Here is a 144,179-nt window from a genome sequence, read left to right on the forward strand (position 1 = left end):
AGGTGCCCAGGCAGCCTTGCCGCCCCCACCCCACTGTAAAAGATCTGGTTATGCCCCCGTCAGACAAAACGGGCAGGTGCCCAGACACCATTGCCACCCCCACCCCACTGTAAAAGCTCTGGTTATGCAACCTTCAGACAACGGGCAAGTGCCCAGGCAGCCTTGCCGCCCCCACCCCACTGTAAAAGGTCTGGTTATGCCCCCATCAGACAGAACGGGCAGGTGCCCAGACACCCTAACCCCCCCCCAACCCCACTGTAAAATAACTGGTTATGCCCCTATCAGACAGAATGGACACGTGCCGAGGCACGCTTGTCACCCCCACCCCACTGTAAAAGGTCTGGTTAAAGCCCCGTCAGACAAGACGGGCAGTTTCCCAGGCAACCTTGCCACCCCCTCCCCACTGAAAAAGGTCTGGTTCTCCCCCGTCGTGCAAAAGGGGCAGCTACCCAGACACCCTTGCCACCCCCACCCCACTGTGAAAGGTCTGGTTAAAGCCCCGTCAGACAAGACGGGCAGTTTCCCAGGCAACCTTGCCACCCCCCTCCCCACTGAACAAGGTCTGGTTCTCCCCCGTAGGACAGAAGGGGCAGGTGCCCAGGCAGCCTGACAACCCCCCCACCACACTGTAAAAGTTCTGGGTGCTCCTCCGTCGGACAGAAGGGGCAGGTGCCCAGGCATCCTTGCCTCCCCAACACACTGTAAAAGGTCTGGTTATGCCCCCGTCAGACAGAAAAGGCATGTGCCCAGGCAGCCTTGCCACCCCCACCCCACTGTAAAAGGTCTGGTTATGCCCCAGTCAGACAGAACGGACAGGTCCCGAGGCACCCTTTCCCCCCCCCCAACCCCACTGAAAAAGGTCTGGTTCTCCCCCGTCGGACAAAAAGGGCAGCTACCCAGACACCCTTGCCACCCCCACCCCACTGAAAAAGGTCTGGTTCTCCCCCGTCGTACAAAAAGGGCAGCTACCCAGACACCCTTGCCACCCCCACCCCACTGTGAAAGGTCTGGTTATGCCCCCGTCAGACAACGGGCAGGTGCCCAGGATCCCTTACCCCCCCCCCCACCACACTGTAAAATATCTGGGTACTCCCCGTCAGACAAAAAAGGCATGTGCCCAGGCACCCTTGTCACCCCCACCTCACTGTAATAGGTCTGCTTACTCCCCCGTAGGACAGAATTGGCTGGTGCCCAGGCAGCCTTTCCACCCCCACCCCACTGTAAAAGATCTGGTCATGCCCCCGTCAGACAGAACGGGCAGGTGCCCAGGCACCCTTTCCCCCCCCCCAACCCCACTGTAAAAGGTCTGGTTATGCCCCCGTCAGACAGAACGGGCAGGTGCCCAGGCACACATACCCCCGCGACACGTATATCGAAAGACTGGAACAATATTGCTTAGCTAACAACATTGAAAATGAGAGAAAAGTGGCAGTCTACCTGAGTGTTATGGGCGCAAAGACATACAACTTACTGAGGAGTTTAACCGCGCCGCAAAAACCTGCTCAGAAATCGTTCAAAGATATAACCAAACTGTTGCAGGAGCACTTTAATCCGAGGCCACTTGTTATTGCAGAGAGATTCAGGTTTCATAACCGAAATCAGCAAAAGAACGAATCAATTCCCAACTACATGGCAGAGCTCAGGAAGCTCGCAGAACATTGTCAGTTTGGCGCGGGCTTGTCTGACGCACTCAGACAGGCTTGTGTGCGGTATGCATAACGAAAGCATACAAAGACGACTCCTAACCAAAAAAGACTTGACATTAGCCAAAGCATTAGAAATTGCAGTGGCAATGGAAACTGCCTCAAGGGATGCATCACAGTTACAAAAGAAAATGACAAGTGAGACTCATAATGTTAACAAATTCTCAACCAAGCCAGTCAAGGCAGCTGTATGCTTCCGATGTGGGAAAAGTTCTCATGACCAAGCAGACTGCTGGTTTCGTGATAAGAACTGTAAACACTGTAATAAAAAGGGCCACATACAGAGAATGTGTAAAATGAAGCAAAATGAGGAAAAACAAAGATTCCAAAAAAGAGATAAAAGGGTGAATGAAATGAATGACACCGATACAAGTGGTTCAACCTCAGATGATACTGACACAGGGTTGAGGCATATAGCACTCCATTCAGTGTCAGGCAGTGATAAGAGGATGATATGGGTGACCCCAGAGATTGAAGGAAAGAAAGTAAAAATAGAACTAGACACTGGATCAGCACTTTCTCTTATATCGCTGAAAGATTACAAAGAGAAGTTTGCAAATATTAAATTGAAACGTACACCACTGTTACTGAAAACATATACAGGAGAAAAGGTGGCACCGGTGGGAAAAATTGAAGTCAAAGTGAAATATGAAGACAAAATGAAAACTTTGGATTTGTATGTGCTGCAATGCGGAAGTGTACCATTATTTAGACGCGACTGGCTGCAGATGATTAAGCTCAATTGGCAGTCTATTAAGGTAATGCAGCCCATTGAGAATGAAAGCCGTAAAGCCACACAGGAAGAGCTGAAAATTTTACTTCAACGGACAGCATCAGTCTTCCAGGAGGGCATAGGAACTTTAAAACACATGAAAGCACACCTCACAGTGGATGAGCGTGCCTCAGCCAAGTTTTTGAAAGCTCGTCCTGTCCCCTATGCGTTGCGTCCAAGAGTAGAGACAGAACTAAAGTGACTAGAGGACCAGGGAATTTTGTCCAAAGTTGAATGGTCAGACTGGGCAACACCAATCGTACCAGTTGTGAAGAAAAATGGCGCGATAAGGCTATGCGGCGACTTTAAGGTAACAATCAACCCAGTTCTCCATGCAGATCAATACCCGTTACCACGTATAGAAGACATTTTTGCTTCATTAGCTGAAGGGCAACATTTTTCAAAGATTGATTTGGCTCAAGCATATTTACAAATGGAAATGGATGCTGAATCAAAAAAGTACCTAACAATTAATACCCACAAAGGCCTCTTTCGGTACAATCGGCTAGTGTTTGGTACTGCATCCGCGCCTGCGGTGTGGCAGCGTGCTATCGATCAAGTGCTACAGCATTCCAGGCACCCAGTGCTACTTAGATGACATTATTGTGACAGGTCATGACGACAGCTCCCACTTGGCTAATCTAGAGGCTGTCCTAATGAGGCTAGCTGAGTGTGGACTTAGAGCCAATAAGGACAAATGTGAGTTCTTTAAAGACTCCATTGAGTACTGTGGGCACAGAATAGACAGAGAGGGTCTCCACAAATCACGAGACAAATTTGATGCCGTCCTGAAGGCTCCAAAGCCCACCAATGTTTCCCAGCTTCGCTCATTTTTGGGACTGGTCAATTACTATCACAAATTCCTGCCAAATTTTGCAACTGTGCTTCATCCATTGAACAGCCTCCTACAAGCAAAAGTGACTTGGAAATGGACAAAGAGTTGTGACCTGGCATTCCAGACTGCGAAAGAACTTATCCCATCCGAAAAAGTCTTGACTCACTGTAACCCAGATTTACCTCTTCGCTTGGCTTGTGATGCCTCGCCATATGGCACAGGTGCTGTCCTTTCACACAAAATGCCGGACGGCTCTGAACGCCCTATTGCCTTTGCATCCAGATCTTTATGTGCTGCTGAAAAGAACTATGCACAAATTGACAGAGAAGGGCTTAGCCTTGTTTGGGGTGTCAAGAAATTCAACCAATACCTATATGGCAAATGTTTCACATTAATTACAGATCACCAACCCCTAGTGGCCATTTTTAACCCTAGGAAATCTATTCCGGCTATGACTACAGCACGTTTGCAAAGATGGGCATTGTTTTTAGGAGGGCACAGATACGTGATTGAGTACAAAGGCACAACACGGCATGGTAATGCTGAAGGAATCTCTCGTTTACCATGTGAACCTGAAGTCAATGCCACTGCAGACCCAGCTGAGATGTTCCATACAACCCTTCTGGAGAACCTACCTATCACAAGCGCACAGGTCAAACAGGAAACATCCAGAGATCCAACTATGGCAAAGGTCTTTGAGTTAACTGTGAAGGGGTGGCCTGCCAAAAACACCTGAATGTCAGCAGACGCAAAAACAGCCTCCATCCGCCCCTGTCCACAGCTGGGAGTGGCCAACTGCCCCTTGGCAAAGGATCCACGTGGACTACGCTGGGCCTTTCCTAGATCGTATGTTTCTTGTGGTGATTGATGCATATTCAAAGTGGCCAGAGGTCTTCATATTGAGAAATGCCACAAGCACAAAAACAGTGGAACTACTCCGCACACTGTTTGCAAGAACAGGATTGCCTGAACGACTTGTCAGTGACAACGGCAGTCAATTCACATCCGAGGAATTTCAGTCCTTCCTCCAGAGAAATGGCATCAAACACACCACAGCAGTACCTTACCACCCCGCCACGAACGGGCTAGCTGAACGATTTGTTCAGTCATTTAAACAGTCAATGAAAACAATGTCAAATGCTCAAGTGTCACTACAAGAGAAGATGGTAAATTTCTTACTTGCATACAGAAATGCTGACCATACTACCACAGGTCAAGCTCCTGCCGTTTTGTTCATGGGAAGAAGACTGAGGTCACATCTTGATTTGCTAAAGCCTGACCTGCGTAGAGATGTCATGCAAAAACAATCCATCAAAGCAAAGACTGGTCATGTTAAAAACTTTGTGATTGGACAACAAGTTCTGGCAAGAGACTACCGTCAGTCTAAGCAGAAATGGCAGCATGGTGAAATACTGTCCAAGACAGGCCCTCTAACATACACTGTGAGAGTTGGGGAAAGTGTTATCTGGCGTCGACACGTCGATCAATTGCTGGAAGCAACCGCTCAACGTTCAGCCAATAAGAGCACAGAGGATGACCTTCATAACCCTGAGGACTCTGATGAGCTCGTGTGCACAGCCTCAGAGCCGCCGCCTCCCGATCATGGAAATGCTGCACTGGTTAATGCGGGTATTCCTGAGGTTCCTGTTCAGGGCTCTGATGAGCTCGTGTGCACAGCCTCAGAGCCGCCGCCTCCTGATCATGGAAATGCTGCACTGGTTAATGTGGGTATTCCTGAGGTTCCTGTTCAGGGCTCTGACCCTCACGAGAGACGCTATCCTGAAAGAGCTCATCATCCTCCCCAAAGACTGGACCTATAGAAATGCATTGCGTTGTTTTTGCCATGTTTAATGAGTGTTAGGTGTGTTAAGTGTTCAGCACGAATGTCGAAGTGTTCAGGAGTATTTGGTTGTAATTGTAAAGTTGTAATTGCCAGTACTGTAGTTGTGGGGTATATTATTGTTTCGTTTTCCTTTTATATGAGATAGACATCAATGCTGTAAGGGAGGAAATGTTATGTTCACATTAATTATATAGGAACTACTTTTCTGGTATGTACCACAATAATTAACATACAGACTGGCTAGCGTAGGAATACGCAGAGTTAGAGAACTATATAGTCCTACACTGAGAAGTGACATGCGATGCAGTACAATTCCGAGTAAAGACATTGCTAACTTTACTTTGGTGTCTGTTGGATGTATGTTGTGAAAGTGAGAAACACAACAATGTACATTCAGAGCTTCCCGATGTCACAGTGGAAGGTGTACATGATGTTGCTCCCGGCTGTGTAGCAATACCATGTAATGCAGCGCGAACACCTGCCAAAACTGCACGTTCTATGGCCTCTAAGTGAGCAGAATTCGCCATGTTGTCCCGCATCAGCCCTAACCTGCGCTCTCATTGGTACCCGCCCATTTTACACAAATGGGCGTGGCTAATTTGCATACGTTCTCAACATTTAGATTTAACATTTATATTTATATTTACATTTAACATTTATATTTATATTTAAGTTTTATATTTAACATTTATATTTACATTTACATTTATATTTAACATTTATATTCACATTTACATTTAACATTTACATTTAATATTTATATTTAACATTTACATTTAATATTTATATATAGACAAACCATTTATATTTACATATGATAAACAATTTTGAACATAATTTACACAGCAAAAAAACCTGATAATCCACAACACCATTGACTTCTAGCTAAATGTCAGAAAATTGCACTAAATGTTGAAAAAGTGGCAAGTACAAAAATGTTTGCTACCTTTACAATCAGTGCCCCATACCAACAAATTCCAATAACCGCTTATCCAGTACAGGGTTATGGGACACACACATCACAGGAAGCACAGGGCACAAGGCAGAGACACCCTGGATGGGATGCCAGTCCATCACAGGGCAAACACTCCCTCACATGCTGAGGACAATTTAGTGACACTAATTCACCAAACTGCATGATCTTGGACAGCAGGAAGAAACCTGAGGAAACCCACAGGAACACGGGGAGAATATGAAAGCTGTACATGCAGAACCAGGAGTGGGAACCACACCCACAAGCCTGGAGGTGTGAAGTGAGAGCAGCTGGTCTGAAGTCCTGAAGGGAGCTGGAGCGCCATTTCTTTGGAACAGTGTGGAGCCGTCCTGCATTACTGCTTATCCTGTACGGGGGGGTGGGGAGCCTGGAGCCTGTCCCAGGTGGCACAGGGCGGGGGACACAATGGACAGGATACTAGTTTATAGCAGAGCACAAACTCACACATACAGACTCACACTAAGGGCAGCTTAGAGATCCCAATCGGCTGATCACGGTTTCATGTTCTCTAAAGTAGGAGGAGAAAGCCCACATTGGAAGAACATGCAGACTTCACACATACAGCAGGAGGGACAGGAAACAAGCCAAGAGACAGAGGTTATACCCCGAGACCCCACACCCCCCACAATCACACATACTGTTAGGATTTATGTAAAAGTTACATTTTAATGCTACAAAATGATGACTGACTATGAACTTCATATTCCAGAACTGTGTTGGGATCTATGCTGACTGTAAGAATGTTACCTTACAGGATTTACCCGTTTCTGTGCCCTGTACCTACAGTAAGGAGCTGGGATCTCTGCTCCTTCAAAGCAGACAGACTCACTCACATATGATTACAGTTCTAGTACATAGCAGATACTGTTGCTGAAAGTGGTGAACAAGTGAGGCAAATATAACAATGCAAACATGCTGCTGTCAAGGTGCTGCCTGGGCACTAGTGCAGCTAGGCTGGTATTTCTGGGCTCCACAGACATCACTGGTGGTTGGTGTCGTGGTCACCGGGGTGAAAGACTCGTGCAGCAGGTGTTTCTCAGACAACAAACAGGGACTTACTGGGATCAGGATGGGAGGCTATGGAACCGGCAACACATAAGGCACAACATCAGTGATCGAACTGGGGAACACAGGACCAGGAAGCACTTAAATGGAGGACTAATGATGGAAGAGACTGGAGACAGCTGGGAGTGTTTAACACGAGGGCTGGAACGAGACGTGAGACCAACAAGCAGCAAACATGGCCTGTTAGAGCCACGTCAGGGAGGAGGCGGGACATTTAATTTCATTTTTATATAGTGCCTCACAGAGTCGTCCCAAGGCACTTTACATAGATGTGTAGTCATACATTACAACATCATTAAAGAGAGTGATACACAACGGGAAAAAGGAAAGAAAGATATTAAATAAAGAAAGCCAGATGACAACGGAGGAGAGGAACCAAAAAACCCCAAGTAAGGAGAAAAAAAGACCTCTGGGGGTCCATGGACAACTGGCTGCCCAACCCCCCCGGCAGACCAATATTACTGAGAACAGAAAAGAGTGGAGCTGCTTGCTAAAGGCCAGGTGTGAGGTGTGATTAAAGTCTGTCAATAAGCCTGTTCTCCACGCTGGCCTGTGTAGGGTGACACTCAAGGCTGCACCCAGGATGACACAGTTAGCAGGTCCAATTCGCAGTGTCACCCCTCCATGGGACAGAACCTGGACTCCAGCTGAGATGGTGCCCCCCCCCCGGGCAGCACCTGGAAATGTGGGGAGGCAGAGAGCATGGATGGTCAGAACATGCGTTGACCCATAGATGGACAAGCATAGTGGATAAAAATGGCATTGCTTAATGTGACAGTACCCCCCCACCCCAACCCACCAAAAGCATGTGCTCTGGCCATGAAGTCCAAGAGGGTTAGACAACAGGGATGGAACCAGACTGGACTCTGGACTAGACAGGGGACGACAGAACAGATGGTAGACAGGACAAGACCAGACAAGACTAGACAGAACACTAGACAGACAGCAACACCAGACATAAGAGCAGTTGCAGGACATCACTAAGGACATGGAGCGGATAAAGGAAAAGCTAGGAACCACAGGTACAGCAGTCCTGTCAGACCCCAAAACAGGACGGAGAGGTGGAGGGTCAACAAGAACAGGGGCACAGGATGCACAAGACAAGGAGAGATACAGGCGGGACAGAGCAACAAGACAAACACTGAGGCACAAAAAGGAATAACATGGGGCATCCAGGGAAGCCAGGCAAAGACTCGGGGCTGGGGACCCTCCTAGGCCCCTTTCCAGGTGAGGCTGAACTCTGCCGAATCACAGGACCAGAGGGTCTGGGGGGGCCAGCAGGGCTGGAGGACGTGAGGGGTTGGGAGGTGATGAGAGAACCGCAGAGCAGTAGGGCAGCAAGGAGACAACAGGACAGGAACAGGAAGATGACAAGGGACATACAGGGCAAGAGCAGAGACTGGCAAACCCTCTCTGGGAGACAGACATTCTGCCTGCCGCTTTCTTGGACTCCTGTTGATACTGGTGACCACCCAAGAAAATGGGACCAGAGTAACCGGAGTCTGGGATGAAGGAGGGACCACGTACCAGGACCCAGGGCAGTCCAGCAGGACATCCTCTGGATCCATCTTCTCTGGGCTGGTGGCAGCCTGCAGGCATGTGCCCATGGGACGTCAGGATAGAAAGTGGGCACCAGCAGGCCGTCAGGAGATGAGGTGGGCACCGGCTGGACGTCTGGGGACATTGAGGTGGGTGCTGGCCAGGCATCAGGGGACAGAGAGGTGGACGCTGGCCTGACATTATGGAGCAGTGTGGCAGGTGTCGGCTGGTTACCAGGGAACCGTGTCAGATTCTATGAGAAGCCTAGAGGCAACCAAGCCTCACCTGTGTTGGACACTGTGGGTGCGGCCTGAGCGGCCCTCTCTGGGCCGGGAGCCTTAAGTGCGGATGTAACGACTGCAACGGCTGGCTCTCCTGGGCCAGATGCTGTAGATGCAGTGTCTTTCAATCACGAGTGCGCTTCCCTAACCATTACGTCACCACTGCTCACTACTATGTGTACTACTAAAAGAGGCAGTAGGGTCTTGTCCAGCCAGCTGACAAAACGTTTCCACATTTAATTGGAACGAAGGACGGTAGGAAACATCTGTATTGTGTGCAGACTTCCAATAAAACCTTGTTGAAGCAATATCCGACCTCTACTGTGGTCCAGCACTCTGACAACCATAGAACTAGGAGTGAAGCCTGTTCTTCTGTGCTGGAGAGCTTTGGGGAGCATGTTTTGGCGAACAGGGGGATCACAGTAAATCCCAGAGAAGCGTCATGTTGTCAGACTTCAAGTGACAATGAGGACGCAGGTCGCCCTACGGCAAACGACATGGAGACGGCGGGCTCCTTTTCTCCAGAGCACCCCACCTCTGCGGGGTTCAGCACACTCACTCCATTCCAGAGGGCCCTGAGGATCTCCGCTATAGCTGTCACACCCTCCACCTGGGAGTCCGGGGAGAGGGCGGCTATGCCCTCCGTCAGAGATGGGCCATTCTCTCTGGGGAAGATGTACTGCGGCCTGAACCAGCGACATTAGGTATGCTTGACACAAGCAGCAGTGATCGGCTGCAGGGACCTGGGGAACCTACTGGGGCTTGTCGAGTTCCGTCAGTCTGATGGGTGCCAGGATGAACGACTCTGGGAGCAGGTGTTGTCAGACAATAAACTGGGATTTACTGGGATCAAGATGGGAGGCTAGGGAACGAGCAACACGGAGGGCACCACATCAATGGGGAACACAGGGCCAGGAAGCACTTATACAGGAATAACAAGGCAACAGACTGGAGGTAGCTGGGAGTGTTTAACATGAGGGATGGAACGAGACGCGAGACCAACGAGCAGCAGGCATGGCTTATTAGAGCCACGTCAGGGAGGTGGCAGGACATGACGTTTGGGGCTATGGTTAGGGTTAGGGTTAGGCTTAGGTTTAGGGTAAAGTGTTTGTGGCAGAGAGCGGTCAGTAGTACAAGGACACGACTATGCCACCTGGGGAATTTCACCACAGGAAAAATTACTCTAAATTAAGAGCAGACAAGTTCATTTACCGAATGGAGCTGGAGACGTGTTTGTACTATTAACAGTTTGATGAAAATATAAAACCAAGAAACAAGACAAGCGCTTTAGCATCAACGACGTTAAAAAATTAACCAGCAACCAGCCTTTGGCCACTGGCTGACAAAACCCAAGCAAGAAACAGGTGTCCGGTGAAGTTGATCAAAAAGGGGAATGGAGTCCCCTAAACACACACACACACACACACACACACACAACTGCCCCACCACACTGATCCCCACACAACTATACTGCACACGGTGAAAGTGTGAACACCACCACCCCAGACCAATCAAATCTTAGTCAGCCAGATCAATAGAGGCAGCCACTGGTATACAAATAAACGGAAAACAAAAAGAAAATACCCCAATCTAACCAAGAATCTGAGTGTTGAAATCTATGAAGAGTGCAAACAATGAGTACCAGAATACAGGCCGTCACTCTGCAGCAGTCCCATACAGAAAGAAAGGGCGGCCTAAAGTCTGTTAAGTCGCAAAATTAGGGAATGAAACAGCTCCAAATGCAGGAAAAGGTGCGGCGATCCTTGTCCAAGGTTGCAGTGATGAAGTGCTGCCACCTTCTGGGAAAACGATGAACAGATTTTGAGATTAAGAACATGTATGGTTTTCTGGTGGGTGGCATGGTGGTGCAGTGGTTAGCACTGTTGCCTCACACCTCTGGGACCCAGGTTTGAGTCTCTGCCTGGGTCACATGCGTGTGGAGTTTGCATGTTCTCCCCATGTCGTCGTGGGGTTTCCTCCGGATACTCCGGTTTCCCCTCACAGTCCAAAAACATGCTGAGGCTAATTGCAGTTGCTAAATTGCCCGTAGGTGTGCATGTGTGAGTGAATGGTGTGTGAGTGTGCCCTGCGATGGGCTGGCCCCCCATCCTGGGTTGTTCCCTGCCTCGTGCCCATTGCTTCCAGGATAGGCTCCGGTCCCCCCGCGACCCAATATAGGATAAGCGGTTTGGAAAATGGGTGGATGGATGGATGGATGGATGTGCAGCAAAGCACACACGTTTTTTTCTGATGGCTTAAACACATTTTTGTAACTACTGGCTATTTTGCAAAAACTCTTCACACAAATAAAAAAACCACCAAATCAGCAAAACATTGTAGGTCTCTTGCAAAAACTAATATATCCAGCTTAACTCTTCAAACCTTTGTAAAAATGGTATTTTTGTACCAATCAGTTAACACAAACCATCATCTTAATAACCAAACAATGCACCAACTACACACTGATGGTAGGAACGGAAAACACATCTGGCTTTTGCTTTCTCTGTGCACAAGGTATGTCAATTTGAGGTCATACTTTTCTCATAAATAGTTCTGTAAACACAATTCAAGATTCAAATTTCAAGTATGAATGTTTATTCACATGCATCAAAAGAAACATAAGACAACATACAATTTCACTGAGAGAGAGAAAAAAAATCATTCTTGTCGTCTCTTTGGGTCCGGCCACAGAATTTCATCAACATCACATGCAATGCTTTCTAGTCCAAGGCACCGGGGAAACTCTCCTGGAGTGCCTTATCCTGGCCTGACATGATGCCTGGTCAATATCCTCGCATGCCTCCTCCATTGCCTGTAAAAGAGCCATGCGTTGATGGGGATGACGGTCATAGACCTTCCAGCACCAGGCAGAGAAGAATTCTTCAATCGGATTCAAGAATGGAGAGTAAGGCGGGAGGTTGAGTACAGTGAAGAGTGGGTGACTGTAAACCAGTTGCGAACTAAAGCAGTCCTATGGAAACTAATATTGTCCCATATGATGACATAACTGGTCTGTGAACATTAGTGAGCATATGATGTAGGCTGTCCAGGAATGTAATAATGTGTTCAGTGTTACATGGGCCCAGGGTTGCATGATGGTGAACAGCACCGTTCTGACTTATAGCTGCACACATAGTTATGTTACCACCACGCTGTCCTGGGACATTGGTTATGGCACCGTGTCCAGTAATGTTCCTGCCATGCCAACGCGTTCACTGTTTCTTTCAAAAGGGACTCTGTAAATGTGCTTCATCCTGATTCTGTTGCATGCCAGTACACGAGATAATGCAGAGATGCTCACATTGTTCATGTTTTGGGAGGTGGTGTCATCCTCTATTATACGCTGCTGTATTTCTCGTAGCCTAATGGATTTATTTGTGATCACCATATTAACTATATGTGTCTCGTTCTTCAGTGAACATTCTTCCTCTGCCCCCAGATTCTGGATGTCTAGCAGGTCTGTAGAGTAACCTTTTCAGTTTTTACCTGTACAGCATTGTTGTGTTTCTCATTAGAGTTTAGTACTATTACAAAATGTACTGTGAAGTAACTGTACTAACCGATTCTCATTTGGAACCGTCCTTATGATGCCTGCTACAGCGTAGCGGCTCAGGTCAGGCTGAACCCGTTGGCCAGCTTCCCTCAGGGTCATTCCATGGTTGATCACATGATCCACTGTTGTAGCTCTGATGACATCAGTTATTATATTTCTTCTTACCCTTCCTCCTTCCTCTTCATCTCCTCATCCTCTAAATTCACCTCATAGTCTTCATCCTCTTCCTTGCCCTTCTCTAATTCTCACTCTTCTCAGTCTTCCTTCTCCCTTCTGTCACGCCCGGCTCGTCCGCTCCTCCTGTGTGCCACGCCCCCTGCTTACCCACGTGTGTTTCCCGGATCGTACCCAGCTGTTTCCGTTTGCTTTCAATCAGTCTTGTGCATTTAAGTCCTGGTCTCCCCAGTTTTCCTTGTCTGTCATTGATGTTAGTTGGCGTTACATGTCTCCTGCTCCCTGTTTATTGATTAAACCCTCGTTAATCCCCGTATTCCACCTGCCTGCATCCTGCTTACCCGTTTTCCCGCACGATCGCCGCTTACCTCCGCGACTGATCGTGACAGAATGACAGACCCAACAAAGAAAAGGAGACGCAGGGGAAGGCGAATCCCGGAGGCATCGCCGGTTTATCTGGGCGCCTGCTCGCTCTCCAGCCCCGGGCTCCCTCAGGAGGAAGAGCAGGAGGAGCTCGTCCTGGGTCCCGACCTGGGACCGTACGGTCTGGGTCCCTGCTCCTTGGTAAGGCTCTGGGCTCCGGATGAGGAGGAAGAGGACGGGTCCTTCGTTTTCCCAGACCTGGAGCCCCTCCTCACGGAACAGCTGCCGCCCCTCGAGCGGTGTGATTACCGGCCCGAGCGGCTGACAAATTGGGGAGGGAGAAGAGCGGTGAGGGACGCCATCCCACGTGTGCCCCGGCGTCTTAAAGGGGCCACGCCGGTCTCTGCAGCAGCGACCCCGGAGGGGATCCCTTTGTCTCTGCCTGCTGCAGCCCCCCAGCCTAAGGCGCCCTCTTCGCCGCTGCCTCTCCCATGCGCTGCGCCCCAGCTGGAGGTCCCGAGTGAGCCCCTGGCCATCGCCGATCGGTTCTTTGCCCTCCAGGGGCTGTACTGGAGGGTGATGGAGGAACCTGCTACACGGGGCTCCCCGGAGGGGGAACAACTGGCCGCGCAGCTGGGGCAGGATTTCGCCACGTTCTCCCCTACCTCGCCTCTGAGAGACCTTGAGCGGTTGGCCGAGGATCTCCGGAGGCTGATCTCGCTCCGGAGAGCAGTCCCTGCGCCCCCACTGCAGCCACCTGCAGCTCCCGGGCAGGCGCCCCCACTGCAGCCACCTGCTGCTCCCGGGCAGGCGCCCCCACTGCAGCCACCTGCAGCTCCCGGGCAGGCACCCCCACTGCAGCCACCTGCAGCTCCCGGGCAGGCGCCCCCACTGCAGCCACCTGCAGCTCCCGGGCAGGCACCCCCACTGCAGCCACCTGCAGCCCCCGGGCAGGCGCCCCCACAGCCTGCAGCTCCTGTCCCTGACCGCGCTCCTGTCCCTGACCGCCCTGCAGCAGCTCCAGAGGCGCCCCCTCCGCCTGCAGCTCCAGCTCCAGTGGCGCCTCCATGGCCTGTCCCTGACCGCGTTCCTGTCCCTGACCGCGTTCCTTTCACCCTAGTCCCCGAGGTGGTCCCGGACGACTCCATCTTGGCTCCTCCCTCTTCGGAGGTGGAGGAGCTGGAATGCGACCCCTCGGGGACAAAACTTGTAACTCCTTGTCCCTCGCCCCGGCGACGTCGACCCCGACCTAGGGTCGGCCTGTCTGTGTCCCGCAAGGGGAGGGGACACAGACGCAAGGCGGGGGTCCCACCCGCCCTGCCCCCTGGCTCGCCCTGCCTCGCCTGCGCTGGGGCTCGGTTGGCGCCCGCGGGTCCTGGCCCTCCGGGTCGGCTGTCGCCTGCGGGTCCCTCTCCGGTGCCTCGTCGCCCTGCCTCGCTCCCCCCCTCCGATGCCTGGTCTGTCGCCTGGGGGCTCCCCGACGGCGGCTCCTCGGTCGCCTGCGGGGCCCCCACCTGCGGCTCGTCGGAGGACGTCGCCGCCTGCGGCGGCTCCCCCCCTCGCCTTGCCTTCGCCCTGGCCCCTTCCTGCTCCCTCGTCCCCTTCCCTGGTGCTCCCTCCTGCTCCCTCCCTGGCCCCTCCGCGGGTCCCTCACCCAGCCTCCTTGGCCCCTCCGGGGTCCCCTCCGGCTCCGGCCTCCCGGCCGCCTGCGTCCCCTCCGGCTGCCGCCCGTCGCCCGCTGGGTGTCCCTCGGGCTCCCCTTCGTTCCCCCGCCTTCTCTCCCTTCTTCCCTGCCTCGGTCCCTTCTGTCTCTGCTTCCCCTTTCTTTGTCCCTCGTCCCTTCGCTCCTCCTGTGCCTCCTTCTCCCTCTGGGTTCCCTCCGTTCACTCCCAGTCCTTTTGTCCCGCCTGTTCCCTCTGTGTCCCCTTTTCTGGTCTGTTTGTCCGCTTTTCCTGTCCTGTGTCGTGTCCTGTCTTGGCTTCTGCCTTTGTGTCAGTTTTGCCTGTCTGTCTTGTTCCCTGTCCCTCGTTGATGGTTTTGGTTCTTGTTTTTCAGGTTTTGGTTCCCTGGTCTCGTCCCATCCTTCGCCTCCTCCCGGGCGCGCCTGGTGCAGCGCGCCTTTGGGGGGGGGTTCTGTCACGCCCGGCTCGTCCGTTCCTCCTGTGTGCCACGCCCCCTGCTTACCCACGTGTGTTTCCCGAATTGTACCCAGCTGTTTCCGTTTGCTTTCAATCAGTCTTGTGCATTTAAGTCCTGGTCTCCCCAGTTTTCCTTGTCTGTCATTGATGTTAGTTGGCGTTACATGTCTCCTGCTCCCTGTTTATTGATTAAACCCTCGTTAATCCCCGTATTCCGCCTGCCTGCATCCTGCTTACCCGTTTTCCCCGCACGATCGCCGCTTACCTCCGCGACCGATCGTGACACCTTCATTGTTCTCCACACTGAAAGCTTACTGTACCTGTGGCTTATTTATAGCGCTCATGCTGATTGCAAAGTGAACTAATTATCTAAAACCGTTTTCACATGTGACAGTGTGGCCAGACAGTTGGCAAAATAGTGTAAACAATAGCCGTCAAATGTGTATAGTTTTACTAGGAGTGTGTTGGTCATTTGGAAATTGTGTGTAAAACAGTGAGTTGTGTTTACAGTTCCGCAAAAAGAGTGCTGTGCAGTGGATTGTATTTACACATTTGCAAATTGTGTGTTACAAAAGTGCAAACTGAGTGCAAAACAGTGAGTAATTTTGCTATAACTATTAATAGTTTTACAGGAATCATTGTTAGTGTTTAAGCATTCAGAAAAACTATAAAAAAAATTAAACGGGGGTGACTGTCCATTAAGCTAATCTGCAATCCTATTACACATAGCATGACACAGTTCTGTTTTTGACTTTTTCTTTTAATCCACCGCGATTGTGATGAATGGGGCAAGAGAACAAAAACCACAGAAATGGCTCTTTGCATGCTATCCAGTGACTACGCGAGATGGTATAGTCTCTATGGTTTAACTAGAGAAGGCTTGGAGGAAAATGCTGTGGAAAACTGATTATTTTGTGTCTTCTCTATGCCTGGGCTCTCTAGGAAAAGCATGGAGACCATATGTATCTCTACAATAGTGGAGATTTCTGTGGGGTGCACATATATAATATATATCAAATTTATATTATATAGATTATATCTAAGCATCATTCATACTCGAGTGAGAAGACAATTATAAATCCATGTTATGAAAAGGTTTCTGTGTCGGAAAGGTACAGAAAGAGCCTAACGCAGGTTTACAGGAAACAAAGGTGTGGTGTAGAACACAAGGACATGGACAGAGAAAGGCAATGGCACAACCCCTCAATATGATCAATTCATCTACTCTGTGTCTTCCTCCCAGCTGTCAAAGTAATTGTCAGCAAATAATGTACTTGACACGTACATTATTTACGTGACAAGCCGTTCGGACGTTTTAACACTTAAAACTACGTGTTAACGCGGCCAATCTGAACGTCTTAACATGTTTAAAATTGGATGCTACCACTTTATCGGTTTTGAGGGGAAGCCCTGCAGACAGTCATTGCAAGAAGAGAAATATGTTCCTCGGTCACTAGATAATGACCTCTGGTGGCTGATTGACTGTCAGTGCCTGATCTGTTCCATGTTTTTACAGTTTTTTATTAGATTTGTTTAAAATACGTGGGAAAACAATTAACAATGCAGTCACAGAATAATTATTTTGCATTTTAAAATAGTTTAATACTGCAGCACAGGAACAATACATGCAAAAGTATGGAGTTTTAACATTTAATCGCTAGACTGGATATGTATTGCAGATATCTCTACTTCAATTCTTCCTAGTCAAAGAGAGCATTTCAGATATCCACAATGACATTCTTCCTATCCACAATTGTCATTTCAGATATCTAGAATGGCTATGCGACGTACATCCGGTAAAATATAAGGCAGCTAAATTATTGATGCCATTCATACTGTTGCTATGACCGTTCACTATAAACTCCTTATTACAAATAAATGAATAACTACATACGTTTCCTTGCTGAATATATAGTTTTTGGTGTTAATGCAAAACAGGAAGTGATCAAAATGATAAGTTTAGCTCATCTGCACTGTTCACCACAAAGACACCAGTGCAATTAAATCAATATTAGCCAGATTTACCATTTTTGCTCCAGTTTCATTAAATGTTAAAACTGCCAGTTATACTTTGTAAAGATTTAAAGATAACTGTTCTGCCAGTTTAAATAAACCCGTGATTCACCCCTCCAAGAAATGGACTGTGCTGAATACCTCACAGTCACGTTTGACACGTAATACATACGTTGCCTATACGTAATAACAACGTAGGACTCACATGGCTGAACGTAGAGACCACGTGACTACAACGTACAGGGCACGTACTGCATACGTATAGCCCTTACGTCAAAAGGGGTGTGTACGTTTATGCCAACCAATAGCATAGATGCATTAAAGGTACAAACGTCTTTAGAGGTTCAAATTGGCCACATTAACATGCAGTTTTAAGACGTGTTAAGATGTCCGAATGGCTTAACACGTAAATAATATACGTGTTAAGACGTAATTTGTTTGACGTGTTGACATGGGCGTCAAAGTAGATGTTAAGTCCCAAATGGCCTTCCATAACAAAGTGGTCTTTCAAAATAAAATCAATACTTATGTTTAATCAATTAGCCTATGATTACGGTTTAAAAGAAAATTGCGAAGAGCCATTATGCTTTGCATCCCAATAATTTTGATTTCATACATCATAAATAAAACCACATATTTGTTGATAGTGATACAAACAAACAAATTTATTTTTATATAGCGCATTATCACAACATTATATTGTCTCAAAGCGCTTTACAGCTTCCCCACCCAAAGCCCCCAGTGAGTAAGACATAGGTGACAGTGGCAAGGAAAAACTCCCTAGAAGGAAGAAACCTTGGGAGGGACCAGACTCAAAGGGGGAGCCCAACCTCCAGGGGCCGGTAGGGAGAGTCGAATAGAGAGATGGTTAAGTGCCAGAGATGGGCCAAGTCACATTGTCCCAATCATAAGATTTGGGAAATAACTGGAGAGCAAGGAAGATGACAAGCCAATGCCGATGCCAAGTCTTCTTCCAACTGCCAGGCAACCAGAGGTAAGGCAGTGGGTCATACATGGAAGATCAGAACGGCGAGCTGGATGCAGGGACGTCACTGGTGGTGGCGACGTTACATGTGGCCGGGTGTGCTGGATATCTTGATAGATTGAGGTCTCCAGGCATCACCCCCCAGGAGGAGTAGGGGATATAAAATGTACATGTGATGTATTTGTGATGTGTGATGTATTTGTGATTTTTTTCTATAGATCATCTGCAGTATATGGAGTCCCTTAGATGTCAGGGTGAGAAAATATATTTTTAATTGTTTTGTGTTTCCTCTCAATAGTTTTGCGTTCCCTCACAATACTTTTCCTAATAATAATAACTGTACTCTGTCCATTTAAAGTACAAAAGTTAGAATTAATGGATTAATAAGTATAAACCAAAATAATACAGACATGTCCAGTTACGTGTACTTTACTGTTTACAGTAACTGGCAGTCATTGGACACAGTGCAATTATTATTATCATCATTATTTGTTATTATTATTATTATCCATCCATTTTCCAAACCGCTTATCCTACTGGGTCGCGGGGGGTCCAGAGCCTATCCCGGAAGCAATGGGCACGAGGCAGGGAACAACCCAGGATGTGGGACCAGCCCATCGCAGGGCACACTCACACACCATTCACACACACACACACACTCCTACGGGCAATTTAGCAAGTCCAATTAGCCTCAGCATATTTTTGGACTGTGGGGGGAAACCGGAGTACCCGGAGGAAACCCCACGACGATATGGGGAGAACATGCAAACTCTGCACACATGTGACCCAGGCGGAGACTCGAACCCGGGTCCCAGAGGTGTGAGGCAACACTGCACCACCATGCCGCCCCACTATCAAGACCACATCATCTAATATAATCTCAATATGTGACTGTGTATATTTCTCACACAAGGATAACTGAGAGGTTATCTGATAATGCTCCAGTCCAGTGTCCATAATATACACTTCTTCATTACACTAATCATTATCAATCGCATTTTCAGATGCAGAACTATGGGGACAGAAGCAAAAAAGTTACTCATTGATGCCTTTAGTGTAACTGAGCTACAAAAAATTCCATCTGCTCAATTTTTGCTCCACTTCTCTTTTCCTGCATTTCCATGAAACTTTCAAGTTGGCGCTGGGGCTTGTGGTCAACCAATAGGAAAAGTTTATCACTATAAGCCCCACCCAGTAAGTCTTGGTCGAGAAAAAAGTATGTTCTTTTTGGAACTAAAAAATGGTTCAGGAACTACCTCCTAAGACCTTCAGTTGGGCCAAGTTCGTGCAGTAGGAAATCGCCTTATGACCTGCACCCACAATGGCTTGTTTAGAGACACCGGTTCAGCTGCCTGTATGCTTTTTCACCTGCGGCAGAAACAGCAGGCAAACCAGCACAAACAAGGTACGAACATGCAGTAATGGGGGTAAAAAATCCCCAGACAGCGCCACCCACTGGGCCACATAGCATTTCATTTATCTGCAAATGTATATTTAAACCTTTGAGGTCCATCTCATGCTCTCAAGCAGAGATCAGGTCACTGAAATCTGAAGCAGTGTGTTACTAATCTTACTACAGCATGACAGAAGTGCTCACTTCTTTAATATTTATTCTGTGATCAAAGCATTTACTGCAAAAAACAAGGAGACCATAACATCTATAAAAGGTGAAAACCCTAAATGTCAAGCGCCCCCTACTGGCTGGCTGCAGTACCATTATTAGCACCACCCATCCCCATGTCTTTCAGTGGTAAGAGGCGATTTTCCACATCACTTTCACTTTGCCCCCCCCCCCCCCCAAAGGGGGTTCTTTGTTTCTACTGTGCAAAATAAGTAAGTAAGTAATACTTTAAGGTATTTTGTGTCATTAATGTATGATTTAAATGCAGGTAGTTTTATTACAGTCAGCTTTTATTCACAGTGAGTAGCTTGTCATCATGAAGAGGAAGTGTGACAATCGTGAGTTTTTGGGCAACCACAGGAAAGTAGAGACTGTGAGATAATTAGTGTCAGTCAGATGATAGACGTATACAGTATGTGAGTCAAGGGTTCTTCATATATTAATCATCCCATTCAGATAACAAATCCTGAGAGATCCATTCCTGAGCATCATGCCAAGAAACACCACTTGTTTACTGATAACTGCTTTCATGCAAATTCTGCTGTGCTGAGAGTAAAGATGAAGAGGGAGAGACAGCAAGAGGCTGCTGACGGCAGAAAATGCAGGTGACATGGAGGGGAGTGAGAAAAGGAGCAAATATTGATGGTTAAGAGTGAATAATGACGTCACAGCAGCCTGATCCTGATGTTAGTTTAAAGATCACACTGGGCTCCATTACAGCCCCCCCTCGTCTTAAGGGGGGTTCTTTGTTTCTACTGTGCAAAATAATTTGTAACACAAATGTCTAAACTGGCATGAAAGACACATTCAGCTCTTGTGAAGACTGGCATGTGAAACTGGAAAAGGCACTGGAGAAATTCAGTGCACATAAAGACAGACAGTGCCACAGATTAGCACTGATGACATGGATTCAGAAGATCAATCCTGTTAATATTCAACCTTCAGATGAGCTGGAAAGAGCAGCAGCAAGTGAGGAAAAATCTTCTGAACTTAAGCACTTGGCACGGCAAGGCCTGGCTTTTCGAGGTGTTGGTAAGGAGAGTGGGAATTTCAAGCAGCTTCTAATGCAAACAGCAGAGGGCGATGCAGAGCTGACCATGTGGCTGAAAGGTCACTTTGATTTCACCAGTGCTGTTTAACTGTAACGCCTGTTCCTGGGTTGTCCTCAGTCCTTGTTATTGGTTATGATTCTCACTGTCCTGCATTGTGTCTTGTTAGCTGTGTATTTAAGTGCCTGTTCTGCTTCTGTTGTTTCATGGTTCATTATAGCTGTATGATGTATGTATGTATATAGTTCTCTAGTTGTGTTTATTCCATCATTTAGTTCATTACTGGTCATTTGCTGTTTATTTTGGATCCATCCTGATCCTTTTGGTTTTGATGTGTGTGTTGTAATAAACCCTATTTTTTCAGCCGTGTCATGCACTGCCGCAACCAGAAGAGGGCAGAGGATATGGCACAAAAACAAAGGAAGAAGCCTAACTTTAAAAAGAACAAAAAACATCAAGACTCATCCAGCATGGGGTGGTGGGTTAACGAATAACACAAACAATCAAAGAATAAGCAAACAAATGAGAGAAAAGATGCAGAGATGACTGAGAAGCAGGGGATGACTGGAGAAGAGACGACAGGACCAGAAGACAGGAGGGATACAGGGAGAGCGGAGAAGGCAGTATAACTGAAGAATGGGAGAAGAGGAGAGACCACAGAGGAAGGAGAACATAGATGACTGGAGGGGAGGGAATATAGGAGCAACAGAGAGAAGGAGGAAGGGCTGCGGAGGAGAAGACAGGAAAAGAGGGGAAAATGTGCGCAGAGAAGGACAAACACCCCCACTGCCCACCAAAGTGCACTTGTAAGTAAACCACAATTTTAGCCTTGGGCTCAATATCTGGACTTGTCTCTGTGTAGCAATGCATAGAATCCCTGACACTGGTTATGACTGTACTGTATTAGTCCTAAACCTGCCATTATAGTGTAAGAAGAAAAGATTTTAAAAATATAAATCATTTTACAAAAAGGTAGAGCGATGTAGCCCCCGGAGAAGTCCCCCCCCCAAGCCCTGTTTGTTCCCTTCTAGCTACCAGATGAAACTCACAATGCACCCCAACGCCACCTAAATTCTCTTCCACATGATGCACCTTATTTACCCTTTGACTCCTGTCCATTATTGAGCGTTCTACTATCCATTTGATTATAAGTTTATTACACTGCATGTACATTAGTCAGCCACATATGCTGTACGGCTTTGTTTTCCGGACAGTCTGGGCTACTCAGATATGTCATAATTCAATTTGTAAATGCTGACAGTCTTGATATCATCCTTCTTATCAGGAAAAACTACTTGTGCATATAGATATTTCTCAATTTTTAGTCTCATCTAATATAAAAATTGGCAGGTAGTACAAATATAATCTTATAAATGCTGAGATTAGAGTATCTGCGATGCAGGAATGCAGGGGTTTCATTGGGGACCTTTCTATGGCTTAGTACTGTGAAGGAATACATGGTTAGTGCCAGGCGCAAATGAATATCTTTGATTTTGCATCCATTTGGTAACTTGTTGAAGTTGTCTGATAGTCAGTAATAAATACATGGTTTAATTATTATGATTGTTTATTTATTACCTTATGACATCTGAAAGAAACTGAAATAGGAAAGCTTTTTTTAATTTATGGTCCACTGGATGAACACAGACATTACAGAAGGTTTTAGAGTTTAATGCTGAATGTTTTTGCTATCATTTTTCTGCCTGCACATGCTGTGATTGGTGCAGTGAAATTTGTGAATGTGTTTGTGGTCAGTATCATAGCCTCAGACAACAAACCAAGGCTGTAGCACGTCACTGTGTTTACATGTGAGAGGGGTTCCAGTTACATAAGGGACTCGTTCTAATTGTTTTGACGGAGCTCGACAAACCTAAAAAATAAATGCTGGTGTTATCAAAAACTATGTCATATAGCTATATTTCAGATTTATTACAGCCAAACACATCTCGGAGCTCCGAGGAACCTCCTTCTCCTTACATTTCCTTCCATCCCACTCTTCTCATCCCTCCATCCCTCAAATACTGTTACATTTGTCTTTTTTCCACACTCACACCCTGTCTTGATCATACTCTGACTGCATGGCATCCATATGCAGGGCAAACTATTTTACAGTCTTATCTAGTATAATAGGACATAAACATTGAATTTGATAGTTATCTTTTATTTTCATATTAGAACACAACGCATGAACATGAAGGGATCGTTTGCATTTTCAACCAACCCCTTCGCAAACCCCCCAGCGGAATACTGGCCGCGGACAGGGGTGGGAATCCCCAAGCTGGAAGACTGTACTGCGTCATGTTAACATTAGCTAGCTAGTTAGCATGGATACAGAGTGCACCGGACTACAACTATAAAGGACGTAAGGTGTGTGATGATGTTAGCATTACGTTAAATGACAACTTTACCAGCTACTTACCAGAATCCTCTCCTATACGGTCGCCGAATGACAGCAGGCAGAAGACGGCGCGTTTTTCAGAACCACACCGGAGTTAAACTTACGCCGCGTTATTTACCAGCACTTGTAACACCAACATTTGCAGCCATTAACACATATGTGGTAGTAACACTGAAATTACTTTCTCTGCGTCAAAATAAGGTAGCTCTGTGATTTTGATACTTTATCATTTATACTTAACCGTATCTTCCTCCCATTCCTCCGTCTCTGCTTATTGACATTTAGGAGAGTGTCAGATATAAATTAACGATGCAAAATTATCAAACCAAGACAGACACAACACTGAAAAGATGACAAAGACACAGTTTGAAAAGTAAATATGTTTTATTGCAAATCTCTTATCTTAATGTAGCCTACCTTATCATATGTTAACTAACCCATCTTGTATTTTAACTTAGCCTATCTTATATTTTAACTTAGCCAATCTTATCATATGTTAACTTTGCCTATCATATTTTATCTTAGCCTATTTTATCATATCTTAACTTAACCTATCTTATTATATTTTAGCTTAACCTATCTTATCTTATTATATTTTTACTTAGCTTATATTAATATATTTCGTCTTAGCCTATCTTATATTTTAACTTAGCATATCTTATCCTATCGTATCTTTTAGCTACATTAACACTTAAACAGTATCTCCTTCCGCTGGGTCCCGCGGGATCCCAGTCCCAATGCAGGGCTCTAACACGGGTATTCTAAAAAAAAGAAAATAAACACTTTACTTAACTTTACTTAAAGCAGTCATATAACTGCATTATACATACCCAATTAATGCCTTATAAATCATTTATAAAAGTATTAAAAACACGGCTGTAAATACTTATACAAAGGCATAACACATTATAGCTATGTTGATAATGCATTATGAATGCTCTGATCTATATATACACAATAAATATCTTCATAATACATTATATCGGCCATTAATCCATAATAAACATGGCTATAATGTGTTATGCTTTTTTTTCTTCAATATTTATACCCATGTCTATAATATATTTATGGATGCATTACAGTGCATTGTGAAGGTGTCAATAATGCAGTTATATTACTGCTTTAAGTCATTTCTAAACCTGAATTCACAGCCTTATAATTACTGTCTCTTGCTACTTCTTCTGAAGGGCAGGGGACAGCAGAAGAAGCACCACTTCATCTTCTTCTTCTTCTTCTTGTGGCTCTTCTCAGTATCATCTTCAGGAAGATCTTCGGCATTCACATGGAATGATACTTCTTCACTGTAGATCTTCTCGGCAGCATCAGCATCTTCTTTTGTTTTATCTGTCTTCATCACTTCAGTCTCGTCCTCTTCCTCAGGTCCTTCTTCTGGTATAGTCAGTAGCTGTGATCTGTCTTCAGATGCCACCATACACTGAAACCTGACCAGTGTGGTAGCATCAGCATCTTCTGCCTGCTGGAATACCACATCAGCTTCTTCATTTTCCTCAGGTCCATCTTCCTGTAAAGTCTGCAGCCATATTCTGGCTACATATGCCGCCATGCACTGCCAACTGTCCACTGTGGCAGCATCAGTGTCTTCTGCTTCCTGAAGCTCCTCATCTGTTTCTTCATCTTCCTCAAGGTCTTCCTCCTGGATGGGTTCTAGCCAAGTTCTGCCTACTTGTGACACCACATATTCCACAGCATTCCCTGTACTTTTCCCTTCTCCTCCCTTAACCTCCTCCACATTCACTCCCACCTCACATCCATTCTCCTCACCTGCATTTAGCATATCCATCATACTAATACCAGCCTCTGTCCCCTCCATCACAACCCTGGAGGCCTTCCCCTCAAATGTTCCCCACTCTGGTACCTCCACATATTCCTCACTACTCTGCCCCCTTACCTCACCTTCCCCCTGGCTTGTCCGGTCCTTCCTGACTTTCTTTTTTTTGTTAAGGTAGCAAGTTTTATAAATTTCCCAGTCTTCAGATGAAAGGCCGTAATTACTCTGAAGACTTTGAGATGAAATACTAGTGCTGGCTAGCAGTCCATCCTTTCCCACACTCTCCCCTCCCTTACCCAAATCAGTAGACCCCCCCAATCCCCCCTTAACCCCCCCAGCCTGGACAGTGGGGAGTGTCACTGGTGAGAACTCCTCCACACCTTCTCCCCAGTTGATCACTTCATCCCACAGGTTCCAGGCTTCCCAGTGTTGGGTGTTGGTCCATCGATCAGCTCTCTCAATTCGCTCTCTGGGGAATAAATGAGAGATTAACCAGCACTTAAGAGAGATAATAAAATAAATAAAGAGCTGGAAATTCTTCAACCATACAGAAAATACAATTGTTATAATTATTATAATAAATAATTACAGGGTTCACATATATAAAAACGAAAGAATAAAAGAAACAGCGAGCAAGATTGCAAAAAAAATCTACTGTAAAATGCACGATACTGTAAGTGCAATAGCATATTAAACAGTAATGTCACCAAATTATAACTAGAATCAAATACGAAACAACTGTGCTCCACATCAAATGAATACCCAGATGAATACTACCAAGAACTGAGTTAACACTAACCAAGCTAAGAATATTTGAAAGTGTTAATCCTGTGTAACAATGTAAATAGATGTAATGATAAACTTAGAAGCATCTAGCCTACTCCGAAAGTAATGCCCCAATTTTTTTTAACAATTTACCTACCACCCTGTACAGTAGGGGGTCCCAACTTCCGGTCGGTGTTCCGGTACCGTCCGCGCGGAGTATTGCACCGGGCGGCAGACAACCGGGGGTAGAGGAGCCAGCCGTCCCGTTTATTAGGGGATCGCGCCGTTTTGGAAAGAAAGCTGCCCGTATTGATGTACGGAAATACGCCATTAGCCCCGCATGTCCGTATACACCGTCAATCTCCCGCCGCTCGGCGTGGGAACCCCCAAATTATACCGCCGTCTTACCGCTCCGTGACACTTTTCTACGACGGAAACCGATCCGCGGACATCGAAAGGTTGGGAAGCCCTACTAAACTAGCATGTTTGAGATGAATTTACTAACCAAATAGTCTGTCATTATTTAAATATTAGCAACCACAGTAGCAATAAAAACCACTGCACTTTAAATGACGTTAAAAAATATGTAATATTAAAAAAATATGTAATGTTTTTATTGTATTATAGACATTTACTATGTCATTATAGTATAAAAGGCTAAATAATCAAAGTAGCACAACATCAGTTGAAGAATTCAAAGACATTTTGGAGAGCTAACAAGCTACTCACCTCTGCGCCATTTTCACTCAGAGTTTGTTGTGCTTCAAACGGTAAAGTTTGTTTACGTTGTTTCTATGGAAACTGCTCTGACTCTCCGCTTGACCGTAATATAAAGGCATGTATGCAGTAATTTTCTGATTGCAGATTTGATCCCTATGCAGTAATTGACCACTGACCTCTTGGACCCTCTGGGCTGCCTTCACCTGCATTGAGGCAGCTGTTACGTTTGCTGTCATTACATTCAGCCCAAAATATCAAAGTACAGGATTTAAGATTTGAATTAGTAACAGGACTGTGGGAAACAAAACATATATGTTATTGATCCCTCGAAGAAAGTTTTCAATTTTCTCCTTCTTTCAGTTCTTAAATAACGTGTCAGTTTTTGCTCTGTTTGGTTGGGATTTACCATTTTAACATTGTAGCAGTTCCTAGGCAATACACAGACAAATTCTTTTTTTTAGGATGGAATTGTTATGCTGTAAACGATTACCTTCACGTTTCAACAAAGGTACTTGCTTTTGATATATAATTTTTTGTACATGTGTACTCTGGTCATAGCCCTTGTACATATGGATGGCATGGAAGGACAGTCACTGCTGTCACCTATACTGTCCCTGTCTGCTTTTCTCATTTAAGTGTTGATACGGCAAAAGAAGATGGACCTTTTGTAGAAATTTCCAGCCAGAGACTTGGTTCCTATATGAAGAGAATATTTTATTTTAATTCAGGCTAAGAAACTACAGAAAACCAGCTCTGCATGTGATCTCCCCTTTACTGCACAAGGAGGGCACACACATCAACAATTAGCAATGCAGCAAAATACAGATGAACAATTTCTCACAGTTTCAGAATAAATCAGATTTCTCTGTAATTCAGAGATTGTCTAAGACTTCTGCTAGATCATTTTCTGCACTTGAACCTAATTTCAAGATAAATGACACCTGGGTCTATTAAAAGAAGGTGATGCTGCCTGACCCACCAACCAAGGCTGGGAGGAAAGGGAGGAATACTAGTCAAAGGAAGGAAGAAAAGCAGCCCACCCTATCTCATGGTCATGGATACAAAAGTCAGGGAGTGTTACGAAGAAGACACCACACTTAAGACCATTGGTTTTATGCACTGAATTACACCAGGTAGAGTTTTTGCATTCTAGCTGTGTTACGTAACATTCCTCAGCCTTCATTTGTTTCCACAGAATGCAGGACATAATTTAGGGTGCCAAACAAGACAACGGAACTGCAGTATAGCCAATTATTTGTTTCAGTAGTTTTATAACAACTCGAACATAAAAAGTTTGTTTTTCTTAGATAAAAGTCCAGTTGAAACAGACTTTATTTTTAAATGTTAGATTGGATTTAAGAGATGGAACATGTTGCTTGTGTTAATACTGCTTTGATTTTGAGGATGAAGTCTGAAGTGTAGGTGACGTGTAACAGGTTGTTATTTTACTTTTAATTTATAATTATACAAGATTCTGTTTTCCTTCTTCTGTCTAACCTGATGGGTACAATATCCTTTAAACTTTCCCATGATGCTTTTGTCCTGCATCGCCCCTCCCTCTGTCTTTTCCCCTTTATAAGGGTCCCGACCTCATTTCCTCTTCCCTTTGGTGTATTGCACACGTGGGAAGAGGTGAGTATCTAGTGGCAGGGTCCCCCGAGTTAGTAAATCAATTGTATAATTATGACCCATATATTATATATTATATTTGATTTATTATTCATCATAAGCAGGGGATAGAAAACACGTCTATACATAAGTATATACATTGTTTTACTTTGTGCAGAGAGAGCGAGAGGGCCAGAGCATATGAAGTTTACCCCTTTCCTTATTGTTCCCAACAGTTTCAATAAAATCCAGGAACGACAACGGCGTCTGTAATATCCCTTCCTCCTGCACCCCACACACACCTGATAACACCCCAAAACACAATGCAGAGTATAGGCAGGGAATGACCGGTTACATAGGTACACTAGTGCGGCTTGTAAATATGCCCTTAATTTATGCCTGAATATCCCTCCCATATAGTGGCTGACCACATATCATGTGAAAGACCCGGAGAGAGTGAGTGTATATATATATATATATGTATGATGTGCATGTGAGAGACACCATCGGAAGTCCGGTTCAGTTCCTCAGAGGCACTACTATGGAGGCGCTTACAGTAATAAACTTGCTGACCACAAAAACTGGCACTATGATGGAAGTTATGCAGAAGTGCAGAGTAGATGGAATAATTTTTGTACCTCAGTAAGATTGTATGCCTTTTGCCTGTGTCTCCAGCCAGTGCCGGGGGTGAAACGCGCCTGCAATTATCAGCGGGATAACATTATCGTTCTTTTTATTCTGTGGAAAATGAAAGACCGATTTGCTGGCCAGATTAATTTATGAATCATAAACATGTTGTGGGCTATATAAGTAAAGTCAGGGCTCTCAAGTCTTATGCATTGACTGTGAGACACTTGCATTTCAACCAGTTCACATGCTCACGCGCCGCACCTTATGTTTGTCAAGCTGAGAAGTAAGGGTTAGGGTTATAATTATCAATAAATAACGTACTTCCCTGTGAAACAATGATGCTGGATGTTTATTTGCATATCATGATATGGTGCAGCCTTTTAATAGGTTTCTGTTTTTCTGTTAATCCATTCATGGTGTTGAATAAGTCAGCAAGCATAAGTGTAAGGCTAGTGAGTGACTGGTGTTTTCGGGGGAGACTCCCTAGAGCTGGAGAGAAATACCTTAAGGCACGGGATGAAAAATCCCAAATCTTCCAGGAAAAATGTCAGCATTATATGTATTTGCCACACAGAACAGAACAAAAAATTCCATAGGGAATCACACGCCTACCATAGTCACTATACTACTCAGAACGCCTGGCAGCCACCAAATCAAACATAGGAAAAGGTCCGGATTTATAGCGTTAGAATGTGGTAGAGACTAATATCCATAACGTACCATCCTAGAACACACTGTGTTCTAAAATTTAAGCCCAATTAAAATCTGAATATTAAATGAGGAAAATAATTTGATTTGTTCTTCTATCCCAAGTTGTGGTCTAAAAGCAATAAGACCACCATCCATTATACCTGCTTTGGGGAAAATGCACTCCTGTAGCCACTAGGGGAGCTCTCACCTCTTCTGGGCCCAGCTAAATAATTATGTTACGCATTCTAACAAGCTTTATTATCTGTGTCAATAAGCCCTACTTTTACACTAACACTCCTGCTGAGAGGCTAGTTTGATTACCAGTCTTGCCCTTGTCATTAGGAACACATGAGAATTTGCGCAGTGCTGTTTCACAGTGGATTCTCACTGGTTTTCCCCAAGACTGGTACAATACATTTTATTTAGTTTCATACCACAGGTTATTGTAAGAGGGATCAATTGGTTTACTTTTATACTGGTGCAAGGAAACTATTATTATAATGGTGGGTTATCAAACACAGTAGCTGGCTACCTCAGACATAAGACGCCCATTATGTACCTGTGTGTCACCTATATGGGCTTGGAATCTGTAAATCAATTGAAATAATTATTCATAGCCCAGATAGCATCATGTTATTGTTTCAGCGTTGAAGTATAGTTAAATGCATTGAATTATGGTCAGTGATAAATTATCAGCATTGAAACTGAATAGATTTTTGGTCAGATGTTCAATATTGAAAAATTAATGGTGGCGAAACCTTGATATAAAGTGACTTTTTCAACATTGAAAATAAGATGCTGAGTTAACATCAATATTATTGAAAATAAAAATGGAAAAATGAATTTATGGGGGGCGGCATGATGGTGCAGTGGTCAGCACTGTTGCCTCACACCTCTGGGACCCGGGTTTGAGTCTCTGCCTGGGTCACATGTGTGGAGTTTGCATGTTCTCCCCATGTCGTCGTGAGGTTTCCTCCGGGTACTCTGGTTTCCCCCCACAGTCCAAAAAACATGCTGAGGCTAATTGCAGTTGCTAAATTGCCCGTAGGTGTGTGTGTGAGAGTCACTGGTGTGTGAGTGTGCCCTGCAATGGGCTGGCCCCCCATCCTGGGTTGTTCCCTGCCTCATGCCCATTGCTTCCGGGATAGGCTCCGGACCACCCACGACCCAGTAGGATAAGCGGTTTGGAAAATGGATGGATGGATGGATGTGCACCAAAGCACACACGTTTTTTTTCTGGTGGCTTAAACACATTTTTGTAACTACTGGCTATTTTGCAAAAACTCTGCACACAAATAAAAAAACCACCAAATCAGCAAAATGTTGTAGGTCTCTTGCAAAAGCTAATAAATCTTGCTTAACTCTTCAAACCTTTGGAAAAATTTTATTTTTGTACCAATCAGTTAACACAAACCATCATCTTAATAAGCACACAATGCACTAACTACACACTGATGGTAGGAATGGAAAACACATCTGGCTTTTGCTTTCTCTGTGCACGAGGTATGTCAATTTGAGGTCATACTTTTGTCATAAATAGTTCTGTAAACACAATTCAAGATTCAAATTTCAAGTATGAATGTTTATTCACATGCATCAAAAGAAACATAAGACAACATACAATTTCACTGAGAGAGAGAAAAAAAATCATTCTTGTCGTCTCTTTGCGTCCGGCCACAGAATTTCATCAACATCACATGCAATGCTTTCTAGTCCAAGGCACCGGGGAAACTCTCCTGGAGTGCCTTATCCTGGCCTGACATGATGCCTGGTCAATATCCTCGCATGCCTCCGCCATTGCCTGTAAAAGAGCCATGCGTTGATGGGGATGACGATCATAGACCTTCCAGCACCAGGCAGAGAAGAATTCTTCAATCGGATTCAAGAATGGAGAGTAAGGCGGGAGGTTGAGTACAGTGAAGAGTGGGCGACTGTAAACCAGTTGCGAACTAAAGCAGTCCTATGGAAACTAATATTGTCCCATATGATGACATAACTGGTCTGTGAACATTAGTGAGCATATGATGTAGACTGTACAGGAATGTAATAATGTGTGCAGTGTTACATGGGCCCAGGGTTGCATGATGGTGAACAGCACCGTTCTGACTTATAGCTGCACACATAGTTATGTTACCACCACGCTGTCCTGGGACATTGGTTATGGCACCGTGTCCAGTAATGTTCCTGCCATGCCAACGCGTTCACTGTTTCTTTCAAAAGGGACTCTGTAAATGTGCTTCATCCTGATTCTGTTGCATGCCAGTACACGAGATAATGCAGAGATGCTCACATTGTTCATGTTTTGGGAGATGGTGTCATCCTTTATTATACGCTGCTGTATTTCTCGTAGCCTAATGGAATTATTTGTGATCACCATATTAACTATATGGGTCTCTCGTTCTTCAGTGAACATTCTTCCTCTGCCCCCAGGTTCTGGATGTCTAGCAGGTCTGTAGAGTAACCATTTCAGTTTTTACCTGTACAGCATTGTTGTGTTTCTCATTAGAGTATAGTACTATTACAAAACGTACTGTGAAGTAACTGTACTAACCGATTCTCATTACATTGTACCACTACAAAACGTACTGTGAAGTAACTGTACTAACCGATTCTCATTACAGTATGGTACCACTACAAAACGTACTGTGAAGTAACTGTACTAACCGATTCTCATTTGGAACCGTCCTTATGATGCCTGCTACAGCGTAGCGGCTCAGGTCAGGCTGAACCCATTGGCCAGCTTCCCTCAGGGTCATTCCATGGTTGATAACATGATCCACTGTTGTAGCTCTGATGACATCAGTTATTATATTTCTTCTTACCCTTCCTCCTTCCTCTTCACCTCCTCATCCTCTAAATTCACCTCCTAGTCTTCATCCTTTTCCTCGCCCTTCTCTAATTCTCACTCTTCTCAGTCTTCCTTCTCCCTCCATTGTTCTCCACACTGAAAGCTTACTGTACCTGTGGCTTATTTATAGCTCTCATGCTGATTGCAAAGTGAACTAATTATCTAAAACCGTTTTCACATGTGCCAGTGTGGCAAAATAGTGTAAAAAACAGTTGGCAAAATAGTGTAAACAATAGCCATAAATGTGTATAGTTTTACTAGGAATGTGTTGATCATTTGGAAATTGTGTGTAAAACAGTGAGTTGTGTTTACAGTTCCACAAAAAGAGTGCTGTGCAGTGGATTGTATTTACACATTTGCAAATTGTGTGTTACAAAAGTGCAAACTGAGTGCAAAACAGTGAGTAATTTTGCTATAACTATTAATAGTTTTATAAGAATCATTTTTAGTGTTTAAGCATTCAGAAAATCTGTAAAAAAATTAAACAGGGGTGACTGTCCATTAAGCTAATCTGCAATCCTATTACACATAGACACATAGCATGACACAGTACTGTTTTTGACTTTTTCTTTTAATCCACCGCGATTGTGATGATTGGGGCAAGAGAACAAAAACCACAGAAATGGCTCTTTGCATGCTAGCCAGTGACTACGCGAGATGGTATAGTCTCTGGTTTTACTAGAGAAGGCTTGGAGGAAAATGCTGTGGAAAACTGATTATTTTGTGTCTTCTCTATGCCTGGGCTCTCTAGGAAAAGCATAGAGACCATATGTACCTCTACAATTGTGGAGATTTCTGTGGGGTGCACATATATAGTATATATCAAATTTATATTATATAGATTATATCTAAGCATCATTCATACTCAAGTGAGAAGACAATTATAAATTCATGTTATGAAAAGGTTTCTGTGTCGGAAAGGTACAGAAAGAGCCTAACGCAGGTTTACAGGAAACAAAGGTGTGGTGTAGAACACAAGGACATGGACAGAGAAAGGCAATGGCACAACCCCTCAATATGATCAATTCATCTACTCTGTGTCGTCCTCCCAGCTGTCAAAGTAATTGTCAGCAAATGATGTACTTGACACTTACATTATTTACGTGTCAAGCCGTTCGGACGTTTTAACACGTCTTAAAACTACGTGTTAACGCGGCCAATCTGAACGTCTTAACATAGCCCTTACGTCAAAAGGGGTGTGTACGTTTATGCCAACCAATAGCATAGATGCATTAAAGGTACAAACGTCTTAAGAGGTTCAAATTGGCCGCATTAACATGCAGTTTTAAGACGTGTTAAGATGTCCGAATGGCTTAACACGTAAGTAATATACGTGTTAAGACATAATTTGTTTGACGTGTTGACATGGGCGTCAAAGTAGATGTTAAGTCCCAAATGGCCTTCCATAATAAAGTGATCTTTCAAAATAAAATCACAATCAAATTCTTCACCCTTTGGTTATTATTCTGTGTGCCTTCTCTTATGTGCAATGAAATAGACCAGGGTGACAAAATAAGTATTATATACAATGTTGTCATGGAAATAAATCAATACTTATGTTTAATCAATTAGCCTATGATTACGGTTCAAAAGAAAATTGCGAAGAGCCATTTTCCTTTGAGTCCCAATAATTTAAATAAAACCACATATTTGTTGATAGTGATGTATTTGTGATTTTTTTCTATAGATCATCTGCAGTATATGGAGTCCCTTAGATGTCAGGGTGAGAAAATATATTTTTAATTGTTTTGTGTTTCCTCTCAATAGTTTTGCGTTCCCTCACAATACTTGTCCTAATAATAATAACTGTACTCTGTCCATTTAAAGTACAAAAGTTAGAATTAATGGATTAATAAGTATAAACCAAAATAATACAGACATGTCCAGTTACGTGTACTTTACTGTTTACAGTAACTCGCAGTCATTGGACACAGTGCAATTATTATTATCATCATTATTTGTTATTATTATTATTATCCATCCATTTTCCAAACCACTTATCCTACTGGGTCGCGGGGGGGGTCCGGAGCCTATCCCGGAAGCAATGGGCACGAGGCAGGGAACTACCCAGGATGTGGGGCCAGCCCATCGCAGGGCACACTCACACACCATTCACTCTTACACATGCACACCTATGGGCAATTTAGCAAGTCCAATTAGCCTCAGCATATTTTTGGACTGTGGGGGCAAACCGGAGTACCCGGAGGAAACCCCACGACAACATGGGGAGAACATGCAAACTCCACACATATGTGACCCAGGCGGAGATTCGAACCCAGGTCCCAGAGGTGTGAGGCAACAGTGCTAACCACTGCAGGACCATGCCTCCTGTTGTATGAGTAATATAATGTAAAAATTAAATTCTATTTTATGTCCTTCATAAAGTACAAAAGGCAAGCATATCACACAGGTAAAACACCCACATTTAAAAAATGTTTTCATGAAAGTCTGTAATCCTGAAGAGGAAGTGTGACAATTCTGTGATCAAAGCATTGACTGCAAAAAACAAGGAGACCATAACATCTCTAATAGGTGAAAACCCTAAATGTCAAGCGCCCCCTACTGGCTGGCTGCAGTACCATTATTAGCACCACCCATCCCCATGTCTTTCAGTGGTAAGAGGCGATTTTCCACATCACTTTCACTTTGCCCCCCCCCCCCCAAAAGGGGGTTCTTTGTTTCTACTGTGCAAAATAAGTAAGTAAGTAATACTTTAAGGTATTTTGTGTCATTAATGTATGATTTAAATGCAGGTAGTTTTATTACAGTCAGCTTTTATTCACAGTGAGTAGCTTGTCATCATGAAGAGGAAGTGTGACAATCGTGAGTTTTTGGGCAACCACAGAAAAGCAGGAAAGTAAGTAGAGACAGTGAGATAATTAGTGCCAGTCAGATGATAGACGTATACAGTATGTGAGTCAAAGGTTCTTCATATATTAATCATTCCCATTCAGGTAACAAATCCTTAGAAATCCATTCCTGAGCATCATGCCAAGAAGCACCACTTGTTTACTGATAACTGCTTTCATGTAAACTCTGCTGTGCTGAGCGTAAAGATGAAGAGGGAGAGACAGCAAGAGGCTGCTGACGGCAGAGAATGCAGGCGACATGGAGGGGAGTGAGAAAAGGAGCAAATATTGATGGTTAAGAGTGAATAATGACGTCACAGCAGCCTGATCCTGATGTTAGTTTAATATGCTTCTTAGTTTGGCCAGTGGTGTGTATTTCAGATACAGCATTTAATCAGGGAGACTGAGTGTGAGTCAATGACAGAGAGAGAGAGAGAGAGAGAGAGAGAGAGAGAGCAGACAGGCAGGTGAAGATGAAGGTGTATTAGGGAGGAGGGGGGAGGAGCTTGGACCTTCACCAAATCAGCCAAATGTAAATGTCACGTCTATCAAACAGGAGACCCTGCTTTCAGGAGAAATGGTTTAAAGATCACACTGGGCTCCCTTACAGCCCCCCCTCATCTTAAGGGGGGTTCTTTGTTTCTACTGTGCAAAATAATTTGTAACACAAATGTCTAAACTGGCATGAAAGACACATTCAGCTCTTGTGAAGACTGGCATGTGAAACTGGAAAAGGCACTGGGGAAATTCAGTGCACATAAAGACAGGCAGTGCCACAGATTAGCACTGATGACATGGATTCAGAAGATCAATCCTGTTAATATTCAACCTTCAGATGAGCTGGAAAGAGCAGCAGCAAGTGAGGAAAAATCTTCTGGAGTTAAGTACTTGGCACGGCAAGGCCTGGCTTTTCGAGGTGTTGGTAAGGAGAGTGGGAATTTCAAGCAGCTTCTAATGCAAACAGCAGAGGGCGATGCAGAGCTGACCATGTGGCTGAAAGGCCACTTTGATTTCACCAGTGCTGTTTAACTGTAACACCTGTTCCTGGGTTGCCCTCAGTCCTTGTTATTGGTTATGATTCTCACTGTCCTGCACTGTGTCTTGTTAGCTGTGTATTTAAGTGCCTGTTCTGCTTCTGTTGTTTCATGGTTCATTATAGCTGTATGTATGTATATAGTTCTCCAGTTGTGTTTATTCCATCATTTAGTTCATTCCTGGTCATTTGCTGTTTATTTTGGATCCATCCTGATCCTTTTGGTTTTGATGTGTGAGTTGTAATAAACCCTATTTTTCCATCCGTGTCATGCACTGCCGCAACCAGAAGAGGGCAGAAGATATGGCACAAAAACAAAGGAAGAAGCCTAACTTTAAAAAGAACAAAAAACATCAAGACTCATCCAGCATGGGGTGGTGGGTTAATGAATAACACAAACAATCAAAGAATAAGCAAACAAATGAGAGAAAAGATGCAGAGATGACTGAGAAGCAGGGGATGACTGGAGAAGAGACGACAGGACCAGAAGACAGGAGGGATACAGGGAGAGCGGAGAAGAGAGTATAACTGAAGAATGGGAGAAAAGGAGAGACCGCAGAGGAAGGAGAACATAGATGACTGGAGGGGAGGGAATATAGGAGCAACAGAGAGAAGGAGGAAGGGCTGCGGAGGAGAAGACAGGAAAAGAGGGGAAAATGTGCGCAGAGAAGGACAAACACCCCCACTGCCCACCAAAGTGCACTTGTAAGTAAACCACAATTTTAGCCTTGGGCTCAATATCTGGACTTGTCTCTGTGTAGCGATGCATAGAATCCCTGACACTGGTTATGACTGTACTGTATTAGTCCTAAACCTGCCATTATAGTGTAAGAAGAAAAGATTTTTTTTTAATAAATCATTTTAAAAAAAGGTAGAGCGATGTAGCCCCCGGAGAAGTCCCCCCCCCCCCCCCCCCAAAGCCCTGTTTATTCCCTTCTAGCTACCAGATGAAACTCACAATGCACCCCAACGCCACCTAACTTCTCTTCCACATGATGCACCTTATTTACCCTTTGAATCCTGTCTATTATTCAGCGTTTTTCTATCCATTTGATTATAAGTTTATTACACTGTATGTACATTAGTCAGCCATTTTCCGGACAGTCTGGGCTACTCAGATATGTCATAATTCGATTTGTAAATGCTGACAGTCTTGATATTATCCTTCTTATCAGGAAAAACTACTTCTGCATATAGATATTTCTCAATTTTTAGTCTCATCTAATATAAAAATTGGCAGGTAGTACAAATATAATCTTATAAATGCTGAGATTAGAGTATCTGCGATGCAGGAATGCAGGGGTTTCATTGGGGCCCTTTCTATGGCTTAGTACTGTGAAGGAGTACATGGTTAGTGCCAGGCGCAAATGAATATCTTTGATTTTGCATCCATTTGGTAACTTGTTGAAGTTGTCTGATAGTCAGTAATACATGGTTTAATTAATATGATTCTTTATTTACTACTTTATAACATCTGAAAGAAACTGAAATAGGAAAGCTATTTATGGTCCACTGGATAAACACAGACATTACAGACGGTTTTAGAGTCTAATGCTGAATGTTGTTTGCTATGATTTTTCTGCCTGCATATGCTGTGATTGGTGCAGTGAAATTTGAGAATGTGTTTATGGTCAGTATCATAGCCTCAGACAACAAACCAACGCTGTAGCGTGTCACTGTGTTTACATGTGAGAGGGGTTCCAGTTACATAAGGGACTCGTTCTAATTGTTTTGACGGAGCTCGACAAACCTAAAAAATAAATGCTGGTGTTATCAAAAACTATGTCATATAGCTATATTCCAGATTTATTACAGCCAAACACATCTCGGAGCTCCGAGGAACCTCCTTCTCCTTATATTTCCCTCTATCCCACTCTTCTCATCCCTCCATCCCTCAAATACTGTGTAATGATGATATGTGTGCATGTGGAGGGTGAGGGATGGGCGTGGAAGGTAATAGTTAATTAAGTGGCTACACCTGGGTTGTGAGGGATCTGGGGTTAAGAGAGGGAGTGGGAGGCGCGTTAGGGAGATTTGGTCTGGTAGGCACCGTACGCGTTGGGTCCCGGGGGGAGGTGCCGCTCGCATGCCGTTTAGGGCGGCCGGCGGTGAAGCCAGAGAGTGGGCGGTAGGGACAGTTCCCGGTGCGGTAGGGCGAGGACAGTCAGGACAGTGGGGGTAGGAGGCTATGACCACTGCTTAGACGGGGTGGTTGATAGACGGGAGTAGCGGCACCCTCATAGGGACGGATTGGCGGTGGGGGGGTGGGATTCCCTTTCCGTGGGACGTTCTAGGTGACGGACCGGTGTGATTGTTCCTTCCCCGGGGGAGGGTCCTGATACCTGGGGGGGAGGGGGTGTTCTGTTTTAACTATGTCTTTATTGTATGTGTGTTACGTGTGGTTTAAATGCGCAGTGTAACCGCTTAGGGTCGGGACAGGACTATATACAGTAGGCGGTTCTGGTCCCGTAACGCTTGCCTGTGCCCGAAGTGTGGGGATTACTGTGCATTGCAGTGCTATTGGTGTGCCGTGCCCTAATAGGGATGTTGTGTGGTGCGGGATTTACTGTGTGGTAGCGTGGGTTAACACACGCTTAAAAAGGGGTGGTGTGCTACGGGGAGAAAGCGGGACCGAACTCTTTGTGAATCCAGATCCGACCCAATGGGTCGCTGCATGAATTGTACTGAATAAAAGTATCTTTGTACTTTTAGCTGCAGTCTGGTGGTGATCTGTTCTCCTTTCACAGCCTCTGACGCTAGTTTAGGTTAGTTGCACTGGTGGCAGCGGTAGGATCATTTTCCTTTGTGGTTTTCCCGTTTAGAAATCTAGAATTAGCTTTAACATGTCGGAGGCCGAGGATAGTGTACAATCTCCTAATTATGAGGGCGCTGATTGTCCTGTTACGTCTAGAGAGTGTTTTCTCAATCTCCCGGTGGCCCCCCTGCTCACCCAATATTTATACCGGAAACTTTTAATGGTGTGGGGCGTGAGTGGTCTGACTGGTCGGAACAATTTGATCTGGCGGCTGAGGTAAACAGGTGAGATGATTCTCTGAAAATTAAGTTTATGTCTTTGCTATTGTGTGGCCGTGCTAGGGAGATGCTAACTACATCAAAAACCAAATGAATTAAAAAACGCGGAAAATAATGTTGAAATGAAAATATATTTTTTGACAGCGATCGACGACCTGTAATATTTTTGACGATGTCGCTGCTATATCGCTATTTGTAAAAAAAAGGAAAAAAATAGTTACTGGAAAAGCTACAGCGTTTTAAAAGTATTTGCTCTACCGATAAGCTACTGAAAGAAGTAAAGTTAGTAGCGTCGATTATTTTAGTTAGCTACTCCACAACACTGGACATAAAAATAACTGAACAATGTTAACATTTTCGTAATTTAAGCCCTCTCAACAGAAGCACTTTAATGAGAATATTTGAAAAATTAACTGATAACATATCAGTTATCTATATTTTTTTAATTTACTTTGAAAACAGACTCAAATTAAGCCTATACGAAAAATTCAGAAGCCTATACAGTCTCAAATGAAGCCTGTTGCGTTTTTATACAATCGGTCTGGGATTCCGCTTAACGTCACGCCCGAAGCTCACACTTTGATTGCAAACGGGAAGAAACATAACTATTGTCACGTACACCGGCGGATGTTCATCAATTAAGCCTGCATACTGGAGACTACAAAGGGACAGCACACGCAACGGGGGTTGCGAAGTATTGCCAATGTTTCATTTCTATATCGAGCGCTTGCTTGTCCAGTGTCATTCCCTCGTTCCTTACCTTGCCTGCCTTCCTTTCCCAGAGCAGCCCTCGTCCCTGAACCTCCCGTCCTGCCTTCCCTGCCAGCCCCAGGATCTCTCGTCTCCCCTTCCCTTCGTCTCCGTGTCCTGTGCCTGCCTGTTGGACTGGATCTCCCCGGCTACCGAATCTACCTTCTGTCCCCGACCATTCTTCTTGCCTGGCCCATTGAAAGCCTGTTACCTGCTCGATCTAATAAAGATCGCTCTGTTCCGCATTCCTGGGTCCGCGTTTCCCTGCCGAGGGTGTCCTAACAATTATGTCTCCAGTAATAATTTTCTGCTAATAGCATTAATTCTCTTATTTCGGTATCGGTGTACTGCATGTACATGTTATCACCATCAAAGAAAAAAACGCGTTATGACTTATCAGTCATTATTATTGTTTTTGTCGTTTATTTAATCGTGTAGCAATACTGCCACTTGTCATATTATTAATTGCGTATTTATATAATATTAACCAATGACCAATCTCTGTATCTTACTAGCATCTTTTGCGCATTTGTCTTTGTATCAGCCGTAGCGGTCTGCAGGGGGAATCGCAGAAGCTGGAGTTTCTTAGAGCGCTGCATGGGTTTGGACAAACATTAGGTATTGGTAATATTACTGGACAAAAATATATCGTTATTGGTGTCCACCAAAGTTTCCAGCACTAGCTACAAGAAATGAGATTGAATGCATTTGCTCGTTTTTTATTTGTATTTATTTTTTTAAAAGTTTCTTACATTATATCCGTGCTTTTTAAAGGTTATATCTCAATTTTTCAAAAGTAAACACAAAAAGGATTACACTTAATGCCCCCTCCCTGCCCCCACCCTATTTAGAACGTTAGCGTTCCATTACGTAAAAAATGCAGTACTACGTCATGATGCACCGCTTATAAATAATCTGTTTGATAAGGGAGAAGCAAACACAAACGATTCGTGAGTGCATCGTACGTGTTGTAAGAGCAAGTGAAGCTGAAAGACATTGACAGTGAAGGTAAGGCCTCCCCTTCAAAATGTATACTTCACTTAGATCAAAGGTCTTAAACTAAAAAAATCGCTGGGAGATGCTAAACTCCTGACCGCAAAACATGCAGACTGGCGGGTGTCAATTGCGCTGGAATGACATTACATGGTTTTAATTTTTCTCTGATATCGGCCGGCCAGATACAGTAATTTGTTTGAGACCCCTGAATTTAAATAATAATTAATTTTTATAACGATGGTGGCCTATATAATGTGCCGATTTACTTGTGAAGTTGTTCAGCTGGTTGACATGGCATTGATTACTGCTTTTTAAGAAAGTGCATGTAGTCTCACACTGTAGAAGTCCATTGCTCAGTTGTCAGCATGCTCAGCGTGTCGCCTGTGATGTGTCCTGCACAGCAGCAGGCTACATTGCGTTTAATGGACTAATACTTCTTCAACCCATTAAATGATTCCTTTCTCTCTCCCTGCCAGTGATGGCTCCCTCTATTAATCTCTTCACCTTCCTCGTCCTGTCCCTGGTGGGGGGCAGCTCTTCATGGGACGAAGCTTCGCCTTGCGGATCCGGCTCCATCCTGACAAGGCCCTACACGGCCTTGTGTGAGCTGGATGCGGTGTGGGGCTTGGTGGTGGTGGTGGCGGCAGCGGCGGCGGCCCTCGCCTCGCTGATCCTGCTCCTGGTGGTACTGTGTCGCCTGCGGAAGATCACAGAGGCTGAGGAGCGCAGCGGGGTGGCGCCGCTACTCCTGCTGTTCGCTGCCATATTTGGGCTCTGTGGCCTCAGCCTGGGATACATCGCTGAGCAGCAAGAGAGCCTCTGCTTCGCCCGGCGTGTCCTGAGGGGGGTGTTGCTTGCTGTCTGCAACACCTGCCTCGTGTTTCATGGTCTGCGACTGCGCCGGTTGGGACAAGGTGCTCATAGCCCCAGCACAGGTCAACTGATGGGGCTGGCGGTGGCCTTGGCCGTGTTGGATCCGGAGTGGATCCTTCTAGCCACGATGTCCATGTGCCAGCCAGCCTGTGAATACCAGCCGCTGGACTTTGCGCTGGCCACCACTTATGTGCTGGTCCTGCTCCTGGCAGCACTGGTGGGGGCCGCCTGCAGTCTGTGGAGGCAGCAGCCACGGTGGAGGTGCAGGACCACGTGGCTGCTCATCACCTGCCTGGCCTCAGTCCTGCTGTGGGTGGCCTGGATCACCTTCTGCCTGTATGGCAACGCGGCGCTTGGCCTGTCCCCAACATGGGACAACCGGGTACAGGCAGTGGTGCTGCTGGCACAGGCATGGCTGCTCATACTGCTGCACGCTGCTCCTGAGGTCCACGCCACCTTACGGCCCCCGTCCCGCATGAGAGAGGCCAATTTAGAGGAGGGCCTTTCTCACCTGTAGTTTGGAGCAAACCGGGACTTCGTGTTCAGTGACAACAACTCAGGTATGGTACTTTGTTTTCGCTTCTTTGACCTACTCTGTGACTCTGTGTGTACTTGAGAGAGAGCATAGCCCTCGCTCTTTCCTCACATGGAGCCCCTACTGGAAGTCTGTGGAACAGCAGCATATAAACAAGGTCTATGGACCTTTCCCTGTAACTCAGATCTCACTTGAGCAGAGCTTAGGTACCATGGCTGCATGTGCCCCCCCCACAACAATCCCAATAAAAAATGTGAAGTATGACTACTGCACTGCTGAAGGATGTTTACATGATCAATATCTGTCTCTCTCCTGCAGGTGTCCTCCCCAGCCCCCAGGAAACATTACATTTTAAATAAATAATATATATATATATATATATATATCATCATCTCTGGAAGTGGTGTGTTTTTTTAGGGTTAAAAAGTTGAGAAACATTCAATGGTCATCATCATACCATATATCAGTAGCCCAGCCACTGGTCAGTTCCTTCACTCTACTGTTACAGACTTTCATGAAAACATTTTTTAAATGTGGGTGTTTTACCTGTATGATATGCTTGCCTTTTGTACTGGACATAAAATAGAATTTAATTTTTACATTATATTACTCATACAACAGGCAGCATGGTCCTGCAGTGGTTAGCACTGTTGCCTCACACCTCTGGGACCCAGGTTCGAGTCTCCGCCTGGGTCACATGTGTGTGGAGTTTGCATGTTCTCCCCATGTCGTCGTGGGGTTTCCTCCGGGTACTCCGGTTTCCCCCCACAGCCCAAAAACATGCTGAGGCTAATTGGAGTTGGTAAATTGCCCATAGGTGTGCATGTGTGAGTGAATGGTATGTGAGTGTGCCCTGCGATGGGCTGGTCCCACATCCTGGGTTGTTCCTTGCCTCATGCCCATTGCTTCCGGGATAGGCTCCGGACCCCCCGCGACCCAGTAGGATAAGCGGTTTGGAAAATGGATGGATGGATGGATGGATGGATTACTCATACAAACACACACATCTGTAGGTTCTCAACTCTAGGTTTATATCAAACACATTAAAGCCAAACAAATGCAAAAAGTCCATGTATCGTTTGTCCTTGGGTTTTCCAGTCCAAAACGAAATCAGAAAAACTAAACAACAGCAGCGTTTTTTGGTTTTTCTGTCAGAAGGGGAAAAAGCGAAAAGCAGAAAACAAAAAATCAGGCTTCATATTTTATCCTAAAATGTAGAAAATATTACAAAAATACACCATTCTAAGGGTGGGTGTTTCCAAGCTTATGACTGGGACTGTTAATGTTGTAAAATTAAGATAAAGTTCACATTAGGCTGTATCTTACATCTCTGGTATCTGTTAGATCTGAATTTACTCATAGAAAAGAAACAAAAAAAGGTGATTTTACGGTTTTCCCATTTGGTTTTAAAACAGAAAAACAACAAATTTATTTTTGTATGACGCGTTATCCCAACAATACATTGTCTCAAAGCGCTTTACAGCATCCCCACCCAAAGCCCCCAGTGAGTAAGACATAGGTGACAGTGGCAAGGAAAAACTCTCTAGAAGGAAGAAACCTTGGGAGGGACCAGACTCAAAGGGGGAGCCCAACCTCCAGGGGCCGGCAGGGAGAGTCGAATAGAAGAGATGGCTAAGTGCCAAGTCACATTGTCCAAATCACAGGATTTGAGGCACAACCGGGGAGCAGGGAGGTGATGACAAGCCCGTGCCGACTCTCCTTCCAATCGCCAGGCAACCAGAAGTAATTAGGCAGCGGGTCATACATGGAAGATGGCACAGGCAGAACGCGAGCTGGATGCAAGGACGTCATGGGTACATGTCACATGTAGCAGGGTGTGCTGAAAATCTTGATAGATTGAGGTCTCCAGGCAGCACACCCGAGGAGGAGTTGGGGAAATAAAATGTGCAATTAGTCAAAGTATAGGGGAGACTATAGGCAGTGCTAACAGTTAGGTGAGTGCAGTATGAAGTGCAAAGTGCAAGCTCCGGCAGATATGGCAATGGCAGCATAAGTAGGAGGGAGAGGCAAGTGGGAACACAGGCATGGGGAGTCCCTGAAATGTCAGCACTCCAGTTCCACAAGGGATGGTGAAGCTAGAGTGACAGCGCTGACAGTTCAGTTTATCTAAAGCCAATGGCATCGAACGCCACCCAGCTCTACACCTCACACTGTAGGTCTGACTGGTGGCAGCGGTGGGATCATTTCTTTCCTTTGTGGTTTTCCCGTTTAGAAACCTAGAATTAGCTTTAACATATCGGAGGCGGAGGATAGTGTACAATCTCCTAATTATGAGGGCGCTGATTGTCCTGTTATACGTGTAGAGAGTGTTTTCTCAATCTCCCGGTGGCCCCCCCTGCTCACCCAATATTTATACCGGAAACTTTTAATGGTGTGGGGCGTGAGTGGTCTGACTGGTCGGAACAATTTTATCTGGCGCCTGAGGTAAACAGGTGGGATGAGTCTCTGAAAATTAAGTTTATGTCTTTGCTGTTGTCTGGCCGTGCTAGAGAGATGTATAGTGGGATGCCGAGTGAGGCTAAAAGTAATTATGGGTTGTTAAAAGCGGCTATGGCAAGGTGTTTTGAACCTGGTGATAGTAGTGATTGGAATAGAGCTAGTTTTACCGCCCGTCGCCGCCTGCATAGCGAGACGGCAAGGGAATTTGGTAACGCCTTACGGAGATTAGCCGCTAGGGCTTATCCCACGGCTGATCATCGGATTTGTGATCTGTTGGCAAGAGACCAGTTTATTACGCATTTTGCTACCGGTGATTTTCGGGTTAGCCTGTGTAGTGCCAAGCCTAATACGCTGGAAGATGTCATTGAACTTGCTTCTGAAATGGAGTTGCTGAGAAGTTTGGAGCAGACTTCTTTGCCACCTGACGTTAAAGTGAGGGGAGTGGTGGAGCATAAATTAGAAAGGGATGAACAAATGGAGGTGTTGTTGGGGGTGGTAGAGGAGTTAAGGCAGGAGGTAAAATCGCTTCGTACCACGGTGTCTAAGATGCAAGAGGGGATGAAAAGCTTTCTAAGTAAATATGGGGTGGTGTTGGATTTTGGTAGGAAGGAGTGTCGGGTTATGGGTCAATTATTACCTCTCCTTGTGCCAGCAGATGTGGACAAGCCTCGGGTCGTCATGGTTCCAGAAGATACTGTAATCCCCCCCCCCTCGAAGTGAGGCAATCATTGCTGGTAAGGTGGAGAATACAGGTGGGGCTGCTTTTGAGGGTATGTTGGAGCCTTTGGATTCGGCATCTAGCCAGTGTAATATAATGATGGGGGGATGAGGGTAGGTACCTTGCATACGGGTATTGAGGTGAGTCGGAAAGCAGAGAATGTAGACCTGGGTGAGGATGAGGAGGATTCTGTTGTGCCCTGGACAGTCGATAGGCTTGTAACATATTTTGATTGCACCAGAAGGGGTTTGCCTCATCCGATATGACTGGTATTTATACCGCGTTGCAGAAGAATTTGTCTGTATTTAGTGCCGGAGAGGGAGATTTGGGGAGAACTCGCCTGATGTTGTATAACATTGATACTGGTGAGGCGAAGCCGGTAAAGTTGCCTCCCCGCCGTGTCCCCCTCCATTTGCAGGAGGAAGTATCTGGTCACTTAAAGCAGATGCTGGAGAATAACATCATTCAGCCCTCGAATAGCCCTTGGGCAGCGCCGGTGGTTCTGGTACGGAAGCGAGATGGTGGCCTTCGGTTTTGCGTTGATTATCGCAAATTGAATGATGTTACCCGTAAAGACACGTACCCCTTACCCCGAATTGATGATGCGTTGGGTAGTTTGAGCAAGGCTTGCTGGTTTTCTACATTGGATTTAGCCAGTGGGTACTGGCAAGTCGAGGTGGATCCAAAAGATAAGCATAAGACGGCGTTTATCACTCGTCAGGCCTTTTCCAATTTAATGTGCTGAGTTTTGGCCTGTGTAACAGTCTGAGAACTTTTCAGCGTCTCATGGATTTAGAGTTGGCGAGTCTTCAGTGGACTACTTGTTTGGTGTACTTAGATGATACAATAATATTTGGCCGTACCTTTCAAGAACATCTGGACCATGTGGATGAGGTTATAACGAAATTGCGTCAGGCTAATCTGAAGGTTAAACCGGCGAACTGTAACTTGTTTGCCACAGAAGTGCAGTATTTGGGTCATATAATATCGGCTAGGGGTGTGAAAGCTGATCCGGCTAAAGTGGAAGCTGTGCGCCAGTGGCCGGTGCCTAAAAATCAGACAGAGGGGAGGAGTTTTGTGGGCCTTGCCTCTTATTATAGGAGGTTTATTCGGGGTTTTGCTGAACTTGCTCGTCCTCTGCTCCAGCTGACCGAGAAGGGCAGACGGTTTACATGGACAGAAGCTTGTCAGGCAGCATTTGAACAGCTCAAACTTAGTTTGATGTCTGTACCAGTCCTGTCTTACCCCGACCCTAATAAAACCTTTATATTAGATACGGATGCAAGTGATGCAGGTATTGGGGCAGTATTGTCCCAGGTAGAAGGGGGACGGGAACAGGTGATAGCATATGCTAGTAGGGCTTTGACTAAACAAGAAAGGAAATATGCAACAACCAAGAAGGAGTTAAGTATGGTTACCTTCATAAAACATTTTAAATACTACTTGTTGGGGAAGGAGTTCGTCTTACGGACAGATCATAACGCCTTAAGATGGTTGCATAATTTCCAAGGTTTAGAGGGGCAGTTGGCTAGGTGGGTGGAGCAGCTGGCCAGCTTCCAATATAAGAGAGTGCATCGGCCGGGTCGGGGACACGCTAATGCGGACGCCCTCTCTAGAGTGCCCGCTTTTCTGCCAGTAACCTCAGACTCACCGCCAGCTACCCAGGAAAAAGGGGGAGAGGTGATATGTGCTGTGAGAGAGGTGTGTCAGGAGGCAGTGGCATGTCAGGAGGAGTGTGATGAGCTGGGGCAGGATCAGCAAGGAGATGCTGAGCTGCGGGAGATTTTTGCTTTAAAGGAAGGGAGGGAGGGCAGGTAGTCAGCCTCCAAATGAGTTGTGGAAATATGCATCAGCGTGGGATCAGTTGCAGGGTTCTAGGTTGGTACGATATCCACCTTTGCATTCTGATGCAGCAAACCAAGTCCAGGTTGTTATCGACAAGTCTTTGGTGCCAGAAATTTTGAGGCAGTTGCATGATGCTACCACTAGGGGTCATTTGGGAATACAAAAGTTGCAAGCAAAGGTGAAAGATCACTATTATTGGCTGGGATGGTTTGGGGATGTTAAGCACTTGTGTCGGGAGTGTGTGGATTGTGGTTCCCGGAAAGTGGGGGGGAAACAGGGGTGTGCCCCGCTGCAGTCTGTTGTAACCGCTAGGCCATATGAACGGGTAGCATTGGACATTTTAGGGCCATTACCGGTAACTCCAGGGATAAATATGTACATTGTGGTCATTGGGGATTATTTCTCAAAATGGACTGAGGCATTCCCTCTCCCTAATCAGGAAGCTTCCACTGTGGCCCAGGTCTTGGCGGAGCAGTGGGTCTGTCGCTTGGGGGCCCCTCGCTCTATCCATACAGATCAGGGCCGAAATTTTGAATCAAATCTATTCAACGAGGTGTGTCAATTGTTGAACATTCAAAAGACTAAGACATCAGCTTATCACCCCCAGTCAGATGGGATGATTGGGAGGTTTAACAGGACATTGTTGGCAATGTTGTCTCTCTTTGTGGAGGAAAATCAGTCCAATTGGGATGTTTTGTTGCCTTGTGTGATGATGGCTTACAGGAGTAGTATTCACTCTAGTACTGGGGTTACACCGTACAAGGTTGTTTTTGGGCAAGAGATAGTGTTGTCAGTGGATGTTATGTTGAATCTCAACGAGGGGGAAAGATTTTCCTTTGTAACGGAATATGTGGCTAGACTAGGGGACATATTGTCCACAGTGGTGGGAGTAGTAAAATGTCATCAGGCAAGAGCTTCGGGTAAGCAGAAGCAAGCGTATGACTTTAGAGCGCAAGTCAAGTACTATTCAGAGGGGGAACTGGTATGGGTTTGGAGGAAGGCTAGAAGACGGGGGTTATGTCCAAAGTTACAGAGGAGGTTCAAGGGTCCATATAAGGTGGTGGAAAGGGCAACGGAGGTATTGTATCGAGTGGTACCAGTGGAAGGGGGAAGTGAGGTGGTGGTGCATTTTAATCGACTTAAACCATTTCTCTCTACTGTAACAGAGGCTGCGAATCAGGAGAGCAGAGACCAAGTGATGCCTGTTGGTACCCTGCCTGAGCTAAGGGGTTCCCCCCCTGGTGGTGGCTATCCGCAACCACGGCCTTAAGTAGAAAAGGGTGGCGAGATGGAGGGGGGGGTGCCAGGGGTAGAAGTGTGGGCAATGGCAGCGAATCGGCCAGAAGAGGCAAGTGCAATTGGACCAGGTCAGCAGGGGGAAGGGGACCAGCCTACCTGAACCTGGCGGAGCCGAGCCCGTAAGGTCCCTCCAGAGCCACACAGAGATGGGCCTGCTGCTATGCATGGGGCCAAGGAACAAGAACGGAGGGAAGGGGCTCCAGTTCAGAAGACTCGTCTGCGACGTCAGAGGAGGCCACCAACATGGTCCAAGGACTATGAAATGTTGTGACTCGAGGACGAGTCTGCCCTAAGGGTGGGGGGTGTGTAATGATGATGTGTGGGGTGTGAGGGATGGGCGTGGAAGGTAATAGTTAATTAAGTGGCTACACCTGGGTTGTGAGGGATCTGGGGTTAAGAGAGGGAGTAGGAGGCGCGCTAGGGAGATTTGGTCTGGTAGGCACCATACGGGTGGGGTCCGGGAGGGAGGTGCCGCTCGTATGCCGTTTAGGGCTGCCGGCTGTGAAGCCAGAGAGTGGGCTGTAGGGACAGTTCCCGGTGTGGTAGGGCGAGGACAGTCAGGACAGTGGGGGTGGTTGATAGACGGGAGTAGCGGCCCTCATAGGGACGGATTGGGGGGGGAAGGGAAATTCCCTTTCCGTGGGACGTTCTAGGTGACGGACCGGTGTGATTATTCCTTCCCCGGGGGAGAGTCCTGATCCTCGGTGGGAGGGGAGTGTTCTGTTTTAACTATGTCTTTATTGTGTGAGTGTTCTGTGTGTTTTAAATGCGCAGTGTAACCGCTTAGGGTCGGGACAGGACTATAGAGGCGGTTCGGGTCCCGTAACGCTTGCCTGTGCCCGAAGTGTGGGGATTACTGTGCATTGCATTGCTATTGGTGTGCCGTGCCCTAATGGGGATGTTGTGTGGTGCGGGATTTACTGTGTGGTAGCGTGGGTTAACACACGCTTAAAAAGGGGTGGTGTGCTACGGGGAGAAAGCGGGACCGAACTCTTTGTGAATCCAGATCCGACCCGATGGGTCGCTGCATGAATTGTACTGAATAAAATTATCTTTGTAATTGTAGCTGCAGTCTGGTGGTGATCTGTTCTCCGTTTACAGCCTCTGACGCTACTGTAGTTTGGGTTCGTTACAATATCAATTCGATTACTCGCATATTCCCTATAATATAGGGTCTATATTTTCTAATTTTAAGTTTTTTTAATGTTTATAACCTTAGATCTATGCAAACCATTTCATATATATCCAACAACACAGTACAATTATGGTGGTCATCTGGTTTATGACAGTAAAACAATGTACATTTTATGTACACTGAATGTAAAATTAAAGTTAATAATGAAAGCAAAATTATTGAAAACAGCTGTTGTGCCTTCGATTTACTAAAACACATGTTGGTACAATAAAACCATTAAAATTTTACAGATAAAGCATATGACCATCCATCCATCCATTTTCCAAACCGCTTATCCTATTGGGTCGTGGGGGGTCCGGAGCCTATCCCGGAAGCAATGGGCACGAGGCAGGGAACAACCCAGGATGGGGGGCCAGCCCATCACAGGGCACACTCACACACCATTCACTCACACATGCACACCTACGGGCAATTCAGCAACTCCAATCAGCCTCAGCATGCTTTTGGACTGTGGGGGGGAAACCGGAGTACCCGGAGGAAACCCCACGACGACATGGGGAGAATATGCAAACTCCACACACATGTGACACAGGCAGAGACTCGAACCCGGGTCTTAGAGGTGCGAGGCAACAGTGCTAACCACTGCACCACCATGCTGCCCCTGCATATGACCCTAAGTTTAATTTCTGTAAAAATACAGAAAAGAAATTGACCAGTTTCACTGAAGGGGTTTCTTTTATTTTACAAACTGTGCGTAAAAATATGTTTATGCAATGTAGTTTTGATAAACCTTTACTGTCATTTAACATAAGAGGAAAAAAATAATTATACTGTAGTCAAAATGGCTGATATAAAATGGTTTAAAACTGTGAAAAAAAATTGCTTTTTTTTACAGTGTATACTTCCATTCAGAAGGTACCACACCGGCAGATACGGATTTCTGAAATAGCAAAGTTAAAGGTCGACGAATAATATCCCTCATCTCTTTTACAACAATAGGTAAGATGCTGTTTTGATATCCTGTCTAGGGTTGGAGTGTAACAGTATTCACGGGAAAGGGGAATGGGACAAAGGGACAAACAGGGTGAGGGCAAGAAGGGAACACCAGTGGGCAAAGGGATATTTTTTGTATTTTTATTTTTTTTCATGTATAATGACACTGAACAAATAACCCGGTGCAAAAGACTTTGGGAGTGACCACAGCCAAAATAACAAACAAAATCCCCAACTATCAAGTGCGACCCACAGCTAATCTCACCTGAGTGCAAAAGAAAAGGAAACCAAAAGGCAAACACTCCACCTCACTCCCTAACCAAATAAACAGAGTTCAACACACACTTGCAAAACAAAACAGCAGTCACTCCCTATGCAGCAATACAACCACACATACATAACTTACACACAAGTCAAAGCAACGAGGGGGCTAGTGAAGACGTAAACCAAAGAAAACCAAGCGGGGAGACAGCAAGCCAAACTGAGGTCGCGGGGGGACCGGAGCCTGTCCTTGGAACAACAGGCGTAGGCAGGAACCAACCCTGGGCAGAAGTCAACACACTGCAGGGCGCAAACACTCACAACTCAGATTTGCCAATTAACCTACCCTGCACACTTTTGGACTGTGGGAGGAAACCGGAGCCCCTGCTGGAAGTCTTTCCCCATTCACCAGATTATATTGCCAGAAGACTGAAAATTAGATATCAAATACTAGAGTGACATAAAAACAAAAAACAAGTTTGCTTGTTATGAGACGCAAAACAGAAGATTCTCTCTTTTTATATTTTGAGAAACCATTTGAACATTTATCCAACCGGTCAAATGGTTTAATACTTCATACACCAGCATTTCTAAACTCATTCCTCAGCCCAACAGACAGCTCCACGTTTTTGCTCTGTCCCAGATCCCTGCATGCATGAACCAAACAGTCACCTTTTACTGCTGTGCTGAGAGCTTGGACAGAGCAAAACTGTGGATCTTTGCAGTGGGGTCCAAGGACTGGCTTGAGAAACCCTGGCATAGAGGAGACTGCAGTGAGAGCCAAGAAAAAAAGAGATTAGAGAGGAAGGTAAAATGCTTCCATTAGCATGGCAAATAAGCTGCAAGTACAGACCCTGTGCTTCCATTACAAACAAAAAGCCTGTATGACCCTCCTAAACACACAAGTCAGATTAACTTAACCAGGGGAAATAAGCATAAAACTTGACAAAGACTAGACTATGAAAAGGGAAGGTGAACATCATACTTACACAAACTTCTGCTAAAGCAAATGGACAAACCCCTTTTAACTGAATCAAGTTACTTTAAAAAATTAATAATCCAAAAATAAATCAATAAAAATTAAGAAAAACACAATCATGCTTTGAACTAATACTGCAGTCAGTCCTAAATGTTCCCATGACATTCTTTTCGTCACGACGCACACTCGGTACATACTGGTTAAAAACCATTTATAATCATTCATGTACCAGTCTATGATGGAGCACCCCAACCTGGGCCACCCATCCAACATGACAGATTTCTGCCCCCTGACCCCGGAGACTAACATACCAACCTCTGGAAACAGGGAACCAGGGGGACATGGGCCGCTGACTGGATGGGCGACTCCAGAATGAGGTGAAGCAGAAGGTAGACTCCACAGCAGAGGACCGAGGAATGTAGACCAAAACCAGGGAACCTGAAGTGGCAAGAACACAAACCAGGACAGACATATAAAACCAAAGCAAAGGCATCAGTGGCACAGGCCACCAGCTTGTGAAAGATGGCTCCCTGGCATCATGAATCCCTTAATCAAAAACCTTTGTGATGGCAAGTTTGCCACCCAGGACTGATCCCTTCTAAAGACCTCAAGTTTCAATGCAAGGTTTCTGAAATGTTTTGAAACATCAGTCCATGTGACTGCTGTGGTATTGTTCCAGGCAGTGAAAACAACTTAGGAGAAAATTTCCGTGCATGTTGGGTGTTTGTGGTACTGTTGGGCTGAGGGGGTAATTGAGTGACAATTAACCTTTGAGATCCAATTACACTGAACAAAAATATAAACGCAACACTTTTGTTTTTGCTCCCATTTTTCATGAGATGGACTTAAAGATCTAAAATGCATTCCAGACACACAATATTACCATTCCTCTCAAACATTTCTCACAAATCAGTCTAAATGTGTGATAGTGAGCACTTCTGCTTTGCTGAGATAATCCATCCCACCTCACAGGTGTGCCACATCAAGATGCTGATCTGACATCATGGGTAGTGCACAGGTGTACCTTATACTACCCACAATAAAAGGCCACCCTGGAATGTGCAGTTTTTTGCTTTATTGGGGGTCTGGGGACTCAGAACCGGTCAGTATCTGGTGTGACCACCATTTGCCTCATGCAATGCAACACATCTTCTTCGCATAGAGTTTATCAGATTGTCAATTGTGGCCTGTGGAATGTTGGTCCACTCCTCTTCAATGGCTGTGCGAAGTTGTTGGATATTAGTGGGAACTGGTACACGCTGTCGTATACGCCGGTCAAGCACATCCCAAACATCCCAAGGTACACCTGTGCACTACCCATGATGTCAGATCAGCATCTTGACGTGGCACACCTGTGAGGTGGGATGGATTATCTCAGCAAAGCAGAAGTGCTCACTATCACACATTTAGACTGATTTGTGAGAAATGTTTGAGAGAAATGGTAATATTGTGTATCTGGAATGAATTGTAGATCTTTAAGTCCATCTCATGAAACATGGGAGCAGAAACAAGAGTGTTGCGTTTATATTTTTGTTCAGTGTATATTATTTAAACAGGTTAGTAGGTAGACAGTGTGATTTAGATGAGGATAAGGATGTTTTATTGTCATTACAAAACGTGTTCTACATGAAGGGAACAAAATGAGGCACTCAGATCCGGTGTATTAGCAATAACAAAATAGAAATAAAATTGAAAGAACAATACAATGAATAATATGGTAAAAATGAAAGTAAAATAGAATAAAGACATTAAGATAAATTCCATTAGACCCTCTGGGCCAGGCGCTCTGCCGCTCTGCATTGTTTTCTTTGCATGTACAACTTTGTACACCATAATTTAAATATTTTATCACGAAGCCTGAAGAGCAATATGAACTATATCATGCTTTAAGTAAATTGTCTCATCCTTTATTTGACTAAAGTATATTTAACTTCTACAGAACTTTGCAGGCTCATCTAGGATGGAGAATTTCTGCTGCTGAGCGCATTAGAAGAAATTCTCAGAGGGAGATACGAGTCCTAGGTGCCTGCTGGGTACATATTCAAGACAGAGTTAGGACCGACTCCAATAATTCTGCACTGTCTCCCAAATTAGAGGAAAAAATTGTATCTTACTGAAAATTTCATTTATGGAATTTTACCTTAGACTTGGTCAGCAGCCATGTGGATAAAATTCAGAACGACAGACGGTCTGTGGGTTGGGGGGGACAGGCAGGTTGGCCAGTGGGGGCACACGGAATGCTCCTGGGGGTGTGGTGGGTGTGCTTATATGATTTACAGGAGCCGAGGCTAACAAAGGCACTAAACTGCACAAACAGCCTCCTGTACGAAGTTTTACATGAAAAGGGGCCATGGGCTTGTTGGCACTATGTTTCTTAGCAGACTGACTAATACAGCCAACTGGACCATCTACCTCTTCAAAAACATCCATGCAGAGTTTCCTGCCTGTTTCTGACAGCTTTCACTGTTATTCTTTTGCTCCAGTCCTTTGTACTTTTCCAGGTTTTAGTATCTTGACCTTTGCAATCTGGAGGATTGCTACCCTCCAACTAGCTGTTTTGGGTCAAAATGGCCCCATCTGTGTTAATTTGCATCATTAATTACAGCATAAATCAATACATTCCAGATGAATTTTAAGGAATTTCAACAAAAGCCTGTAATATCATTTTCGACCACCATGTGACACCACAAGCCATTGGAAAACCACTAAGCTGTCAATATGAGATTTGGCAGAACAGAAAATATGATGTTAAATATATCACAGTGCAATAGTTTTAAAAATAAATCACTAACTTTGCACGACTATTTTATGTGTTTTGTCAAATAAAAAACCTGAAGTATTTGAGCTTGAACTGATACTGAGCAAAACATTACCTCTTACTTATATGAAGGTTCGCATTATCTATGATGTAGAATAAAAGACACAAGTAAACAATCCATTTCTTTGTTTTAAAGAAACAGATTAGCTAAGAAAACCAATTGCCACCCTGTGGAATCAATGTGCATCACCTGTTTGTGGCCACTGCCCCGTGCACAATCTGCCACTGAAGATAAACTGTGTGCTTCTCAATGGGGGGCTTGTACAGGGACCTCCAACATCCCCGCGGGGAAGATCCAGGCCTCAACAAACCTGACCACCTAGAATCTGCCATAAGAAAAAGTGGACCAGTGTTAAATCACTGTGACCTCACACCTCTTCAGATTGCAAGCCCATTTAAATGGCACAGAGGTACACAATGGGTGGCCTGTATCTGCCTCACTTAATGTGCACCAAAGACCTCATATGAGGACCACAAGAGCCACCCCAGATTTACCCACCATCATGAGAAAGACTAAGATCAACATGGATCAAATGGCCTATTTGGGTGTACAATCAACCCAGACCACTCTGACTTGCTCTCTGGGGCTTTGGGTTTTTGAGACAATATGAGAAGGGCAGGTGCCCTTTTGCGTGGAATGTCTCCCATTCCTGTTTTTCCTTCTTCCTCTTTTTGTTTTCTTCAAGTGCCAACAAGAGAAATTAATATGACAATGCCAAAGCATCTGTAATTGCAACAATTTTCTGGGAGAAGGGGTGTGTTTTTTGACATAAATGCAGGGGTGCCAATATTTTTGGCCATAACTGTAATAGTTATTTGTGATTTGTAATCATTATTTAATTTTATCGATCCATCTACCTACCTACACTAAAAAATGTACAGTTGGATGTAATTAATTTTAAGACAAATGGTTACATGAAATTACTATCCAAGAACATTTTATTTTGTAATTCAAATTTTTCTTATTTTTCAAACCAAAAAGTTACAGCACTTCAGCCATTCACATTTGACAATATGACCAATCACTAGTTCAACCTCCCAGCCATTTATCCTTCAAAAACATGGCCCTAGAAACGTTCCCACATTTTCATCATATCTTTTTTCCCATTTAGTCTGTCCAACATTTTTTCATATGAAGCTGCCTTAATCATCTCATCAGCCCATTTCTATATATTAGGGATTATTGAGGATTTCAAATGCCTTAATATTACCCTCATGGCAGTTATGAGTCCCACCATCACAGCCTTAAACTGTTTATTATTCCCCTTTGGCAATTCCACTCTATCTCCTAGCAGACAGAGTCGGGTTTGCGGGGTAAAGTAAAGCCTAGCCATTTGTCCAGGAGACCAAGAACTCTACCCCAAAATGGATATACCTGAGAGCACTGCCACAGCATGTGTAAATAAACCCCCACCTGCCTTCTAAAATTCCAACACTGATCAGTATTAATTAGTCCAGTTCTATTTAGTCTAACTAGTGTCCAGTACTATCTGTGTATAATTTTATACTGAATAAATTTACCTTTTACTTCCCTATAATATTTCCCCACTCTAGAAAGTATTCTTAACCATTCATCTTCTCTATTTTAACACTCGTGACTCAATGCCTCAGTTGCAAAAACTTCCAAAAACTCCCTCCTCCTCCTACATCATACTTACTCTTTAAGTCTGATTATGACATAAACATCCCATTTACGAATAAATCCCAAAGAGTTTTCACCCCTTTGGATTGCCATTGTTTCCATACTTTTTCCTATTTGTATTTCAGGATTGTGCCAAATTGAGGAATATGGCTGCATGTCATGTGATACTTTAAGCTTCTTATGTATTTTGATCCATATATTCCTCGAAAAAGATATTATCGGGTTTGTGTTTCTTATATTGTCCCCCCATTGTGACAGAATGTGCAGAGGTTGAAATAGTGAAGCCAAATTGCTCTCGATAGCTATCCAGTCCACATCAGAATTCACATTCTTCCAGTGATAGTAGAGTTTGGCTATTTCAAATGACATGCTATATAATCTAACATCTGGCAATCCTAGACCTCCCTTGGCGAAGTAATTTTAATCCTATAGGTTTTTTTCTTTCCCAACAAAAATCTTTTACTATACTCTCGTACTGTTTAAATATCCTTTCCGGAATATTAAATGGAAGCATCATAGAGAGATAATTAACTTGAGGCACCACAACCATTTTAGTAACATTAACTTTCCCCCCATAAGGATAATTTTTAATGCTTTCCATTTGTCCATATTAAGTTTAATTTTGTTCAATGAGGGTTCAAAATTCAGAATTATTATTTTGTCAATATATAAACTCAACAGATTTAAATTTCATGTTCATAGTTCAATTTTATGTTATATAAACAAAATAATTTTTAATACAGTGCATTTTATAATTAATTCAACAGCACCCATGTTCAATCCACTTAAGTTTGGAAGGTGTATTGGAAGGTAATGCAGATATTTCTTAAGTGGGCATCCAGAGATATCGTCTCCCCTCCAAGCACCCCTTTTCTCCACTAGTTCTGTATGGAGCTCGACAGGAGGAATGGAGAGGTAGAGAAAGAGGTTAGTCTCACACATAATGTAATGCAAAATAAAGAGTAAATACAAGTGCCATGAAGCAGAATTGAGCTCCAGCAGGCCTCGACTTACAGTAAAGGAATTGTAAGGCAGACATGCTAACAAAACAGCTTTACATTCCCAATTCCAAACCATTAATGGGCAACCTTAGAGTGACGACGGCTAAAAAAAACCTTAGCTATACGTAGGAATGAAACATTGTGAAAAGCCAAGACTCCACGTGAACATGTTCTCCCCTTGCAGAGTCAGATCACGCATTTGAAGTGTTCCCAAGTGTTTGTGTGTTTTAGGTTCCTGTTAGTGAGGGGTCCTTTGCCGTTCTGTCTGACATCCAACAGAAAGTCCACTGTGTCTCTGCAACTTAAGCTGAGTCAGTGTAAGTGTGTGGCTCAGTAGCTCAAGTATTTGGGCTTGTAATCCAAAGTTTGCTGGTTTAAATCCAGCTTCAGATGGATAACTGTATGTTTATGGGCCATTGAGTTATGAAAAATAATCAATGCAGTGAATCACTATATTCTCAAATTACTTGTTGTACTTTTACGAACATATTTATTAAACAAACAAATCTGCATTGGCAGAATGAAGAATTAAAAATGAAAATAAACTATCATTTAAGAAACTGTGGAAAACTGAATATACAATATTTGTAAATTGAAGGAAGAGTCCATTAACTTAACGGAAAATGTGCTGGTAATTTTCTGCCAGTACATTTTCCATTTTTTGGTGGATTTTTTTTTTACAGTGTATGACGCGCTTGAATTCACTGAGCTCAAGTGTATGTGAAAATTAATATATTTACATCTAGTATGTTTCATGGCTTCACTGTATTTCCCTCTGCAATGATCAGTTTCATCTAACTGCTGATGTTAAAGGCAGAGCTGAAATTTAGTTTAGTCATGACCTCAAAATTTAATTGAAGTAGGTATTCTGTACAACCAGACGGAACTGCTGGTTGGGCTGGTCATCACCTGCGTTTTCTAAGTGAGGTCTAAATGTAAAGTTTCAAATTGCACAATATATATAAATCTGTTTTTAATGTTTTTACAAAATATTTTTTATGTGTTTGCATCTTATATTTTGTATAATGTGCTTGTACATTTGATTCTTCCTTGATTTCGGTGTAATGAAGTGTAACTAGTGAAAAAGAGAGAAGCTTTTGGGAAGCTTTATTGAACTTATTGTCCAGAGTCACTTGGGTGACAATTAAGGTCAATATAAATCACCTATTTCCCACTGTAATCCTTTGTATTCCACCCGCACACTCTGTTAACAAAATAAGAGGGTTGAAGTCAAATCAGGTTAAAAAGGTAAATTTGATCCTCCGCCTATCGCGGAAGATGCGTTCCAGACCCATCAGCGATAGGTGAAAATCCACGATACAGAAAGACCATATACATTTTTTTTTTAGTTTAAGCCATAACATACCCATCCCACATGCTTTAAACACATGTAAACTCATTAAAACAACACATATATCTGTTTGTCGGGCTAAGGATAAGAGTGACATAATAATAATAATAATAAAAATAAAATAATAACATGTAATATATATATATATATACACACACACACAACTTTCTCTCTATATATGTAATGGAATATATAAAAATAAAAACATATATGGCTCTTACACGTTCTTTTCATCCTTCTTCATGTAGCGTACATGTAGCGTATTCAAGCCATAATGGCGAACGCCGTCCGCATAACGCTTTCCTTCCCGAAGCACATCCAGAAGTTTTACCTTCTCCTGAATGGTCAACGTCTTCCATCGTAGGGCTTAGAACAAAACGAAAACAATCGGACCACAAACAATGTACGGGATATGCAGAGAATTGTGAGGCGTCAGAGAAAAATCCGCGATATAGTGGGGGAATCGCTGTAATGTGAAATCTGCCAATCCTGGTTTTCAGCACCATGGACAGAAACCTGTCGTTTATAGGGACCTATTATGCCCATTTTCACTGTTCATAATTGGATTTTTATGGTCTGCTAGAATAGATTCACCCTTTTAATAGATGATATCCTAGAATCCAATATATTATTGCAGGGCTGTTTTCATTTGATATTAACCAAACGTGATATATTTATTTTTACTTTTGATATCTCATCCTTTTCCCCTTAAATGATAAGAGCCGCTGTCTGCTGAGACAAGCTGGTGTGTTTTTACTTCTCATTTAAAAGTGGGTGGTGTGGACTTTGTGTATTACATCACACTCTGAGACAGTCACTGATTGGTGGGCTCTGAGGGGGCGGTGTGACCTGAAAATCATCCATCAATCAACCCAGGATGGGGGGACAGGCAAGTGTAAGGCAACAGTGCTAACCACTGCACCGCTCCTGAAAATCATGAACCATTTTAAATGTTGAAGTATTTTTGAATTTTTGAATTATTAAATCAAAACATTGAGCAGTATATATGATAAAGCGACTCATTAATGAATAAGCAATATAATAAGATTCAATTTTGCTTTCACTACTTAAAGCGCCAGAACAACGCATTTGAAAAAATCAACAGCAATATCTCTTACCAGAAATCAGGAACAGGTTAAGAAGATCCACAGACTTCGTCGCGAGCAGTTTAATATACGAACTATTTCCTTCTACCCAACTCCACACATCAATAATATCACTGCGCAGCAGATATCGCCAGGCAGCTCGTGCTTGTCTAATGCGCAGAGATACGAGTAGTGTACTTCGATAGAAGCATGACATTTCTACGGCTGATATTTCCAAACCTGAACAACTCCCAGCAGAACAACTTTGATGGATAGATAGCATTAAGGCCCCTCTAAAATATCTTTTAATAGTTTTTTGTGAACCTCCCATTTAAACGAAGTACATCGTGGTGCTCATGAATTTGAAAGCCTAGATGCCTCATCTCGCTTTTCCACAACGTGTCAGCAGCGCCACCATCTTGGAGCGGTAATTAGGCATAAACAAGCAACATGTCAGGGTGTAGATGGAAAGATCTTTTGGCCATAACTTCTTTACTAATTAACGCATTTATATCTTACAATTATGTAGAATAAATAAACAAGCCCACCACTACTGCCCCCCCCAAATTTATGTAGTACTGCTCATAGTATTCTCAACGAAAACTAATCATGCTAGTATCCCGTCAGTGTCACAGGCTAGTAAACATGTTATGTATCTTATTTGACCGTACCGCAGATTTTTTACCTGTGAATGTGATTCCCTGTTTTCTAGTTTTAACATTCCTCATGTTGTTGCAGTTTCGAAAATAGTCGGTTCACTAAGTCATATCTATCAATCCTCTATTTCACAATTACCGTGCCAATATGGCGTATCACCCAACGAGGCATCCAGGCTTTCAAATCTATGGTGGTGCTGCCTACGCTACTACCCGTCACATGACACAGGAGCTACCGAATACCCGCCAATCGGGAGCCGGCTAGATCAACCACGCCCACCCGTCACATAGAAAAGAGTGAGGCGAAAGAAGCGAATCAGTTTAAAAATGTTACCATTAACGCGGTATTTAGTAGTCTGGAGATATTTTACTTTAAGCAAGGCACAAAATAAAGTTGTAGTATTTGTAATAAAATTTGAAGATTAGCCATCCCCAAGGAGCTGACTGGAAAGTCAGGAACAGATATAGTCATCATTAACCAGCTAGTCGCTTACTAAACGTCGCTGTTGGGGAAAGCGCCCGGCGTTTCCACCCCAACTCCACATTTATGAGACACACACAGGTTACAGTTTTACTTGCAAGGGTACCCACACTCTCTGCAATGCAAACTACAGCAGAATGTGTTACAAAGGGTGGTTCCCCTTGGCTTCTTTATTTATAGTCAATGGGGGGCGCAAGAGAGGGAAGTGAGATTCTTATCTAAGTAGGCAGCTGTTAACCACCTACTTAGAGTACAATAGCTAAGAGTATGTGGCTAGAAGATAAGAAATAACGTATACATATATATTTACACTCATTGCTGATCATACAGAAATGATTAACAACTGTTTCTTCAACCTAACAGTCCCTCCTGTTTATCATGACAGTATGATCAGAAGCATCAACATTGTACAAGTTGCAAAAGCACTTTAGGTACAATCTTCAATTAGACCACATTGTCATTATCCTGGAAAACATTTAATTCCGGTTCTTCAGGTCTGAGCCCTGCACGGGTGCTTTCGGCTCGGCCGTCATTATGAATTATATGTCTTCTTCATCGCCATCGCTGGAAACAGGCTCTGTCTCTATAGTTTGGGTAAGGGAGAGAAACATTGTACTGCGTGTCCGAAAAGCAGCATTTAGAGCTTGATTAATAAACATTTTCAAACATGGTATAACAGTAATAAAACTACAGAAAAATAAAATGAAAAACAAAAGAAGAGGTAGGCATGTTTTCATCAATATTGTCCACCATGTTCCTGTAATAAACCAGTCTAACCAGGATGAGGAGGACTGCGGTCGACTGTCCATGGTCATTACTTTTTGTAAGTTTCGGAGGCGGTCTAAGGCAGATGTCATATTGGGTGAGTGCACATTGTCAGGAATGTAAGTGCAGCACGTTTGGTTCAGGAGGACACATACTCCTCCTTGTGCGGCTGTCAGTAGGTCTAATGCCATACGATTCTGGATTACCATCTGTCTGGTTATGTCTAATTGTTCATTTTGTTTTTGGTTAATCAGTATCGAATCATTCATAAATAGACCTAGTCTATAATTTAGAGTTTCTACGCGTAGCATGTTTTCCAATTCCTAGCCCAGGGAACAGGGCCAGCATAACTTTACTGCCTGTTCCCCACAATTTATGTTCAGCAGGCACGTCGGTTCCCCACACACTATCATGGGGTTGTATTGATATCGAACGCCTTCTCCTGCTTCTGAAGAAAGTTTTACTTTCCTGTGCTATCAGGAAGGTGTGATCTGAAACAAAAATAAGAGCGCATACTCCAAACCAGTTCGGTGGTAAGACAAAGTATGCACGAGGTCCACACAACCATGCTACTCCGTCCACCCAATATGTTCCATTACTGGGGCGAAGCATCGAAATTGGAGATCCATACATGCTGTCTACATATGTTAGGTTACAGTTCGTGGTGTTTCCTCCTATCCATCGCGTACCATTATCTTGCTTAAAACAAATGGCATGCTGATATGTCAGTGGGTCTCTTTCCATCAAGACAGAAAAAGGAAGTGAGACATTAGTTTTAGCAACAGCGAAGTCTACCCAGAAATCCTGTATACAGGTACCATTTTGAAACCCAACGTCATCTGGGTAGTTTCCTGTAGCCTCCGGATACTTAATTCGGACCACTGTCATTCTATTAGTCCCAGGTATAGTTATGTTCACATCTTCCCCTGCTAGCGAAAATATAAGGGAAAGACGGCTCTGGTATCCTATTCCTGCGAAAGAAGCAGCGCACTTGGCTTGGGATATGTTCATAGCTTTACCATACACCGTAGGTCCTTCACTATGAGTGGGCATTACTGAACAAACATAGCAATTTGTCACATTTTTCGCTGTTACAGTATCATGTACATATTGGTACCAGTAGTTTTGCATAAATGGATGTGAGTGGTCAGCGGGCAACGGGCGTAGATGGAAGTCATCATGGGTCCATCGCCGTAGGTGCTGTAATGGAGCTGGTGAGAGCAAGGACAACCATACAAGTCCTACAACAAGAATGACCCCTAGAGTCACCTTACCACATCCCCACCCTATCAGGGCCATCCTAAATAGAGTGCAGCTCAGTTGTTTTCTTCACCGGGTTGAGACAACAGCACCCTATTGGTTACTGTGCCTTTGTAGCGGACTTCCACTGCTACTCTGTTGCTGAGGCCTCTGATAAGGGCTTGATGGGTTTACAGTGACTTTTGTGTATCCAGGAAGGTCGTTCTGCGATCTTTACTGCTGTTGGTGTTGTGAGGAGGACTTGATAAGGACCGTCCCACCGAGGTGTGCTCCAATCTTTCCGCAACAGGACCTTGACCAGGACCCAATCTCCCGGCTGCAAGTTATCCTGTTGAGTAGAAACAGAATTTACCGGCAGACTACTGGGGCTATGTTTTTGTTGTGATGTTAGTAGTTTACGCATCCAATCAGCCAGCGTATTTTCTCGGTCTGCTTTTTCTATGTCATTCATTTCAGTTGCTAGGGGAAATGGTCTACCATACACTATTTCAAAAGGTGTTAATCCTGCAGGAGTGGGAGTTATTCTCATCCATAATTTTACTAGAGACAAACATTCTGGCCACGGCCTTTTTGTCTCTTCCATTGTCTTTTTTAGCCTTGTTTTAATAGTGCCGTTGGTCCTTTCCACTAAGCCTGCGCTCTGGGGGTGATACGCACAATGATTCTTAAGCGTAAAACCTAATGCTTGTGAGCAAAGGGACATAGTCTGATTTACAAAATGAGTCCCATTGTCTGATCTTATAATATGAGGTATGCCATAGGTAGGGAAATAATGGCTTACCAAACATTTTGCAACGGTCATTGCATCACAATGCTTTACAGGGTATATTTCTACCCACTTAGAAAAGGTGTCTATAATAACTAGACAGTATTTCTTTCCTTGTGACCAAGATAATTCAATAAAATCCATATGTACAACTTGAAACGGATACTCAGCTGTGGGGAACTGGCCACGTTTTGGTCTGATGTTTCCTTGTGCATTGTGTTTACAACAAATTAAGCATGTCCTACAAAATTGTTTTGCATAATCAGAAAAATTTATAGCATAGAAATATTGTTGTATGATATGTACCATCCCTCCTGTTGAGACATGAGTATTTCCATGGCTCACCAAAGCAGCTGTTTTGTATAAATTTTTTGGTAGGATGGGCTTGTCATTCATATAGTAAACTTTCTCTCGTTGTATTGCTCCTCTTTTGATCCAACTTTGTACTTCTATTTTAGGAGCATGAATCTGTGCATCACATAGCACATCGCTATCTATAAAAAGAATGTCTGCCACTGATAAGGTAGGTTGTTTCAGTGCCGCTTCTTTGGCGGTTTTATCTGCAAAACTATTTCCTGCGGTTTCTGCAGAGTCATCAGTCTGGTGTGCTTTGCATTTGCACAGTGCAAAGTGAGTCGGTAAATGCACAACGTCTAATAATCTAAGTAGCAAATTTGTATGAGTAAGAGATGTGCCCTGTGATGTTCTAAAACCTCTATTTTTCCAGACTCTTGCATGGTGATGGACAGCTGCAAACACATATTGACTATCAGTATAGATAGTAAGTGACTTGTTCTTGAACAGTTCACATGCCCTGATCACAGCATAAAGTTCAGCCGCTTGTGCTGAACAAGTAGAAGGGAGTGCATTGGCTTCTAACACTTCAGTAGATGTAACTACAGCATACCCAACTTTATTTTTTCCCATATCATTTTTTGATGCTGAGCCATCTACATAAACAACTTCTGATCCTGGTATAAAAGTTTGCAGAATATTTGCTCTTGGTTTTGTTTGTTCTTCTATTGTTGCTTTGCAAGAATGTGGCTCCCCATCCTCTGCGGTGGGGAGGAGCGTGCTAGGGTTCAATAGGCCACACCGCTGAAGTTCAATGTTAGGTTGTGAGAGCAAAAGTGACACTAAGGTAAGATGTCTTGTATGTGTTAAGAATGGAAGCGGTGTCTGCAACAAGATTAGAGACACAGAATGAGGAACTTTAAGTATGAGGGGGTGACAAAGTACCAATTCTGCTGATACCTTTACTGCTTCTGCAGCAGCTGCACAGGCCTGTAAACACTGTGGAAAGCCAGCTGCTACTGCATCTAATCGTTTTGAATAGAATGCTAACGGTCTCTCTTTTGCTCCGAATGGCTGTGTTAATACTGCTTTCATATAACCTTGATTAGCATCTACACATAGGGTGAATGGTTGTTGATAATCTGGTAGAGCAAGGGTCACATTGGTTTGCAACATTCTTTTTAAATTTGTAAAAGCATTTTCTCCGTCCTCAGTCCATTGTATTTTGTCCTTTAGAGTCATCTCCTTCCCGTATATTAAATTTTGCAAAGGTTGAACTAGAAAAGCATAATCTGGTAACCATTCTCTACAATAATTGCAGAGCCCTAAAAAGGACATCATCTGTTGTTTAGTCTGTGGTTTAGGTGCTTCCTGTATAGCTTGTTTCCTTATCTCTAGCAGCGAGCGACCTTTTTGTGAAAGGTTATGCCCTAAATAGACAACTGTCTTTTTGCAATACTGCAACTTCTGTTTAGAAGCTTTATGTCCAGTATTGTATAAGTGCTGAAGCACAGTTAGGGTAGTTTCTTTGCAATGTTGTTCTGAATCTGCTGCTATTAAGATATCATCCACGTATAGTAATACCTGACTATGTGATGGTATTTCACAGGTACTCATAGAGTATCTAAGGGCCATGGTATATACATGTGGGCTTTCAGAAAATCCCAGAGGGAGTCTAGTATATGTATATTTTTTCCCTTTATAATTAAATCCAAATAAATGTTGAGAATCAGGGTGCAATGGTACTGAGAAAAATGCATTACTAAGATCCACTACTGAGAAGTAGCTTTTATCAGGAGTCAATGAGTTGAGCAATAAGTGTGGGTTAGGCACATCTGGTGCTGCATGTTGCACTATGTTATTAACTGGTCTTAAATCCTGCACCATGCGCCATTTCCCTGTATGTCCCTTCTGGACTGGAAAGATAGGAGTGTTGCAAGTGGCTTCAGGAGCCTCTCGCAATATTCCTGATGCTAACATGTCTTGCACTACAGGGGCTATACCTTTCTCTGCTTCAGGTTTTAATGGGTATTGTCTAACTACCGGACGGTGTTCTGATTTCACAGTTACTTTGTAAGGTGGGAATCCCTTTACCAGCCCTACATCAGTGGGGGAGGAGGACCATAACCCTTCTGGGAGGCGATCTAGATCTGGACATGATCCCTCCTCCAGGGTTGAAAAAATTTGTCAGGTTGGGTCCTTTAAGTGTGTGGTGGGAGTGGTTTGAACTCTCCATCCCAAAGGAAACCGCCACACATTGTGTCTCTCATCATAGCTCCAACAGGAGCCAGATACGGGTTGGTAGTCATTGTAACTGTGCATAGAATCTCGTAAGAACATCTCTACATCTCTCCACTGCATCTGGGGTGGTTTTGAAAGAGATACGTGTGGTGTTCTCTCTCTAAATACAGCCTGTTGCTTGTTAGATAAAATGACTGAGGCTGCTGAAAACCCAGTGTTGGGGTTAACATATATATATTGTAAGGTAATACAAGTGTCTTGGAGGGCATGAAACGTTTTGTCATAGACATAATCTGGTCCAAGGGTGTCTTTGTACCACATAGTGACGTGTAAGGCATCGTCAGGCATGAACTGGGCCTGTCTAGGGGACTGCTTTTCTCTAGTTTTCCGCAATAATTCTCGTGTCTGTGCAGTTCCCCCTAGGTCCAGAGACCAGTAATATTTTGGTGTTGTGGTTCCTTGCACAACATAAGCTTCCTCATTTACGATTGCTTTCATGCCAGTGGCTGTGGCAACCACGCTAATGCCCATTTGTACCATAAGGTCTCGACCTAACAAGTTAACAGGACAAGAAGGGCTTATTAACACCTGTGCTTGACATTCAAGTCCAGTTTCCTTATCTTTTACTGCAACTGGGTTTGTTAACTGATGTCTGTCTGTCTGACCTCCTGCCGTTTTTATATTTATGACTGATGAAGAATATGTGACTCCGGGAGGACTGGAGGTTAGGACAGTCCTACATGCTCCAGTGTCACACAGACATTCATATACTTTGCCGTTTATGACTAACTTCCGACTTGGCAAAGTTTCCCACTGCCTTTCTGCTAATAACTGACACACTGCTTGTAAATCTATTTCCTTATCTAAGAAGTCTTGTAAAGTGACCTCCGTTTCCTTTCTTAAAATCACCTCTGTTTTGCCTCGGATGGTGTCGGTAACAGGGGCCTCCGAGGGGGGTCATTGATCATTGTTTTCAATGGAGTTTGGGTTATATGGTTGTTTCCCTACTCTACAATTCCTAGCTAAGTGTCCAGGTTTCCTGCATGTCCAGCAAATGTTATCTTGCTGAGACGAATTCCTGTAATTGTTTCTGAAAACACCTCTCCCCCTTCCTCGGCCTCTTGACCTTCCTCTGAATCCTCCCCTCCCCGGAGGATTAATTTGCACTAGCGCTACTACTTCTGAGGCGCTGAATATTGTGTCTGTCTTTTCCTGTTTCTGCGCTCTCTGCACGTGTTGGGCATATTCTAGTGCTTGTTGGACTGAACCAGTATTCTGATGTACCCAATGTTTGTCAAGATATTTTCGCAATTCGGGCTTTAGGCCTGCGACAAAAGCTCGTTTTAGCTGTTGTTGGTACACTCCTACTGCCTCTTCATCAAATGGGATCCCTGAGTTTCCTCTAAATACAACTCTCATTCTATCCATAAAATCCTCAGGTTCCTCTCCATCTTTTTGTTTACATTGCGCTATTCGTCCATAGTCTGCGCGTCTTACGAAGGCTGTCTCTACCCTGTTTCGCAAGTCTCGTAATGCTTGTATGAGTTCCTGCGAGTCATGTGCTAAGACTTCATCATTATTACCATGTCCTGTGAAGTCTCCCGCTACACGTCCCCATTTATGGGTAAACAACTGTCTGAGACATCTATACATTTCCCTGCCGTTCAAATGAAAACTACTTTGTAATTCTAGGATGGCAGTCCAAAACTCGGGCACCCCTTCTTCAACCGGGGGTATTCCTTTTAAAGCCGCTGTTCTATCCTCAGCGGTCCAGGGTCTATATACTAACATAGTTTCGGGTCCTGCATTATTTGGGCCTCGATTTGGATTTGCCACTTCTACGAGGGGACACACCAAATCATTCTCCCAATCTTCCTGTTCTGTGTCATTTTTTGGATGCCAGCGTACTTTACTTGTCTCCAGATCCTTTAACGGATACAGAGAAGGGTTAGACCCTCGGGTCATCATTCGAGATGATTCCCCTCCTCCTATTTGTCGTCTATTTACAGCTGGAACTGGTGCAGGCGCAATCATTGGAATTTGTGGGGGCAGTAAAGGAACTGGAGCGGCAGAAGATTTTGTTGCCGTCTCCTCATCTAGTGTGATTAAAGTCGCCTGTAATTTTTTCTCCTTATTTCCCTTTTTTTGCTGTCTTTTATTATCTCTTAATTTACTCTGTTCTAACCATGCATCAGAAAAAACATATTCTTTTTTTCTGTCTTTACCTTCTTTCTTATTGGTAGTCTGTAACATCTCCAGTTTTAAGTTTCCCTGTAATTTTAATATATCTGGAGTGTGGAGTTTTCCTTCAAACCCATGTTTTTTCCTCCATCTCTGACTACTTATTTGTCCTGATCCTGGCTTATATCCTTCCATAAACTTCTCATCTCCCTCTAGTTCCATTTGTTTACTTTGATTCTTCCCCATTGTTACCTTTTAATGGATACACTACAAAAAATAAAAAATCCTAAAAGCAAGTCTCTGGCATGAGACCTCAGGAGGACACTAACACGGCCTTCTACTGCTCACTATTAGAGCAGCGGTGTTAGTTTTCAGGGATGAAACCCGTCCTTTATCCTTCAGTCACCAGTATGTTGTTGCTTTTAGGGTGGATCGTGTAGGTTAATCTAAAACCTATAAAAACACATCCACATACAACACTGTATATATTTCCAACAACGCCTACTTTCTCTCCCGGTTAATTTCGGCTAACCTCAACCACATGCATGTCTTGGCCACCTACTTATTTAGGTGCCGTATCTCTCACTTGGCCACCTACTCACTTAGGTGCCATATCTCTCACCTGTATAGTGTGCTCTCTGATCCGTCACCGAGGTCCTTCAGACATCACCAGACGTCGAGCGCAGTTCTAACCACCGGCCTGATGACGAATTCACATCACAGGTCTTTCTTGCACCCGACTTCGAGTGGCTGTCGACAGACTTCGGTGTCGCTTCTCTCGGCGTACTGGAGACGTCTTCGGGGTTCCTCGGATCCGGCTCGAAGGACCAAATTCTATGTTGGGGAAAGCGCCCCGCGTTTCCACCCCAACTCCACATTTATGAGACACACACAGGTTACAGTTTTACTTGCAAGGGTACCCACACTCTCTGCAATGCAAACTACAGCAGAATGTGTTACAAAGGGTGGTTCCCCTTGGCTTCTTTATTTATAGTCAATGGGGGGCGCAAGAGAGGGAAGTGAGATTCTTATCTAAGTAGGCAGCTGTTAACCACCTACTTAGAGTACAATAGCTAAGATTATGTGGCTAGAAGATAAGAAATAACGTATACATATATATTTACACTCATTGCTGATCATACAGAAATGATTAACAACTGTTTCTTCAACCTAACAGTCACCAAATAAGGTTGCCTTTTCCTATGATTTTTTTCCAGTTAAATTGACATTAAACAAAGTAATCTGAGACCTGAGATATAACATTGGCAACGATGGTCATTTTTTACAATAATGGATATTTTAACATTGAGGACGTGTGTCTCATGTCATTTTCACATAGAGGGAGTTTAATTGTTTTTATTTATGTCTGTGTGTCAACATATATCTATTTAGTCATGTCACTCAAATGTATGATTAGTATCGACATTTCGGTAGACTACTATGTTGTAATAAAACTGTATGGTCCTCTGGGAGTTGGGCAGTAGAAAGGAAATGTAAAGTATCAATAAGAAATACTATTAATGAAGTAGCCGCCCTATCCTTTTACTTTGTATGGAGTGTGCATACAAGACACAAATAATGCAGTTGTACTGTTATGTATATAATTTAAAAGGTATACTTGCCAGCAAAAGATTGAGTTAATAAAATTAAATGAAAAGTATTAAGACCCCTTGTCATTCATAGTATTATATACTTATTAATTTTACAAAGACTTTTTTCCTATCATATTTTTAAGTTTTTGAAGTTGATAATCTGGAAAACTGCTGCCAGGGATCAACTATCCATTCTTGACTCTTGGAATAGGAATTGAAGTCGAATCAAACAGCCTTACAGCACCCTCTTGTGACATACAGTAATATGGAAAACAGAACAATTACTAACTGAACGCAACATCCCCCCTTTACTTATGTATTCTTCCTGCAGCAGCCCTGTATTCTATAAAAGACACGCCTTACCTGTAACATTTCTTCCTATAAGGTCATTACACCCCAGACAAAACAATAATGTAAGTTCAACAAAAAACATTGTGCTTGTGCCTTCCTGTAAGTGCACAACCTTTTCACTATGAACTGCCTGTTTTGCTTCCAACAGAAATCATTTACAATTAGAAATGTTCCATTCACTGAGGACCACAGTAAGAGGATCTATGAACAACTGTTATATATTTTATACTGAATCTCTCTTTTCCTTTAAGGTCTCTCTTTCTAACCAGAAAATCACGCTCAGAACATGCACTTCATTTCCTTGTTTAATTCTGTGAAGTTCCATAGTCCTTGAGCCGATGATGGTTTGTGTGCCCTGGCTGCACAGCTTCCAGTTCCTTAGGCCATTCCAAGCTCAACTGTTCTTTCAGGACCAGTCTTTGGCAGGGCTGGAAATTTGGGAAGTCCACTGGGTACTGAGGCCAAATGGGCAGCATGCCATGCTTTCCCGTCAGCCAGGATGGGCCTCGATGGGTGCAGAGAATTTCTGATGCCCTTTTTGCACATGCGCTGGTTTCCACAGCCGCACTCTGTGCCCTTCTCTGAATGAGGGAGTGCGAGCTCCCTGTCTTGCATCACAGTACTGTTTCATGCGAGGTTGGCAAAGAGACACCCAGCAATGCACTTTATTATCATGTCACTTAAATATCACTTATGCCCCTTCAGTATCAGGCCAAGTACAAACTCTACACAAGCAGAGTATTCTGTGGGGAAAAATTAATGTCCTCAACTGCTGAGAGCAGCGTGCTGGTGATGCTCTGTGCTCATTACATCTGTGAGCTCATTACTTTCTGTAGTGCTTTTTGGTGCTGGTAAGGTGGGTGATTTACACAGAGTACAAGGTGCAATGAACCAGCAAGGTTACCGCTCTGTTTTACAACTCATGCCACCCCCTGTGGTCAGCACTTCTATCAAGCAGCAAGGCTGATTCAAAGCACACTGGTGAAAGATGAGGAATCCAGAGAACTGTCCTGCTTGACTGGCCTACAGAATCATCATATCTCCAGCCTATCAAGCTCATGTGAGACCAGCTTCACCGTGAGGTCAGAGAAAATACCAAGCCAGTCCCACCTCTGGGAATAGCAGGATTGAAATTTCCCTTAATACTGTCATAAACGGACAGCTCTAATGGCAAAGGACTGCAAAGCTGTAATTGCTGCAAATATAGTTTTCATACAGTTTGATTAATTGAAAATGAAGATGAAACTTATTGCAATATTTATTATATCACAAAGCAGAAGGCAGCAGGGAAAAGTAAAAAAAGAATCACCCCAGATGGGACTTAAAACCACGATATCCAGCTCAGAAAGTCAGAGCCGTGGGCGTTTGGCCAGTGGGGCAACCGGCAGACCTGAGCTTATGACCGGGACACTTGACTCACAATGGAAGCTCAGCAAATTATAAGCAAGCCTGCAAAAGTGACATGAATGGATCTGTGTAATCTATGGTAAAATGCATCTTGGGGCTGAGACATTAACACTCACAGTCCATGAGAAGATGGCATCCATCACTGGATCTCAGTCAAATGCGCTCATCGAATTTCCGCTATGCCTTTGGCATTTAATGTTTTTACTTAGCTGAAGAGCTATCTGCAAACATTACTTGAATGGGAAATAAATAAAAAAAACATTTGCATTACAGCAATACGTCACACATGACTATGTAAGGGAATAGATGAAACCCTGAAATGCCGAACCTGAACAAGGTTTTCTGGATTACATTCATAATCCTTTGGATCAGCGACGACTGTTCAACAATAAAACCAATAGGTAATGGACACAATCCACTCACCTACAGTAAAGGGGAGCTTCTCCAACTGCGGTCGTCTATCACTTCAAGGCCGGCAGTTGCTCTTCCTCTGGAGTTTCGCATGAGTAAAAGAGGTAGGTGAGGAGGTGTACGCTCCAGGTTGAGGAGGAGACCCTTCAGACCACCGCTACTCCCCATCATACTGGCCAATGTATGTTCACTCCAGAATAAAATGGACTTATTGCATGCCAAGTGTCGGGTGGATCGGTATCACCTATGTTATTGCCCTGACTGAAACCTGGCTTGATGACACCATCTCAGACTCTGAGGTTATTCTCTCTAATTTTATGATCTGGCAGACTGACAGGATGTCTCAGTCAGGTAATAAGTGGGGTGGTAGGGTCGGCATATTTGTCAACGAGCGGTGGTACACGAATATTAAAGTACACCGCATTGTTTGTACACCTGACAGAGATGCTGATTCTATCTGTACGCCCCTTCTACCTTCCGTGGGAATTCCCTACTGTAGTAATTAGCTGTGTCTACATTCCACCAAGCACCAACACCAAGGCAGCGGCGGAGCTAGTGTGTGAAGATGCCACCTCCATGACGGCAAGATATCCCGACGCCCCGGAGTTACTGCGGGTGATTTTAACAACTGTAATCTCAACGCTGTTTTGCCATCTTTTCATAAGTATGTGGATATTCCCACTAGGAAGCTTAATACTCTGGACTTATGTTACAGTAACATCTCTGACGCCTTCATCGTGCGTGTACATCCTCCACTTGGCCACTCTGACCACAATGTTGTCTTCCTGCTACCTCACTGCAAACCAGAACTGATACATTAAACATTAAACCGCATGTGCACCTGGCCACCCTCTGGTCGGAGGAGGCAATTGAACGACTATAAGGTTCACTTGCATGTACAGATTGGGACATTTTCCAGGGTGATCAAAACCATAAAGTTTCTGTAATTACAGACTACATCAAGTTTTGTATTTATTCCAATATTCCCACCAGAACTGTCTGGGGATATCCTACCTACAGACCCAGTATTACTTCCCATGTTAAGCACAGCTTGAAGGAAAACACAAAGCATTTCTATGCAAGGACTGGTCTTCTGTCCAGTCACTCAGTAGACAAGTAAAGAATGAGATAATCAATGCCAAACTCAAATATAAGAATAGACTGGAGCAAGAGTTCAGTACAATGAACACCAAACAGGCCTTTTGGTTACTCACTGGTCAAATACCCTACCATGACCTTCATCCCATAGGTAATGATCTTACAACTTTTGCTGACTCCTTAAACTCCTTCTATACAATGTTCGATAAGCAGGACTACTCTGCTGTCTGTGAGGAGCTGCTCAATGGCCTTCCCTCTGATGATCCTACAAACCCCCCCTTTACTGTAGAGGATGTGAGGCAGCAGCTAAGCAGATGCAAAGCTGGCCAGGCCGCCGGGCCTGATCGTGTACCAGCTAAAGTTTTGAAGCTATTCGCCACAGAACAAGCTCCCATCCTTCATTCCATCTTCTGAAACTCATATAGATTGGTGAGCATTCCTACAATTTGGAAAACTTCTACCATCGTCCCGGGTGCTAAGAAACCTCGTCCCTCTGAGCTAAATCATTACCGGCCAGTAGCACTCACATCGATAATAATGAAATGCCTAAAGAAAATTATACTCCGTATCATCCAGCCAGCTGTCAGACCGCAGCTGGACTCATACCAGTTTGCCTCCTGGGTGAAAAGCGGAACAGAGGATACTGTAGTATGTCTCCTCCACTCCCTTCTCCAACACCTTGAATCTCCAGGCACCTTCGCTACTGTCCTCTTCATTAACTCCAGTTCCGCTTTTATTATCATTCAACGCCACCAGATGATCAAGAAGCTTCAATTGAACATATCCCCATCTCTCATCCGTTGGGTCCATAATTTCCTCAGCAATAGACCACAGATTGTAAGGATAGGCACAGCCAGATCAGCAACTGTGATCAACAACACTGGACCCCCTCAAGGGTGTGTCCTCAGCCCCTTCCTCTTTACACTCTATACCAATGACTGCATTATTTTTCTAACTTTTTCAGTGTGAGATGAAGCTACTTCAGAAAAATGTACATTTTTTCTAACCCTTTTCACAAATATTTACAAGGGCTGCCAATAATTGTGGAGGGCGCTGTAGCTTCTCTAGCTATATTTTTATCAGTGAGCTCCCTTGCCTGCAAGTTTTCTTTTACATATTCTGCAGCACCACCTCCCTTCTTGCTTATCTGCTCCCTACTATGTAAATGATTCTCACTGACTGAACAACATTGAAATAATTGCTGTAGTTATGTTACAGTTTACTATGAAATGTTTCTGTGCAACAGGTCAGCAAAAGAAATGGGTGTGCAGAGGCCTAACAGTGAGGATACGTAAAGACCACCATCCTCAGCCTCAGCAAGTGGTCCATCAACGTCAAGCGGATGACAGTGAACAGCAAACCCCAGTTCTGCCAACCATAGTTACCCCATCAGCTTGGAGGGAATCAGTGGCTGAGGAGATCCACGGGGCGGAAGGACCCATTCTCTGTGCCTGAGTACGAGATCCACCACTGGTCCGGAGTGAGATACTGGTCACGACAGCCAGAGAAGACATCTGTAAATGAAAAATCCATTCTGGACCGTAATGCCCTGCAGTCGTTTACTCTCTCTTGAGGGGGAGCATTATAGATTTCTAAGGCTAACAAGATGTCCAACACCCAGAACTGTATTTAGACCTTTAAAATTATAAAATAAATTCAGTCTGATATTGTGTCTGCCCAATAGTGTCATCAATTTGCATCATAAATATAACACTTAGCTGATGGTGGACCTAAATTTTCCAAATAAACCAGGAATCATACGAATCATGTCAGTGCACTTCGTACTGAATTGCACTGGTATAGTGATGTATGCAGGGTTTCATCTATTCCCTTACATAGTCATGTGTGACGTATTGCTGTAATGCAAATGAACTTCCCATTCATTTGTGTTCCTGCCACTCTATAGCTAAGTACAAACATTAAATGCCAAAGGCATAGCGGAAACTCGATGAGAGCATTTGACTGAGATCCAGTGATGGATGTCATCTTCTCATGGACTGTGAGTGTTAATGTCTCAGCCCCAAGATGCATTTTACCATAGATTACACAGATCCATTCATGTCACTTTTGCAGGCTTGCTTATAATTTGCTGAGCTTCCATTGTGAGTCAAGTGTCCCGGTCATAAGCTCAGGTCTGCCGGTTGCCCCACTGGCCAAACGCCCACGGCTCTGACTTTCTGAGCTGGATATGGTGTTTTTAAGTCCCATCTGGGGTGATTCTTTTTTTACTTTTCCCTGCTGCCTTCTGCTTTGTGATATAATAAATATTGCAATAAGTTTCATCTTCATTTTCAATTAATCAAACTGTATGAAAACTATATTTGCAGCAATTACAGCTTTGCAGTCCTTTGCCATTAGAGCTGTTCGTTTATGACAGTATTAAGGGAAATTTCAATCCTGCTATTCCCAGAGGTGGGACTGGCTTGGTATTTTCTCTGACCTCACGGTGAAGCTGGTCTCACATGAGCTTGATAGGCTGGAGATATGATGATTCTGTAGGCCAGTCAAGCAGGACAGTTCTCTGGATTCCTCATCTTTCACCAGTGTGCTTTGAATCAGCCTTGCTGCTTGATAGAAGTGCTGACCACAGGGGGTGGCATGAGTTGTAAAACAGAGCGGTAACCTTGCTGGTTCATTGCACCTTGTACTCTGTGTAAATCACCCACCTTACCAGCACCAAAAAGCACTACAGAAAGTAATGAGCTCACAGATGTAATGAGCACAGAGCATCACCAGCACGCTGCTCTCAGCAGTTGAGGACATTAATTTTTCCCCACAGAATACTCTGCTTGTGTAGAGTTTGTACTTGGCCTGATACTGAAGGGGCATAAGTGATATTTAAGTGACATGATAATAAAGTGCATTGCTGGGTGTCTCTTTGCCAACCTCGCATGAAACAGTACTGTGATGCAAGACAGGGAGCTCGCACTCCCTCATTCAGAGAAGGGCACAGAGTGCGGCTGTGGAAACCAGCGCATGTGCAAAAAGGGCATCAGAAATTCTCTGCACCCATCGAGGCCCATCCTGGCTGACGGGAAAGCATGGCATGCTGCCCATTTGGCCTCAGTACCCAGTGGACTTCCCAAATTTCCAGCCCTGCCAAAGACTGGTCCTGAAAGAACAGTTGAGCTTGGAATGGCCTAAGGAACTGGAAGCTGTGCAGCCAGGGCACACAAACCATCATCGGCTCAAGGACTATGGAACTTCACAGAATTAAACAAGGAAATGAAGTGCATGTTCTGAGCGTGATTTTCTGGTTAGAAAGAGAGACCTTAAAGGAAAAGAGAGATTCAGTATAAAATATATAACAGTTGTTCATAGATCCTCTTACTGTGGTCCTCAGTGAATGGAACATTTCTAATTGTAAATGATTTCTGTTGGAAGCAAAACAGGCAGTTCATAGTGAAAAGGTTGTGCACTTACAGGAAGGCACAAGCACAATGTTTTTTGTTGAACTTACATTATTGTTTTGTCTGGGGTGTAATGACCTTATAGGAAGAAATGTTACAGGTAAGGCGTGTCTTTTATAGAATACAGGGCTGCTGCAGGAAGAATACATAAGTAAAGGGGGGATGTTGCGTTCAGTTAGTAATTGTTCTGTTTTCCATATTACTGTATGTCACAAGAGGGTGCTGTAAGGCTGTTTGATTCGACTTCAATTCCTATTCCAAGAGTCAAGAATGGATAGTTGATCCCTGGCAGCAGTTTTCCAGATTATCAACTTCAAAAACTTAAAAATATGATAGGAAAAAAGTCTTTGTAAAATTAATAAGTATATAATACTATGAATGACAAGGGGTCTTAATACTTTTCATTTAATTTTATTAACTCAATCTTTTGCTGGCAAGTATACCTTTTAAATTATATACATAACAGTACAACTGCATTATTTGTGTCTTGTATGCACACTCCATACAAAGTAAAAGGATAGGGCGGCTACTTCATTAATAGTATTTCTTATTGATACTTTACATTTCCTTTCTACTGCCCAACTCCCAGAGGACCATACAGTTTTATTACAACATAGTAGTCTACCGAAATGTCGATACTAATCATACATTTGAGTGACATGACTAAATAGATATATGTTGACACACAGACATAAATAAAAACAATTAAACTCCCTCTATGTGAAAATGACATGAGACACACGTCCTCAATGTTAAAATATCCATTATTGTAAAAAATGACCATCGTTGCCAATGTTATATCTCAGGTCTCAGATTACTTTGTTTAATGTCAATTTAACTGGAAAAAAATCATAGGAAAAGGCAACCTTATTTGGCGACGTTTAGTAAGCGACTAGCTGGTTAATGATGACTATATCTGTTTCTTCTTCATATTCAATTAATCAAACTGTATGAAAACTATATTTGCAGCAATTACAGCTTTGCAGTCCTTTGCCATTAGAGCTGTCCGTTTATGACAATATTAGGGGAAATTTCAATCCTGCTATTCCCAGAGGTGGGACTGGCTTGGTATTTTCTCTGACCTCACGGTGAAGCTGGTCTCACATGAGCTTGATAGGCTGGAGATGTGATGATTCTGTAGGCCAGTCAAGCAGGACAGTTCTCTGGATTCCTCATCTTTCACCAGCTTTGAATCAGCCTTGCTGCTTGATAGAAGTGCTGACCACAGGGGGTGGCATGAGTTGTAAAACAGAGCGGTAACCTTGCTGGTTCATTGCACCTTGTACTCTGTGTAAATCACCCACCTTACCAGCACCAAAGCAGTCCCATACCATTTTACTCCCTCTGCCATGCTAGGCAGAAGTATGGCAGCTATTCTTTGAAGTTGTGCTTCTAAGGCCAGCATAAAAGTTGTATTTTCCTTGTTGAAAAAAACACTGGTAGAGATGGTACGAGGCACTGAAGGTTTGAACCTTTTTAACCATTATATTGAAAACGAAGACACAGTGCACATGGGTGACATTTTGTGGTGAAAGTATCACTCCTGATTATATATATATATATATATATATATATATATATATATATATATATATATATATATATATATATACATATATATATATATACAGGTATGAATGCATTTGACTGTTCGTGTGTGTGTGTGTGTGTGTGTGTGCAAACTGACAGACAGCGTGCAAAGGCTCTTAATTTGGATATGTTTGTGAAACGTTCTGCTGCACAGCACAACAAAGAAAAACAACTGGTCAGTGATAATGAAAAGTACAATCAGCATTGTTTTAACCATGAGAGTCCAAATGCTTAGATAAATTGTCACTTTTTCAGTGTAAGTATGCTCCTGAGCTCCACGATTCTGAATGATAGTCGGTTTCTCACTGAACCTCCATGCCACTCTGTTAAAATCTCTTGCCACCCCATGTAAAATTTTCTAGATCCACCACTGTGCCAGAGTAAAGACTTACAGTAAGAATCTTGAGTATTATTTCAACATAAACTTTGTTTGGCTGCTTCATACTTTAAATTAAATATAAATTATGGCAACGTGCAAAACTATTAAGGAAAATGCAACGTATTTGTTTTTCATTTACATAATTATATATGTTGATTATGATTCTTTTTAGTTCCACAGTACATGCAGATACTACAATCCAAGCATGCACTCTTAGGTTAATTGCTATCAGTTTATATAAAGATTTATAGAAATTTCAGTCAGAGACTGGCTTCTGATATAGAAAGAATGTTTACATTTTTTTTGGCCGTGGAATAGTTTTTCAGTGCTGCATGTAGTTTCTCTTTATTGTTTGAATAGGGCACACTTACACATCAACAAGTGCAGTGGCAGTTGTGATGTTCTCGCATATGAGAAAATACAAGGACAACTTTTATTAAAGAAAACGAAAGGCTTTACTCTCCATACTCCAGTCAATTGCATGCATAGGCCTACTGCCGCATCTCACTTTGCCAACTTCCGCTTCCGTGCGGCTCAGGAGGATCTGGCTGCAGAACACTGGAAAGGGGTCCACAGCTCAAGGGGACCACCAGAGGACAGATGGAGTGGAACCGGGAACCAAGGGATTTGCCAGTGACTGGCACTCACTGTTGTTTTCGACTACAATAAAAACAGCTGTACTGGCTAAATAATGAGCATACAAAAGGAAAAAAAGACATGGATAGGAATAAAAAGGTAATTAAAAATAGAAAAACAACTGAAGAGTCATTCACACTGAACACACGTCTCTGCTCTCAGGACGATGATCCTGCCAACTGCGCCAGACTGTGACAGACCGAACTACAAAACTGTAGACTCAGTGGACAGCTGACTACGCCACCCTAGGAATTTCATCCAGCTTTCCATTGAGACTACAGTTTTGCAGTCTGTTCTGCCAAACAATGTATTAAAAAGTACAGTGTTATACATGACACTGTAATTAGTTCAATTCAAGAGATGTACTATCAAGTTATAATAGTGTGATTATCATAATCACACAAATATATGAATTCCTCTCATACTGAATTAAACAACCCTTTATGCTGTCCCTTATGTGAATTAGTAAAAATCTCAATAGTCATATGCAATTCCAATTCCCCCTTTTATTTATTTTATGGCAGACAGACAGCAGTGTATTATTATATTATAATTATATTATATTTATTATAATTATATAATTATATAATATTATAATTATTATATATATCATTATATTAGGGTGCCCCTCGCAGAAGGTAAATTTAATCTTATTTAATTACATTTTCTATATAGTGTCAGATGACAGCAGACGTCATTTACTGTAAGGTTACCTTTACTATAGAAGATATAACAGCTCCCAAAGTTCTTCATCTGGTACAGAAAACATACGCCTGACAGATGTTGAAGTTTATTCCGTCTTTATTCTTCTAGACACCGTGAAAAACTATTAAATAAACATATTATTAAATTCCTGCATTACATTTAATCTTACAAGACATTCTAAAAGATCCATGATATTACCGCTAAACAGTGGCTCATACATCACCGCAATTCCACTTTTCAATACAAGACAACAAGTAAATACAATAAATATAAATTACGGTGTGCGCCTTCTGACCAAATGCTTAGGAGTTATTACAGATCCTGCCGTGACAAGCCGACAAACCACAAGTTGACTCCATGAATCTCCCAGCATGCATTTACTCCTACCCTATTCCGTCACATGACCATGTATTCAAGGGTTAACACGGATCAATTAAATAGTCAGCAGAGGGCACTGGCATACATTTCACAGTATACATTCTATATTAAATCAAACCAGCAAAAGGTGATTATAAAATAACCGTCTTAGCGACAGTTACAGAGTGGCGTAGTCACCCTTTCGCTCTATAGCGCCCCCTACCCCTACTACGATTATAATTATAATAATTGCCTCAAGTGCAGTTACGCTGGTTAAATTACCTGGAAATGTTATTAATGCACATTCTCCTAGAAACTAACAACGGTGCTCACTCAGGTATATTTATAATAGTCAGAAAGCTGATGTAAAGTCTGATATAGTGCTGATGAATGTGTTATTTTGTAGACAGTAATAGGTTTAATTAATTTTATATTCCATTACTGTAGAAAGCTATACTTGCTTACTTAAGGTATTTTGCGTTATTAATATGTGATTTAAATGCAGGTAGTTTTATTACAGTCAGCTTTTATTCACAGTGAGTAGCTTGTCATCATGAAGAGGAAGTGTGACAATCGTGAGGTTTTGGGCAACCACAGAAAAGCAGGAAAGTAAGTAGAGACAGTGAGATAATTAGTGCCAGTCAGATGATAGACGTATACAGTATGTGAGTCAAAGGTTCTTCATATATTAATCATCCCATTCAGGTAACAAATCCTTAGAAATCCATTCCTGAGCATCATGCCAAGAAACACCACTTGTTTACTGATAACTGCTTTCATGTAAACTCTGCTGTGCTGAGAGTAAAGATGAAGAGGGAAAGACAGCAAGAGGCTGCTGACGGCAGAGAATGCAGGCGACATGGAGGGGAGTGAGAAAAGGAGCAAATATTGATGGTTAAGAGTGAATAATGACGTCACAGCAGCCTGATCCTGATGTTAGTTTAATATGCTTCTTAGTTTGGCCTGTGGTGTGTATTTCAGATACAGCATTTAATCAGGGAGACTGAGTGTGAGTCAATGGCAGAGAGAGAGAGAGAGAGAGAGAGAGAGAGAGAGAGAGAGAGAGAGAGAGCAGACAGGCAGGTGAAGATGAAGGTGTATTAGGGAGGAGGGGGGAGGAGCTTGGACCTTCACCAAATCAGCCAAATGTAAATGTCACGTCTATCAAACAGGAGACCCTGCTTTCAGGAGAAATGGTTTAAAGATCACACTGGGCTCCCTTACAGCCCCCCTCGTCTTAAGGGGGGTTCTTTGTTTCTACTGTGCAAAATAATTTGTAACACAAATGTCTAAACTGGCATGAAAGACACATTCAGCTCTTGTGAAGACTGGCATGTGAAACTGGAAAAGGCACTGGGGAAATTCAGTGCACATAAAGACAGGCAGTGCCACAGATTAGCACTGATGACATGGATTCAGAAGATCAATCCTGTTAATATTCAACCTTCAGATGAGCTGGAAAGAGCAGCAGCAAGTGAGGAAAAATCTTCTGAAGTTAAGTACTTGGCACGGCAAGGCCTGGCTTTTCGAGGTGTTGGTAAGGAGAGTGGGAATTTCAAGCAGCTTCTAATGCAAACAGCAGAGGGCGATGCAGAGCTGACCATGTGGCTGAAAGGTCACTTTGATTTCACCAGTGCTGTTTAACTGTAACGCCTGTTCCTGGGTTGCCCTCAGTCCTTGTTATTAGTTATGATTCTCACTGTCCTGCATTGTGTCTTGTTAGCTGTGAATTTAAGTGCCTGTTCTGCTTCTGTTCTTTGATGCTTCATTATAGCTGTATGTTGTATGTATGTATATATGTATATAGTTCTCTAGTTGTGTTTATTCCATCATTTAGTTCATTCCTGGTCATTTGCAGTTTATTTTGGATCCATCCTGATCCTTTTGGTTTTGATGTGTGTGTTGTAATAAACCCTATTTTCCACCCGTGTCATGCACTGCCGCAACCAGAAGAGGGCAGAAGATATGGCACAAAAACAAAGGAAGAAGCCTAACTTTAAAAAGAACAAAAAACATCAAGACTCCTCCAGCATGGGGTGGTGGGTTAACGAATAACACAAACAATCAAAGAATAAGCAAACAAATGAGAGAAAAGATGCAGAGATGACTGAGAAGCAGGGGATGACTGGACAAGAGATGACAGGACCAGAAGACAGGAGGGATACAGGGAGAGCGGAGAAGACAGTATAACTGAAGAATGGGAGAAGAGGAGAGACCGCAGAGGAAGGAGAACATAGATGACTGGAGGGGAGGGAATATAGGAGCAACAGAGAGAAGGAGGAAGGGCTGCGGAGGAGAAGACAGGATAAGAGGGGAAAATGTGAGCAGAGAAGGACAAACACCCCCACTGCCCACCAAAGTGCACTTGTAAGTAAACCACAATTTTAGCCTTGGGCTCAATATCTGGACTTGTCTCTGTGTAGCAATGCATAGAATCCTTGACACTGGTTATGACTGTACTGTATTAGTCCTAAACCTGCCATTATAGTGTAAGGAGAAAAGATTTTTTTTTAAATAAATCATTTAAAAAAAAAAGGTAGAGCGATGTAGCCGCCCCCCCCCCCCCCCCCAAAAGCCCTGTTTGTTCCCTTCTAGCTACCAGATGAAACTCACAATGCACCCCAACGCCACCTAATTTCTCTTCCACATGATGCACCTTATTTACCCTCTGAATCCTGTCTATTATTGAGCGTTTTTCTATCCATTTGATTATAAGCTTATTACACTGTATATACATTAGTCAGCCACATGTGCTGTACGGCTTTGTTTTCCGGACAGTCTGGGCTACTCAGATGTGTCATAATTCGATTTGTAAATGCTGACAGTCTTGATATTATCCTTCTTATCAGGAAAAACTACTTCTGTATATAGATATTTCTCAATTTTTAGTCTCATCTAATATAAAAATTGGCAGGTAGTACAAATATAATCTTATAAATGCTGAGATTAGAGTATCTGCGATGCAGGAAAGCAGGGGTTTCATTGGGGCCCTTTCTATGGCTTAGTACTGTGAAGGAATACATGGTTAGTGTCAGGCGCAAATGAATATCTTTGATTTTGCATCCATGTGGTAACTTGTTGAAGTTGTCTGATAGTCAGTAATACATGGTTTAATTATTATGATTGTTTATTTATTACTTTATAACATCTAAAAGAAACTGAAATAGGAAAGCTTATTTTAATTTATGGTCCACTGGATAAACACAGACATTACAGACGGTTTTAGAGTCTAATGCTGAATGTTTTTTGCGATCATTTTTCTGCCTGCATATGCTGTGATTGGTGCAGTGAAATTTGAGAATGTGTTTGTGGTCAGTATCATAGCCTCAGACAACAAACCAACGCTGTAGCGTGTCACTGTGTTTACATGTGAGAGGGGTTCCAGTTACATAATGAACTCGTTCTAATTGTTTTGACGGAGCTCGACAAACCTAAAAAATAAATGCTGGTGTTATCAAAAACTATGTCATATAGCTATATTCCAGATTTATTACAGCCAAACACATCTCGGAGCTCCGAGGAACCTCCTTCTCCTTACATTTTCCTCCATCCCACTCTTCTCATCCCTCCATCCCTCAAATACTGTTACATTTGTCTTTTTTCCACATGCACACCCTATCTTGATCATACTCTGACTGCATGGCATCCATATGCAGGGCAAACTATTTTACAGTCTTATCTAGTATAATAGGACATAAACATTGAATTTGATAGTTATCTTTTATTTACACATTAGAACACAACGCATGAACATGAAGGGATCGTTTGCATTTGCAACCAACACCTCCGCAAACCCCCCTGCGGAATACTGGCCGTGGGCAGGGGTGGGAATCCCCAAGCTGGAAGACTGTACTGCGTCATGTTAACATTAGCTAGCTAGTTAGCATGGATACAGAGTGCACCGGACTAAAACTATAAAGGACGTAAGGTGTGTGATATAGTAAAACACTTACTAACTGGTAATGCACGTTAGCATTACGTTAAATTACAACTTTACCTATTACTTACCAGAATAGCCTCCTACACGTGCGACGAATGACAGCAGGCAGAAGGCTGCGCGTTTTTCAGAAACACACCGGAGTTAAACTTACGCCGCATAATTTACCGGCACTTCTAACACCAACATTTGCAGCCAATAACTCATATGTGGTAGTAACACTGAAATTACTTTCTCTGCGTCAAAATAAGGCAACACTGTGATTTTGATACTTTATCATTTATACTTAACTGTACCTTCCTCCCATTCCTCAGTCTCTGCTTATTGACATTTAGGAGAGTGTCAGATATAAATTAACAATTCAAAATTATCAAACAAAGACAGACACAACACTGAAGAGATGACAAAGACACAGTTTGAAAAGTAAATATGTTTTATTGCAAATCTCTTATCTTAACATAGCCTACCTTATCATATGTTAACTTAACCCATCTTATATTTTAACTTAGCCTATCATCATATTTTAACTTAGCCTATCTTATCATATAACTTAACCTATCTTATCTTATTATATTTCAACTTAGCTTATATTAATATATTTTGTCTTAGCCTATCTTATATTTTAACTTAGCATATCTTATCCTATCGTATCTTATAGCTACATTAACACTTAAACAGTATCTCTTTCCGTTGGGTCCCGCGGGATCCCAGTCCCAATGCAGGGCTCAAACACGGGTATTCTAAGAAAAAGAAAATAAACACTTTACTTAACTTTACTTAAAGCAGTCATATAACTGCATTATACATACCCAATTAATGCCTTATAAATCATTTATAAAAGTATTAAAAACACGGCTGTAAATACTTATACAAAGGCATAACACATTATAGCTATGTTGATAATGCATTATGAATGCTCTGATCTATATATACACAATAAATATCTTCATAATACATTATATCGGCCATTAATCCATAATAAACATGGCTATAATGTGTTATGCTTTTTTTTCTTCAATATTTATACCCATGTCAATAATATATTTATGGATGCATTACAGTGCATTGTGAAGGTGTCAATAATGTAGTTATATTACTGCTTTAAGTCATTTCTAAACCTGAATTCACAGCCTTATAATTACTGCCTCTTGCTACTTCTTCTGAAGGGCAGGGGACAGCAGAAGAAGCACCACTTCATCTTCTTCTTCTTCTTCTTGTGGCTCTTCTCAGTATCATCTTCAGAAAGATCTTCGGCATTCACATGGAATGATACTTCTTCACTGTAGATCTTCTCAGCAGCATCAGCATCTTCTTTTGTTTTATCTGTCTTCATCACTTCAGTTTCGTCCTCTTCCTCAGGTCCTTCTTCTGGTATAGTCAGTAGCTGTGATCTGTCTTCAGATGCCACCATACACTGAAACCTGACCAGTGTGGTAGCATCAGCATCTTCTGCCTGCTGGAATACCACATCAGCTTCTTCATTTTCCTCAGGTCCATCTTCCTGTAAAGTCTGCAGCCATATTCTGGCTACATATGCCGCCATGCACTGCCAACTGTCCACTGTGGCAGCATCAGTGTCTTCTGCTTCCTGAAGCTCCTCATCTGTTTCTTCATCTTCCTCAAGTTCTTCCTCCTGGATGGGTTCTAGCCAAGTTCTGCCTACTTGTGACACCACATATTCCACAGCATTCCCTGTACTTTTCCCTCCTCCTCCCTTAACCTCCTCCACATTCACTCCCACCTCACATCCATTCTCCTCACCTCCATTTAGCATATCCATCATACTAATACTAGCCTCTGTCCCCTCCATCACAACCCTGGAGGCCTTCCCCTCAAATGTTCCCCACTCTGGTACCTCCACATATTCCTCACTACTCTGCCCCCTTACCTCACTTTCCCCCCGGCTTGTCCGGTCCTTCCTGACTTTCTTTTTTTTGTTAAGGTAGCACGTTTTATAAATTTCCCAGTCTTCAGATGAAAGGCCGTAATTACTCTGAAGACTTTGAGATGAAATACTAGTGCTGGCTAGCAGTCCATCGTTTTCCACACTCTCCCCTCCCTTACTAACCCCTCCCTTACCCAAATCGGTAGACCCCCCCAATCCCCCCTTAACCCCCCCAGCCTGGACAGTGGGGAGTGTCACTGGTGAGAACTCCTCCACACCTTCTCCCCAGTTGATCACTTCATCCCACAGGTTCCAGGCTTCCCAGTGTTGGGTGTTGGTCCATCGATCAGCTCTCTCAATTTGCTCTCTGGGGAATAAATGAGAGATTAACCAGCACTTAAGAGAGATAATAAAATAAATAAAGAGCTGGAAATTCTTCAACCATACAGAAAATACAATTGTTATAATTATTATAATAAATAATTACAGGGTTCACATATATAAAAAAGAAAGAATAAAAGAAACAGCGAGCAAGATTGCAAAAAAAATCTACTGTAAAATGCACGATACTGTAAGTGCAATAGCATATTAAACAGTAATGTCACCAAATTATAACTAGAATCAAATACGAAACAACTGTGCTCCACATCAAATGAATACCCAGATGAATACTACCAAGAACTGAGTTAACACTAACCAAGCTAAGAATATTTGAAAGTGTTAATCCTGTGTAACAATGTAAATAGATGTAATGATAAACTTAGAAGCATCTAGCCTACTCCGAAAGTAATGCCCCAATTTTTTTTAACAATTTACCTACCACCCTGTACAGTAGGGGGTCCCAACTTCCGGTCGGTGTTCCGGTACCGTCCGCGCGGAGTATTGCACCGGGCGGCAGACAACCGGGGGTAGAGGAGCCAGCCGTCCCGTTTATTAGGGGATCGCGCCGTTTTGGAAAGAAAGCTGCCCGTATTGATGTACGGAAATACGCCATTAGCCCCGCATGTCCGTATACACCGTCAATCTCCCGCCGCTCGGCGTGGGAACCCCCAAATTATACCGCCGTCTTACCGCTCCGTGACACTTTTCTACGACGGAAACCGATCCGCGGACATCGAAAGGTTGGGAAGCCCTACTAAACTAGCATGTTTGAGATGAATTTACTAACCAAATAGTCTGTCATTATTTAAATATTAGCAACCACAGTAGCAATAAAAACCACTGCACTTTAAATGACGTTAAAAAATATGTAATATTAAAAAAATATGTAATGTTTTTATTGTATTATAGACATTTACTATGTCATTATAGTATAAAAGGCTAAATAATCAAAGTAGCACAACATCAGTTGAAGAATTCAAAGACATTTTGGAGAGCTAACAAGCTACTCACCTCTGCGCCATTTTCACTCAGAGTTTGTTGTGCTTCAAACGGTAAAGTTTGTTTACGTTGTTTCTATGGAAACTGCTCTGACTCTCCGCTTGACCGTAATATAAAGGCATGTATGCAGTAATTTTCTGATTGCAGATTTGATCTGGCAAAAACTGGCACTATGATGGAAGTTATGCAGAAGTGCAGAGTAGATGGAATAATTTTTGTACCTCAATAAGATTGTATGCCGTTTGCCTGTGTCTCCAGCCAGTGCCGGAGGTGAAACGCGCCTGCAATTATCAGCGGGATAACATTATCGTTTTTTCTATTCTATGGAAAATGAAAGACCGATTTGCTGGCCAGATTTATTTATGAATCATAAACATGTTGTGGGCTATATAAGTAAAGTCAGGGCTCTCAAGTTTTATGCATTGACTGTGAGACACTTGCATTTCAACCAGTTCACATGCTCACGCGCCGCACCTTATGTTTGTCAAGCTGAGAAGTAAGGGTTAGGGTTATAATTATCAATAAATAATGTACTTCCCTGTGAAATAATGATGCTGGATGTTTATTTGCATATCATGATATGGTGCAGCCTTTTAATAGGTTTCTGTTTTTCTGTTAATCCTTCATGGTGTTGAATAAGTCAGCAAGCATAAGTCTAAGGCTAGTGAGTGACTGGTGTTTTCGGGGGAGACTCCCTAGAGCTGGAGAGAAATACCTTAAGGCACGGGATGAAAAATCCCAAATCTTCCAGGAAAAATGTCAGCATTATATGTATTTGCCACACAGAACAGAACAAAAAATTCCATAGGGAATCACACGCCTACCATAGTCACTATACTACTCAGAACGCCTGGCAGCCACCAAATCAAACATAGGAAAAGGTCCGGATTTATAGCGTTAGAATGTGGTAGAGACTAATATCCATAACGTACCATCCTAGAACACACTGTGTTCTAAAATTTAAGCCCAATTAAAATCTGAATATTAAATGAGGAAAATAATTTGATTTGTTCTTCTATCCCAAGTTGTGGTCTAAAAGCAATAAGACCACCATCCATTATGTCTGCTTTGGGGAAAATGCACTCCTGTAGCCACTAGGGGAGCTCTCACCTCTTCTGGTAATAATTATGTTACGCATTCTAACAAGCTTTATTATCTGTGTCAATAAGCCCTGCTTTCACACTAACACTCCTGCTGAGAGGCTAGTTTGATTACCAGTCTTGCCCTTGTCATTAGGAACACATGAGAATTTGCGCAGTGCTGTTTCACAGTGGATTCTCACTGGTTTTCCCCAAGACTGGTACGATACATTTTATTCAGTTTCATACCGCAGGTTATTGCAAGAGGGATCAATTGGTTTACTTTTATACTGGTGCAAGGAAACTATTATTATGATGGTGGGTTATCAAACACAGTAGCTGGCTACCTAAGACATAAGACGCCCATTATGTACCTGTGTGTCACCTATATGAGCTTGGAATCTGTATATCAATTGAAATAATTATTCATAGCCCAGATAGCATCATGTTATTGTTTCAGCGTTGAAGTATAGTTAAATGCATTGAATTATGGTCAGTGTTAAATTATCAGCATTGAAACTGAATAGATTTTTGGTCAGATTTTCAATATTGAAAAATTAATGGTGGCGAAACCTTGATATAAAGTGACTTTGTCAACATTGAAAATAAGATGCTGAGTTAACATCAATATTGAAAATAAAAATGGAAAAATGAATTTATGGGGGGCGGCATGATGGTGCAGTGGTCAGCACTGTTGCCTCACACCTCTGGGACCCGGGTTTGAGTCTCTGCCTGGGTCACGTGTGTGGAGTTTGCATGTTCTCCCCATGTCGTCGTGAGGTTTCCTCTGGGTACTCTGGTTTCCCCCCACAGTCCAAAAACATGCTGAGGCTAATTGGAGTTGCTAAATTGCCCGGAGGTGTGTGTGTGAGAGTCACTGGTGTGTGAGTGTGCCCTGCAATGGGCTGGCCCCCCATCCTGGGTTGTTCCCTGCCTCGTGCCCATTGCTTCCAGGATAGGCTCCGGAACCCCCCGCGACCCAGTAGGATAAGCGGTTTGGAAAATGGATGGATGGATGGGTGTGCACCAAAGCACACATGTTTTTTTCTGATGGCTTAAACACATTTTTGTAACTACTGGCTATTTTGCAAAAACTCTGCACACAAATAAAAAAACCACCAAATCAGCAAAACATTGTAGGTCTCTTGCAAAAACTAATAAATCTTGCTTAACTCTTCAAACCTTTGTAAAAATGGTATTTTTGTACCAATCAGTTAACACAAACCATCATCTTAATAAGCATACAATGCACCAACTACACACTGATGGTAGGAATGGAAAACACATCTGGCTTTTGCTTTCTCTGTGCACGAGGTATGTCAATTTGAGGTCATACTTTTGTCATAAATAGTTCTGTAAACACAATTCAAGATTCAAATTTCAAGTATGAATGTTTATTCACATGCATCAAAAGAAACACAAGACAACATACAATTTCACTGAGAGAGAGAAAAAAAATCATTCTTGTCGTCTCTTTGGGTCCGGCCACAGAATTTCATCAACATCACATGCAATGCTTTCTAGACCAAGGCACCGGGGAAACTCTCCTGGAGTGCCTTATCCTGGCCTGACATGATGCCTGGTCAATATTCTCGCATGCCTCCTCCATTGCCTGTAACAGAGCCATGTGTTGATGGGGATGACGATCATAGACCTTCCAGCACCAGGCAGAGAAGAATTCTTCAATCGGATTCAAGAATGGAGAGTAAGGCGGGAGGTTGAGTACAGTGAAGAGTGGGCGACTGTAAACCAGTTGCGAACTAAAGCAGTCCTATGGAAACTAATATTGTCCCATATGATGACATAACTGGTCTGTGAACATTAGTGAGCATATGATGTAGGCTGTCCAGGAATGTAATAATGTGTGCAGTGTTACATGGGCCCAGGGTTGCATGATGGTGAACAGCACCGTTCTGACTTATAGCTGCACACATAGTTATGTTACCACCACGCTGTCCTGGGACATTGGTTATGGCACCGTGTCCAGTAATGTTCCTGCCATGCCAACGCGTTCACTGTTTCTTTCAAAAGGGACTCTGTAAATGTGCTTCATCCTGATTCTGTTGCATGCCAGTACACGAGATAATGCAGAGATGCTCACATTGTTTATGTTTCGGAAGGTGGTGTCATCCTCTATTATGCGCTGCTGTATTTCTCGTAGCCTAATGGAATTATTTGTGATCACCATATTGACTATATGGGTCTCTCGTTCTTCAGTGAACATTCTTCCTCTGCCCCCAGATTCTGGATGTCTAGCAGGTCTGTAGAGTAACCATTTCAGTTTTTACCTGTACAGCATTGTTGTGTTTCTCATTAGAGTATGGTACTATTACAAAACGTACTGTGAAGTAACTGTACTAACCGATTCTCATTTGGAACCGTCCTTACGATGCCTGCTACAGCGTAGCGGCTCAGGTCAGGCTGAACCCATTGGCCAGCTTCCCTCAGGGTCATTCCATGGTTGATCACATGATCCACTGTTGTAGCTCTGATGACATCAGTTATTCTATTTCTTCTTACCCTTCCTCCTTCCTCTTCACCTCCTCATCCTCTAAATTCACCTCCTAGTCTTCATCCTCTTCCTTGCCCTTCTCTAATTCTCACTCTTCTCAGTCTTCCTTCTCCCTCCATTGTTCTCCACACTGAAAGCTTACTGTACCTGTGGCTTATTTATAGCGCTCATGCTGATTGCAAAGTGAACTAATTATCTAAAACCGTTTTCACATGTTACAGTGTGGCCAGACAGCTGGCAAAGTAGTGTAAACAATAGCCATAAAAGTGTATAGTTTTACTAGGAGTGTGTTGATCATTTAGAAATTGTGTGTAAAACAGTGAGTTGTGTTTACAGTTCCGCAAAAAGAGTGCTGTGCAGTGGATTGTATTTACACATTTGCAAATTGTGTGTTACAAAAGTGCAAACTGAGTGCAAAACAGTGAGTAATTTTGCTATAACTATTAATAGTTTTATAAGAATCATTGTTAGTGTTTAAGTATTCAGAAAAACTGTAAAAAAAATTAAACGGGGGTGACTGTCCATTAAGCTAATCTGCAATCCTATTGCACATAGCATGACACAGTACTGTTTTTGACTTTTTCTTTTAATCCACCGCGATTGTGATGAATGGGGCAAGAGAACAAAAACCACAGAAATGGCTCTTTGCATGCTATCCAGTGACTACGCGAGATGGTATAGTCTCTATGGTTTAACTAGAGAAGGCTTGGAGGAAAATGCTGTGGAAAACTGATTATTTTGTGTCTCATGCCTGGGCTCTCTAGGAAAAGCATAGAGACCATATGTATCTCTACAATTGTGGAGATTTCTGTGGGATGCACATATATAGTATATATCAAATTTATATTATATAGATTATATCTAAGCATCATTCATACTCAAGTGAGAAGACAGTTATAAATCCATGTTAAGAAAAGGTTTCTGTGTCGGAAAGGTACAGAAAGAGCCTAACGCAGGTTTACAGGAAACAAAGGTGTGGTGTAGAACACAAGGACATGGACAGAGAAAGGCAATGGCACAACCCCTCAATATGATCAATTCATCTACTCTGTTATTAGATTTGTTTAAAATATGTGGGAAAAAAATTAACAATGCAGTCACAGAATAATTATTTTGCATTTTAAAATAGTTTAATACTGCAGCACAGGAACAATACATGCAAAAGTATGGCAAGGCGTTTTAACATTTAATCGCTAGACTGGATATGCAGATTGCAGATATCTCTAATTCAATTCTTCCTAGTCAAAGAGAGCATTTCAGATATCCACAGTGACATTCTTCCTATCCACAATTGTCATTTCAGATATCTAGAATGGCTATGCGACGTACATCCGGGAAAATATAAGGCAGCTAAATTATTGATGCCATTCATACTGTTGCTATGACCGTTCACTATAAACTCCTTATTACAAATAAATGAATAACTACATACGTTTCCTTGCTGAATATATAGTTTTTTGCTGATAATGCAGAACAGAAAGTGATCAAAATGATAAGTTTAGCTCATCTGCACTGTTCAGCACAAAGACACCAGTGCAATTAAATCAATATTAGCCAGATTTACCATTTTTGCTCCAGTTTCATTAAATGTTAAAACTGCCAGTTATACTTTGTAAAGATTTAACGATAACTGTTCTGCCAGTTTAAATAAACCCGTGATTCACCCCTCCAACAAATGGACTGTGCCGAATACAACATCATAGTCACGTTTGACACGTAATACATACGTTGCCTATACGTAATAACAACGTAGGACTCACATGGCTGAACGTAGAGACCACGTGACTACAACGTACAGGGCACGTACTGCATGCGTATAGCCCTTACGTCAAAAGGGGTGTGTACGTTTATGCCAACCAATAGCATAGATGCATTAAAGGTACAAACGTCTTAAGAGGTTCAAATTGCCCGCATTAACATGCAGTTTTAAGACGTGTTAAGATGTCCGAATGGCTTAACACGTAATATACGTGTTAAGACATAATTTGTTTGACATGTTGGCATGGGTGTCAAAGTAGATGTTAAGTCCCAAATGGCCTTCCATAATAAAGTCCATCCATCCATTTTCCAAACCGCTTATCCTACTGGGTCACGGGGGGTCCGGAGCCTATCCCGGAATCAATGGGCACGAGGCAGGGAACAACCCAGGATGGGGGGCCAGCCCATCGCAGGGCACACTCACACACCATTCACTCACATCCATAATAAAGTGATCTTTCAAAATAAAATCACAATCAAATTCTTCACCCTTTGGTTATTATTCTGTGTGCCTTCTCTTATGTGCAATGAAATAGACCAGGGTGACAAAATAAGTATTATATACAATGTTATCATGGAAATAAATCAATACTTATGTTTAATCAATTTGCCTATGATTACGGTTTAAAAGAAAATTGCGAAGAGCCATTTTCCTTTGAGTCCCAATGATTTTGATTTCATACATCATAAATAAAACCACATATTTGTTGATAGTGATGTATTTGTGATTTTTTTCTATAGATCATCTGCAGTATATGGAGTCCCTTAGATGTCAGGGTGAGAAAATATATTTTTAATTGTTTTGTGTTTCCTCTCAATAGTTTTGCGTTCCCTCACAATACTTTTCCTAATAATAATAACTGTACTCTGTCCATTTAAAGTACAAAAGTTAGAATTAATGGATTAATAAGTATAAACCAAAATAATACAGACATGTCCAGTTACGTGTACTTTACTGTTTACAGTAACTGGCAGTCATTGGACATCAATGATTATCATCATTATTTGTTATTATTATTATTATCCATCCATTTTCCAAACCGCTTATCCTACTGGGTCACGGGGGGTCCGGAGCCTATCCCGGAAGCAATGGGCACGAGGCAGGGAACAACCCAGGATGTGGGACCAGCCCATCGCAGGGCACACTCACACACCATGCATTCACACATGCACACCTACAGGCAATTTAGCAAGTCCAATTAGCCTCAGCATATTTTTGGACTGTGGGGGGAAACCGGAGTACCCGGAGGAAACCCCACGACGACATGGGGAGAACATGCAAACTCTGCACACATGTGACCCAGGCGGAGACTCGAACCCGGGTCCCAGAGGTGTGAGGCAACACTGCACCACCATGCCGCCCCACTCTCAAGACCACATCATCTAATATAATCTCAATATGTGACTGTGTATATTTCTCACACAAGGATAACTGAGAGGTTATCTGACAATGCTCCAGTCCAGTGTCCATAATATACACTTCTTCATTACGCTAATCGTTATCAATCGCATTTTCAGATGCAGAACTTTGGGGACAGAAGCAAAAAAGTTACACATTGATGCCTTTAGTGTAACTGAGCTCTTTTCCTGCATTTCCATGAAACTTTCAAGTTGGCGCTGGGGCTTGTGGTCAACCAATAGGAAAAGTTTATTACTATAAGCCCCACCCAGTAAGTCTTGGTCGAGAAAAAAGTATGTTCTTTTTGGAACTAAAAAATGGTTCAGGAACTACCTCCTAAGACCTTCAGTTGGGCCAAGTTCGTGCATTAGGAAATCGCCTTATGACCTGCACCCACAATGGCTTGTTTAGAGACACCGGTTCAGCTGCCTGTATGCTTTTTCACCTGCGGCAGAAACAGCAGGCAAACCAGCACAAACAAGGTACGAACATGCAGTAATGGGGGTTCAAATCCCCAGACAGCGCCACCCATTGGGCCACATAGCATTTCATTTATCTGCAAATGTATATTTAAACCTTTGAGGTCCTTTGAGGGTTCTTTGTTTCTACTGTGCAAAATAAGTAAGTAAGTAATAGTAAGTATTTTGTGTCATTAATGTATGATTTAAATGCAAATAGTTTTATTACAGTCAGCATTTATTCACAGTGAGTAGCTTGTCATCATGAAGAGGAAGTGTGACAATCGTGAGTTTTTGGGCAACCACAGAAAAGCAGGAAAGTAAGTAGAGACAGTGAGATAATTAGTGCCAGTCAGATGATAGACGTATACAGTATGTGAGTCAAAGGTTCTTCATATATTAATCATTCTCATTCAGGTAACAAATCCTTAGAAATCCATTCCTGAGCATCATGCCAAGAAGCACCACTTGTTTACTGATAACTGCTTTCATGTAAACTCTGCTGTGCTGAGAGTAAAGACATGGAGGGGAGTGAGAAAAGGAGCAAATATTGATGGTTAAGAGTGAATAATGACGTCACAGCAGCCTGATCCTGATGTTAGTTTAATATGCTTCTTAGTTTGGCCTGTGGTGTGTATTTCAGATACAGCATTTAATCAGGGAGACTGAGTGTGAGTCAATGACAGAGAGAGAGAGAGAGAGAGAGAGAGAGAGCAGACAGGCAGGTGAAGATGAAGGTGTATTAGGGAGGAGGGGGGAGGAGCTTGGACCTTCACCAAATCAGCCAAATGTAAATGTCACGTCTATCAAACAGGAGACCCTGCTTTCAGGAGAAATGGTTTAAAGATCACACTGGGCTCCCTTACAGCCCCTCCTCATCTTAAGGGGGGTTCTTTGTTTCTACTGTGCAAAATAATTTGTAACACAAATGTCTAAACTGGCATGAAAGACACATTCAGCTCTTGTGAAGACTGGCATGTGAAACTGGAAAAGGCACTGGGGAAATTCAGTGCACATAAAGACAGGCAGTGCCACAGATTAGCACTGATGACATGGATTCAGAAGATCAATCCTGTTAATATTCAACCTTCAGATGAGCTGGAAAGAGCAGCAGCAAGTGAGGAAAAATCTTCTGAAGTTAAGTACTTGGCACGGCAAGGCCTGGCTTTTCGAGGTGTTGGTAAGGAGAGTGGGAATTTCAAGCAGCTTCTAATGCAAACAGCAGAGGGCGATGCAGAGCTGACCATGTGGCTGAAAGGTCACTTTGATTTCACCAGTGCTGTTTAACTGTAACACCTGTTCCTGGGTTGCCCTCAGTCCTTGTTATTGGTTATGATTCTCACTGTCCTGCATTGTGTCTTGTTAGCTGTGTATTTAAGTGCCTGTTCTGCTTCTGTTGTTTCATGGTTGATTATAGCTGTATGTATGTATATAGTTCTCCAGTTGTGTTTATTCCATCATTTAGTTCATTCCTGGTCATTTGCTGTTTATTTTGGATCCATCCTGATCCTTTTGGTTTTGATGTGTGTGTTGTAATAAACCCTATTTTCCACCCGTGTCATGCACTGCCGCAACCAGAAGAGGGCAGAAGATATGGCACAAAAACAAAGGAAGAAGCCTAACTTTAAAAAGGACAAAAAACATCAAGACTCATCCAGCATGGGGTGGTGGGTTAACAAATAACACAAACAATCAAAGAATAAGCAAACAAATGAGAGAAAAGATGCAGAGATGACTGAGAAGCAGGGGATGACTGGAGAAGAGACGACAGGACCAGAAGACAGGAGGGATACAGGGAGAGCGGAGAAGACAGTATAACTGAAGAATGGGAGAAGAGGAGAGACCGCAGAGGAAGGAGAACATAGATGACTGGAGGGGAGGGAATATAGGAGCAACAGAGAGAAGGAGGAAGGGCTGCGGAGGAGAAGACAGGATAAGAGGGGAAAATGTGAGCAGAGAAGGACAAACACCCCCACTGCCCAGCAAAGTGCACTTGTAAGTAAACCACAATTTCAGCCTTGGGCTCAATATCTGGACTTGTCTCTGTGTAGCGATGCATAGAATCCCTGACACTGGTTATGACTGTACTGTATTAGTCCTAAACCTGCCATTATAGTGTAAGGAGAAAAGATTTTTTTAAAATAAATAATTTTACAAAAAGGTAGAGCAATGTAGCCGCCGGAGAAGTCCCCCCCCCCCCCCCCCCCCAAAGCCCTGTTTGTTCCTTTCTAGCTACCAGATGAAACTCACAACGCACCCCCATGCCACCTAACTTCTCTTCCACATGATGCACCTTATTTACCCTTTGAATCCTGTCTATTATTGAGCTTTTTTCTATCCATTTGATTATACGCTTATTACACTGCATGTACATTAGTCAGCCACATATGCTGTACGGCTTTGTTTTCCGGACAGTCTGGGCTACTCAGATATGTCATAATTCGATGTGTAAATGCTGACAGTCTTGATATCATCCTTCTTATCAGGAAAAACTACTTCTGCATATAGATATTTCTAATTTTTTAGTCTAATCTAATATAAAAATTGGCAGGTAGTACAAATATAATCTTATAAATGCTGAGATTAGAGTATCTGCGATGCAGGAATGCAGGGGTTTCATTGGGGCCCTTTCTATGGCTTAGTACTGTGAAGGAATACATGGTTAGTGCCAGGCGCAAATGAATATCTTTGATTTTGCATCCATTTGGTAACTTGTTGAAGTTGTCTGATAGTCAGTAATACATGGTTTAATTATTATGATTGTTTATTTATTACTTTATAACATCTAAAAGAAACTGAAATAGGAAAGCTTATTTTAGTTTATGGTCCACTGGATAAACACAGACATTACAGACGGTTTTAGAGTCTAATGCTGAATGTTGTTTGCTATCATTTTTCTGTCCTCAGTGCTCTTCCTCTGGCAGGACTGAGGATGAGAGAGTCCAGTTGTTTGATGCAGTGGGTTGCTCTCACTGTATGGTCTAATTTAGAAGCCAATCATTTATGTCTGTTATTACAGTCAGTGACGCTAAAAGGTGAGCTTCAGTGAACAGTGTGTGGCAGCTGCAGGAACAGAGGCACTCAGGCAAACCCAAGTGCAGAATATTACCCCCGAATGGCAGCTTTTTATCAGCAACAGGGAGACCTGGGATGGGGGAAGGGTGGGGGTGGGGGGGGGGGCTGAAGGGCTGTTTGCTCTGGTGGGTCCAGGCCAGTCATTGGCAACGTCAGCACTGGTGATTTGACAGGTCGCTGCTGCCTGTATTTTGTCTGAAATTTTGTGGTTTCCTTTCAATAGGCTGTCAGGCTGTAGAGTCACAGAGAGGCTGTTCTTCCCTGACTTCAGCTCTGAAGTCAAACCTCAGAAAGCTGGATCTGAGCTACAATCACCCAGGAGACTCAGGAGTGAAGCTGCTCTCTGCTGTACTGGAGGATCCCAGTTGTAAACTGGAGAAGCTGAAGTGAGTAGAGAATGAATATTTTATGTCGGTTTCAGTCAAGTTTATTTGTATAGCACATCTTCATACAAGAAGGTCATTCAAAGTGCTTTCCAGAAAAGATGATAAAAAATAAAATGCTTAATGCACAAAGTAAAATCCTAGGACTAAATATGACAATAAAAAATTAAATTAAAAAAACATGAAACATTTAAGGAGAGATATTAAAAGTAGCAAATTGCCAGTCCCATCAGACTGCCATCGGTCATCGACCTGCGGCCCAGGATGCTCCGGTCACAGGAGCACTTATGTTCCACCATGCTGTTCGTTATGGACACACTGTGGGCAGCACAGGGATTCAGATCGGCCAGGCCGTTCCTCCCAATCACACCCTTCCAGGTTTCACTGTCGCTACGCACATCAGCGTTAATGTCTCCCAGCAGGACAATGCAGTCCCCATGGGGGGCACCTCCCAGCCCCCCTCCCAGGTCTCGAAGCAGGCCAGGTACTCTGAGCTGATGTTCGGTACATACGCATAAACAGTCAGACCCCCTCCGCCAACTCGAAGTGGAAGGGAGGTAACCCTCTCGCTCACTGGGGTGAACTCCAACGTTCTGGCACTGAATTGGGGGGGCTATTAGCTTATTTCGCAGAGGTCACCATTTTCAAAATGAAAACGAGGCTGAGGTGGGATGAATTCCACAAAATTCTTTGATGCTAGTGTGGCTGTCACGATCGGCGGGGAAGCGGGTGAACGCGCTGGCAGGCGAGCAGGAAGGAAGCAGGCGAGCAGGCGTAAGCAGGGTGAACGGAGATTTATTACTACAATTACGTGGACTGGGGAACATGGCACACCAACAGACATCAGGAAACATCAATGACGGACCAAGGACTCAGGTAAGACATGGACTGAAATAGACAGGACTGAGCAAATGAACTGGATACAGCTGGGTACAATCGGGAGAAAACACGTGGGTAATCAGGGGGCGTGGCACACAGGAGGAGCAGACGAGCCGGGCATGACAGAACCCCCCCCCAAAGGCGCGCTGCTCCGGGCGCGCCAAGGAAGGGGGCGACGGACGGGACGAGGCAAAACAGGACCTGAAAAACAAGGACAGAATCAACGCAGGACAGGGAACAGGACCGAAGCACAAAACACGGCAAGAGACAGAACAAAAGACAGGAGCTGACAAAGGGACGGGAAGGCAGAGAGACAGATCAGGAAGGGAGAAACAGGAGGGACAAGCGGGACACTAGGAGCGGGAGTGCAAGGAGGGAACGACGGGAAACCAGGAACGGAGTGGGGCAGAACAAAGGGACCAGGAACAGAGGACGGCGGGACAAAGAAAGGAGGGACAAAGGCAGGGGCACAGGGCGAGAAGGAGGGGGTACCAAGGGGAGCCCGAGGGAGCCTAAGTGGGCGACGGGAGGCAGCCGGAGGGGCCGCAGGCGGCCGGGAGGCCGGAGCCGGAGGGGACTCCGGAGGGGCCGAGGAGACAGGGCGAGGGACCCGCGGAGGGGCCAGGGAGGGAGCAGGAGGGAGCACCGGGGAAGGGGACGAGGGAGCAGGAGGGGCCCACGGCGAAGGCCCGGAGGAGGGGGGAGCCGCAGCAGGCGGCGACGGCCGGGGGAGGACCGGAGGTAGGGGCCCCGCAGGCAACCGAGGAGCCGCCGTCGGGGAGCCCGCAGGCGACCGACCAGGCTCTGGAGAGGGGAGCGAGGCGGGGCGACGAGGCCTCGGAGGGGGACCCGCAGGCGACAGCCGACCCGGAGGGCCAGGACCCGCAGGCGACGTCCGACCCGGAGGGCCAGGACCCGCAGGCGCCAACCGAGCCAGAGCGCAGGCGAGGGAGGGCGAGCCAGGGGGCAGGGCGGGCGGGACCCCAGCCCTGCGTCTGTGTCCCCTTCCCCTGCGGGACACAGACAGGCCGACCCTAGGTTGGGGTCGATGTCGCCGGGGCGAGGGACAAGGGGTTACAAGTTCTGTCCCCGAGGGGTCCCATTCCAGCTCCTCCACCTCCGAAGAGGGAGGAGCCAAGATGGAGTTGTCCGGGACCACCTCGGGGACTAGGACTGGAGCTGCTGCAGGCGGAGGGGGCGCCTCTGGAGCTGCTGCAGGCGGAGGGGGCGCCTCTGGAGCTGCAGCAGGCTGCGGGGGCGCCGGGACAGGAGCGCGGTCAGGAACTGGAGCGCGGTCAGGAACTGGAGCGCGGTCAGGAACTGGAGCGCGATCAGGAACTGGAGCTGGCTGCAGTGGGGGCGCCTGCCCGGGAGCTGCAGCAGGCTGCTGCAGAGGGGGCGCCTGCCCGGGAGCTGCAGCAGGCGGCTGCAGAGGGGGCGCCTGCCCGGGAGCTGCAGCAGGCGGCTGCAGAGGGGGCGCCTCTGCAGGAACTGGAGCGCGGTCAGGAACTGGAACGCAGTCAGGGACAGGAGCTGCAGGTGGCTGCAGTGGGCGCGCCGGCCCGGGAGCTGCAGGTGGCTGCAGTGGGGGCGCCGGCCCGGGAGCTGCAAGAGGAATAGCAGCAGGTAGTGGGGGCTGCGCTGGCTGCGCAGGCGGCGGCGGCCGCACGGGAGCGGGGTCCGCCGGCAGCGGCGGCCGCACGGGAGCGGGGTCCGCCGGCAGCAACGGAGGGAGGTCCTCTGTACCGGCGATCGCCGGTTTCTTTCGTCTCCTTCGCTGGCGCCTGGCGGTAGCGGGAGGCGGCGCGACGTCCGTAAAAACGGACGGCGGAAGAAAGGCCTCCGGCTCCGGGTAAGGGTAGAGGAAGGGGTCCTCGTCCTCACTGGAGAACCAGTACTTCCACACGGGATCGGGGTCGCGTGTGGTCAGCCTCCGGGCTGGAGGTAGGGCGGGTACTTCCCTCTCGTCCTCTGTCGGGAGCCAAAGCCTGGAGAGCGAGCAGGCGCCGAGATAGATCGGCTCCTCTGGGAGCCTCTTCCTCCCTCTCCGCTTCTTTTTGTGGTCCGTCATTCTGTCACGATCGGCGGGGAAGCGGGTGAACGCGCTGGCAGGCGAGCAGGAAGGAAGCAGGCGAGCAGGCGTAAGCAGGGTGAACGGAGATTTATTACTACAATTACGTGGACTGGGGAACATGGCACACCAACAGACATCAGGAAACATCAATGACGGACCAAGGACTCAGGTAAGACACGGACTGAAATAGACAGGACTGAGCAAATGAACTGGATACAGCTGGGTACAATCGGGAGAAAACACGTGGGTAATCAGGGGGCGTGGCACACAGGAGGAGCAGACGAGCCGGGCATGACAGTGGCATATTGTTGTGAACCAGGATGTACATCTTATCAAAGACGAGAATGTGATCAAGGTTTGTCTTTCCCTTGATTTCCTTGTAACCGGGACACTTAGAAGCTCAGTTCAAATTTAGAAAACACACTTTTGCAGAATCATGGATTTACAGTAGTGAGGATGTTTCATATAACCAAGCTGCCTCCTGCTATAATTCCTCACAGTGGTGCTGAAGATTTTTATTTTCTATGTGAAAACCCATGATCCATTTGAGGTGAAGTACCTGACTCTGCTTGGACCTCAAATATATTCATACCCCTTTGATTAACTCTGTAATGTACTATATATATGTTTAGTAATATGTATCCAGCATTTTCAGCCTATCTCAGGATAATAGTGCTTGTTGTCTCAGAAAATTGTAAACTCAGAAAATAAATCAAGCTTGTTAATGACTAACGTTAGTTATTCACGCTGCAAAGAATATTTTGATGTTTGCTGATTAGCTAGTAGATTGACACTTAGGCTACGCCTGTCAAAATCCTTAACTTACCTTTAATATCAGTAATGTTCCCCTCTATTCAGTCGCTGTATCCTTTTAACAGAACTGCTCTTGATATTCAACATCCCTCCTCAGCCCATTTTTCAGCATCGTTTATGGTAAAATGGATACCCTCACTCAGGCGTTACCCACTGATCTTACACCAAACTGTCATGGTTAGCACTGTGTTGGTTAGCAGCTAATAGACAAAGAAAAGTGATGGTTGTGTTGCAATTTTAAATATAAATATTTAACAAAATATAATGTTCGTCAAAACTGAGGTGAGTGTTAATGTGCCACTTAAAAGCTGTACAATAAATTCATTGTTTAAAGGAATCTCTTCTGTGATGAATGTAACGGCTCACTGTGATGTAATATACAGTGCACCAATGCAAAAAGTGGTTTTTAATTATTAAATTATTCTAATGTTGCACAGTCAAAAGAGCAGTTCAGGATACATTTCACTGCATGTTGTACCTGTATAACTATGCATGTGACAAATAAATAATCTTGAATCTTAAAAGTCTTTCATTTTCCTAAAGGTGAACCGGTGTGAACTCACAGAGGAATGCTGTGAGGCGCTGGCTTCAGCTCTCAGATCAAACCACTCACATCTGAGAGAGCTGGACCTGAGTGACAATGACCTGCAGGATTCAGGAGTGAAGCTGCTCTCTGCTGGACTGAGTATTCCACACTGTAAACTGGAGATACTGAGGTCAGTATTACTGCTTATTCCACACTGTAAACTGGAGAAACTGAGGCCAGTATTACTGAGTATTCCTTCCACGTAGTAAACTGTATTTATTGAAAGGAAACACATTGTCAATAGGAAAGTAGTTACATTTACTTAAAAGTAATAATTGTATTGGTGATCTTATTTATCAGAGTGTTTTTGTCTGTCTCTCTGCAGGCTGTAGAGTCACAGAAGAAGGCTGTTCTTCCCTGGCTTCAGCTCTAAGGTCAAACCCCTCACACCTGAGAGAGCTGGACCTGAGCTACAATCACCCAGGACACTCAGGAGTGAAGCTGCTCTTATGGAATATTATTTAGCACTATATAACGTAGAATACAAGTATTATGATATTATTAAAATGTATGCCAAATATCCATGATGTAATCATTACAATGTAAACATTATAATGTAATCAACACAATGTAATTGTAAGAGGATCACTTTTCCCCAATGATGCAGGTTTATAACTCGGCTAAACTGGGCACCAGGCATAAGAAACAGCTCACAACAGAAGTCTAGCAATAAGCCTTTATTACCAGGATTCCATAATTCAGTGTCGCTGCCTCAATAAGTGAATGGAGCACCCAGGCAACACAGCAACCCCCCACACAATGATCTCAGCACAGCAATCTCTAAAACATTTGGGAAAACACTTCACACTCAGCTAAAACACCCGGCTAAAGTTCACACGTGTACAATAAAAAGGCCTGGGCAGCTCACATCAACACAAGGGCCATGAACACCAAAATCACATGTGGTTCCTCCTAAACAACACAAATACACAAGGAAAAAAATCAATTTATATCAAACAATATTATTTAATGTAACTAGTCGGGGGAAGACAGCCCAATCCCCCGAAAACAAAACCCACAACAGGAACCATAATCCAACTCCTAGAAGGAACCACAAACCTTTCCTGTGGCGCCTGGAATCCACGCCGCTGCCACCAATCGCTGACCGGCGTCATTAGCTTCCCAACTCTGCGCACCCCAATAACTCGCCGTATGTCCAACAATGCAATAATTTTCCCCCAGCGCACGCGCTTCCGCATCTGGCAGCTGCAGCATGGACTCCAAGCACCACCGAGCATATGGGGCCCCCCTTCTTACTCCTTCGCTGACAATTTATGTTGTTCCTACTTCCGCCTCACAGGTGTTTCCTATTAACCCTTATCACCATCACAATCCCCACCTACACACGCACCCATCCAAGCACACACTAAGATTTTATATGCTTGTATAGTTGTGTTACTTTCTGCACGCTATAATTTTGTTTATTCCTTTCTGAATCTATCACTCCTTTTTTTTCTTTTTCCTGTCTTTTTTTTCTCCTTTTCCTTCTTTTTTCCCCCTCCTAATATATCCCTCCACTACGGCCAGCTCACCCAATGCAATGTTTTTACATGTGTTAAAAGTGAAATAAATAAATAAAATTAAAATAAAAAGAAATAGATCAACATGAGGGGTCTATACAGAGTTTATAGATCCCCTCATGGTAAAGCAAGCATGTTTGGCACAGCAGTGCATTCAGACCATGATTCTGCTAAAGCTGCCGGACAGGACAAGGGGAAAAAAATAACATTTCTAGAGCCTCTTGATATGGGAAGTCAGAAACGTCAGGCCTATTTATTGAGATCCGCATGCAAGTTACAAGATGGTCTCCTGGCAGCCTATTGCGGATGTTTGGCTCGAGCTGAAAATATATTAACTGTTAGGCTTTAAAAACGATTGCTGATAGCATAAAATGGTGATAGTTTAAAGCAGAAAATTCCATTGTGAAACGTCTTTATCACCCTTTAAAAAACGCAGATATTTTTCTCTGCTTTTCAGGTGGCTGACGCTACATATTTTCTGATCATTATTATTAATTTCCCTTTGGCATAAATGCATTATTTTTTAATTGAACTGGGATTTTAGTTCCTTCACCTTTCTCTTTCTAGCTCGCTTTTCGGAGGGAAGTTAATGCCGTAGTTTTTATGAGCAGTCCGAAAATGCCGCTCCACATTTCCCTTCTTCGGAATAGCAATGGTAGACTGACAGATGAAACAAACGCACTTCGAATATGACCTTGTGGGGAAAAAGTACTCCTCCTTTCATTCCGTATGGAAGTTGTAAGTTATTGGCTTCGTACTTGGTCCTGCTCCCCCATTCAGTTTTATACCCTCTCTTGAGTTTAGTAGAAATAAATTGGAGGCGACTCGGTTGCTTACTGGAGTTTTGCAGCAGCTGGCGCGGTTGATCGCGTCACCCTTCCTCTATTTTTTTATGTCATGCGATCTGCTCAGTCTTTGCGATCGACCAGTAGATCGCGATCGATGTATTGGGCACCTCTGGTATAGAGAGAAAAAGCTTTTGTGCAAATAAGATAAATAACAAAAGGCTATTTAATTTGTTTATTAAAATGACAATGATATAGAGCTCTTCTATAGTAAAGGTAACCTTACAGTAAATAACTTCTGCTGTGATCTGACGCTATATAGAAAATGTAATTAAATAAGATTAACTTGACCTTCTGCGGGGGGGCACCCTAATATAATGATAGGGGAAACACTGCTGTCTGTCTGCCATAAAATAAATAAAAGGGGGAATTGGAATTGCATATGACTATGGAGAGAATGGTTGGCTATGGTGTAAAAGGTGTGGAAATTTTTACTAATTCACATAAGGGACAGCATAAAGGGTTGTTTAATTCAGTATCAGAGGAATTCATATATTTGTGTGATTATGATAATCACACTATTATAACTTGATTGTACATCTCTTGAATTGAACTAATTACAGTGTCATGTATAACACTGCACTTTTTAATACATTGTTTGGCAGAACAGACTGCAAAACTGTAGTCTCAATGGAAAGCTGGATGAAATTCCTAGGGTGGCGTAGTCAGCTGTCCACTGAGTCTACAGTTTTGTAGTTCGGTCTGTCACAGTCTGGCGCAGTTGGCAGGATCATCGTCCTGAGAGCAGAGACGCGTGTTCAGTGTGAATGACTCTTCAGTTGTTTTTCTATTTTTAATTACTTTTTTATTCCTATCCATGTCTTTTTTTCCTTTTGTATGCTCATTATTTAGCCAGTACAGCTGTTTTTATTGTAGTCGAAAACAACAGTGAGTGCCAGTCACTGGCAAATCCCTTGGTTCCCGGTTCCACTCCATCTGTCCTCTGGTGGTCCCCTTGAGCTGTGGACCCCTTTCCAGTGTTCTGCAGCCTGATCCTCCTGAGGCGCACGGAAGCGGAAGTTGGCAAAGTGAGATGCGGCAGTAGGCCTATGCATGCAATTGACTGGAGTATGGAGAGTAAAGCCTTTCGTTTTCTTTAATAAAAGTTGTCCGTGTATTTTCTCATATGCGAGAACATCACAACTGCCACTGCACTTGTTGATGTGTAAGTGTGCCCTATTCAAACAATAAAGAGAAACTACATGCAGCACTGAAAAACTATTCCACGGCCAAAAAAAAATGTAAACATTCTTTCTATATCAGAAGCTAGTCTCTGACTGAAATTTCTATAAATCTTTATATAAACTGATAGCAATTAACCTAAGAGTGCATGCTTGGATTGTAGTATCTGCATGTACTGTGGAACTAAAAAGAATCATAATCAACATATATAATTACGTAAATGAAAAACAAATACGTTGCATTTTCCTTAATAGTTTTGCACGTTGCCATAATTTATATTTAATTTAAAGTATGAAGCACCCAAGCAAAGTTTATGTTGAAATAATACTCAAGATTCTTAAGTCTTAGCTCTGGCACAGTGGTGGATCTAGAAAATTTTACATGGGGTGGCAAGAGATTTTAACAGAGTGGCATGGAGGTTCAGTGAGAAACCGACTATCATTCAGAATCGTGGAGCTCAGGAGCATACTTACACTGAAAAAGTGACAATTTATCTAAGCATTTGGACTCTCATGGTTAAAACAATGCTGATTGTACTTTTCATTATCACTAACCAGTTGTTTTTCTTTGTTGTGCTGTGCAGCAGAATGTTTCACAAACATATCCAAATTAAGAGCCTTTGCACGCTGTCTGTCAGTTTGCACACACACACACACACACGAACAGTCAAATGCATTCATACCTGTATATATATATATATATATATATATATATATATATATATATATATATATAATCAGGAGTGATACTTTCACCACAAAATGTCACCCATGTGCACTGTGTCTTCGAGTAGTGAACCAGTTTTCAATATAATGGTTAAAAAGGCTCAAACCTTCAGTGCCTCGTTGTGCCATCTCTACCAGTGTTTTTTTCAACAGGGAAAATACAACTTGTATGCTGGCCTTAGAAGCACAACTTCAAAGAATAGCTGCCATGCTTCTGCCTAGCATGGCAGAGGGAGTAAAATGGTATGGGACTGCTTTGGTGCTGGTAAGGTGGGTGATTTACACAGAGTACAAGGTGCAATGAACCTGCAAGGTTACCGCTCTGTTTTACAACTCATGCCACCCCCTGTGGTCAGCACTTCTATCAAGCAGCAAGGCTGATTCAAAGCACACTGGTGAAAGATGAGGAATCCAGAGAACTGTCCTGCTTGACTGGCCTACAGAATCATCACATCTCCAGCCTATCAAGCTCATGTGAGACCAGCTTCACCATGAGGTCAGAGAAAATACCAAGCCAGTCCCACCTCTGGGAATAGCAGGATTGAAATTTCCCCTAATATTGTCATAAACGGACAGCTCTAATGGCAAAGGACTGCAAAGCTGTAATTGCTGCAAATATAGTTTTCATACAGTTTGATTAATTGAAAATGAAGATGAAACTTATTGCAATATTTATTATATCACAAAGCAGAAGGCAGCTGGGAAAAGTAAAAAAGAATCACCCCAGATGGGACTTAAAACCACGATATCCAGCTCAGAAAGTCAGGGCCGTGGGCGTTTGGCCAATGGGGCAACCGGCAGACCTGAGCTTATGACCGGGACACTTGACTCACAATGGAAGCTCAGCAAATTATAAGCAAGCCTGCAAAAGTGACATGAATGGATCTGTGTAATCTATGGTAAAATGCATGTTGGGGCCGAGACACACTCACAGTCCAGGAGAAGATGACATCCATCACTGGATCTCAGTCAAATGCGCTCATCGAGTTTCCGCTATGCCTTTGGCATTTAATGTTTGTACTTAGCTATAGAGTGGCAGGAACACAAATGAATGGGAAGTTCATTTGCATTACAGCAATACGTCACACATGACTATGTAAGGGAATAGATGAAACCCTGCATACATCACTATACCAGTGCAATTCAGTACGAAGTGCACTGGCATGATTCGTATGATTCCTGGTTTATTTGGAAAATTTAGGTCCACCATCAGCTAAGTGTTATATTTATGATGCAAATTGATGACACTATTTGGCAGACACAATATCAGACTGAATTTATTTTATAATTTTAAAGGTTTAAATACAGTTCTGGGTGTTGGACATCTTGTTAGCCTTAGAAATCTATAATGCTCCCCCTCAAGAGAGAGTAAACGACTGCAGGGCATTACAAAGGTCCAGAATGGACTTTTCATTTACAGATGTCTTCTCTGGCTGTCGTGACCAGTATCTCACTCCGGACCAGTGGTGGATCTCGTACCCAGGCACAGAGAATGGGTCCTTCCGCCCCGTGGATCTCCTCATCCCCTCAGCCACTGATTCCCTCCAAGCTGATGGGGTAACTATGGTTGGCAGAACTGGGGTTTGCTGTTCACTGTCATCCGCTTGACATTGATGGACCACTTGCTGAGGCTGAGGATGGTGGTCTTTACGTATCCTCACTGTTAGGCCTCTGCACACCCATTTCTTTTGCTGACCTGTTGCACAGAAACATTTCATAGTAAACTGTATCATGATTACAGCAATTATTTCAATGTTGTTCAGTCAGTGAGAATCATTTACATAGTAGGGAGCAGATAAGCAAGAAGGGAGGTGGTGCTGCAGAATATGTAAAAGAAAATTTGCAGGCAAGGGAGCTCACTGATAAAAATATAGCTAGAGAAGCTACAGCGCCCTCCACAATTATTGGCAGGCCTTGTAAATATTTGTGAAAAGGGTTAGAAAAAATGTACATTTTCTGAAGTAGCTTCATCTCACACTGAAAAAGTTAGAAAAATAATGCAGTCATTGGTATAGAGTGTAAAGAGGAAGGGGCTGAGGACACACCCTTGAGGGGGTCCAGTGTTGTTGATCACAGTTGCTGATCTGGCTGTGGCTATCCTTACAACCTGTGGTCTATTGCTGAGGAAATTATGGACCCAACGGATGAGAGATGGGGATATGTTCAATTGAAGAAGCTACTTGATCATCTGGTGCCATTGAATGATATTAAAAGCTTAACTGGAGTTAATGAAGAGGACAGTAGCGAAGGTGCCTGGAGATTCAAGGTGTTGGAGAAGGGAGTGGAGGAGACATACTACAGTATCCTCTGTTCTGCTCTTCACCCAGGAGGCAAACTGGTATGAGTCCAGCTGCGGTCTGACAGCTGGCTGGATGATATGGAGTATAATTTTCTTTAAGCATTTCATTATTATCGATGTGAGTGCTACTGGCCGGTAATGATTTAGCTCAGAGGGACGAGGTTTCTTAGCACCCGGGACGATGGTAGAAGTTTTCCAAATTGTAGGAATGGTCACCAATCTATATGAGTTTCAGAAGATGGAATGAAGGATGGGAGCTTGTTCTGTGGCGAATAGCTTCAAAACTTTAGCTGGTACACGATCAGGCCCGGCGGCCTGGCCAGCTTTGCATCTGCTTAGCTGCTGCCTCATGTCCTCTACAGTAAAGGGAGGGATTGTAGGATTGTCAGAGGGAAGGCCATTGAGCAGCTCCTCACAGACAGCAGAGTAGTCCTGCTTATCGAACATTGTATAGAAAGAGTTTAAGGAGTCAGCAAAAGTTGTAAGATCAGTGCCTATGGGATGAAGGTCATGGTAGGGTATTTGACGGGTGAGTAACCAAAAGGCCTGTTTGGTGTTCATTGTACTGAACTCTTGCTCCAGTCTATTCTTATATTTGAGTTTGGCATTGATTATCTCATTCTTTACTTGTCTACTGAGTGACTGGACAGAAGACCAGTCCTTGCATAGAAATGCTTTGTGTTTTCCTTCAAGCTGTGCTTAACATGGGAAGTAATACTGGGTCTGTAGGTAGGATATCCCCAGACAGTTCTGGTGGGAATATTGGAATAAATACAAAACTTGATGTAGTCTGTAATTACAGAAACTTTATGGTTTTGATCACCCTGGAAAATGTCCCAATCTGTACATGTGTACCACCGCTCGTTGACAAATATGCCGACCCTACCACCCCACTTATTACCTGACTGAGACATCCTGTCAGTCTGCCAGATCATAAAATTAGAGAGACTAACCTCAGAGTCTGAGATGGTGTCATCAAGCCAGGTTTCAGTCAGGGCAATAACACAGGTGATACCGCTCCACCCGACACTTGGCATGCAATAAGTCCATTTTATTCTGGAGTGAACATACATTGGCCATTATGATGGGGAGTAGCGGTGGTCTGAAGGGTCGCCTCCCCAGTCTGGAGCGTACACCTCCTCACCTACCTCTTTTACTCAGGCGAAACTCCAGAGGAAGAGCAACTGCCGGCCTTGAGGTGATAGCCGACTGCAGTTGGAGAAGCTCCCCTCTACTGTAGGTGAGTGGATTGTGTCAATTACCTATTGGTTTTATTGCTGAACAGTCGTCGATGATCCAAAGGATTATGAATGTAATCCAGAAAACCTTGTTCAGGTTCGGCATTTCAGGGTTTCATCTATTCCCTTACATAGTCATGTGTGACGTATTGCTGTAATGCAAATTTTTTTTTTTTTAAATTTCCCATTCAAGTAATGTTTGCAGTTAGCTCTTCAGCTAAGTAAAAACATTAAATGCCAAAGGCATAGCGGAAATTCGATGAGCGCATTTGACTGAGATCCAGTGATGGATGTCATCTTCTCATGGACTGTGAGTGTTAATGTCTCAGCCCCAAGATGCATTTTACCATAGATTACACAGATCCATTCATGTCACTTTTGCAGGCTTGCTTATAATTTGCTGAGCTTCCATTGTGAGTCAAGTGTCCCGGTCATAAGCCCAGGTCTGCCGGTTGCCCCACTGGCCAAACGCCCACGGCTCTGACTTTCTGAGCTGGATATCGTGGTTTTAAGTCCCATCTGGGGTGATTCTTTTTTACTTTTCCCTGCTGCCTTCTGCTTTGTGATATAATAAATATTGCAATAAGTTTCATCTTCATTTTCAATTAATCAAACTGTATGAAAACTATATTTGCAGCAATTACAGCTTTGCAGTCCTTTGCCATTAGAGCTGTCCGTTTATGACAATATTAGGGGAAATTTCAATCCTGCTATTCCCAGAGGTGGGACTGGCTTGGTATTTTCTCTGACCTCATGGTGAAGCTGGTCTCACATGAGCTTGATAGGCTGGAGATGTGATGATTCTGTAGGCCAGTCAAGCAGGACAGTTCTCTGGATTCCTCATCTTTCACCAGTGTGCTTTGAATCAGCCTTGCTGCTTGATAGAAGTGCTGACCACAGGGGGTGGCATGAGTTGTAAAACAGAGCGGTAACCTTGCTGTTTCATTGCACCTTGTACTCTGTGTAAATCACCCACCTTACCAGCACCAAAGCAGTCCCATACCATTTTACTCCCTCTGCCATGCTAGGCAGAAGCATGGCAGCTATTCTTTGAAGTTGTGCTTCTAAGGCCAGCATACAACTTGTATTTTCCCTGTTGAAAAAAAACACTGGTAGAGATGGCACAACGAGGCACTGAAGATTTGAGCCCTTTTAACCATTGTATTGAAAATTGGTTCACTACTCGAAGACAGTGCACATAGGTGACATTTCGTGGTGAAAGTACCACTCCTGGCTATATATATACATTTATGAATGCATTTGACTGTGTGTGTGTGTGTGTGTGTGTGTGTGCGCGTGCAAACTGACAGACTGAGAAAATGAATTCAGAAGTTTTGTCTTGCTAAAAGTAAATTCTCTTTTAGAGAAAATTAGTCACAAACGAAAACAAAAGAAACTGATGGATTTTTCTCTCTTTTCTTTTAAGAGAAGCAATAATAAAAGAAGACTTAGTTAGTTATTGAATTTATATAAAGAATAACAATCTGCCATTCTTTGCGGTCCCTTTTGCCAAGTTTAATGCCCTTTCTTGTCAATGACCATCATGAGCCTGCTATCAGTTCACACACACACACACACACACACACACACACACACACACACACACACACACACACACACACACACACTCACAAGCAGGCAGGACAACCTCCCAGATGCCACTCTGAGAAGTGTAATGTTTGTGATCGTGGTTAATCTTATGCTACATTAAGGCCCCATAGTTAACGATGGGGATTAAATCAGGCGATGAAGACAGCCAGGTTACAATTTCATCACCTTCCAAGCTGGTTTTAAGGTGATGTCATGGTCTGTGCCTATTCTTGAAGTTTCAACTTGTGAGCCTTATGCATTGTATTAAGCTGATGTCTTTGTCAAAGTACGCATGAAAGAAAATAAGAGTATTTTACTGGGGAACGAGGATCATGACTACAGACTGTTGTGTGTCTGGCTGTAGTACCAACAGCAAGAAAATCCCAGATAGAAAACTTTAAACCCAAATCTAAGTTTGTTCTTAGGTCCTACAGGCTTGTTGGCTCAGGGTGTCGTGCTCTTAACATCATGGCTGAGCTCTGCATGTGATATGCATGTTCTGCTGCTTGTTTCCTTGTGCCTGTGTGTGTCTGTGTCTGTCAGTGAGTCCTATGATGCACTGACCTTCTTGGCAGAATATTCCCCTTCCTTACAGTATGTCCTATTGTGACTCCCCTATGATCCTGTACTGAATAGATTATAAAATGCATGGACATAATCAAATGCTACATCTTCCTTAACTATTCATTTAAAATTTTTTAAATGATTTATTTTTCCACTTTCACGTTTAGTGGTCACTCCATAAGAGCTGTCCTTTAACGTGCTGCGCAGTGTCCCTGGATGCTTTGCAGTCCACTGCAAGTCTTGGTCTTGAGGAGTCAATTCATTATGAAATGACTCCCAGTCTGAGCTGTGAGCTAATGCACAATAACCAGAAGCCAGGTAGTGACTCTTGGTTGTTGTAGTTGTTCTCTTCTGACCAGGGAGGTGTTCCACTAAGCAGGATTTCTCAGTTAGCAGAGTTAACTTAAACTAGAAGTCATGATTGTTCAATAGGAATGCTCCTTACTTTTTATTGGACAATCATGAGTGAGCCAGTGTCTTGTTTAATAAGAGAAAATCTGTATCCATCTTCTGAATGATTCTGAATTATTCTACTTCTAAACAAACAGTTATCCTCAGAGGCAGCATAACATCCTGGCAGCTGCTCAATGCAGCATTGAAAAGCACTACAGAGTAATGAGCTCACAGATGTAATGAGCACAGAGCATCACCAGCACGCTGCTCTCAGCAGTTGAGGACATAAATTTTTCCCCACAGAATACTCTGCTTGTGTAGTGTTTGTACTTGGCCTGATACTGAAGGGGCATAAGTGATAATTAAGTGACATGATAATAAAGTGCATTGCTGGGTGTCTCTTTGCCAACCTCGCATGAAACAGTACTGTGATGCAAGACAGGGAGCTCGCACTCCCTCATTCAGAGAAGGGCACAGAGTGCGGCTGTGGAAACCAGCGCATGTGCAAAAAGGGCATCAGAAATTCTCTGCACCCATCGAGACCCATCCTGGCTGACGGGAAAGCATGGAATGCTGCCCATTTGGCCTCAGTACCCAGTGGACTTCCCAAATTTCCAGCCCTGCCAAAGACTGGTCCTGAAAGAACAGTTGAGCTTGGAATGGCCTAAGGAACTGGAAGCTGTGCAGCCAGGGCACACAAACCATCATCGGCTCAAGGACTATGGAACTTCACAGAATTAAACAAAGAAATGAAATGCATGTTCTGAGCGTGATTTTCTGGTTAGAAAGAGATACCTTAAAGGAAAAGAGAGATTCAGTGTAAAATATATAACAGTTGTTCATAGATCCTCTTACTGTGGTCCTCAGTGAATGGAACATTTCTAATTGTAAATGATTTCTGTTGGAAGCAAAACAGGCAGTTCATAGTGAAAAGGTTGTGCACTTACAGGAAGGAACAAGCACAATGTTTTTTGTTGAACTTACATTATTGTTTTGTCTGGGGTGTAATGACCTTATAGGAAGAAATGTTACAGGTAAGGCGTGTCTTTTATAGAATACAGGGCTGCTGCAGGAAGAATACATAAGTAAAGGGGGGATGTTGCGTTCAGTTAGTAATTGTTCTGTTTTCCATATTACTGTATGTCACAAGAGGGTGCTGTAAGGCTGTTTGATTCGACTTCAATTCCTATTCCAAGAGTCAAGAATGGATAGTTGATCCCTGGCAGCAGTTTTCCAGATTATCAACTTCAAAAACTTAAAAATATGATAGGAAAAAAGTCTTTGTAAAATTAATAAGTATATAATACTATGAATGACAAGGGGTCTTAATACTTTTCATTTAATTTTATTAACTCAATCTTTTGCTGGCAAGTATACCTTTTAAATTATATACATAACAGTACAACTGCATTATTTGTGTTTTGTATGCACACTTCATACAAAGCAAAAGGTTATGGCGGCTACTTCATTAATAGTGTTTCTTATTGATACTTTACAATTCCGTTCTATTGCCCAACTCCCAAAGGATCATACAGTTTTATTAAAACATAGTAGTCTACGGAAATGTCAATACTAATCATACATTTCAGTGACATAACTAAATAGACATATGTTGACACACAGACACAGATAAAAACAATTAAACTCCCTCTATGTGAAAATGACATGAGACACACGTCCTCAATGTTAAAATCCATGATTGTAAAAAATGACCATCGTTGTTAATGTTATATCTCAGGTCTCAGATTACTTCGTTAAGTGTCAATTAAACTGAAAAAAAAAAATCACAGAAAAAGGCAAGCTTATTTGCCGACATTTAGCAACCGACAAGCTGATTAAGGAGGACTAAACCTGTACCTGGCTTTCCTGTCAGCTCCTTGGGGATGGCTAATCTTCAAATTTTATTACAAATACTACAACTTTATTTTGTGCCTTGCTTAAAGTAAAATATCTCCAGACTACTAAATACCGCATTAATGGTGACATTTTTAAACTGATTCGCTTCTTTCGCCTCACTCTTCTCTATGTGACGGGTGGGCGTGGTTGATCTAGCCGGCTCCCGATTGGCGGGAATTCGGTAGCTCCTGTGTCATGTGACTGGTAGTAGCGTAGGCAGCACCGCCATAGATTTGAAACCCTGTGTGCCTTGTTGGGCGATACGCGATGTTGGCGCGGTAATTGTGAAATAGAGGATTCATAGATATGATTTAGTGAACCGACTATTTTCGAAACTGCAACAACATGAGGAATGTTAAAACTAGAAAACAGGGAACCACATTTCACAGGTAAAAAAATCTGCGGTATGGTCAAATAAGATACATAACATGTATACTAGCCTGTGACACTGACTGGATACTAGTATTAGTTTTTGTTGAGAATACTATGAGCAGTACTACATAAATATGGGGGATGGGCTTGTTTATTTATTCTACATAATTGTAAGATATAAATGCGTTAATTAGTAAAGAAGTTATGGCTAAAAGATCTTTCCATCTACACCCTGACATGTTGCTTGTTTATGTCTAATTATCGCTCCAAGATGGTGGCGCTGCTGACTCGTTGTGGAAAAGCGAGATGAGGCACCTAGGCTTTCAAATTCATGAGCACCACGATGTACTTCGTTTAAATGGGAGGTTCACAAAAAACTATTAAAAGATATTTTAGAGGGGTCTTAATGTTATCTATTCATCAAAGTTCTGCTGGGAGTTGTTCAGGTTTGGAAATATCAGCAGTAGAAATGTCGGGCTTCTATCGAAGTACACTACTCGTATCACTGCGCATTAGACACAAGCGCGAGCTCCCTGGCGATATCTGCTGCGCAGTGATATTATTGGTGTGTGGAGTCGGGTAGAAGGAAATAGTTCGTATATTAAACTGCTCGCGACCAAGTCTGTGGATTTTCTTAACCTGTTCCTGATTTCTGGTAAGAGATATTGCTGTTGAATTTTTCAAATACGTTGTTCTGGCGCTTTAAGTAGTGAAAGCAAAATTGAATCTTATTATATTGCTTATTCATTAATAAGTAACATGTATACTGCCCAATGTTTTGATTTAATAAATATTTAAAATTAATAAATATTTCAAAAATACTTCAACATTTAAAATAGTTCATGATTTTCAGGAGCAGTACAGTGGTTAGCACTGTTGCCTCACACCTCTGGGTTCCAGGTTCGAGTCTCCGCCTGGGTCACATGTGTGCGGAGTTTGCATGTTCTCCCCATGTCGTCGTGGGGTTTCCTCTGGGTACTTCGGTTTCCCCCCACATTCCAAAGACATGCTGAGGCTAATTGGACTTGCTAAATTGCCCGTAGGAGAGCATGTGTGAGTGAATGGTGTGTGAGTGTGCCCTGTGATGGGCTGGCCCCCCATCCTGGGTTGATTGATGGATGATTTTCAGGTCACACCGCCCCCTCAGAGCCCACCAATCAGTGACTGTCTCATAGTGTGATGTAATACACAATGTCCGCACCACCCACTTTTCAGTGAGCAGTAAAAACACACCAGCTTGTCTCAGCGGACAGCGGCTCTTATCAGATAAGGGGAAAAGGACGAGATATCAAAAGTAAAAATAAATATATCACATTTGGTTAACATCAAATGAAAACAGCCCTGCAATAATATATTGGATTCTAGGATATCACCTATTAAAAGGGTGAATCTATTCTAGCAGACCATAAAAATCCAATTATGAACAGTGAAAATGGGCATAATAGGTCCCTATAAACGACAGGTTTCTGTCCATGTTGCTGAAAACCAGGATTGGCAGATTTCACATTACAGCGATTCCCCCACTATATCACAGATTTTTCTCCAACGCCTCACGATTCTCTGCGTATCCCGTACATTGTTTGTGGTCCGATTGTTTTCGTTTTGTTCTAAGCCCTACGATGGAAGACGTTGACCATTCAGGAGAAGGTAAAACTTCTGGATGTGCTTCGGGAAGGAAAGCGTTATGCGGACGGCGTTCGGCATTATGGCTTGAATGAATCAACAGTACGCTACATGAAGAAGGATGAAAAGAATGTGTAAGAGCCATATATGTTTTAATTTTTATATATTCCATTACATATATAGAGAGAAAGTTGTGTGTGTGTATATATATAAAAAATTATTATTTTATTATTGTTATTATTATTATTATTATTATGTTACTCATATCCTTAGCCCGACATTTAACATAGCCCGATATATGTGTTTTAATGAGTTTACATGTGTTTAAAGCATGTGGGAGGGGTATTTTAAGGCTTAAACTTCAAAAAAGATTTATATGATCCTTCTGTATCGTGGATTTTCACCTATCGCTGATGGGTCTGGAACGCATCTTCCACGATAGGCGGAGGATCAAATTTACCTTTTTAACCTGATTTAACTTCAACCCTCTTATTTTGTTAACAGAGTGTGCGGGGGGAATACAAAGGGTTACAGTGGGTAATAGGTGATTTATACTGACCTTAATTATCACCCAAGTGACTCTGGACAATCAGCTCAATAATGCTTTCCAAACGTTTCTCTCTTTTTCACTAGTTACACTTCATTACACCGAAATCAAGGAAGAATCAAATGTACAAGCACATTATACAAAATATAAGATGCAAACACATAAAAAATATTTTGTAAAAACATTAAAAACAGATTAATATATATTGTGCAATTTTAAGCTTTACATTTATACCTCACTTAGAAGATGCAGGTGATGACCAGCCCAACCAGCAGTTCCGTCTGGTTGTACAGAATACCTACTCAATTAAATTTTGAGGTCATGACTAAACTAAATTTCAGCTCTGCCTTTAACATCAGCAGTTAGATGAAACTGATCATTCCAGAGGGAAATACAGTGAAGCCATGAAACATACTAGATGTAAATATATTAATTTTCACATACACTTGAGCTCAGTGAATTCAAGCGCATCATACACTGTAAAAAAAAAAAAAAAAATCCACCAAAAAACGGAAAATGTACTGGCAGAAAATTACCAGCACATTTTCCGTTAAGTTAATGGACTCTTCCTTCATTTTACAAATATTGTAAATTCAGTTTTCCACAGTTTCTTAAATGATAGTTTATTTTAATTTTTAATTTTTCATTCTGCCAATGCAGATTTGTTTGTTTAATAAATGGTGTTGTTCATAAAAGTACAACAAGTAATTTGAGAATATAGTGATTCACTACATTGATTATTTTTCATAACTCAATGGCCCATAAACATACAGTTATCCATCTGAAGCTGGATTTAAACCAGCAAACTTTGGATTACAAGCCCAAATACTTGAGCTACTGAGCCACACACTTACACTGACTCAGCTTAAGTTGCAGAGACACAGTGGACTTTCTGTTGGATGTCAGACAGAACGGCAAAGGACCCCTCACTAACAGGAACCTAAAACACACAAACACTTGGGAACACTTCAAATGCGTGATCTGACTCTGCAAGGGGAGAACATGTTCATGTGGAGTCTTGGCTTTTCACAATGTTTCATTCCTGCTTATAGCTAAGGTTTTTTTTTAGCCGTCGTCACTCTAAGGTTGCCCATTAATGGTTTGGAATAGGGAATGTAAAGCTGTTTTGTTAGCATGTCTGCCTTACAATTCCTTTACTGTAAGTCGAGGCCTGCTGGAGCTCAATTCTGCTTCATGGCACTTGTATTTACTCTTTATTTTGCATTACATTATGTGTGAGACTAACCCCTTTCTCTACCTCTCCATTCCTCCTGTCGAGCTCCATACAGAACTAGTGGAGAAAAGGGGTGCTTGGAGGGGGGACGATATCTCTGGATGCCCACTTAAGAAATATCTGCGTTACCTTCCAATACACCTTCCAAACTTAAGTGGATTGAACATGGGTGCTGTTGAATTAATAAAAAAATGCACTGTATTAAAATTATTTTGTTCATATAACATAAAATTGAACTATAAACATGAAATTTAAATCTGTTTATATATTGACAAAATAATAATTCAGAATTTTGAACCCTCATTGAACAAAATTAAACCTAATATGGACAAATGGAAAGCATTGAAATCATCCTTATGGGGGGAAAGTTAATGTTACTAAAATGGTTGTGGTGCCTCAAGTTAATTATCTCTCTATGATGCTTCCATTTAATATTCCGGAAAGGATATTTGAACAGTACGAGAGTATAGTAAAAGATTTTTGTTGGGAAAGAGAAAACCTAGGATTAAAATTACTTCGCCCAGAGACAAGGGAGGTCTAGGATTGCCAGATGTTAGATTATGTAGCATGTCATTTGAAATAGCCAAACTCTACTATCACTGGAAGAATGTGAATTCTGATGTGGACTGGATAGCTATCGAGAGCGATTTGGCTTCACTATTTCAACCTCTGCACATTCTGTCACAATGGGGGGACAATATAAGAAACACAAACCCGATATCTTTTTCGAGGAATATATGGATCAAAATACATAAGAAGCTTAAAGTATCACATGACATGCAGCCATATTCCTCAATTTGGCACAATCCTGAAATACAAATAGGAAAAAGTATGGAAACAATGGCAATCCATTTATTCGTAAATGGGATGTTTATGTCATAATCAGACTTAAAGAGTAAGTATGATGTAGGAGGAGGAGGGAGTTTTTGGAAGTTTTTGCAACTGAGGCATTGAGTCACGAGGGTTAAAATAGAGAAGATGAATGGTTAAGAATACTTTCTAGAGTGGGGAAATATTATAGGGAAGTAAAAGGTAAATTTATTCAGTATAAAATTATACACAGATACTACTGGACACCAGTTAGACTAAATAGAACTGGACTAATTAATACTGATCAGTGTTGGAATTTTAGAAGGCAGGTGGGGGTTTATTTACACATGCTGTGGCAGTGCTCTCAGGTATATCCATTTTGGGGTAGAGTTCTTGATCTCCTGGACAAATGGCTAGGCTTTACTTTACCCCGCAAACCCGACTCTGTCTGCTAGGAGATAGAGTGGAATTGCCAAAGGGGAATAATAAACAGTTTAAGGCTGTGATGGTGGGACTCATAACTGCCATGAGGGTAATATTAAGGCATTTGAAATCCTCAGTAATCCCCAATATAAAGGAAGGGACCGATGAGATGATTAAGGCAGCTTCATATGAAAGAATGTTTGACAGACTAAATGGGAAACAAGATATGATGAAAATGTGGGAACGTTTCTAGGGCCATGTTTTTGAAGGATAAATGGCTGGGAGGTTGAACTAGTGATTGGTCATATTGTTTTATAAATGTGAATGGCTGAAGTGCTGTAACTTTGGTTTGAAAAATTTGAATTACAAAATAAAATGTTCTTAGAAAGTAATTTCATGTAACCACTTGTCTTAAAATTAGATACATCCAACTGTACATTTTTTAGTGTAGGTAGGTAGATGGATCGATAAAATTAAATAATTATTACAATTCACAAATAACTGTTACAGTCATGGCCAAAAATATTGGAACCCCTGCATTTATGTCAAAAAACACACCCCTTCTCCCAGAAAATTGTTGCAATTACAGATGCTTTGGCATTGTCATATTAATTTCTCTTGTTGGCACTTGAAGAAAACAAAAAGAGGAAGAAGGAAAAACAGGAATCGGAGACATTCCACGCAAAAGGGCAGCTGCCCTTCTCATATTGTCTCAAAAACCCAAAGCCAGTCAGAGTGGTCTGGGGGTGATTGTGCACCCAAATAGGCCATTTCATTCATGTTGATCTTAGTCTTTCTCGTGGTGGTGGGTAAATCTGGGGTGGCTCTTGTGGTCCTCATATGAGGTCTTTGGTGCACATTAAGTGAGGCAGATACAGGCCACCCATTGTGTACCTCTGTGCCATTTAAATGGGCTTGCAATCTGAAGAGGTGTGAGGTCACAGTGATTTAACACTGGTCCACTTTTTCTTATGGCCTTGAGCCAGGTCATGACAATATCTTGTGTAGCACTAATGACGTAATGGCATCTGCTCATGTTATCTCATAACTTGAAGCTGTTTGTGCAGCACAACCCACACGGCACCAACAAGACATTGAGAACAATCCCAGCAGCCCTCGGCTCTCTTACCCAATGCTGTTATAAGGGGACCAAACTTCTTTAAATTTCGCTTCCACAGTGGCTTTAGAAAAAAATAAGCAAATCACGCAATGCTATTGAAATTATTAAAACATAGAGATTAACAGTCAGATATGTTTTGTGATTTTAAATGAGGAAGTGATATACTTGATATAACATGAATGTATTTCTTATTTCTTTTTTTTGGGTTTTCTGTGGTGAGAAATGAAAGCTACAGGCATGTAAATATTGCTTCCTGTAGTAACTTTTTAAAAAATATATTTTCCTCATTGTTAACAATCACATTACATGTGAAGGTGTCAGTCAGTGGAAACACATAGTGAGGCACGCTGGCCAGCCATTGTATTCGTTCAGGACCAGCCCATCAAGTAAAGGTTTCAGCACCAGGGACAGTGACCTGTGTTAAACTGACCTCAGGTTCCTACATTGACTTTATGGAATTTTCTGTAAATAATTAAATGCCACTGGCCCCCTACATGCGGAAATGTTTCCCCTCCCCCAGACTTCTTCAGAGAGCTTTGGAGGACATTGTCTGCATGCTACCAGAGGCAACTAAGAATGTGCTTGAGTTGGGAGGAGGCAGTAGTTCCCATTTTTCCCTCCTGCTGTAGAGGGTCATTGGGAGGAGGTGGTTTGCTGCTCTCTTTCGTGTCTCTTCAGCAGGTGGCTCTTAGAGATTTGTGTAAGAAAGGTCTGTACCAGGCTTGTGTTAAAGTGCTGCATTTTCGGGCACTGAGTGGACTGGCGGATTCTAGGTGGTCAGGTTTGTTGAGGCCTGGATCTTCCCCGCGGGGATGTTGGAGGTCCCTGTACAAGCCCCCCATTGAGAAGCACACGGTGGATCTTCAGTGGCAGATTGTGCACGGGGCAGTGGCCACAAACAGACAGGTGATGCACATTGATTCCACAGGGTGGCAATTGGTTTTCTTAGCTAATCTGTTTCTTTAAAACAAAGAAATGGATTGTTTACTTGTGTCTTTTATTCTACATCATAGATAATGTGAACCTTCATATAAGTAAGAGGTAATATTTTGCTCAGTATCAGTTCAAGTTCAAATACTTCAGGTTTTTTATTTGACAAAACACATAAAATAGTCGTGCAAAGTCATTGATTTATTTTTAAAACTATTGCACTGTGATATATTTAACGTCATATTTTCAGTTCTGCCAAATCTCTTATTGACAGCTTAGTGGTTTTCCAATGGCTTGTGGTGTCACATGGTGGTCGAAAATGATATTACAGGCTTTTCTTGAAATTACCTTAAAATTCATCTGGAATGTATTGATTTATGCTGTAATTAATGATGCAAATTAACACAGATGGGGCCATTTTGACCCAAAACAGCTAGTTGGAGGGTAGCAATCCTCCAGATTGTAAAGGTCAAGATACTAAAACCTGGAAAAGTGCAAAGGACTCGAGCAAAAGAATAACAGTGAAAGCTGTCAGAAACAGGCAGGAAACTCTGCATGGATTTTTTTAGAAGAGGTAGATGGTCCAGTTGGCTGTATTAGTCAGTCTGCTAAGAAACATAGCGCCAACAAGCCCATGGCCCCTTTTCATGTAAAACTTCGTACAGGAGGCTGTTTGTGCAGTTTAGTGCCTTTGTTAGCCTCAGCTCCTGTAAATCATATAAGCACACCCACCACACCCCTAGGAGCATTCAGTGTGCCCCCACCGGCCAACCTGCCTGTCCCCCCCAACCCACAGACCGTCTGTAGTTCTGAATTTTATCCACATGGCTGCTGACCAAGTCTAAGGTAAAATTCCATAAATTAAATTTTCAGTAAGATACAATTTTTTCCTCTAATCTGGGAGACTGCAGAATTATTGGAGTCGGTCCTAACTCTGTCTTGAATATGTACCCAGCAGGCACCTAGGACTCGTATCTCCCTCTGAGAATTTCTTCTAATGCGCTCAGCAGCAGAAATTCTCCATCCTAGATGAGCCTGCAAAGTTCTGTAGAAGTTAAATATACTTTAGTCAAATAAAGGATGAGACAATTTACTTAAAGCATGATACAGTTCATATTGCTCTTCTGCCTTCGTGATAAAATATTAAAATTATGGAGTACTGTCATGCCCTGCTCGTCGGCTCCTCCTGTGTGCCACGCCCCCTGCTTACCCACGTGTGTTTCCCGGATCGTACCCAGCTGTGTCCGTTTGCTTTCAATCAGTCTTGTGCATTTAAGTCCTGGTCTCCCCAGTTTTCCTTGTCTGTCATTGATGTTTCCTGATGTTAGTTGGCGTTACATGTCTCCTGCTCCCTGTGTATCGATTAAACCCTCGTTAATCCCCGTATTCCGCCTGCCTGCATCTTGCTTACCCGTTTTCCCGCACGATCGCCGCTTACCTCCGCGACCGATCGTGACAGAGTACAAAGTTGTACATGCAAAGAAAACAATGCAGAGTGGCAGAGCGCCTGGCCCAGAGGGTCTAATGGAATTTATCTTAATGTCTTTATTCTATTTTACTTTAATTTTTACCATATTATTCATTGTATTGTTCTTTCGATTTTATTTCTATTTTATTATTGCTAATACACCGGATCTGAGTGCCTCATTTTGTTCCCTTCATGTAGAACACGTTTTGTAATGACAATAAAACATCCTTATCCTCATCTAAATCACACTGTCTAACTACTAACCTGTTTAAATAATATAATTGGATCTCAAAGGTTAATAGTCACTCAATTACCCCCTCAGCCCAACAGTACCACAAACACCCAACATGCACGGAAATTTTCTCCTAAGTTGTTTTCCCTGCCTGGAACAATACCACAGCAGTCACATGGACTGATGTTTCAAAACATTTCAGAAACCTTGCATTGAAACTTGAGGTCTTTAGAAGGGATCAGTCCTGGGTGGCAAAGTTGCCATCACAAAGGTTTTTGATTAAGGGATTCATGATGCCAGGTAGCCATCTTTCACAAGCTGGTGGGCTGTGCCACTGATGCCTTTGCTTTGGTTTTATATGTCTGTCCTGGTTTGTGTTCTTGCCACTTCAGGTTCCCTGGTTTTGGTCTACATTCCTCGGTCCTCTGCTGTGGAGTCTACCTTCTGCTTCACCTCATTCTGGAGTCGCCCATCCAGTCAGCGGCCCATGTCCCCCTGGTTCCCTGTTTCCAGAGGTTGGTCTGCTAGTCTCTGGGGCCAAGGGGCAGAAATCTGCCATGTTGGATGGGTGGCCCAGGTTGGGGTGCTCCATCATAGACTGGTACATGAAGGATTATAAATGGTTTTCAACCAGTATGTACCGAGTGTGCGTCGTGACGAAAAGAATGTCATGGGAACATTTAGGACTGACTGCAGTATTAGTTCAAAGCATGATTGTGTTTTTCTTAATTTTTATTGATTTATTTTTGGATTATTAATTTTTTAAAGTAACTTGATTCAGTTAAAAGGGGTTTGTCCATTTGCTTTAGCAGAAGTTTGTGTAAGTATGATGTTCACCTTCCCTTTTCATAGTCTAGTCTTTGTCAAGTTTTATGCTTATTTCCCCTGGTTAAGTTAATCTGTCTTGTGTGTTTAGGAGGGTCATACAGGCTTTTTGTTTGTAATGGAAGCACAGGGTCTGTACTTGCAGCTTATTTGCCATGCTAATGGAAGCATTTTACCTTCCTCTCTAATCTCTTTTTTTCTTGGCTCTCACTGCAGTCTCCTCTATGCCAGGGTTTCTCAACCCAGTCCTTGGACCCCACTGCAAAGATCCACAGTTTTGCTCTGTCCAAGCTCTCAGCACAGCAGTAAAAGGTGACTGTTTGGGTCATGCATGCAGGGATCTGGGACAGAGCAACATTGTGGAGCTGTCTGGTGGGCTGAGGAATGAGTTTAGAAATGCTGCTGTATGAAGTATTAAACCATTTGACCGGTTGGATAAATGTTAAAATGTTTTCTCAAAATATAAAAAGAGATAATCTTCTGTTTTGCGTCTCATTACAAGCAAACTTGTTTTTTGTTTTTATGTCACTCTAGTATTTGATATCTAATTTTCAGTCTTCTGGCAATATAATCTGGTGAATGGGGAAAGACTTCCAGCAGGGGCTCCGGTTTCCTCCCACAGTCCAAAAGTGCGCAGGGTAGGTTAATTGGCAAATCTGAGTTGTGAGTGTTTGCGCCCTGCAGAGTGTTGACTCCTGCCCAGGGTTGGTTCCTGCCTACGCCTGTTGTTCCAAGGACAGGCTCCGGTCCCCCCCGCGACCTCAGTTTGGCTTGCTGTCTCCCCGCTTGGTTTTCTTTGGTTTACGTCTTCACTAGCCCCCTTGTTGCTTTGACTTGTGTGTAAGTTATGTATGTATGATTGTATTGCTGCATAGGGAGTGACTGCTATTTTGTTTTGCAAGTGTGTGTTGGACTCTGTTTATTTGGTCAGGGAGTGAGGTGGAGTGTTTGTCTTTTGGTTTCCTTTTCTTTTGCACTTAGGTGAGATTAGCTGTGGGTCGCACTTGATAGTTGGGGATTTTGTTTGTTATTTTGGCTGTGGTCACTCCCAAAGTCTTTTGTACCGGGTTATTTGTTCAGTGTCAGTATTATACATGAAAAAAAATGAAAATACAAAAAATATCCCTTTGTCCACTGGTGTTCCCTTGTTGCCCTCACGCTGTTTGTCCCTTTATCCCATTCCCCTTTCCCGTGAATACTGTTACACTCCAACCCTAGACAGGATATCAAAACAGCATCTTACCTATTGTTTTAAAAGAGATGAGGGATATTATTCATTGACCTTTATCTTTGCTATTTCAGAAATCCGTATCTGCTTGTGTGGTACCTTCTAACTAGAAGTATACACTGTAAAAAAAGGCAAAATTTGTCACAGTTTTAAACCATTTTATATCAGCCAATTTGACTACAGTATAATTATTTTTTTCCTCTTATGTTAAATGACAGAAAGTTTTATCAAAACTACATTGCATAAACATATTTTTACGCACAGTTTGTAAAATAACAGATAAACCCCTTCAGTGAAACCGGTTAATTTCTTTTCTGTATTTTTACAGAAATTAAACTTATGGTCATATGCTTTATTTGTAAAATTTTAATGGTTTTATTGTACCAACATGTGTTTTAGTAAAACGAAAGCACAACAGCTGTTTTCTATAATTTTGCATTCATTAACTTTAATTTTACATTCAGTGTACATAAAATCTACATTGTTTTACTGTAATAAACCAGATATCCACCATAATTGTACTGTGTTGTTGGATATATACGAAATGGTTTGCACAGAGCTAAGGTTATAAACATAAAAAAATGACTTAAAATTAGAAAATATAGACCCTATATTATAGGGAATATGCGAGTCATCGAACTGATATTGTAATGAACCCAAAATACAGTAGCGTCAGAGGCTGTGAAAGGAGAACAGATCACCACCAAACTGCAGCTACAATTACAAAGATACTTTTATTCAGTACAATTCATGCAGCGACCCATCGGGTTGGATCTGGATTCACAAAGTTTGGTCCCGCTTTCTCCCCGTAGCACACCACCCCTTTTTAAGCGTGTGTTATTAACCCACGCTACCACACAGTAAATCCCGCACCACACAACATCCCCATTAGGGCACGGCACACCAATAGCACTGCAATGCACAGTAATCCCCACACTTCGGGCACAGGCAAGCGTTACAGGACCCGAACTGCCTCTATAGTCCTGTCCCGACCCTAAGCGGTTATAGCCTCCTACCCCCACTGTCCTGACTGCCATTGCCATATCTGCCGGAGCTTGCACTTTGCACTTCATATTGCACTCACCTAACTGTTTGCACTGGCTATAGTCTCCCCTATACTTTGACTAATTGCACATTTTATTTCCCCAGCTCCTCCTGGGGTGTGCTGCCTGGAGACCTCAATCTATCAAGATTTTCAGCACACCCTGCTACATGTGACATGTACCCATGACGTCCTTGCATCCAGCTCGCGTTCTGCCTGTGCCATCTTCCATGTATGACCCGCTGCCTAATTACATCTGGTTGCCTGGCGATTGGAAGGAGAGTCGGCACGGGCTTGTCATCACCTCCCTGCTCCCCGGTTGTGCCTCAAATCCTATGATTTGGACAATGTGACTTGGCACTTAGCCATCTCTTCTATTTGACTCTCCCTGCCGGCCCCTGGAGGTTGGGCTCCCCCTTTGAGTCTGGTCCCTCCCAAGGTTTCTTCCTTCTAGAGAGTTTTTCCTTGCCACTGTCACCTATGTCTTACTCACTGGGGGCTTTGGGTGGGGATGCTGTAAAGCGCTTTGAGACAATGTATTGTTGGGATAACGCGCCATACAAAAATAAATTTGTTGTTTTTCTGTTTTAAAACCAAATGGGAAAACCGTAAAATCACCTTCTTTTGTTTCTTTTCTATGAGTAAATTCAGATCTAACAGATACCGGAGATGTAAGATACAGCCTAATGTGAACTTTATCTTAATCTTACAACATTAACAGTCCCAGTCATAAGCCTGGAAACACCCACCCTTAGAATGGTGTATTTTTGTAATATTTTCTACATTTTAGGATAAAATATGAAGCCTGATTTTTTGTTTTCTGCTTTTCGCATTTTCCCCTTCTGACAGAAAAACCAAAAAACGCTGCTGTTGTTTAGTTTTCCTGATTTCGTTTTGGACTGGAAAACCCAAGGACAAACGATACATAGACTTTTTGCATTTGTTTGGCTTTAATGTGTTTGATATAAACCTAGAGTTGAGAACCTACAGATGTGTGTGTTTGTATGAGTAATCCATCCATCCATCCATCCATCCATTTTCCAAACCGCTTATCCTACTGGGTCGCGGGGGGTCCGGAGCCTATCCCGGAAGCAATGGGCACGAGGCAAGGAACAACCCAGGATGTGGGACCAGCCCATCGCAGGGCACACTCACACACCATTCACTCTTACACATGCACACCTATGGGCAATTTAGCAACTCCAATTAGCCTCAGCATGTTTCTGGGCTGTGGGGGGAAACCGGAGTACCCGGAGGAAACCCCACGACGACATGGGGCGAACATGCAAACTCCACACACATGTGGCCCAGGCGGAGACTCGAACCTGGGTCCCAGAGGTGTGAGGCAACAGTGCTAACCACTGCAGCTCCATGCCGCCTGTTGTATGAGTAATATAATGTAAAAATTTAATTCTATTTTATGTCCTTCATAAAGTACAAAAGGCAAGCATATCATACAGGTAAAACACCCACATTTAAAAAATGTTTTCATGAAAGTCTGTAACAGTAGAGTGAAGGAACTGACCAGTGGCTGGGCTACTGATATATGGTATGATGATGACCATTGAATGTTTCTCAACTTTTTAACCCTAAAAAAACACACCACTTCCAGAGATGATGATATATATATATATATATGTATAATTTATTTAAAATGTAATGTTTCCTGGGGGCTGGGGAGGGCACCTGCAGGAGAGAGACAGATATTGATCATGTAAACATCCTTCAGCAGTGCAGTAGTCATACTTCACATTTTTTATTGGGATTGTTGGGGGGAGGGGGGGGTGGCACATGCAGCCATGGTACCTAAGCTCTGCTCAAGTGAGATCTGAGTTATAGGGAAAGGTCCATAGACCTTGTTTATATGCTGCTGTTCCACAGACTTCCAGTAGGGGCTCCATGTGAGGAAAGAACGAGGGCTATGCTCTCTCTCAAGTACACACAGAGTCACAGAGTAGGTCAAAGAAGCGAAAACAAAGTACCATACCTGAGTTGTTGTCACTGAACATGAAGCCCTGGTTTGCTCCAAACTACAGGTGAGAAAGGCCCTCCTCTAAACTGGCCTCTCTCATGCGGGATGGGGGCCGTAAGGTGGCGTGGACCTCAGGAGCAGCGTGCAGCAGTATGAGCAGCCATGCCTGTGCCAGCAGCACCACTGCCTGTACCCGGTTGTCCCATGTTGGGGACAGGCCAAGCGCCGCGTTGCCATACAGGCAGAAGGTGATCCAGGCCACCCACAGCAGGACTGAGGCCAGGCAGGTGATGAGCAGCCACGTGGTCCTGCACCTCCACCGTGGCTGCTGCCTCCACAGACTGCAGGCCGCCCCCACCAGTGCTGCTAGGAGCAGGACCAGCACATAAGTGGTGGCCAGCGCAAAGTCCAGCGGCTGGTATTCACAGGCTGGCTGGCACGTGGACATCGTGGCTAGAAGGATCCACTCCGGATCCAACACGGCCAAGGCCACCGCCAGCCCCATCAGTTGACCTGTGCTGGGGCTATGAGCACCTTGTCCCAACCGGCGCAGTCGCAGACCCTGGAACACTAGGCAGGTGTTGCAGACAGCAAGCAACACCCCCCTCAGGACACGCCGGGCGAAGCAGAGGCTCTCTTGGTGCTCAGCGATGTATCCCAGGCTGAGGCCACAGAGCCCAAATATGGCTGCGAGCAGCAGGAGTAGCGGCGCTACCCCGCTGCGCTCCTCAGCCTCTGTGATCTTCCGCAGGCGACACAGTACCACCAGGAGCAGGATCAGCGAGGCGAGGGCCGCCGCCGCTGCCGCCACCACCACCACCAAGCCCCACACCGCATCCAGCTCACACAAGGCCGTGTAGGGCCTTGTCAGGATGGAGCCGGATCCGCAAGGAGAAGCTAAGTCCCATGAAGAGCTGCCCCCCACCAGGGACAGGACGAGGAAGGTGAAGAGATTGATAGAGGGAGCCATCACTGGCAGGGAGAGAGAAAGGAATCATTTAATGGGTTGAAGAAGTATTAGTCCATTAAACGCAATGTAGCCTGCTGCTGTGCAGGACACATCACAGGCGACACGCTGAGCATGCTGACAACTGAGCAATGGACTTCTACAGTGTGAGACTACATGCACTTTCTTAAAAAGCAGTAATCAATGCCATGTCAACCAGCTGAACAACTTCACAAGCAAATCGGCACATTATATAGGCCACCATCGTTATAAAAATTAATTATTATTTAAATTCAGGGGTCTCAAACAAATTACTCTATATGGCCGGCCTATATCAGAGAAAAATTAAAACCATGTAATGTCATTCCAGTGCAATTGACACCCGCCAGTCTGCATGTTTTGCGGTCGGTAGTTTAGCATCTCCCAGCGTTTTTTTTAGTTTAACACCTTTGATCTAAGTGAAGTATACATTTTGAAGGGGAGGCCTTACCTTCACTGTCAATGTCTTTCAGCTTCACTTGCTCTTACAACACGTACGATGCACTCACGAATCGTTTGTGTTTGCTTCTCCCTTATCAAACAGATTATTTATAAGCGGTGCATCATGACGTAGTACTGCATTTTTACGTAATGGAACGCCTAACGTTCTAAATAGGGTGGGGGCAGGGAGGGGGCATTAAGTGTCATCCTTTTTGTGTTTACTTTTGAAAAATTGAGATATAACCTTTAAAAAGCACGGATATAATGTAAAAAACTTTTTATTTTTAATAAATACAAATAAAAACGAGCAAATGCATTCAATCCCATTTCTTGTAGCTAGTGCTGGAAACTTTGGTGGACACCAATAACGATATATTTTTGTCCAGTAATATTACCAATACCTATGGTTTATCCAAACCCATGCAGCGCTCTAAGAAACTCCAGCTTCTGCGATTCCCCCTGCAGACCGCTACGGCTGATACAAAGACAAATGCGCAAAAGATGCTAGTAAGATACAGAGATTGGTCATTGGTTAATATTATATAAATACGCAATTAATAATATGACAAGTGGCAGTATTGCTACACGATTAAATAAACGACAAAAACAATAATAATGACTGATAAGTCATAACGCGTTTTTTTCTTTGATGGTGATAACATGTACATGCAGTACACCGATACCGAAATAAGAGAATTAATGCTATTAGCAGAAAATTATTACTGGAGACATAATTGTTAGGACACCCTCGGCAGGGAAACGCGGACCCAGGAATGCGGAACAGAGCGATCTTTATTAGATCGAGCAGGTAACAGGCTTTCAATGGGCCAGGCAAGAAGAATGGTCGGGGACAGAAGGTAGATTCGGTAGCCGGGGAGATCCAGTCCAACAGGCAGGCACAGGACACGGAGACGAAGGGAAGGGGAGACGAGAGATCCTGGGGCTGGCAGGGAAGGCAGGACGGGAGGTTCAGGGACGAGGGCTGCTCTGGGAAAGATAATAAGATAATAAGATTCTATTTGTTCTGCCTGCCAATTTTTATATTAGATGAAACTAAAAATTGAGAAATATCTATATGCACAAGTAGTTTTTCCTGATAAGAAGGATAATATCAAGACTGTCAGCATTTACAAATCGAATTATGACACATCTGAGTAGCCCAGACTGTCCGGAAAACAAAGCCGTACAGCATATGTGGCTGACTAATGTACATATAGTGTAATAAACTTATAATCAAATGGATTGAAAAACGCTCAATAATGGACAGGATTCAAAGGGTAAATAAGGTGCATCATGTGGAAGAGAAGTTAGGTGGCGTGGGGTGCATTGTGAGTTTCATCTGGTAGCTAGAAGGGAACAAACAGGGCTTTTGGGGGGGGGGGGGGACTTCTCCGGGGGCTACATCGCTCTACCTTAAAAAAAAATGATAAAAAAAAAATCTTTTCTCCTTACACTATAATGGCAGGTTTAGGACTAATACAGTACAGTCATAACCAGTGTCAAGGATTCTATGCATCGCTACACAGAGACAAGTCCAGATATTGAGCCCAAGGCTAAAATTGTGGTTTACTTACAAGTGCACTTTGCTGGGCAGTGGGGGTGTTTGTCCTTCTCTGCTCACATTTTCCCCTCTTATCCTGTCTTCTCCTCCGCAGCCCTTCCTCCTTCTCTCTGTTGCACCTATATTCCCTCCCCTCCAGTCATCTATGTTCTCCTTTCTCTGCGGTCTCTCCTCTTCTCCCATTCTTCAGTTATACTGTCTTCTCCGCTCTCCCTGTATCCCTCCTGTCCTCTGGTCCTGTCGTCTCTTCTCCAGTCATCCCCTGCTTCTCAGTCATCTCTGCATCTTTTCTCTCATTTGTTTGCTTATTCTTTGATTGTTTGTGTTATTTGTTAACCCACCACCCCATGCTGGATGAGTCTTGATGTTTTTTGTTCTTTTTAAAGTTAGGCTTCTTCCTTTGTTTTTGTGCCATATCTTCTGCCCTCTTCTGGTTGCGGCAGTGCATGACACGGGTGGAAAATAGGGTTTTTTACAACACACACATCAAAACCAAAAGGATCAGGATGGATCCAAAATAAACTGCAAATGACCAGGAATGAACTAAATGATGGAATAAAAACAACTAGAGAACTATATACATACATACAGCTATAATGAACCATGAAACAACAGAAGCAGAACAGGCACTTAAATACACAGCTAACAAGACACAATGCAGGACAGTGAGAATCATAACCAATAACAAGGACTGAGGGCAACCCAGGAACAGCACTGGTGAAATCAAAGTGACCTTTCAGCCACATGGTCAGCTCTGCATCGCCCTCTGCTGTTTGCATTAGAAGCTGCTTGAAATTCCCACTCTCCTTACCAACACCTCGAAAAGCCAGGCCTTGCCGTGCCAAGTACTTAACTTCAGAAGATTTTTCCTCACTTGCTGCTGCTCTTTCCAGCTCATCTGAAGGTTGAATATTAACAGGATTGATCTTCTGAATCCATGTCATCAGTGCTAATCTGTGGCACTGCCTGTCTTTATGTGCACTGAATTTCCCCAGTGCCTTTTCCAGTTTCACATGCCAGTCTTCACAAGAGCTGAATGTGTCTTTCATGCCAGTTTAGACATTTGTGTTACAAATTATTTTGCACAGTAGAAACAAAGAACCCCCCTTAAGACGAGGGGGGGCTGTAAGGGAGCCCAGTGTGATCTTTAAACCATTTCTCCTGAAAGCAGGGTCTCCTGTTTGATAGACGTGACATTTACATTTGGCTGATTTGGTGAAGGTCCAAGCTCCTCCCCCCTCCTCCCTAATACACCTTCATCTTCACCTGCCTGTCTGCTCTCTCTCTCTCTCTCTCTCTCTGCCATTGACTCACACTCAGTCTCCCTGATTAAATGCTGTATCTGAAATACACACCACTGGCCAAACTAAGAAGCATATTAAACTAACATCAGGATCAGGCTGCTGTGACGTCATTATTCACTCTTAACCATCAATATTTGCTCCTTTTCTCACTCCCCTCCATGTCGCCTGCATTCTCTGCCGTCAGCAGCCTCTTGCTGTCTTTCCCTCTTCATCTTTACTCTCAGCACAGCAGAGTTTACATGAAAGCAGTTATCAGTAAACAAGTGGTGCTTCTTGGCATGATGCTCAGGAATGGATTTCTAAGGATTTGTTACCTGAATGGGATGATTAATATAAGAAGAACCTTTGACTCACATACTGTATACGTCTATCATCTGACTGGCACTAATTATCTCACAGTCTCTACTTTCCTGCTTTTCTGTGGTTGCCCAAAAACTCACGATTGTCACATTTCCTCTTCATGATGACAAGCTACTCACTGTGAATAAATGCTGACTGTAATAAAACTATTTGCATTTAAATCATACATTAATGACACAAAATACTTACTATTACTTACTTACTTATTTTGCACAGTAGAAACAAAGAACCCCCTTTGGGGGGGGGGGGGGGGCAAAGTGAAAGTGATGTGGAAAATCGCCTCTTACCACTGAAAGACATGGGGATGGGTGGTGCTAATAATGGTACTGCAGCCAGCCAGTAGGGGGCGCTTGACATTTAGTGTTTTCACCTTTTAGAGATATTATGGTCTCCATGTGTTTTGCAGTCAATGCTTTGATCACAGAATAAATCTTAAAGAAGTGAGCACTTTTGTCATGCTTTAGTAAGATTAGTAACACACTGCTTCAGATTTCAGTGACCTGATCTCTGCTTGAGAGCCTGAGATGGACCTCAAAGGTTTAAATATACATTTGCTGATAAATGAAATGCTATGTGGCCCAGTGGGTGGCGCTGTCTGGGGATTTGAACCCCCATTACTGCATGTTCGTACCTTGTTTGTGCTGGTTTGCCTGCTGTTTCTGCCGCAGGTGAAAAAGCATACAGGCAGCTGAACCGGTGTCTCTAAACAAGCCATTGTGGGTGCAGGTCATAAGGCGATTTCCTACTGCACGAACTTGGCCCAATTGAAGGTCTTAGGAGGTAGTTCCTGAACCATTTTTTAGTTCCAAAAAGAACATACTTTTTTCTCGACCAAGACTTACTGGGTGGGGCTTATAGTGATAAACTTTTCCTATTGGTTGACCACAAGCCCCAGCGCCAACTTGAAAGTTTCATGGAAATGCAGGAAAAGAAAAGTGGAGCAAAAATTGAGCAGATGTAATTTTTTGTAGCTCAGTTATACTAAAGGCATCAATGAGTAACTTTTTTGCTTCTGTCCCCATAGTTCTGCATCTGAAAATGCGATTGATAATGATTAGCGTAATGAAGAAGTGTATATTATGGACACTGGACTGGAGCATTGTCAGATAACCTCTCAGTTATCCTTGTGTGACAAATATACACAGTCACATACTGAGATTATATTAGATGATGTGGTCTTGAGAGTGGGGCGGCATGGTGGTGCAGTGTTGCCTCACACCTCTGGGACCCGGGTTCGAGTCTCCGCCTGGGTCACATGTGTGCAGAGTTTGCATGTTCTCCCCATGTCGTCGTGGGGTTTCCTCCGGGTACTCCGGTTTCCTCCCACAGTCCAAAACTATGCTTAGGCTAATTGGACTTGCTAAATTGCCTGTAGGTGTGCATGTGTGAATGCATGGTGTGTGAGTGTGCCCTGCGATGGGCTGGTCCCACATCCCGAGTTGTTCCCTGCCTCGTGCCCATTGCTTCCGGGATAGGCTCCGGACCCCCCACGACCCAGTAGGATAAGCGGTTTGGAAAATGGATGGATAATAATAATAATAATAACAAATAATGATGATAATAATAATTGCACTATGTCCAATGACTGCCAGTTACTGTAAACAGTAAAGTACACGTAACTGGACATGTCTGTATTATTTTGGTTTATACTTATTAATCCATTAATTCTAACTTTTGTACTTTAAATGGACAGAGTACAGTTATTATTATTAGCAAAAGTATTGTGAGGGAACGCAAAACTATTGAGAGAAACACAAAACAATTAAAAATATATTTTCTCACCCTGACATCTAAGGGACTCCATATACTGCAGATGATCTATAAAAAAAATCACAAATACATCACTATCAACAAATATGTGGTTTTATTTATGATGTATGAAATCAAAATTATTGGGATGCAAAAGAAAATGGCTCTTCGCAATTTTCTTTTAAACCGTAATCATAGGCTAATTGATTAAACATAAGTATTGATTTTGTTTTTGAAAGATCACTTTATTATGGAAGGCCATTTGGGACTTAACGTCTACTTTGACGCCCATGTCAACACGTCAAACAAATTACGTCTTAACACGTATATTATTTACGTGTTAAGCCATTCGGACATCTTAACACGTCTTAAAACTGCATGTTAATGTGGCCAATTTGAACCTCTAAAGACGTTTGTACCTTTAATGCATCTATGCTATTGGTTGGCATAAACGTACACACCCCTTTTGACGTAAGGGCTATACGTATGCAGTACGTGCCCTGTACGTTGTAGTCACGTGGTCTCTACGTTCAGCCATGTGAGTCCTACGTTGTTAATACTTATAGGCAACATATGTATTACGTGTCAAATGTGACTGTGATGTTGTTTTCAGCACAGTCCATTTGTTGGAGGGGTGAATCACGGGTTTATTTAAACTGGCAGAACAGTTATCTTTAAATCTTTACAAAGTATAACTGGCAGTTTTAACATTTAATGAAACTGGAGCAAAAATGGTAATTCTGGCTAATACTGATTTAATTGCATTTCCACAGAATGCAGGACATAATTTAGGGTGCCAAACAAAACAGCGGAACTGCAGTATAGCCAATTATTTGTTTCAGTAGTTTTATAACAACTCGAACATAAAATGTTTGTTTTTCTTAGATAAAAGTCCAGTTGAAACAGACTTTATTTTTAAAAGTTAGATTGGATTTAAGAGATGGAACATGTTGCTTGTGTTAATACTGCTTTGATTTTGAGGATGAAGTCTGAAGTGTAGGTGACGTGTAACAGGTTGTTATTTTACTTTTAATTTATAATTATACAAGATTCTGTTTTCCTTCTTCTGTCTAACCTGATGGGTACAATATCCTTTAAACTTCTCCTATGATGCTTTTGTCCTGCATCGCCCCTCCCTCTGTCTTTTCCCCTTTATAAGGGTCCCGACCTCATTTCCTCTTCCCTTTGGTGTATTGCACACGTGGGAAGAGGTGAGGATCTAGTGGCAGGGTCCCCCGAGTTAGTAAATCAATTGTATAATTATGACCCATATATTATATATTATATTTGATTTATTATTCATCATAAGCAGGGGATAGAAAACACGTCTATACATAAGTATATACATTGTTTTACTTTGTGCAGAGAGAGCGAGAGGGCCAGAGCATATGAAGTTTACCCCTTTCCTTATTGTTCCCAACAGGTTCAATAAAATCCGCGAACGACAACGGCGTCTGTAATATCCCTTCCTCCTGCACCCCACACACACCTGATAACACCCCAAAACACAATGCAGAGTATAGGCAGGGAATGACCGGTTACATAGGTACACTAGTGCGGCTTGTAAATATGCCCTTAATTTATGCCTGAATATCCCTCCCATATAGTGGCTGACCACATATCATGTGAAAGACCCGGAGAGAGTGAGTGTATATATATATATATGCATGATGTGCATGTGAGAGACAACATCGGAAGTCCGGTTCAGTTCCTCAGAGGCACTACTATGGAGGCGCTTACAGTAATAAACTTGCTGACCGCAAAAACTGGCACTATGATGGAAGTTATGCAGATGTGCAGAGTAGATGGAATAATTTTTGTACCTCCATAAGATTGTATGCCTTTTGCCTGTGTCTCCAGCCAGTGCCGGGGGTGAAACGCGCCTGCAATTATCAGCGGGATAACATTATCGTTCTTTTTATTCTGTGGAAAATGAAAGACCGATTTGCTGGCCAGATTTATTTATGAATCATAAACATGTTGTGGGCTATATAAGTAAAGTCAGGGCTCTCAAGTCTTATGCATTGACTGTGAGACACTTGCATTTCAACCAGTTCACATGCTCACGCGCCGCGCCTTATGTTTGTCAAGCTGAGAAGTAAGGGTTAGGGTTATAATTATCAATAAATAATGTACTTCCCTGTGAAATAATGATGCTGGATGTTTATTTGCATATCATGATATGGTGCAGCCTTTTAATAGGTTTCTGTTTTTCTGTTAATCCTTCATGGTGTTGAATAAGTCAGCAAGCATAAGTGTAAGGCTAGTGAGTGACTGGTGTTTTCGGGGGAGACTCCCTAGAGCTGGAGAGAAATACCTTAAGGCACGGGATGAAAAATCCCAAATCTTCCAGGAAAAATGTCAGCATTATATGTATTTGCCACACAGAACAGAACAAAAAATTCCTTAGGGAATCACACACCTACCATAGTCACTATACTACTCAGAACGCCTGGCAGCCACCAAATCAAACATAGGAAAAGGAAAATTTATAGCTTTAGAATGTGGTAGAGACTAATATCCATAACGTACCATCCTAGAACACACTGTGTTCTAAAATTTAAGCCTAATTAAAATCTGAATATTAAATGAGGAAAATAATTTGATTTGTTCTTCTATCCCAAGTTGTGGTCTAAAAGCAATAAGACCACCATCCATTATATCTGCTTTGGGGAAAATGCACTCCTGTAGCCACTAGGGGAGCTCTCACCTCTTCTGGGCCCAGCTAAATAATTATGTTACGCATTCTAACAAGCTTTATTATCTGTGTCAATAAGCCCTGCTTTTACACTAACACTCCTGCTGAGAGGCTAGTTTGATTACCAGTCTTGCCCTTGTCATTAGGAACACATGAGAATTTGCGCAGTGCTGTTTCACAGTGGATTCTCACTGGTTTTCCCCAAGACTGGTACGATACATTTTATTCAGTTTCATACCACAGGTTATTGTAAGAAGGATCAATTGGTTTACTTTTATACTGGTGCAAGGAAACTATTATTATGATGGTTGGTTATCAAACACAGTAGCTGGCTACCTCAGACATAAGACGCCCATTACGTACCTGTGTATCACCTATATGGGCTTGGAATCTGTATATCAATTGAAATAATTATTCATAGCCCAGATAGCATCATGTTATTGTTTCAGTGTTGAAGTATAGTTAAATGCATTGAATTATGCTCAGTGATAAATTATCAGCATTGAAACTGAATTGATTTTTGGTCAGATGTTCAATATTGAAAAATTAATGGTGGCGAAACCTTGATATAAAGTGACTTTTTCAACATTGAAAATAAGATGCTGAGTTAACATCAATATTATTGAAAATAAAAATGGAAAAATGAATTTATGGGGGGCGGCATGATGGTGCAGTGGTCAGCACTGTTGCCTCACACCTCTGGGACCCAGGTTTGAGTCTCTGCCTGGGTAGCATGTGTGGAGTTTGCATGTTCTCCCCATGTCGTCGTGAGGTTTCCTCCGGGAACTCTGGTTTCCCCCCACAGTCAAAAAACATGCTGAGGCTAATTGCAGTTGCTAAATTGCCCGTAGGTGTGTGTGTGAGAGTCACTGGTGTGTGAGTGTGCCCTGCAATGGGCTGGCCCCCCATCCTGGGTTGTTCCCTGCCTCGTGCCCATTGCTTCCAGGATAGGCTCCGGACCCCCCCGCGACCCAGTAGGATAAGCGGTTTGGAAAATGGATGGATGGATGGATGTGCACCAAAGCACACACTTTTTTTTCTGGTGGCTTAAACACATTTTTGTAACTACTGGCTATTTTGCAAAAACTCTGCACACAAATAAAAAAACCACCAAATCAGCAAAACATTGTAGGTCTCTTGCAAAAGCTAATAAATCTTGCTTAACTCTTCAAACCTTTGGAAAAATTGTATTTTTGTACCAATCAGTTAACACAAACCATCATCTTAATAAGCACACAATGCACCAACTACACACTGATGGTAGGAATGGAAAACACATCTGGCTTTTGCTTTCTCTGTGCACGAGGTATGTCAATTTGAGGTCATACTTTTGTCATAAATAGTTCTGTAAACACAATTCAAGATTCAAATTTCAAGTATGAATGTTTATTCACATGCATCAAAAGAAACATAAGACAACATACAATTTCACTGAGAGAGAGAAAAAAAATCATTCTTGTCGTCTCTTTGCGTCCGGCCACAGAATTTCATCAACATCACATGCAATGCTTTCTAGTCCAAGGCACCGGGGAAACTCTCCTGGAGTGCCTTATCCTGGCCTGACATGATGCCTGGTCAATATCCTCGCATGCCTCCTCCATTGCCTGTAAAAGAGCCATGCGTTGATGGGGATGACGATCATAGACCTTCCAGCACCAGGCAGAGAAGAATTCTTCAATCGGATTCAAGAATGGAGAGTAAGGCGGGAGGTTGAGTACAGTGAAGAGTGGGCGACTGTAAACCAGTTGCGAACTAAAGCAGTCCTATGGAAACTAATATTGTCCCATATGATGACATAACTGGTCTATGAACATTAGTGAGCATATGAGAGATGCAGAGATGCTCACATTGTTCATGTTTTGGGAGTTGGTGTCATCCTCTATTATACGCTGCTGTATTTCTCGTAGCCTAATGGATTTATTTGTGATCACCATATTAACTATATGGGTCTCTCGTTCTTCAGTGAACATTCTTCCTCTGCCCCCAGATTCTGGATGTCTAGCAGGTCTGTAGAGTAACCTTTTCAGTTTTTACCTGTACAGCATTGTTGTGTTTCTCATTAGAGTATAGTACTATTACAAAACGTACTGTGAAGTAACTGTACTAACCGATTCTCATTTGGAACCGTCCTTATGATGCCTGCTACAGCGTAGCGGCTCAGGTCAGACTGAACCCGTTGGCCAGCTTCCCTCAGGGTCATTCCATGGTTGATCACATGATCCACTGTTGTAGCTCTGATGACATCAGTTATTATATTTCTTCTTACCCTTCCTCCTTCCTCTTCACCTCCTCATCCTCTAAATTCACCTCCTAGTCTTCATCCTCTTCCGCGCCCTTCTCTAATTCTCACTCTTCTCAGTCTTCCTTCTCCCTCCATTGTTCTCCACACTGAAAGCTTACTGTACCTGTGGCTTATTTATAGCGCTCATGCTGATTGCTAATTATCTAAAACCGTTTTCACATGTGACAGTGTGGCCAGACAGTTGGCAAAATAGTGTAAACAATAGCCGTCAAATGTGTATAGTTTTACTAGGAGTGTGTTGGTCATTTGGAAATTGTGTGTAAAACAGTGAGTTGTGTTTACAGTTCCGCAAAAAGAGTGCTGTGCAGTGGATTGTATTTACACATTTGCAAATTGTGTGTTACAAAAGTGCCAACTGAGTGCAAAACAGTGAGTAATTTTGCTATAACTATTAATAGTTTTATAAGAATCATTTTTAGTGTTTAAACATTCAGAAAAACTGTAAAAAAATTAAACGGGGGTGACTGTCCATTAAGCAAATCTGCAATCCTATTACACGTAGCATGACACAGTACTGTTTTTGACTTTTTCTTTTAATTCACCGCGATTGTGATGAATGGGGCAAGAGAACAAAAACCACAGAAATGGCTCTTTGCATGCTAGCCAATGACTACGCGAGATGGTATAGTCGCTATGGTTTAACTAGAGAAGGCTTGGAGGAAAATGCTGTGGAAAACTGATTATTTTGTGTCTTCTCTATGCCTGGGCTCTCTAGGAAAAGCATAGAGAACATATGTATCTTTACAATTGTGGAGATTTCTGTGGGGTGCACATATATAATATATATCAAATTTATATTATATAGATTATATCTAAGCATCATTCATACTCGAGTGAGAAGACAATTATAAATCCATGTTATGAAAAGGTTTCTGTGTCGGAAAGGTACAGAAAGAGCCTAACGCAGGTTTACAGGAAACAAAGGTGTGGTGTAGAACACAAGGACATGGACAGAGAAAGGCAATGGCACAACCCCTCAATATGATCAATTCATCTACTCTGTGTCGTCCTCCCAGCTGTCAAAGTAATTGTCAGCAAATGATGTACTTGACACGTGCATTATTTACGTGTCAAGCCGTTCGGACGTTTTAACATGTCTTAAAACTACGTGTTAACGCAGCCAATCTGAACGTCTTAACACGTTTAAAATTGGGAGCTACCACTTTATCGGTTTTGAGGGGAAGCCCTGCAGACAGTCATTGCAAGAAGAGAAAAATGTTCCTCGGTCACTAGATAATGACCTCAGGTGGCTGATTGACTGTCAGTGCCTGATCTGTTCCATGTTTTTACAGTTTTTTATTAGATTTGTTTAAAATACGTGGGGAAAAATTTAACAATGCAGTCACAGAATAATTATTTTGCATTTTAAAATAGTTTAATACTGCAGCACAGGAACAATACATGCAAAAGTATGGCAAGGCGTTTTAACATTTAATCGCTAGACTGGATATGTATTGCAGATATCTATCTTCCTAGTCAAAGAGAGCATTTCAGATATCCACAATGACATTCTTCCTATCCACAATTGTCATTTCAGATATCTAGAATGGCTATGCGACGTACATCCGGTAAAATATAAGGCAGCTAAATTATTGATGCCATTCATACTGTTGCTATGACCGTTCACTATAAACTCCTTATTACAAATAAATGAATAACTACATACGTTTCTTTGCTGAATATATAGTTTTTGCTGTTAATGCAGAACAGAAAGTGATCAAAATGATAAGTTTAGCTCATCTGCACTGTTCAGCACAATGACAAACACCAGTGCAATTAAATCAATATTAGCCAGATGTACCATTTTTGCTCCAGTTTCATTAAATGTTAAAACTGCCAGTTATACTTTGTAAAGATTTAAAGATAACTGTTCTGCCAGTTTAAATAAACCTGTGATTCACCCCTCCAACAAATGGACTATGCTGAAAACAACATCACAGTCACGTTTGACACGTAATACATATGTTGCCTATACGTATTAACAACGTAGGACTCACATGGCTGAACGTAGAGACCACGTGACTACAACGTACAGGGCACGTACTGCATACGTATAGCCCTTACGTCAAAAGGGGTGTGTACGTTTATGCCAACCAATAGCATAGATGCATTAAAGGTACAAACGTCTTTAGAGGTTCAAATTGGCCACATTAACATGCAGTTTTAAGACGTGTTAAGATGTCCGAATGGCTTAACACGTAAATAATATACGTGTTAAGACGTAATTTGTTTGACGTGTTGACATGGGCGTCAAAGTAGACGTTAAGTCCCAAATGGCCTTCCATAACAAAGTGGTCTTTCAAAATAAAATCAATACTTATGTTTAATCAATGAGCCTATGATTACGGTTTAAAAGAAAATTGCGAAGAGCCATTTTCTTTTGCATCCCAATAATTTTGATTTCATACATCATAAATAAAACCACATATTTGTTGATAGTGATGTATTTGTGATTTTTTTCTATAGATCATGCAGTATAAGGAGTCCCTTAGATGTCAGGGTGAGAAAATATATTTTTAATTGTTTTGTTTTTCCTCTCAATACTTTTCCTAATAATAATAACTGTACTCTGTCCATTTAAAGTACAAAAGTTAGAATTAATGGATTAATAAGTATAAACCAAAATAATACAGACATGTCCAGTTACGTGTACTTTACTGTTTACAGTAACTGGCAGTCATTGGACATAGTGCAATTATTATTATCATCGTTATTTGTTATTATTATTATCCATCCATTTTCCAAACCGCTTATCCTACTGGGTCGTGGGGGGTCCGGAGCCTATCCCGGAAGCAATGGGCACGAGGCAGGGAACAACCCGGGATGTGGGACCAGCCCATCGCAGGGCACACTCACACACCATGCATTCACACATGCACACCTACAGGCAATTTAGCAAGTCCAATTAGCCTCAGCATATTTTTGGACTGTGGGAGGAAACCGGAGTACCCGGAGGAAACCCCACGACGACATGGGGAGAACATGCAAACTCTGCACACATGTGACCCAGGCGGAGACTCGAACCCGGGTCCCAGAGGTGTGAGGCAACACTGCACCACCATGCCTCCCCACTCTCAAGACCACATCATCTAATATAATCTCAATATGTGACTGTGTATATTTGTCACACAAGGATAACTGAGAGGTTATCTGACAATGCTCCAGTCCAGTGTCCATAATATACACTTCTTCATTACGCTAATCATTATCAATCGCATTTTCAGATGCAGAACTATGGGGACAGAAGCAAAAAAGTTACTCATTGATGCCTTTAGTATAACTGAGCTACAAAAAATTACATCTGCTCAATTTTTGCTCCACTTTTCTTTTCCTGCATTTCCATGAAACTTTCAAGTTGGCGCTGGGGCTTGTGGTCAACCAATAGGAAAAGTTTATCACTATAAGCCCCACCCAGTAAGTCTTGGTCGAGAAAAAAGTATGTTCTTTTTGGAACTAAAAAATGGTTCAGGAACTACCTCCTAAGACCTTCAATTGGGCCAAGTTCGTGCAGTAGGAAATCGCCTTATGACCTGCACCCACAATGGCTTGTTTAGAGACACCGGTTCAGCTGCCTGTATGCTTTTTCACCTGCGGCAGAAACAGCAGGCAAACCAGCACAAACAAGGTACGAACATGCAGTAATGGGGGTTCAAATCCCCAGACAGCGCCACCCACTGGGCCACATAGCATTTCATTTATCAGCAAATGTATATTTAAACCTTTGAGGTCCATCTCAGGCTCTTTGCAAGCAGAGATCAGGTCACTGAAATCTGAAGCAGTGTGTTACTAATCTTACTAAAGCATGACAGAAGTGCTCACTTCTTTAATATTTATTCTGTGATCAAAGCATTGACTGCAAAAAACAAGGAGA

General features: G+C 43.0%; 3 protein-coding genes across 3 annotated transcripts; 1 reads left to right on the top strand and 2 right to left on the bottom strand.

Moving 5' to 3' along the window:
- Positions 1–23,691: 23,691 nt before the first annotated feature.
- On the bottom strand, positions 23,692–86,593 carry LOC125722785 (uncharacterized). The gene is made up of 2 exons (XM_048998991.1): positions 85,668–86,593; positions 23,692–24,465 (listed from the first exon to the last, which is right to left on the bottom strand). The coding sequence occupies exon 1, from the start codon at positions 86,357–86,359 to the stop codon at positions 85,688–85,690; it is 672 nt and encodes a 223-aa protein (XP_048854948.1). The 5' UTR covers positions 86,360–86,593; the 3' UTR covers positions 23,692–24,465; positions 85,668–85,687.
- On the top strand, positions 40,641–42,819 carry LOC125722772 (G-protein coupled receptor family C group 5 member B-like). Its single transcript, XM_048998973.1, has 4 exons — positions 40,641–40,659; positions 40,969–41,049; positions 41,514–42,470; positions 42,764–42,819. Exon 3 carries the CDS (start codon positions 41,516–41,518, stop codon positions 42,425–42,427), a length of 912 nt encoding a protein of 303 aa, XP_048854930.1. The 5' UTR covers positions 40,641–40,659; positions 40,969–41,049; positions 41,514–41,515; the 3' UTR covers positions 42,428–42,470; positions 42,764–42,819.
- A 41,975-nt stretch (positions 86,594–128,568) lies between the features above and the next one.
- LOC125722773 (G-protein coupled receptor family C group 5 member B-like) lies at positions 128,569–130,757 on the bottom strand. The gene is made up of 4 exons (XM_048998975.1): positions 130,736–130,757; positions 130,345–130,425; positions 128,924–129,880; positions 128,569–128,622 (listed from the first exon to the last, which is right to left on the bottom strand). The coding sequence occupies exon 3, from the start codon at positions 129,876–129,878 to the stop codon at positions 128,967–128,969; it is 912 nt and encodes a 303-aa protein (XP_048854932.1). The 5' UTR covers positions 129,879–129,880; positions 130,345–130,425; positions 130,736–130,757; the 3' UTR covers positions 128,569–128,622; positions 128,924–128,966.
- Positions 130,758–144,179: the final 13,422 nt, after the last annotated feature.

Source organism: Brienomyrus brachyistius, unplaced genomic scaffold (assembly GCF_023856365.1).
Source record: "Brienomyrus brachyistius isolate T26 unplaced genomic scaffold, BBRACH_0.4 scaffold42, whole genome shotgun sequence".
Taxonomy (NCBI): Eukaryota; Metazoa; Chordata; class Actinopteri; order Osteoglossiformes; family Mormyridae; genus Brienomyrus; species Brienomyrus brachyistius.

Coding starts and splice junctions, on each gene's coding strand:
- LOC125722772 (XM_048998973.1), top strand. CDS start 41,516: ATGGCTCCCTCTATTAATCTCTTCACCTTCCTCGTCCTGTCCCTGGTG.
- LOC125722785 (XM_048998991.1), bottom strand. CDS start 86,359: ATGGAGGGGACAGAGGCTAGTATTAGTATGATGGATATGCTAAATGGA.
- LOC125722773 (XM_048998975.1), bottom strand. CDS start 129,878: ATGGCTCCCTCTATCAATCTCTTCACCTTCCTCGTCCTGTCCCTGGTG.